This window comes from Salmo salar, chromosome ssa26 (genome assembly GCF_905237065.1).
Source record: "Salmo salar chromosome ssa26, Ssal_v3.1, whole genome shotgun sequence".
NCBI classification, from domain to species: Eukaryota; Metazoa; Chordata; class Actinopteri; order Salmoniformes; family Salmonidae; genus Salmo; species Salmo salar.
The window spans coordinates 600621-744799 of NC_059467.1; the positions used below are offsets into that span (position 1 = coordinate 600621).

Sequence of the window (144179 nt, forward strand, 5' to 3'; positions counted from 1 at the left end):
ATAGGCTATGCAATTGCATGAGAAAACAGAGGAGGATCCCATCAGCTTTCTATAGACTAGGCCTACTATATTTATTTATCAACTTTCTTAATATTAAGCACATTGCTTAGCTTTACAACAGGAGTACAGCCTACTTGGATGGCATGAAAATGAACCATATGAACCATATTTTTTTCCCAAATGCCCCTGTTCCAAGACAGGTGCATGATAATGGCCCATTCTAAATCAAAACTAATGTCACACATATATTATTTAGTACTGTATATGTAAAGACAACATTAAATTAAGAATAGTCTGATCGGTGATAATATCAGCCTTTCACTTGTGAATGATGCCCAGCTTGTGCATAACTTTTTCAAATCACAGTCACACACCTCATTTTTTTATTTAAAAAAAATGTTACCTTTATTTAACTAGGCAAGTCAGTTAAGAACAAATTCTTATTTATAATGACGGCCTACCCCGGCCAAACCCGGATGATGCTTGGCCAATTGTGCACCGCTCAATGGGACTCCCAATCACAATCAGGTGTGATGCAGCCTGGATTTGAACCAGGGACTGCAGTGACACCTCTTGTACTGAGATGCAGTGCCTTAGACCGCTGCGCCTCTCGGGAGCCCTCATGTAGCCCCGCCCATAGGCCTATATGATTTGAGGTTTGTATCACAACTAAAGTGTCCAAATAACTTTTTTTAAATTAAGCGCATTAATCTGCTTTATAACCGGTATAGATCCTAACTGGCATATATAGGCTGCGTGTGAATTTCACGTTTGGGGAAGATACATTTCACCATAAAAATGCACCTTTATAATAAAGCATGACGCATAATCGCATTTGCCGTCACTTTCGAGAACAGTGTTTTCCTGCTAATTGATTGCATTTTGGAACATTCACGCTTATAACCTACTGCCGTTTGCACATTTCTGCAAATTATGATGTGAAAAAATTGCCTAATAGTTTATCAAAATTTAAGCTAAATGGTCATCCTCATTGCTTTAAAAGTTTTTTTTGTTGATGCAAGTGGTTGTATTCATTTGTGATCTATTGTATCCCACAACTGTCCCAGAGTATGTTTGGAATATTTACTTATTGCACAGAAGGACAAGTTGACCAATAGACTAGGTCAACTTTTAGGTTAGTGCTTTTGCTGTTCGTTAGGCCTACTCATCTTGTTGGCTGATGAAATGTAGACTAAATGTGGACAGTTCTAACATCTTTAATATGCGCCTCGTAAGGGACGCACTTTCTTGTGTCCCCGATGTGTCTGTCTTCATTCACTTGTAGCCTACTTCTTAGCTGAAATGCCTGTGAGAAGGAACTGATCATGTGATGGGCATTGGCTACATCTGACAGAACCATGTGAGTGAGAGTTGCTAGGGAGCTTTGGCCACAAAAGGCATGTATTCTTTTTAGGGGGCATTACAGCCACACAAGGGGGATGCCGCTGGTAAATTCGAGGCCTGTTGAGAATATTATCAAGTGCTTGTCAAATTGTGAATGAGAGACTGATGAACTGTGTGCAGCTTGCAACTCAAATCATAATTAGAGTCCCATCATGCAGCCTGAACATCAAAACAAAGAGCCCAATGTTTGTATCACAACTAAAGTTGCATAAATAACTCTAAATTAAGCATATAGGAGGACCATTTTCTCTCCAGACCCTCATGACTCCCAGAGCCACACCACCCAACCTCTCCCTCTCTCCATCACCCTGATGACTCCCAGAGCCCACACCACCCAACCTCTATCTCTCTCCATCACATCATGACTAAACGGTCACGTGGAATTTGACTGCCGTCATGACTCATGACCGCGGGTTGGCAGTAATACGGTCACCCTAACAGTCCTAGAGGCAACTCATATTTTACATGTCCAAATCATTCTTTACATGCTTGTATACTTAAGGCACTATTTTAACTTCATAACTTATTGATGCTGGACATGAGTTGTAAGTAGTAACATTGGATATTTTTATTGATTATTGGTGTTATTGTTATAGCTATAATGTGTAGTTATGGCTAATGAAGTTAGTTACATAGCTAGTGCATTCAGGTTTCATAGATCGGCATTGTAGCCAATGTGTAGCTATTAGCCTAGCCTAAACAAAGGGAATATCGAGCGGTAGCTAAATCAAACACATTATAATGCAAACAAAACCTTCAGATTTAAATATATTATAGAACACTTGGGTCTGACATGTAGAATATGGAATCCTGTCAGCTCTGTTTGACATTTATTTTTGTCACGGAATATTGATAGCTCCATTGTCAGAAAAACTTGAATCAGAGATGCTAGTCTATCAAAAGTTTCAAGTTAGATTCATTCAGAAGTCAATGGAAAATTGTCACATTCTAAGCTACAGGAAGTAATCTAAATTTGAGTCAAAGTTTAGTCACTTGGTTTTTCTGTTTGGCCTAGCGCGCAAAAGTGGGTGATTCTTCTATCGATATAACTTTCCATTCCATGTCGAGTTCCATAAGCGATATGAACAACAAAGTAAATCAATAAAGAACGTGTTTATGAAGTTAGACATAGTATTTTGGCCTGTTCAGTTTAGTGCATCTTTTATTGGAAAAATGTTGTTGTTATGATAATGTTATCTGTCTTAGTCGGCAGGATAATACTACCACACATTCATGGACATTACCCAGCACATATTGTGTAGACCTTATGTCGTTTTTTTAGCTTTTTGAATAATTACTTTATTCTATTTTACTTTAGGAATGACGTTCAAACCCCTGCTCGGATGAAACCTCTCTCCTGGATGAAACAATTGATCCACGCCAGTCACTCGCCTTCATCCTCACCTACCACAGGTACTTCTGGCCGGCTGAGTTAGGTCTGTATAGCCTATGCAAGCACAACACTATTTAGGATCTAGTTTATTCAAATGTTATAGCCTACTGACTTGCTTTTGAAAGAAATCCTGAATATGGTGCCAAGCAATTGTGGTCCTACAAGGGCCCTTTTTATAGTGTCTTTAGGCTATCCAGGGCTTTAAAAAGAAAATCCTAGACAAAACTACTAGACATGTACACAATTGTATTTATTTCATATATCAGGAATGATGACCTTGTAGAACTTCTCTTCTTTGTCATCCAACTCACCGCAGCTGTGTCCCTGACCAGAGCTCCCATTTGTTTGCCATTTCAAAACATATAAAGGTATCTTGTCATCCCCTTTACTGTGACATGAACCCAGGCTACCTGTATTTCCCTTGCCTGTCTTTTGCTCTGTATTTGTAGAGTGTCTGTCCACATTGAGTAAAGCTGGAACAGTTCAAATGGGCTATGGGCCTGAGTTCAGCAACATGTTCGGTACAGCTAAAATGTCATGATATTTTAAAAAAGAATCCACCATTGATATGTCATTATAGGAGGACTATATAGTTTGGAGGAGCATTTTATATAGCACAGTATATTACTTAAACAACTAATATAAGGACCGGACATGAGGCAGGAGTAGTAATTAAAGTGGGCGTTATTTAATACATTTCACAGGACAAGACATTCCAAGCATTCCAATGTACGTACACAGGTGCCCTGAAGGGAAAACTAGAATATCAGTACACAACAGAGGTTGTCTTAGGTTATCGGATGAGGAGCGCTCTGTTTATAAATATGAGATTCACTGGCACAAAAGGCACATCTATCTTTCCATGGGCACTGTGCGTCATGGCTGGATAGGTGGCACTTCCCCTCACAAAATCCATTCCATTATCAACTGCGTTACCATTAAGACATGCTTTTTGATGGTCTTAAAGGTGAACTGCACACACCTATTTCGCATGTGTTTCTTCCGGTGCTAATTAAGAAATGCAGCGGCCATTATTGAAGACCAAACAAGAGTTGTCTTTGGGGGTGTGGTTTAATGTGGGTGTTTCTTGGGTGTGTCTTTGCCATTCAATCGCAACAAACTGTCACGCCCTGACCTGAGAGAGACGGTTTATTTCTCTATTTTGTTAGGTCAGGGTGTGCGGTGGGCATTCTATGTTTTGTATTTCTTTGTTTTGGGCAGAGTATGGTTCCTAATCAGAGGCAGCTGTCTATCGTTGTCTTTGATTAGGAATCATACTTAGGTAGCCTTTTCCCAGTTGTTTTCTGTTTTGTGTTTCTGTACCTGACAGAACTATGCCCTTTCGTTTCCCTTTGTTATTTTTGTTCGAGTGTTTATTTGGTTTAAATAAATAATCATGAACACGTGCCACGCTGCATCTTGGTCACCTCTCTACGATGATCGTTACACAAACAAGGGCAGAAGTGAGTAACTTAGTGACAGCGAAGTAAGCAAAGCTAGCTTTGCTATGGAGGGAAGTTTTAAAGTTGAGGACTTCGCCCCTCCTGACTGACTCGCTAATTATGTTCTATGTGTAGGCTAAAGCCTGTGCTGACCTTGTGTTTAGCCAACTTGACAGAAACTAGCTAGCATAGCTTGGGAATAGGCTTGCCAGCTGTAGCTATCTATCTAGCTAATATTTCTCTGTTAAATCACAGTTATGTCAAGATGTGTCTGGAATATGTTTCATGAGACACTTGTTCTACAACCTCTTGCTACGAATGTAGCTTGCATGTTTTATCACATCATGTAAAGACATGTTACTGTGGAAACAATCAACAACTGCAAGTTGAATACCCGGTCTTTAGTCAGCTCAGCTGTCAACACAATATTCTATAACTGGATTGTTTTGTCTCTCCTTATGTCCGCTGTTGGATCTTTCCACGTGGGACAAATCCCAGAACTAATATCCCTACAGGTATAGGCTACATGTGGACATTGCACAAACATGGCCGGCTTGAGTGTAGATACATTTATCAAAAAAATAATCGATAGGCAAAAACATTTTCTGCTGTAAATAGGCTATCGTAGATTGTAAAGACAGTATGCCTACACTTTACTGAGCAAATGAATATAAGTTGTGTGTTGAGTACAACCACAGATAGAACAAGGTACATAGAAATCTTTGGTACAACTTCAGCTGTCTCAGAACTAGCCGGCATTCTATTCTAGTTCTATGGTCTATTCTAAGGATTTGGCTGTCTAACACACAGCGCTCTGGGTGTGATTCTGTCTTAAAGTCTTCAGAGGGTGATGAAGTCCCTTCCATCTGTGTAATGTATTACAGGTTATGGACAGCTGCAGTCAGGTAGCAGAATGGAGTGCATGAATGGATATGACAGAGTGGGCCCAGCAGGCAGAATTCAATAAATACAGGCAGATGTGAGATGCAGGAAGATGGCACTCAATTGCACTCTTCTCATACCACTCTAGGTCAGTAGTAGTTGCTGAACTTATGTAGATATTCTAAAGAAAGTGTTTGATAACTTTTAAGTGCAACAGTTCCATGTAGAATAAAACATTTTTTTCATAATACTGTCGAAGCAGCGTTCTGCTAATGTAACAATGTACCATAATTTCCGGACTATTAAGCGCACCTGAATATAAGCCGCACCCACTGAATTTTTTTATTTTATTTTATTTTTAACATAAATAAGCCGCACATGTCTATAAGCCGCAGGTGCCTACCAGTACGTTGAAACAAATGAACTTTACACAGGCTTTAACGAAACACGGCTTGTAACAAAAATAAATAGGCTTTAACGAAACACAGCTTGTAACAAAAATAAATAGGCTTTAACGAAACACGGCTTGTAACAAAAAATTAAAAATGAGCAGTAAGCTTTAGTTGTCTTTTTGCACTGAGTCAATTCCTCACGCTGCTGTTTCCAACGTCTTACCATCGACTCATTAAGACCAAGCTCCCGTGCAGCAGCTCTATTTCCTTTTCCAACAGCCAGATCAATCTCCTTCAACTTGAAAGCTGCATCATATGCATTTCTCCGTGTCTTTGCCATGATGAGGGTGACAAAATGACTACCGTAATCAGAATGATGGGAAGTTTGAGAGCGCTCGATTTAATCTAAACAGTAAACAAAAAAGTTGTTTGACCTTAACCGGTTCGGCAATTTTATTGGTCTAATGAAAGCTTCATGCCGCCAAAAAACTGAGCACGTCACAGAATGTGTTTTTTTGGAGAAAAAAAATTGAAAGCGGGAAAAATCCATATATTAGCCGCGCCATTGTTTAAGCCGCGAGGTTCAAAGCCTGGGAAAAAAGTTGCGGCTTATAGTCCGGAATTTACGGTATACATATTACGTGTCTTTCATCTTCTATTGTCATTCACAGCCGCTAAAGATACTGTACCTATTAGCATTTTGTCTTGTGGTACATGTTAGTTGTCATGACTTCATATGGTGTCCCATATAGGACAGTTCCCTGACATGTTTGGAGAATACACAGATTGCCACCAGGACCTGAGTTATCGTGAGCAAGTGCTAACCCAAACAATATGCCTGTTCTCATAAAAGTAGCTAGCTACCTAACATTAGTGGAATGGCGCCAGAGAGGATGGCTGACGTTTTACGTGCTCCTAACCAACTGTGTTACTTTGTTCATTTTTTTGCTTTGTTTGTAACTTATTTTTTTAACTTATTTTGAAAATAATGTTGTTGCTACCGTCTCTTATTACCGAAAATAACTTTTGGACATCAGAACAGCGATTACTCACCACAAACTGGAAGAAGCTTTTTCCTTTAAAGAGTCTGACAAGTCCGACATGAAGGATATATTGCTTTCCCGGGAACAGGCCCAAATCCCAGTCATTTGTGTGAAGAGAAGACGGAGAAAAAGGGGGCGGAGGTCGGACTGCTTTCTGAGAATTCGTAGGCGAACATGCAATCATTGGAAAATAAAATCGATGACCTACGAGCAAGATTAAACTACCAACGGGACATAAAAACTGTACTATCTTATGTTTCACCGAGTTGTGGCTGAGCGATGACATGAACATCATACAGCTGGCGGGTTTTACACTGTATCGGCAGGATAGAACAGCGGCGTCTGGTAAGACAAGAGGCGGAAGACTATGTATTTTTGTAAACAACAGCTGGTGCACGATATCTAAGGAAGTCTCAATGTTTTGCTTGCCTGAGGTAGAGTATCTCATGACAAGCTGTAGACCACACTATCTACCTAGAGTTTCATCTGTATTTTTCGTAGCTGTCTACATACCACCACAGATCGAAACTGGCACTAAGACCACACTCAATGAGCTGTATACCACCATAAGCAAACAGGAAAACGTTCATCCAGAGGAGGCGATCCTAGTAGCCAGGGACTGTAATGCAAGGAAACTCACAATCGTTTTACCAAATTTCCACCAGCATGTTAAATGTGCAACCAGAGGGGAAAAACTATAGACCACCTTTACTCTGCACACAGAGACGTGTGCAAAGCTTTCCCTCGCCCTCCATTTGGCAAATCTGACCATAATTCTATTCTCCTGATTCCTGCTTACAAGCAAAAATTAAAGCAGGAAGCACCAGTGACTTGGTCAAAAGAAAGCGGTCAGATGAAGCAGATGCTAAGCTACAGGACTGTTTTTCAAGCATAGACTGGAATATGTTCCGGGATACTTCCGATGGCACCACATCAGTCACTGGCTTCATCAATAAGTGCATCGATGACGTCGTCCCCACAGTGACTGTATGTACATACCCCAACCAGAAGCCATGGATTACAGGCAACATCTAAACAGCTAAATCAAATGTACTTATGAAGCCCTTTTTACATCAGCTGATGTCACAAAGTGCTATACAGAAACCCAGCCTAAAACTTCAAACAGGAAGCAATGCAGATGTAGAAACACGGTGGCTAGAAAAAACTCCCAAGGAACCTAGGAAGAAACATAGAGAGGAACCAGGCTCTCCAGTCCTATTCTGGCTGTGCCGGGTGGAGATTATAACAGTACATGGCCAAGATGTTCAAAAGTTCATAGATGACCAGCAGGGTCAAATAATAATAATCACAGTAGTAGTAGAGGGTGCAACAGGTCAGCACCTCAGGAGTAAATGTCAGTTGGCTTTTCATAGCCGATCATTCAGAGTTAGAGACAGCAGGTGCTCTAGAGAGAGAGCATCAAAAACAGTAGGTCCAGGACAAGGTAGCACGTCCGGTGAACAGGTCAGGGTTCCATAGCCGCAGGCAGAACAGTTGAAACTGAAGCAGCAGCACAACCAGGTGGACTCGGGACAGCAAGGAGTCATCAGGCCAGGTAGTGCTGAGGCATGGTCCTACGGCTCAGGTCCTCTGAGAGAAGAGAAAGAGAGAGAGAGAAAGAGAGAGAGAGAGAAAGAGAATTCAAGGGAGCATACTTAAATTCACACAGGACACCGGATAAGACAGGAGAAATACTCCAGATATAACAGACTGACCCTAGCCCCCCGACACATATACTATTGCAGCATGATTACTGGAGACTGAGACAGGAGGGGTCGGGAGACACTGTGGCCCCGTCCGACTATACCCCCAGACAGGGCTAACCAGGCAGGATATAACCCCACCCACTTTGCCAAAGCACAGCCCCTCACACCACTAGAGGGATATCTTCAACCACCAATTTATTACCCTGAGACAAGGCCCACGAAGATCTCCCCCACGGCCCAAACCCGAGGGGGGCATTAACCCGGACAGAAAGATCCCAAAAGAGACTCAACCCACTCAAGTGACGCACCCCTCCTAGGGATGAGCACCAGTAAACCAGTGACTCAGCCCCCGTAATAGGGTTAGAGGCAGAGAATCCCAGTGCAGAGTGGGGAACCGGTCAGGCATAGACAGCAAGGGTGGTTCGTCGCTCCAGTGCCTTTCCGTTCACTTTCACAACCCCCCTGGGCCAGACTACACTTAATCATAGACCTACTGAAGAGATGAGTCTTCAATAAAGACTTAAAGGTCGAGACCGAGTCTGCGTCTCACAAGGATAAGCAGACCATTCCATAAAAATTGAGCTCTATAGGAGAAAGCCCTGCCTCCAGCTGCTTGCTTAGACATTCTAGGGACAACACGGAGGCCTGAGTCTTGTGACCGTAGCGTGCATGTAGGTATGTACGACAGGACCAAATCGGGAAGATAGATAGGAGAAAGCCCATGTAATGCTTTGTAGGTTAGCAATAAAACCTTGAAATCAGCCCTAGCCTTATCAGAAAGCCAGTGTAGAGAGGCTAGCTCTGGAGAAATTTGATCAAATTTTTTGGTTCTAGTCAAGATTCTTGCAGCCGTGTTTAGCACTAACTGAAGTTTATGTAGTGCTTTATCCGGGTAGCCGGAAAGTAAATGTCACGTCCTGGCCACCAGATGGAGCTATTGTATTAGTTTTGGGGTCAGGACGTGGCAGTTTTTGTATGTGAATGATTGTGTTGTTGATTGGGACTTCCAATTGAAGGCAGGTGTGTTGAGTTGCCTTTGATTGGAAGTCCTATATAGGTGTGTGTGTTTTTCTTTGGGGTTGTGGGTGGTTGTTTTTGCACTGCGTTTAATAGCCTGCAGAACTGTTGCTGTTGTCACCTTTAGTGTTTTGTTAAGTGGATGCTTTACTCCTTTTTTGGAAATTAAATATGAGTATTCACATACCTGCTGCGCCTTGGTCTTCTCTCCATGACAACTGTCGTTACAGAACCACCCACCAAACCAGGACCAAGCAGCAGAAGAGGAGGAAGCCACAGGAGAAAAAAAGGGAAGAATGGACATGGGAGGACGTCCTGGACGGCAAGGGAGCCTACACCTGGGAAGAGATCCTGGCCGGAAGGGATCGCCTCCCATGGGAACAGGTGGAGGCACTCAGGAGAGTGGAGGCAGCTGGACAGAGGAACCAACGGGAACGTTATCCTGGAACACGGTTGGGTAGGAAACCCGAGAGGCACCCCCAATAAAAAAAAATTGGGGGGGCACACGGGTAGCTTGGCCAGGCCAGGGAAGAGCCGTAAGCCAGCTACCCGTGACTACAGGGAGGTGCGTATGAGGTGGAGGGCACCATGTTACGCTGAGGTACGCACCATCTCGCCTATACGGACGCACAGCCCAGTCCGCCCAGTACCAGCGCCCCGCAGGTGCCAGGGCAAGGTGAGCATCGAGCCGGAAGGGGTGATGCCAACCCTGCACTCAAGACCGCCAGTGCGCCCTTTCGGTCCGGTGTTTCCCGCTAGACGCACTAGCATGGAGGTGCGTGTCTCCAGGCTGGCACGTCCAGTACCAGCCCCACGCATCAGGAGTCTAGTGCGTCAGCCCAGCCTCGCCAGTCAAGAGTCACCAGAGCTGCCCGCCAGTCGTAAGTCACCAGAGCTGCCCGCCAGTCAAGAGTCACCAGAGCTGCCCGCCAGTCGTAAGTCACCAGAGCTGCCCGCCAGTCGGAAGTCACCAGAGCTGCCCGCCAGTCGGAAGTCGCCAGAGCTGCCCGCCAGTCAACAGTCGCCAGAGCTGCCCGCCAGTCAACAGTCGCCAGAGCTGCCCGCCAGTCAACAGTCGCCAGAGCTGCCCGCCAGTCAACAGTTACCAGAGCTGCCCGCCAGTCAACAGTCACCAGAGCTGCCCGCCAGTCAACAGTCACCAGAGCTGCCCGCCAGTCAACAGTCACCAGAGCTGCCCGCCTGTCAGGAGTCACCAGAGCTGCCCGCCAGTCAGGAGTCACCAGAGCTGCCCGCTAGTCAGGAGCCGCCAGAGCCTCCCGCTAGTCAGGAGCCGCCAGAGGGGCCCGGCTGCCCGGAGCCGCCAGAGTGGCCAGACTGCCCGGAACCGCCAGAGTGGCCAGACTGCCCGGAACCGCCAGAGTGGCCAGACTGCCCGGAACCGCCAGAGTGGCCAGACTGCCCGGAACCGCCAGAGTGGCCAGACTGCCCGGAACCGCCAGAGTGGCCAGACTGCCCGGAACCGCCAGAGTGGCCAGACTGCCCGGAACCGCCAGAGTGGCCAGACTGCCCGGAACCGCCAGAGTGGCCCGACTGCCCGGGTCTGCCAGAGTGGCCCGACTGCCCGGGTCTGCCAGAGTGGCCCGACTGCCCGGGTCTGCCAGAGTGGCCCGACTGCCCGGGTCTGCCAGAGTGGCCCGCCTGCCCGGATCTGCCAGGGTGCCCTGCCTGTCCTCCGGCCCAGCCCGAGTGGCCCTCCTTCCCTCCGGCCCAGCCCGAGTGGCCCTCCTGCCCTCCGGCCCAGCTCGAGTGGCCCTCCTGCCCTCCGGCCCAGCCCGAGTGGCCCTCCTGCCCTCCGGCCCAGCCCGAGTGGCCCTCCTGCCCTCCGGCCCAGCCCGAGTTGCCCTCCTGCCCTCCGGCCCAGACCGAGTTGCCCTCCTGCCCTCCGGCCCAGCCCGAGTGGCCCTCCTGCCCTCCGGCCCAGCCCGAGTGGCCCTCCTGTCCTCCGGCCCAGCCCGAGTGGCCCTCCTGCCCTCCAACCCAGCCCGAGTGGCCCTCCTGCCCTCCGGCCCAGCCCGAGTGGCCCTCCTGCCCTCCGGCCCAGCCCGAGTGGCCCTCCGGTCCTCCGGCCCAGCCCGAGTGGCCCGCCTGTCCTCCGGCCCAGCCTGAGTGGTCCGTCTGCCAGGGTCAGTCCGAGTGGCCCGTCTGCCCGGTGCAGCTATCGGCGCCACCAAAGTGGGCGACGCCGAAGGTGGAGCGAGGTCCACGTCCTGCACCTGAGCCACCTCCAGGATAGGTGGGTTGGGGAGGGAGGGTGTAGCACAGTGCCGTCGGTGACGGCAGCCACCCTCCCTTCCCTCCCTTATTGTTTAGGGGTTAGTGTTTATGGGTTTTTTGTTGGTGTTTTCTGTTGGTAGGTGCATTCCGGGGTCTGCACCTTGAGGGGGGGGGGGGTACTGTCACGTCCTGACCAGCAGATGGAGCTATTGTATTAGTTTTCGGGTCAGGACGTGGCAGTTTTTGTATGTGAATGATTGTGTTGTTGATTGGGCCTTCCAATTGAAGGCAGGTGTGTTGTTGAGTTGCCTTTGATTGGAAGTCCTATATAGGTGTGTGTGTTTTTCTTTGGGGTTGTGGGTGGTTGTTTTTGCACTGCGTTTAACCTCTCTGGGCTAGGCGGGACGAATTCGTCCCACCTACGTAACAGCCACTGTGGCGTGATTTTCAAAACCTTAAAAATCCTATTACTTCAATTTCTCAAACATATGACTATTTCACAGCTATTTAAAGACAAGACTCTCGTTAATCTAACCACACTGTCCGATTTCAAAAAGGCTTTACAACGAAAGCAAAACATTAGATTATGTCAGCAGAGTACCAAGCCAGAAATAATCAGACACCCATTTTTCAAGCTAGCATATAATGTCACATAAACCCAGAAGACAGCTAAATGCAGTACTAACCTTTGATGATCTTCATCAGATGACAACCCTAGGACATTATGTTATACAATACATGCATGTATTGTTCAATCAAGTTCATATTTATATCAAAAACCAGCTTTTTACATTAGCATGTGACGTTCAGAAGTAGCATACCCCCCGCAAACTGGGTAGGAGTGGTAACCAGATTAAATCGGGTACGTTTTTTATCCAGCCGTGTCAATACTGCCCCCTATCCTAAACAGGTTAATAGCCTGCAGAACTGTTGCTGTTGTCACCTTTAGTGTTTTGTTAAGTGGATGCTTTACTCCTTTTTTGGAAATTAAATATGAGTATTCACATACCTGCTGCGCCTTGGTCTTCTCTCCATGACAACTGTCGTTACAGTAAAGCACTGCTGTAGTCTAATCTAGAAGTAACAAAAGCATGGATGAATTTTTCAGCATAATTTTTGCAATGTTATGTAGATGGAGAAATGCAGTCCTTGAAACAGTCTTGATATGTTCGTCAAAAGAGAGATCAGGGTCCAAAGTAACGCCGAGGTCCTTTTCAGTTTTATTTGACACGACTGTACAAACATCAAGATTAATTGTCACATCCAACAGAAGATCTTTGTTTCTTGGGACCTAGAACTAGCATCTCTGTTTTGTCCGAGTTAAAAAGTAAAAAATGTGCCGCCATCCACTTCCTTATGTCTGAACACAGGCTTCCAGGGAGGGCGATTTTGGGGCTTCACCATGTTTCATCAAAATGTACAGCTGGGTGTCCTTGGTTGGGGTCTGAGCAGATTTTTTTTTGCAATTGGAAATGTAATTAAATGGTGGTCCGATAGTCCGGGATTATAAGGAAAAACATTAAGATCCACAATATTTATTCCACGGGACAAAACTAGGTCCGGAGTATGACTGTGGCAGTGAGTAGGTCCGGAGACATGTTGTACAAAACCCACTGAGTTGATGATGGCTCCGAATGCCTTTTGGAGTGGGTCTGTGGACATTTCCATGTGAATATTAAAGTCACCAAAAATGTGAAAATTATTCAGGAATTCAGGGAACTCAGGGAGCTATATACGGCCCAGGAGGCCTGTAAACAGTAGCTATAAAAAGTGATTGAATAGGTTGCATAGATTACATGACGAGACGCTCAAAAGACAAAAACAGTCATTTTGGGGGGGGGGGGATTTAAATTTGCTATCGTAAATGTTAGCAGCACCTCCACCTTTGCGGGATGCGCGGGGGATATGGTCACTAGTGTAACCAGGAGGAGTGGCCTCATTTAACACAGGAACTTAATCAGGCTTAAGCCATGTTTCAGTCAGGCCAATCACATCAAGATTATGATCAGTGATGAGTTCATTGACTATAACTGCCTTGGAAGTGAGGGATCTAACATTAAATAGCCCTATTTTGAGATGTGAGATATCACTATCTCTTTAAATAACGACAGGAATGGAGGTCTTTCTTCCAGTGAGATTTTGGTGAACAGCCCATGAAGGTGAACACCCCATGTTTAGTTTTGCCCGAACTAGATCGAGGCACATACTCGGTCTCAATGCGGATAGCTGAGCTGACTACACTGACTGTGCTAGTGGCAGACTCCACTAAGCTGGCAGGCTGGCTAACAGCCTGCTGCCTGGCCTGCACCCTATCTCATTGTGGAGCTAGAGGAGTTAGAGCCCTGTCCATGTTCATAGATAAGATGAAAGCACCCCTCCAGCTAGGGTGGAGTCCGTCACTCCTCAGCAGGCCAGGCTTGGTCCTGTTTGTGGGTTAGTCCCAGAAAGAGGTCCAAATATCTACAAATTCTATATTTTGGGATGGGCAGAAAACAGTTTTCAACCAACGATTGAGTTGTGAGACATCACTCCCCCTAACTGGGAGGAGGCCAGAGACAATTACTCGATGCTGACGCATCTTTCTAGCTGATTTACACTCTGAGGCTATGTTGCGCTTGGTGACCTCTGACTGTTTCACCCTAACATCGTTGGTGCTTAACACCCTAACATAGTTTTAGCCTTAGCCAGCACCATCTTCAGATTAGCCTTAACTTCTTTGGGATAGGGGGCAGTATTTTCACGGCCGGATAAATAACGTACCCGATTTAATCTGGTTACTACTCCTGCCCAGAAACTAGAATATGCATATAATTAGTAGATTTGGATAGACAACACTCTAAAGTTTCTAAAACTGTTTGAATGGTGTCTGTGAGTATAACAGAACTCATATGGCAGGCCAAAACCTGAGAAGATTCCATACAGGAAGTGCCCTGTCTGACAATTTGTTCTCCTTCTGTTGCATCTCTATCGACATTACAGCATCTGTGCTGTAACGTGACACTTTCTAAGGCTTCCATTGGCTCTCTAAAGCCGTGAGTAATTTAGTAAATTCACCGGAAGTGTTCGGTGGGAATGCTAGTTCTGAACGTCACATGCTAATGTAAAAAGCTGGTTTTTGATATAAATATGAACTTGATTGAACAAAACATGCATGTATTGTATAACATAATGACCTAGGGTTGTCATCTGATGAAGATCATCAAAGGTTAGTGCTGCATTTAGCTGTGGTTTTGTTTTTTGTGACATTATATGCTAGCTTGAAAAATGGGTGTCTGATTATTTCTGGCTGGGTACTCTGCTGACATAATCTAATGTTTTGCTTTCGCTGTAAAGCCTTTTTGAAATCGGACAGTGTGGTTAGATAAAGGAGAGTCTTGTCTTTAAAATTGCGTTAGGCACTGGAATTTGACTGAAGACATTGCTGGCTCTTTGTCCTCGCTCATTTGTTCCACTTGTTTGCGTTTATCCGACAGCGATTACATTGTCCACATACCTTATCTTTTCAGCAGTGCTTGGCTTTGGGTTCATTTCTTTGACACCATGTTAATATGTGTACGTGAATAACTCACATCGGAGAGTTAGTAGGATGCAAGCATAATCCTTTACTTAGGTATAACATGTTACAGGTCACGACATCTCAGTCAGACACTCATAATGCACCTGTTTATCTATCCTAGATAGGTGACCCACTAGCGCCATCTCTGGATTGGTATTATGCACATTATCTCAACACCAGGTTTCTCCCCAATTTGGTCTTGGATCCAAATAGGATGGATTCTGTTTAACACAATTTATTGTCAGATAACATTTTTGTAACATTTTGAAGTTCTGCACTTAGGGATTTTTTTTTACAAAAAAATTGCATTTTTGGTTTCTCTTGGGACACAAGAAGTGCAGAATTATCTGCACAAAGAAAGAGGTCACATGAACAGACTGCTTTCAAGTCATTGATGTATAACAGGAAGAGAAGGGGCACAAGAGCGCTGCCTTGTGGGACTCCACAGTTAATGGTTCTGGATTTTGACAGAGACCCATTCACATCCACCGTTTGATTATGCCCCGTGACATAGGATCTGACACAGTCAGTGGCTGAGTTGTTAAACCCAGGGGCCGTAGATTGAACAGTAGGGTGTCAAGATCTACTGTGTCGAATGCCATTTGAAGATCTAGCATGACCATTCCACAGAATTTTCCTTATCTGTTCAGTAAGGTAGAGTAAGCAACTGTCTGTGGAATGGGACTTCCTGAATCCCAAACTGAAGATCATTGAACAGACCATGACTGAGATGTATTTATCAATATATTCATACATAATCTTTTCCATGACCTTAGATAGTACACACAGAATAGACCGGCCTGTAGTTTCCCTGGTCCAACTTATTCCCTTATTTGAAGAGAGGAATTACTCTTGCATGTTTCATGCCACTAGGGAACGTCCCCTGTTCTATTGATAGATGAACTATGTGTTACACATGGGGTAATACCAAAGATGTTGAATAAATGAAAATGTCCCACTCAGGCCATTTGTGACCCGATTCAGGAAACTAGGCATACATCGCAAGTCACGACTTCACAGGAGAGCTGTTTGAACATTAAAAAAAAAACGTTTTTATCAAAATGCGTTTTTGGCAGAAATGCCTTCTCGAACATGTGAACTTTCATGCGCCTTAATATCAAACTTGTATGCCATCTGTAAATACAAATACAGTTGCGAGCCTAGTTGGTTTAGCCACAGAAAAAGAGAGCAACCTTCCCGCTAGCCAGGATTGGCTGAGATAATGAGTGGGCTGGACATGCCGAGAGATGAGTTTGGATTAGCACGCGTCTGTCTATTGGAGCTAGTCAGTATGTCTACGTAATCGTGTCAAACGCTGCTTTTTTCACCTGAGTATGATAGCTAAGTAGATGGAGAAAACACCAGTCTGGATTATATCATCAAACTAAGGGCAACCATTCATGGCATCAGACAGAAGACGCGTCCAACCATGATGTATACTGGTAAAATAGTCTAGCTAGCTACATTTTTAGATATTACACATTTCTAATTTGACAGAAAGTGGTTTCATTTCAAGTGTACTGTTAGCTAGCTAACGTTAGCTGGCTGAGTAGTTAGCTAATGTTAGCTGGCTGGGTCGCTAGCTAACGTTGTGTATGATCTTATTCTTCGTATCTCAGACACATTTACTTGACTAGTTATAGCCATAGAACCTTGTTGGTTAGCTACCTGCAGATTCATGCAGGGTAGTAACGTCATGAGTTGTGATTATGGTCCATTGTTTAGCTAGCTACATGTTTTAACAAAAGACTCCACTCTAATATTGACAAAGTATTTTCATTTCAAGTTAGTGTACTGTTAACTAGCTGGCTCGCTAACTAACGTTATGTCATGCTTTGGGATTCATTGTTTACCTAGCTAGCTATCTAGCTACATTTCTTAACAAAAGTCTCTCTCGTCTTAGTGTGCCAGAGTGCAGAATAACGGATTAATTTTTTAACGCTCAACACCCATTGAATATGTCCGGTGTCAGTAAACATCGGAAACAAAGCATAATTCAAATGTTGCCAGCAGCACAACTACAGTCACCAATGCTCTGGATAACATGAAAACTGCCTAACCACCTCTGCTAGGGGGAGTAAAATGGTCAGAATGGGGTCTTCTCTCATTATGTCTGGAAGTAGCTAGCCAATGTTAGCCAGTTAGCTTGGGAACTTGACTGTGGTTCTGAGGTCAGAGCTTTCAGAACAACCCTACTTATTGGCCAGAGCGTCCAGTGTGCTCTCTGAACGCGAAACGCTCTGAATTTACGAACGCACAATCTGACAGCACAGTTGCAGTCACCAATGCTCTGGATAACATAACAGCCTAACCAGCTCTGCTAGGACGAGTAATGTTTAGTGAGGGAGATCCCTTAGATGTCTTGAAGTAGCTGGCAAATTAGTACAGAACGGTCAGATCAACCCTTAAAGAGATGGGTGGGGCTACGGCTTAAGAGGGTGTGAACAATGCTGAATGGGTGTAGACAAAGAAGGGTTCTCCAATAGTAGTACCAAAACATTGAAAGACTGTTTTCTCAAAAGTGAGTTTACAAGTTGATCAACTTTCAAAGCAGAATTACTTTCCAATTGTTTCCTCAAATGCAGGGTATGATATATCATTTTGTAGCTCTGTCTCTACTTTTATCCAATGTAAAAAACGGAAATTCAAATGTTGCTACATAAGACCGAATCCAGGTGGTGAGTCACATTTACCATTGTAAAAAAAATAGTAAGTTCCGGTTTGCTTAAGGGGGTGGCTCTCCCATAGGCAGCAATGCATTAGCAGCTGGGTCTGGTCTGCTTAGTTCAGTGACTCTATATGAACCAGAAAAAACTAGCGAGTGGGATGTCTCGCTTCCTTTTCCATCTCTCTGCAGCATCCTTCAAGAACCTGGAAGGAATGTTATCAAGACCCGTTGCTTTGTAGTATTTTCTTTAACACAGATGTTTCTGAAACTTTACCAAATGAAAAAGCATCAGCTTCAACCCCCTGCTTAGAGTAAAACTCCTAGACTTGACCCTCTCCGTAAAGGCCTGAACGACCTGGAAGATTTTCAACCAACTTGTTAGCAACAGTAGTGAATAAGCATTAAGGCTGTCTCTCCACTTCAATCTTGTCAGAACTGACTTGACATTTAATATCCAGGCTGAGACTACTAGTCTTGGTCTAAAGTATGTTACTATATCCTTAGCTGCTTCAGAGACTTCCAGAGCTTGTCAACTGATTCACTTGACTTCTGGGCCAACCAAGCTAACAGCAAATGTTCCCACAACTTTAGAGAACATTCCCTTAAGAGACTCATTAGGTCATAAACTAATGTTTTCATAAGAATGTTATTGTGATGTGCAAGTAATGTTTCCAAGATACCATTCCCTTAATGTCAAATGGAACATACCCAGAAAGTGGTTACCATGTTATCAGAACTTAAGATGTTGTTCTAGACACATTTCATGGGAACGTTGCAAGAACATCCATGTGTCCAGTTTTCTGTGGGTTAGGACAACATTCCATCAACATCCCACCAAACATACACAGAACATGGTTGCCATGTTCTCAGAACATAAGATACACACATTTCATGGAAGAACTGGGACATTTCCAGCTTCCAGTAATTGTGTACAGATCCTTGCGTCATGGGGCCATGCATTATCATGCTGAAGTATCAGGTGATGGCGGTGGATGAATGGGATGACAATGGGCATCAGGATCTCGTCACGGTATCTCTGTCCATTCAAATTGCAATCAATAAAATTTAATTTTGTTCGTTGTCTGAAGCTTATGCCTGCCCATACCATAACCCCACCACCATGGGGCACTCTGTCCGGTATAGTTGAAACCGGGATTAATCCGTGAAGAGCACACTTCTCCAGAGTGCCAGTGGCCATCAAAGATGAACATTTGCCCACTGAAGTCGGTTATGATGCCAAACTGCAGTCAGGTCAAGTCCCTGGTGAGGACGACAAGCTTCCCTGAGACAGTTTCTGACAGTTTGTGCAGAAATTCTTCAGTTGTGCAAACCCACAGTTTCATCAGCTGTCCAAGTGATTGGTCTCAGATGATCCCGCAGATGAAGAAGCCGGATGTGGATGTCCTGGGCTTGCGTGGTTACACATGGGATGCGACATTGGATGCAGTTTATGGTAGAGAAATAGACATAACATTATCTGGTAACAGCTCTTGTGGATATTCCTGCAGTCAGCAAGCCAGTTGCACGCTCCCTCAAAACATCTGTGGCATTCTGTTGTGTGACAAAACTGCATATTTTAGAGTAGCCTTTTATTGTCCCCAGCACAAGGTGCACCTGTGTAATGATCATGCTGTTTAATCAGCTTCTTTATATGCCACACCTGTCAGGTGGATGGATTATCTTGGCAAAAGAAAAATGCTTACTAACAGAACACAAATGTGTGCAAAACATTTTAGAGAAATAAGCTTTTTGTGCATATGGAAAATGTCTGGGATTGCTTATTTAAGCTCATGAAACATGGGACCAACACTTTACATTTTGAGTTTATTTTTTGTTCAGTGTAGATTAAAATATTCCCTTTACTAATGAAAAACGGGACACTAAAACATTAGGGGAACATTACAGGTAACATTAGAAACACGTTCTCTCCCGAGACTTGTTAGCTGGGAATGCAGGGAGTTGTGCAATTACAGCATTCTATTGGACACATTTACTTTAAATCCATTGTTCCTATAAGTTATGTATTATTGTAGGTAATATCTGATTCTATATTTAATAATGTTGTATCAAAGCCAATTGATAGCTTCGAACAATACGTTTCCCTTCATGACGACATGTTTGGCCAAAACATGGCTTGTGCAATAAGGAGGTGCATCTTGGGATATGTAGTAGGTCATTTAGGGACATACCTCCAATTCTAAATGCTTTAACCATCAAAACACAACAAGGACCATGATGCTGCTCGAAATTGCGCATGGACATTGCAGACAGCTGATGACCATAAAGAATGATAGCGGCATCTAATGGCCAAAATACTTTATTAGCGCCATTGAGCGCTTCCACCATTTTAATGTGGTCAACTGGGTGGGACTTCAATTTCATTGGCTGATTCCCCCTGGTGACCCTGTTGTAGTCATGTGCAACCGGGTCCTCGCAACTGATCAGCCAATCGTGAAGAAGAAAATTGACCTCTTCACATTGGAGATAGTCTAATGGCGCTGCCACAGACGCTGTAATGGCACAGATAAAATAAATTTGTCCTCTATCTAGCTCTATGCTGATAACTCATCTAATATGCTAGCTACTTCGCTGAAATAAAAGGTACCTGAAAACTGCGAGCGAACCACCACTGGAGCCATTTGAGGAGAAAGTAATAAAGTAAAATGTTATTTTGTTCTGGTTTGTGTAATTTAAAGGACAGGATACATATCTAAGTGATTCTCAAATACACTCCATCTAGGTTGTTTTCTGATTCGGCCGGTCCGCTCGGCGCCTTGAAACAATGCATAGCTACAAAGCAGCTAAGATTTGTTAGGCTAGTAGCTAACGCTACATTTATCATATGCGAAGTTTAAATGGGAAGCTATCTATCTAATTATATCATGTTCAGCGCTTCTATAACACACTACTCAACATTTTAGGTGTAGCTACTTCACGTGAACTAGTGGCGTATGTACGTTGCTAGCTAGCTCTTTGCATGGCGTGCACATTTAGGATTTTGCCGATTGAGAGGCTAGTTGGCAAGCTTGCATTGCGTTCCCCTACCCGCCATCTTTTTTAAAGGAATAGATGTGATGATACGTAATCATCATGCACACCATCGCTACATGTAAAATAGCTACTATTTTGTGAGATAAAGGGTGGATAAGTAGTTCTGTACATTTAGCAATATGCATTTTAATTGCTAAGCGTGTCAGATTTTGGACGTAACTTGGGGGGGGAAATGTGCTTTTGTGAATGTTTTATCTCTGCATCATTGTTGTTGCCTAGCTACAGATGTGATTTAACCAAATATTGTTGGTATCCATTACTGGGAGTTACAGGTTTGGTGTAGCTACAGATTGTAACACCATATAATGTAATTACAGCTTTGCCTATACAGAAGCTGCAAGATAATTTTATGCTTAACTGGTTTTGGCTATAAAATCTTCGTTCTCTATTTGTGGAAACGGGAGTCCCATAAAATGAGTTTCAGGGGGTCCGTTTGAATTTTGAAAATGCTCCGTTATTAAAATAAAATACATTTTTGCTCCATGAAGTAATCAAACAATGTGTATACACTGCCATCTTGTCTCTTTCAAGTGTTCTCTCATTGATCGAGACGGCTGTCATGACATGCAGTACTTTGGGGTGGACACCCATCTCTCTCGATTAATGGGAGAATATTTGAAATAGACAAGATGGCAGCGTACACATTGTTGGATGAGTTCATGGAGCAAAACATTTATTTTAATAATGTAGCATTTTTTTTTATTCAAACGCTCCACCTGCAACTGGACACGGACATTTTAGAAGATACATTTTGGGCGAATTGAATATGAAGAAAGTATTGTTAAGGTCGGTCGAAAATTATCTGTGCTACACTTGCAGTAAGTGATAATGCCCGAGAAGCCGGTGTTTGGAGGATATATTGGCACGAGTGTTGCCTGGAAGACTGCAAACTAGATGCACTTCGTTTCGTTATACCTTTTTTCAATTGACATTTCTTTGTATATATCCATAAAAATGATGGCAGCTGATTCATGATTTCGACAGGCTGAGAAACGCTGCCTGCCTCTCTCTCCCGACCCCTACACGTTCATTATTATGGGACAGTTGGAGATAGAATTTGAATATTGAAACAATGTTGCTAATTTTGGAGAGACAAATCTCCGCTGTTGAAAACTAGTCTAAAATGAATGTGGAGATCAAGTTTATAACTTCCCTGCCTGGGCTGATGAGACAGTGGATTGCGCAGTCAGATGGAACAGAGTAAATAGCCATTTTTACGTCATAGATTTAGCAGGTGGTAATTTGTGGAATAGACACCGGCTGGAATGCGTTTTTAACCAACCAGCATTCAGGATTAGACCCACCCTTTGTATAGCAAACAGTATCTAACCTGTAACTCCCAGTAATGGATACCAATTTTGGGGGGTAAATTATCTGGTGTAACAATCTAGCTAGCTGTTGCCCAGCTAAATGTAAATTCTTTGCCCATTTTACAAATTCTAAGTGATCAGGTGTCTGTGCAGGCTGTATTACTTAGGCTAGATGTAATGTGTACTCACATTTTTTATGAATTACATTTTTTGTTTATAATTTAGCTACCATTGATAGCTCAAAGTCTTTGTCATAAAATGTTAGCCTAATTGACTCGAGTAAACTTTACTGTCTGCGAGGATGCTATCTTGAACTCTGAGTGTCTCATATTTTCTGAACTGCACCTCCCTTCATTTTCTAATTCCAATATTTGTTTATTTTGTTTTGCAGGGCACAGACACTCAGGTCGTGAGATGGGATGTGTGTACTGCTGGAGGAATAAGGAGCTGAAAGTGGAGCAAAGTATCCATTGAAAACACTCAGACGTTTTGCAGAACTGGGAAGAAGTGTTCTCCTGTTGCCAGTATGTCGGCTGTTCCTGCGGCCGCCCCGACGCTTGTTAATCCACCGCCACCAGAGTTCTTCAACCCCAACAAGCCTGGCAGGAAAACTAACCAACTACAGTACATGCAGAATGTTGTGGTGAAGACTCTATGGAAACATCAGTTTGCGTGGCCCTTTTATACGCCTGTGGATACCATCAAATTATGTCTTGCTGTAAGTCGAGTCCACACTCCGTAGTTTTCTCTTTGTTATTGGTAGTTAGTAATAGGTAGAAGCAGATCCTTTAAGCTAGTAGGGCTGTCCCCAACAGAAACAAATCTTGGTCCACTGAAAGTTGTCTGTTCTTTCGACCAATCGACTGGTCAACATTTTTAAAGTGTATTTTTCCATATAACACCAAATATATGCATTGAGCTTGTCTGATGCTTTAAGCTTACAGTTTGATGAAATAAGACAAATGCCGCAAGAGTGCGCCAGAGATCTAGATAACCAGGATTTAAAAAAAACGTAACCTGACCCTACTATTCTCCTCCCGCTCCTGCTGGCTTTCGTAGATCCTGCCATTACTCTTCTAATGTTGCCAGGTGTTTGGGTAAAATGAACATTTTTGTTTTATTCTATAAATTACTGACAACATTTCTCCCAAATTCCAAGTAAAAATATTGTCATTGAGAGCATTTATTTTCAGAAAATGACAACTGGTCAAAATAACAAAAAAGATGCAGTTGTCGTCAGATCTTGAATAATGAAACTAAATAAGTTTATATTAATTTTTAAACACAATACTAATGTTTTAACTTAGGAAGAGTTCAGAAATCAATATTTGGTGGAATAACCCTGATTTTCAAACACAGCTTTCGTGCGTCTTGGCATGCTCTGCACCAGTCTTTCACATTGATGTTGGGTGACTTTATGCCACTCCTGGAGCAAAAAATGAAGCAGCTCGGCTTTGTTTGATGGCTTGTGACCATCCATCTTCCTCTTGATCACATTCCAGAGGTTTTCAATGGGGTTCAGGTCTGGAGATTGGGCTGACCATGACAGGGTCTTGATCTGGTGGTCCTCCATCCACACCTTGATTGACTTGGCTGTGTGGCATTAAAATAACATCAAATTCATCAGAAATACATTGTAAACATTGTTCATGTTGTAAATGACTATTGTAGCTGGAAACAGCAGATTTTTTATGGAATATCTAAACTCAGCTAAAAAAGAAACGTCCCCTCACTGTCAACTGTGTTTATTTTCAGCAAACTTAACATGTGTAAATATTTGTATGAACAAAACAAGATTCAACAACTGAGACATAAACTGAACAAGTTCCACAGATGTGACTAACAGAAATGGAATAATGTGTCCCTGAAGAAAGGGGGTGTTAAAATCAAAAGTAACAGTCAGTATCTGGTGTGGCCACCAGCTGCATTAAGTACTGCAGTGCATCTCCTCATCATGGACTGCACCAGATTTGCCAGTTCTTGCTGTGAGATGTTACCCCACTCTTCCACCAAGGCACCTGCAAGTTCCCGGACATTTTTGGGGGGAATGGCCCTAGCCATCACCCTCCGATCCAACAGGTTCCAGATGTGCGCAATGGGATTGAGATCCGGGCTCTTCGCTGGCCATGGCAGAACCCTGACATTTCTGTCTTGCAGGAAATCACGCACAGAACGAGCAGTACGTCTGATGGCATTGTCATGCTGGAGGGTCATGTCAGGATGAGCCTGCAGTAAGGGTACCACATGAGGGAGGAGGATGTCTTCCCTGTAACACACAGCGTTGAGATTGCCTGCAATGACAACAAGCTCAGTCCGATGATGCTGTGACACACCGCCCCAGACCATGACGGACCCTCCACCTCCAAATCGATCCCGCTCCAGAGTACAGGCCTCGGTGTAACGCTCATTCCTTCGGCGATAAACGCAAATCCGACCTTCACCCATGGTGAGACAAAACCGCAACTCCTCAGTGAAGAGCACTTTTTGTCAGTCCTGTCTGCTCCAGCGACGGTGGGTTTGTGCCTATAGACATTGTTGTTGCCGGTGACATCTGGTGAGGACCTGCCTTACAACAGGCCTACAAGCCCTCAATCCAGCCTACAAGCCCTCAATCCAGCCTCTCTCAGCCTATTGTGGACAGTCTGAGCACTGATGGAGGGATTGTGCGTTCCTGGTGTAACTCGGGCAGTTGTTGTTACCTGTCCCGCACGGGGGATGTTTGGATGTACCGATCCTGTGCAGGTGTTGTTACACGTGGTCTGCCACTGCGAGGACGATCAGCTGTCCGTCCTGTCTCCCTGTGGCGCTGTCTTAGCCGTCTCACAGTACGGACATTGCAATTTATTGCCCTGGCCACATCTGCAGTCCTCATGCCTCCTTGCAGCATGCCCAAGGCACGTTCACACAGATGAGCAGGGACCCTGGGCATCTTTCTTTTGGTGTTTTTCAGAGTCAGTAGGCCTCTTTAGTGTCCTAAGTTTTCATAACTGTGACCTTAATTCCCTACCGTCTTAACGACTGTTAACGACCGTGTCTTAACGACTGTTCCACAGGTGCATTCATTGTTTATGGTTCATTGAACAAGCATGGGAAACAGTGTTTAAATCCTTTACAATGAAGATCTGTGAAATTATTTGGATTTTTACGAATTATCTTTGAAAGACAGGGTCCTGAAAAAGGGCCGTTTCTTTTGTTGCTGAGTTTATATTATTTGTTACTGCTCGATTAAAACAATCTCGGTTGACCAACAGAATAAATGCTAGAATCTGTGAAACTGCTGTGAAAATTATGATAATTCCCTTGTACTGAAAGGACTGTTTGAAAAGACCGCTGAAATTTCAGCCTGTTTTGGTGGGATGAAGTTTTGGCCTGCCTAGTGCCAGACCCATAAGAAAGAGTTCCAAACCTCTCCGCCAATGACGGCTCATTTTCAGTTCTCCCCTCCCCACTCAGACCACTCCCAGACAGTCCTAGCAAACTTCTTGAGAAATGCCACTTTGCTAAGAAGCTATTTTTGTTTCTTTTTGACCATTTTAATTGAAAACAATCACAGTAAGGTACTTAGTTGTTACCCAGAAATTATTTGATTTTGAGATAAAAACGGCTGCATTGGACCTTTAACCATGTTTTGAGGCTATATAGTGTTTGTTTAGATTTTACTTTTGAAACATTGGAGTAAAACAAGCTTATATTTTGGGTTCTAATAGGGTATGACAGTTTAACTAAGCTCATGAGGCATTTATAAGTTAAAGAATCAATGGGTATATGTCATTCATTTCTAAGTCCAGAAATAGATGTAACAGCTAGGGATTCTAGCTTTAATGCTACATTTGGCTCTGGGTAGAAGTAGGCTCTTATAGTTGAATGTAAATACTCTGTGTGGATGTATGTACATTTTTGTGTGGTTCCTAAGTAGTAGTAATATTGCGATGTGTGAAAGGATGAACTCCTCATTGTTCAACATTCATCATCTTAAAACATGTTGTTTATTTCCTTACCATTTATTGTATTGCTCCCTCGTATTGAATGGTTCTTTCCAATTGATGCTGCCATATAGGACTATCATAAAGTTATCAAGAGCCCAATGGACATGGGAACAATAAAGAAGAGGCTAGAGAATAACTACTATTGGAGCGCCAGTGAGTGCATGCAGGACTTCAACACAATGTTTACCAACTGTTACATCTACAACAAGGTAAATTCTCCTTTACCATTCATTCCAAATCTAAATAAAAAAAACAGCAATAACAAGTAGTTCAAAGGGCATACTTTCTTTTGCCGTTTTTTCACAGGATCACATACACTGACATTTACACACACAGATAGTTTTCCAGTGACATTGATTTTAACTTGTGAACTTTATTTTGACTCATCAAGATGAGGATTGTGATTTGAATGTATTTACACTTTCTCTACTCTGTCTAGAGGCGACCCATCACCTTTCTAGGTATTATTGATTCTGTAACTGTGATAATTTTGATCAGGTGCTCCGTCTGACCTTCGCCTTCATCTTGACCCATAACTCATTCCCTCTTGTATTCCCACAGCCTACAGATGACATTGTGCTGATGGCCCAAGCTCTGGAGAAAATCTTCTTACAGAAAGTGGCTCAAATGCCTCAGGAGGAGGTGGAGCTGCTACCACCGGCCCCCAAAGTTAAAGCTGCCCACAAACCAGGAGGGCCTATTAGTGCAGGTAACTCCATCCTTTCACAGTTGGGAGGGACTCGTGCGCTGAAGAAAAGTTGTTTGAGGGGAAATGTCTGTCATTTACAAAAGTTTGCTTCCTACGTCTTTCAGGCAGCCAAGCAGAGGCTGAGTCAACAGATTCACCCCCATCCACTTATCCCAGCTCCCCTCCACCTGTGTGTCAGACTCCTGTCAGAGCAGCCACGCCAGTGCCAACCATCATCTCTGTTATCCCTGTCCAAGCTGTGTCTCCCGCTGCCTCCATGATGGCTGTGGTTCCCACAGCACAGCCAGTCATCAAAGTAAGTCCAGAAAGTCTTTCAGGTATTGGAAACAACGTTGGGTGTGGATATGTGGGTCTGAGCAAGTGTGATGTCATTAGTGTTTGTGAAAATGTATGTACAGTGCCTTGCAAAAGTATTCATCCCCCTTGGCGTTTTCCCTTTTTTGTTGCATTACAACCTGTAATTTAAATAGATTTTCATGTAATGGACATACACAAAATAGTCCAAATTAGTGAAGTGAAATTAAACAATTTAAACAAGTTATTTTTTTCAAGTGGTGCATGCATACGTATTCACCCCCTTTGCTATGAAGCCCCTAAAAAAGATCTGGTGCAACCAATTACCTTCAGAAGTCACATAATTAGTTCAATAAAGTCCACCTGTGTACAATCTAAGTGTCACATGATTTCACATGATCTCAGTATATATACACCAGTTCTGAAAGGCCCCAGAGTCGGCAACACCACTAAGCAAGGGGCACCACCAAGCAAGCAGCACCATGAAGACCAATGAGGTCTCCAAACAGGTCAGGGACAAAGTTGTGGAGAAGTACAGATCAGGGTTGGGTTCTAAAACAATATCCACAACTTTCAACATCCCATGGAGCAAGTGGGAGACTCCCCAAACATATGGAAGAAGGTACTCTGGTCAGATTTCGCTTTTTGGCCATCAAGGAAAACGCTATGTCTGGCACAAACCCAATACCTCTCATCACCCCGAGAACAACATCCCCACAGTGAAGCATGGTGGTGGCTGCAACTTTGAAACTGGTCAGAATTGAAGGAATGATGGATGGGGCTAAATACAGGGAAATTCTTGAGGGAAACCTGTTTCAATCTTCCAGAGATTTGAGACAGAGGTTCACCTTCCAGCAGGACAATGACTGTAAGCATACTGCTAAAGCAACACTCGAGTGGTTTAAGGGGAAACATTAAAATGTCTTGGAATGGCCTAGTTAAAGCCCAGACCTTAATCCAATTGAGAATCTGTGGTATGACTTAAAGATTGCTGTACACCAGTGGAACCCATCCAACTTGAAGGAGCTGGAGCAGTTTTGCCTTGAAGAATGGGAAAAAATCCCAGTGGCTAGATGTGCCAAGCTTATAGAGACATACCCCAAGAGACTTGCAGCTGTAATTGCTGCAAAAGGTGGCTCTACAAAGTATTGACTTTGGGGGGGTGAATAGTTATGCACGCTCAAGTTTTCAGTTTTTTTGTATTATTTCTTGTTTGTTTCAGAATAAAACATATTTTGCATCTTCAAAGTGGTAGGCATGTTGTGTAAATCAAATGATACAAACCCCCGAAAATCTATTTTAATTCTAGGTGTAAGGCAACAAAATAGGAAAAATGCCAAGGGGGGTGAACACTTTCGCAAGCCACTGTAAATGTTAATTTGTTTATTGTTTTTGTCTATGTATGTACAGTTGAAGTCGGAAGTTTACATACACTTGGTTGGAGTCATTAAAACTCGTTTTTTCAACCACTCCACAAATTAGCTTCCCACCTGGCCAATATCTGGTGGAATTGCAGAGCGTGAAATTCAAACTACAGAATTATCAATATTTATCTTTCATAAAATCACAAGTGTAATACATCAAAATAAAGCTTAACTTCTTGTTAATCCAGCCGCTGTGTCAGATTTCAAAAAGGCTTTACGGCAAAAGCACACCTTTCGATTATCTGAGGACAGCGCCCCGCATACAAAACCATGAAAACATATTTCAACCAGGCAGGTGCGACACAAAAGTCAGAAATAGCGATATAAAAAATGCCTTTGATGATCTTCTTCTGTTGGCACTCCAAAAGGTCCCAGTTACATCACACATGGTCCTTTTGTTTGATAATGTCCTTCTTTATATCCATAAAAACTCAGTTTAGCTGGCGCGCTTCAGTCAATAATCCACCCAGTTTCCCTCCATCAAAATGCATACAAAATGAATCCCAAACGTTACTAATAAACTTTTCCATGCAAGTCAAACAACGTTTATAATCAAACCTTAGGTACCCTAATACGTAAATAAACGATCAAATTTAAGACGGGGAATTGTTATTGTCTTTACCGGAGAAAAATACCAAAGAACGCGCTCTCATTGACGCGCTTGGAAACACTAAAGCCAAATTGGGAGCCACCAAGAAAAACGACAATTTGTCTAATTTTTCCAAAAACCAGCCTGAAACTCTTTCTAAAGACTGACATCTAGCGGAAGCCCTAGGAACTGCAATCTGGGAGGACTTCGCCTTATAGTAAAAGTGACAGCCATTGAAAATAGTGGTAGGCTGAATTCTTTTTTTGGGGGGGGGGGATGGTTTGTCCTCGGTGTTTCATCTGCCATATCAGTTCTGTTATACTCACAGACATTATTTTAACAGTTTTAGAAACTTGTGTTTTCTATCCAAATCTACAAATTATATGCATATCCTAGCTTCTGGGCCTGAGTAACAGGCAGTTTACTTTGGGCACGCTTTTCATCTGGACGTGAAAATACTGCCCACTACCAAAGAGAGGTTAACAAACTATAGTTTTCGTAAGTCAGTTAGGACATCTACTTTGTGCATGACACAAGTAATTTTTCCAACAATTGTTTACAGACAGATTATTTCACTTATAATTCACTGTATCACAATTCCAGTGGGTCAGAAGTTTACATACACTAAGTTGACTGTGCCTTTAAACAGCTTGGAAAATTCTCGAAAATGATGTCATGGCTTTAGAAGCTTCTGATAGGCTAATTGACATAATTTGAGACAGTTGGGGTTGTACCTGTGGATGTATTTCAAGGCCTACCTTCAAACTCAGTGCCCCAGTGCTTGACATCATGGGAAAACCAAAAGAAATCAGCCAAGACCTCAATAAAAAAAAACTGTAGACTTCCACAAGTCTGGTTCATCCTTGGGAGCATTTTCCAAACGCCTGAAGGTACCACGTTCTTCTGTACAAACAATAGTATGCAATTATAAACACCATGGGACCACGCAGCCTTCATACCACTCAGGAAGGAGACGTGTTCTGTCTCCTAGAGATGAACGTACTTTGGTGCAAAAAGTGCAAATCAATCCCAGAACAACAGCAAAGGACCCTGTGAAGATGCTGGAGGAAACAGGTACAAAAGTATCTATATCCACAGTAAAACGAGTCCTATATTGACATATCCTGAAAGGCCGCTCAGCAAGGAAGAAGCCACTGCTCCAAAACCACCATAAAAAAATCCAGACTACGGTTTGCTACTGCACATGGGGACAAAGATCATACTTTTTGGAGAAATGTCCTCTGGTCTGATGAAACAAAAATAGAACTATTTGGCCATAATGACCATCGCTATGTTTGGAGGAAAAAGGGGGAGGCTTGCAAGCCAAAGAACACCATCCCATCCGTGAAGCACGGGGGTGGCAGCATCATGTTGTGGGGGTGCTTTGCTGCAGGAGGGACTGGTGCACTTCACAAAATAGATTGCATCACGAGTAAGGAAAATTATGTGGATATACTGAAGCACCATCTCAAGACATCAGTCAGGAAGTTAAAGCTTGGTCGCAAATGGGTCTTCCAAATGGACAATGACCCCAAGCATTCTTCCACAGTTGTGGCAAAATGGCTTAAGGACAACATCACAAAACCCTGACCTCAATCCTATAGAAATTTTTTGGGCAGAACTGAAAAATCTTGTGTGAGCAAGGAGGCCTTACAAACCTGACTCAGTTACGCCTGCTCTGTCAGGAGGAATGGGCCAAAATTCACCCAACTTATTGTGGGAAGCTAGTGGAAGGCTACCTGAAATGTTTGACCCAAGTTAAACAATTTAAAGGCAATGCTACCAAATACTAATTGAGTGTATGTAAACTTCTGACCCACTGGGAATGTAATGACAGAAATAAAAGCTGAAATAAATCACTCTCTCCACTATTATTCTGACATTTCACGTTCTTAAAATAAAGTGGTGATCCTAACAGAGCTAAGACAGGGAATTTTTACTAGGATTAAATGTCAGGAATTGTGAAAAACTGAGTTTAAATGTATTTGGCAAAGGTGTATGTAAACTTCCGACTTCAACTGTGTGTATGTATGTAATTTTTTTGAATTATATAAAAAATTAAATGTTCAGTCCAGAAAGACAGGCCGCTCTCGGGTCTTTTTATTTATTTCTAGTCTAATGGGATTTCGTGTGGGGAACGTATTTTACAATTCTGCTCCTCAAAATGTTGTCTTAGGATGTAATCTATTACAAATCCGATAAAATGTTGGATATGCCATGTCTTGATAAAGAGAAGCAAGCCATTGATGTATTTGTGTTTGGCCATCGTCATTTTCACAGAAAAAGGGGGTGAAGCGGAAAGCAGACACAACAACTCCCACAACCTCAGCAATCTCGGCCAGTAGAAGTGACTCCCCTACCCAGCTCCTGGAATCCCAACAGGGGAAAGTCTCATCCAGGCGGGAGAGCACGGTGCGACCCCTAAAGCCCCCCAAGAAGGGCACCGAGGACAGAGAGGTGCCACTGCTCGGTGGCAAGAAAGGCAAGCTCGGCGAGCAGCTCAAGCACTGCGACTTCATCCTGAAGGAGATGCTCTCCAAGAAGCACGCAGCCTACGCTTGGCCTTTCTATAAGCCTGTAGATGCGGAGGCGCTAGAACTGCATGACTACCATGAGATCATCAAGCACCCCATGGACCTCAGCACTGTCAAAGTAGGTCCCCTATTCACTCCCTCGACTCACTCCTAACTCTTCGAAATTGCCCTCCAAAGCCTGGCTGTTTACTTGGTGGAAGAAAATAATTTGACCCTGTTTTTTTATTTCGTTATTAAAACTGTCCCTGAACGACAGTCGACACCGTAACAGCTAAGGGGAGGATGATTACATTTGTTTTTCTAGTAGATTTGCTTTTGAGTTTTGAAGAGAGAGCTTTCTCAGTAATAAGACTCTGACTGTTTGCGCTGTATCCACAGAAAAAAATGGACAGTCAAGATTACCAAGATGCCCAAAGCTTTGCGACAGACGTCCGGTTAATGTTCTCAAATTGCTACAAGTACAACCCCCCCGACCACGAGGTTGTAGCCATGGCCAGGAAGCTACAGGTAAGATAAAGTTCATCAGATTTAAATCACCTCATTGGAGCACTGCCGGTTGAACTGCCCCTTGTCGTCTTGTTTCTCAGGATGTGTTTGAGATGCGATTTGCCAAGATGCCGGACGAGCCCATCGACGCCACCCAGCCCTCCACCACGCCGGTGGTAAGCAAGAGTACAGAGAGCAGTGAGAACAGCGGCAACACCTCCAGCTCGGAGAGCTCGGACTCAGAGGAGGAGCGGGCCACGCGGCTCGCCGAACTGCAGGAACAGGTGGGTTCGGAACAGGTGGGTTCTCACAACCAAGGACCAAGATCCAAAACCCATGGATGGATGAACAGGGAGATGCCCTCTTCATCCCCCACTTCAGATTTAGACCGCTACCACTTAAAAATCAAAGCCACTACATGATGTTCAGAGATCCACAGTAAAAGTGACATAGTTAACCCTCTACCGCCACAAACTGTTAGAATATCTTGGTATCATGGCTTGCATACTGTAACTGTAGAGCTCACATTTAGAGCAATGTTTTACATTTCATTCATACCAATGGTGACAGTATTTAGCTCTGATGATGAAATAGTTTGTTGTGCTGCTAGGATGTTAACATGATCTTTGGAGTTTTCTATCTTTGTCCACTGATTTCCCCTTTGGCTTTCTTACCAGCAAATCACTGTGGAGCACCCCAATGGTAACAGGGCGGGGAAAAAAAACGGGTGTGCCAAACGTTTTCAGGTGATTTATCTCTTACTTCCCCGTCCCCGCAAAACTATTTATATTTTTGTATTGCACCTTGTTGAAAGAGCGGTAGAGGGTTACAGGTGGGGACCAGCACTCTGAAACGGATTGTAAGTGTGCTTGGTAGATGGTAGGGATGGGAGTTTGAAATAAAATGTTGGATATCCGGAAATTCAAAATACATGTGTTTTAAAAAAAAAAAAAACATTTTAATCTGAGCACTGCTGTGTGAGGGAGAGGTATTGGCACGCTATTGCTGCAGCTGCGGAGGGGCCGTTGTGTGTGAGATGGGAGCAAGCCAAGCAGACGGAGGGGAGAGGGAGACGAAGTAACTTTAGCCAAGGCAACTCGGCTACAGCCAAGACTAGCTAACTTGTAGCAGCCCCAATGTTATTTACCATCCCATAAAACACAGAGGAGGCTGGTGGGGGGGGCGATATAGGAGGATGGGCTCATTGTTTTTTTTTCATTTTGGTCATTTAGCAGACGCTCTTATCCAGAGCGACTTACAGTAGTGAGTGCATACATTTCATACATTTTTTTCTCCGTACTGGTCCCCCGTGGGAAACGAACCCACAACCCTGGTGTTGCAAACACCATGCTCTACCAACTGAGCCACACGGGACCGTCTAATGGCTGGAATGGAATAAATGGAATGGTTCCAAATGCATCAAACACATGGAAACATATTTGACTCTATTCCAGCCATTACAATGAGCCTGTCCTCCTATTGCGCCTCCTATGATATAACAGTGCCTTTCTTGACTGGATTAGCCCAGACAAGCTAGCTAGCTAAGCTATTCAGCTACAGCTAGCTAGGCTAATTGAGGCTACAGTGCATTCAGAATGTATTCAGACCCCATAACTTTTTCCACATTTTGTTACGTTACAGCCTTATTCTAAAATGTAATTAAAAAAATGTTTAATCATCAATCTCCAAACAAAACCCCATAATGAAAAGCAAAAACCTAAAAACTGAAATCACATTTATGTAAGTATTCAGACCCTTTACTCAGTACTTTGTTGAAGCACCTTTGGCAATGATTACAGAGATGTTCGATCGGGTTCAAGTCCAGGCTCTGGCTGAGCCACTCAAGAATATTCAGAGGCTTGTCCCGAAGCCACTCCTGCATTGTCTTGGCTGTGTGCTTAGGGTTGTTGCCCTGTTGGAAGGTGAACCTTCACCCCAGTCTGAGGTCCTGAGCGCTCTAGAGCAGGTTTTCATCAAGGATCTCTCTGTACTTTGCTCCTTTCATCTTTCCCTCGTCTCCCAGTCCCTGCCGCTGAAAAACATCCCCACAGCATGATGCTGCCACCGCCATGCTTCAGCATAGGGGATGGTGTCAGATTTCCTCTAGACATGACGCTTGGCATTCAGGCCAAAAAGATCAATCTTGGTTTCATCAGACCAGAGAATCTTCTTTCTCATGGTCTGACAGTCCTTTACGTGCCTTTTGGCAAACTCTGCCTTTTACTAAATAGTGGCTTCCGTCTGGCCGCTCTACCATAAAGGCCTGATTGGTGGAGTGCTGCAGAGATGGTTATCCTTCTGGAAGGTTCTTCCATCTCCACAGAGGAACTCTGGAGCTCTGTCAGAGTGACCATCAGATTCTTAGTAACCTCCTCGACCAAGGCCCTTCTCCCCCGATTGCTCAGTTTGGCCAGGCTAGGAAGAGTCTTGGTGGTTTCAAACTTCTTCCATTTAAGAATGAGGGAGGCCACTGTGTTTTTGGGGACCTTCAATGCTGCAGAATTTTTTTGGTACCCTTCCCCAGATCTGTGCCTCGACACAGTCCTGTCTCGGAGCTCTACAGACAATTTCTTCGACCTCAAGGCTTGTGGGACCTTATAATAGACACTTGTGTGCCTTTCCAAATCTTGTCCAATCAATTGAATTTACCACTGGTGGACTCGAATCAAGTTGTAGAAACATCTCAAGGATGATCAATGGAAACAGGATGCACTTGAGCTCTATTGAGTCTCATAGCAAAGGGTCTTAATACGTATGTAAATATTTCGTTTTTTTAAGTTTTAGAAATTTGCAGAAATTTCTAAAAACCTGTTTTTGCTTTGTTGTTGTGGGGTATTGTGTGTAGATTGATGAAAAAATATATTTAAACAATTTCTGAATAAGAGTGTAACGCAGCAAAATGTGGAAAAGGGGAAGGGATTTGAATGTATTCTGAATGCACTGTACATGCTGCGCTTTCTACCCAACCCCGTTAAGATTAAACAGCCTACTTGTTGGTTTCTCGTTGTAGCCTACTCCTTCTCATATCTCTAACCTTTAATTACATTGAGCCTTTTTGCCACTTTGATTGGCCAACATAAAAAACAAGCTACACACGTGAATGCTACCGGTCGGCTGCCAGTCTTTTTATGGGGCTCATGTCATAAAAACTACATTGAAAAGTTTGTTTTATTAAATTAATCATTTGAAATGTAATGGTATATCTTTGTAGTATGTTACAATGACACATGGATATTTCAATACAATTTTCCGTGTTAAAGTATTCGAATACTATTGTCCATCCCTAGCAGATGGTCTTTCCCTCAGTAGTCAGCTTGGTCTTTGTCATGTAGGCCTAGATAGTCCTTTCTAAGATTTTTTGTAAGTTGATAGTTACTTTTTCCCTCCATTGTTGCATTATTTTTGTGTTTTTTATAGGAAATGTTAGTTTTCATGGTGGTAAGCATGACGATGTTGGACGATGTAAACCATGTGTATCCTGTAACTAATAAAACTTTGTGACAGTGTTGGCTGGTGGCGAATGGTGATAGTGTTAGCAGTGATTTTATTTTATGATTCTGGCAATGATTTTAAATGCTTTTTCCGCATTGTAGCTTCACTTAAAATATTTCCTCCTTTTTTCAAGTGGAATAAAAAAGACCAATGTTTTTGTGCTGAAGACGAGGAAATGTCAGTGTTATTAGGGTGTTCACAATTCAAAGTTATTATATTGTTTGTTTTTTTGTTCTATATTACATACTTGTTTCTTCAAAAAGCAATCAGTCAATGCGTTACTTGGGGAGTCAGCATGTGCTTCTTGTTTTAAAGTGTTAGACAGCTACAGTACAGGCTGGTTGGCCCCGGTGTGCTTTTCCTACCACTTTTTTCCCAGGCCAATGGGAAATTATTTATCGAGACACCTCATTTGCATGCCAGTATTCTACTGTTTTTGTGAGATAAATCAATGTACATTATACACATCACACACTTGATTGTTTCTATTAATATTTTGAGCTTTCATTTGAGAAGATATGCAGAAACATGGGTACTGTATAGTCCATTAATTAATGTACATAATACATGAATAAGATAACTTGTGGATGATTTAAGATGCAACAAAAGCCAAGTAAATCAAGCAAACGCATTAATTGGCTATAAAATGAGACTCCTTCAAAGGGAAAAGAAAATGTTCCTCCCTGGGCTAATATATAACTAATATCACTGTCATAATTGTGACATGAGATAGTCCAAGACAAAATGGTGCAAATTCTCTGCAACAGGTTACACGTGCCAACATCACACAATAAGCTAACCATCGATGCCTGTATTTTGCCATCACTCCCAGTATCTTGCCCCAGTCCCTGCATCAGCTTCACCCTACATACACCAACATCTGGTGACTCTTGACTCTGCTTTTCTCCTCAGCTGAAGGCCGTTCACGAACAGCTGGCTGTTCTGTCACAGGCCCCAGTAAGTAAACCAAAGAAAAGGGAAAAAGATAAGAAGAAAGAGAAGGACAAGGGGAAGGCTGATGACAAGAAGAAACCCAAGTTGGCACCCCAAGCCAAGCCAGCTAATCAGAAGAAGGCTCCAGCCCGGAAACCAAACAGCATGGTTGTGGCTACCAGGTACTACTGCCCAGTCTTTTCATATCTGTTTCGTAATTCATCACACTGTCCTGAGCATCACAAGTAATTTGCTCAATACTGCCAGTAACTTTTGTTTTGGATGAATCATTGTTACTATGCCTCTTGTTGCAACAGTGTTACGCACTGCTGTGTTACACTTTAACTCGTATCTCCATGTAGCCTGATCCAGACATGTCAGTCTGTCACAAATCATCTGTTCTTTGAACTTCCCTCAGTGCTAAGCTGAACATCCTGAGAAAGGCAAAAGCTGTAGGCCTAACAAAGATCTGACCAAAACAATTTCAGGCAACCGAAGAAAGGGTCCAAGGTGGTGGTGGCGAACAACGAGTCAGAAGAGGAGACATCCCTTCCCATGTCGTACGACGAGAAGCGCCAGCTCAGCCTTGACATCAACCGTCTTCCGGGTGAGAAGTTGGGCAGGGTGGTCCACATCATCCAGTCCCGGGAGCCATCGTTGCGTGACTCCAATCCAGACGAGATAGAGATAGACTTTGAGACACTCAAACCCTCAACCCTTCGTGAGCTCGAACGATACGTCAAGTCCTGTTTGCAGAAAAAGCAGCGGAAACTTTTACGTAAGTTGTGAACTATTACTCTTTCTTGGTGTTTTCACAGATGCCCTTCTCCAGGGATAAACCTTTCCTTTCTCTGTCTGTTGCCTAAATGCTTTAAAGCTCCCTTGCATTTGTCCCCCCCCCTCCCCCCTTTGAACTGAGGTTACTCACCCTCCCATCCTTTGCATGTCTGGCTTTAGTGGTTCATTGAAAATTGGCCTTCAGTTCAGATACAATTGTCTCTCATATGCAGAGCAGTTTGCCAATTCACGTACAGTACTTCTGTGTTGAATGCGACAACAGAAATATATCCTAATTCAAGAGAGCAAAACTGACTTGAACTGGAACTATTGTTTTGGTCCAATAGAATTTTAAGTGGACTCATTACCACACCAAAACACAGAAATAAACTAGATGTTAGAGAGGCCAAGACGTGCAGCTTGTTGCCAGATCAGCAAGGTACAGCATGTGGGAACTTATTGCATGGCACTGTGTGTCTCTCGCAGCGGGCATTGAGGAAAACAGTGCCAATTCTAAGGAAGAACTGGTTCAGGAAAAGAAGAAAGAGTTAGAAAAGAGACTACGGGATGTGAGTGGACAACTGAACCACAACAAGAAACCGCCTGAAAAAGGTACCTGTGTTTCAGAGCTCACATTGTGCAACAGGCTGCCAAATGGTCTAGAATAGTTTAGGCAAGAGATGGGCAAGTGAAAACTAGGCCAGTGAAAACTTGAGGCCTTGATGGCAGTTTTGTTGTTGCTTTGTAGAATTAGATGTTTCTCTAGTTTCAAGGATCAGTTACCCCCCGACCTAGCGACTGTCTAGGCATGGAGGTCCTCATGTCAGGAAGTGGCATAGACCTACTTGAGTTGTCACTGTCCAGTAGCTTTATGATGAGTGATTCCTCACCGAACTAGAACAGGACCATGAGTTGGGGGATTTTCGTGAAATCGCATCCATAGAAGGGTCCTTTGGAAGAAGGCTTGTTGACAGATATTTGACATTTGTGTCTGAAAGTGTAATTGAGAAATAATTAAAGGGATAATCCACCCCCAGAAAATAAACTCTTTAAACTCCTGTCAATTTTTCGAATGTTTTATGAGTGGGTAAAATAACTATTTTCACCATGTTTTAACTTTTAAGTGGTCTGTCTGTGAAATCAGGAAATCGTGTAGGAAAACGTCATACGTATACGGTACTCATCACTGGAGATGGGGGAAAAACACAATATAACATTTCATAACGCTTTTAAAACAATTACTTGCACTCCAGATCACCAAATCATCCGTTTATCGTCATGACAAAGTATATATTTCAGTTAGATGTGCTCAATCTAAACAGTGTACCAAATGATTCAACTCTATCGCACAATGCTCCCTGTGTGTCTGTAGGAAAGGGCCGTTGTCATAGCTAGCACTCTGCACATTGAGGCAGACTGAGATGAACTGCAAGTTGAACATGATGAGATTGTAGACTCCTAAATTGATAGCTTTGAATTATGGGTTTTGCTGCAACAGATTTTCACATGCTGCGACGAAGCATGTTTGAACCTTGTTCCCACGTTAGTGTTATTTAACACTGTAAATCTTACGAATTTGTAGTTTTGGGTGGATTATTCCTTTAATTGAAGTTGGAACATTTGTGACATTTTGACCTTACCCAGGCCTCCTTTAAGACTCCATAATGTTTAATCTGTATGTGCTACAAGGGAATTGGATCATAATGCTACAATTTTTATCATAACTCTAAACTAGGTGAGATCCCTCTCTGGAACTTTATATATATGCCTGTAGATCAGGTTTTCTTTCTTAAACTATTGGTCAGGACCCAAAGTGGGCCCTGGGCATGTGAGAGGTAGATCGCGAGTTATGAGAATACATCTATAATCACATCTATAATTCATTTGGGCTGTTTGGAGGACGATTTGGGTCACAGGAGGACGATTCATTTCTCATTTGGGTCTCGAGCTAAAAGTTTAAGAACCCCTGCTGTAGATTTATATTATGATCAACAACATATTGGAAAATGTTTTTCAATATTCATGTTTAGATTTATCTTTATTCATAAATTTTATGCAAGAAAATAATTTTATTTTAATCAAAATACTACTCATATTACAGAGCAAGTAGTAAAGCTTCATATGACAGATGAAACATTATGGTGTCTAAAGTAGGCCTGAGTAAGGCCAAAATGTAAGGCCAAAACTTCAATTAATTATTTCTCAATTGTGCTTTAAGATGCAAATGTCAAATAATGTAATCACACCTTCTTCCAAAGGATCCTTTTATGGATAAAATTCGTGAAAATCAAAAGAGTCATGGTCATCTTTTGTTCAAGTTTTGTGGGCAATCACCCTGATGGCACATAGTGATAGACAATCAATAGAAATAATACAAACATGGAATGGGACTAGGGCTGACCCCAGTTAGTCGACTCGTCGATTGTTTGGTCGATAGGCTGTTGACCGACCGAGATTTCTTTAGTCGAGCAGTAGCAAAACATTTAAAAAATTTTTAAATATCATGGTGTACGTAACACCTGTCTGAGTGAACTGATTCATTGAGGAGGCCGTGGGGATGACACAGTCCATCAGTCTAAGACGTGCTACTGAAATTGTATATGGTTATATTACAGAAGAACGATGGTGCAACACTAATAAAAATAACGTTATTTGATATAAAATGCGCTTCCTCCTGCGTTGGATAGTGGCCGCTGTCCGCAGTTCAGAAACACATCAGTGTGCTGTTGAATTGGCGCCTTTTCCTAGACCATGTTGCTATGTGCATATAAGCAAATTTAACAAGCATATTGGTGTTGAGAACAATGCAGCGGAGGAAAACAGCCCTTGCCTTATTTTCTAAGAAAAGTGAGGAAAGGAAACTCCAACTTAATTAGGTCTATAATCAACTGTTACATTTGTCTGGCTTTATAAATCATCAATATATCTGCAGGAATAAGATCCTGCTTCTGTTGCCTGTTTGAGTGTTTGTTTAATAGCCTACTGATTTTCACGAGCAAAAGCCTCCCGCAATGACATGTCAAGTACACAATTAGGCTGTTTTTAATCTTTGCTGTAATAAAGTCCTTACACTTTATTTTGTTAGAACAGCCTCTGGTATTATTTATAATTTATTTAGTCTTCCAAATTGTCCGAAAAATTATATTTATAATAATAATATATCGCTGCTTTTTCTTGACCTCCTTATTGTTATTATTACTATTATTATTATTATGATCATAAGTAATGTCATTATCATTAGTAAGCTTAGTATAGCAGCCTAAGAGCGCTTACTGTTTAGTCTTAATACTGTACCTTACTTAGGCCTATATTTCAATACTTATATAGGCTACTGTATCAATCAATAATTAATTTGTTCATGTTATCACACAGCATACGAGTCATTCATAATTTGAAATGTAATCAAGCATTTTAGTTTTAAGATAAAATAAAGCGAGGCTTGAATAATTAGCTTAAACAGTAAATAAACTGTTCCATTTCGCAAATTGCATTCACGAATGAATGTGACTGTTTTTAGTTTTTGCTGTAATAAAGGCAACAACAGACTCTCTGGTACCCTTATAATTTATTTAGCGTTTACATTGTTCCAAACGGTCAGAAATTATATTGTAATCTATACAGCACCTGTTTTTGCACATATAATATGCACGCAGCGCTTGCTCCTTACCTTCTTTTTCTTGATCTCCAGTATTTTTCACAACTAGTCAAAGTTATTCTCCATATGACTTTCCCTTTACCTCCTGAGCAAACAGTAACATTCCCCCGTTTCGAGTTTGTCACATCCTCGACATCCATTTTTCTGTCACCTGTTATGGTGTTCAGTTTGTTATAACCAATTTATTGAAGTGATTATGATGTGCTATAGGTCAGGCTCTATTGTGCCCTATTCAGACGGGATTTGTTTTACTGGGGGAGATCAGTAATGTAATTACACTACCGTTCAAAAGTTTGGGGTCACTTAGAAATGTCCTTTTTTTTTGTCCATTAAAATAACATCAAATTGATCAGAAATACAGTGTAGACATTGTTAATGTTGTAAATGACTATTGTAGCTGGAAACGGCAGATTTCTTTGTGGAATATCTACAAAGGCGTACAGAGGCCCATTATCAGCAACCATCACTCCTGTGTTCCAATGGCACGTTGTGTTAGCTAATCCAAGTTTCTCATTTTAAAAGGCTAATTGATCATTAGAAAATCCTTTTGCAATTAGGTTAGCACAGCTGAAAACTGTTGTTGCTGATTAAATAAGAAATAAAACAGGCCTTCTTTAGACTAGTTGAGTATCTGGAGCATCAGCATTTGTGGATTCGATTACAGGCTCAAAATAGCCAGAAACAAAAATCTTTCTTCTGAAACTCGTCAGTCTATTCTTGTTCTGAGAAATTAAGGCTATTCCATGCGAGAAATTGCCAAGAAACTCAAGATCTCGTACAATGCTGTGTACTACTCCCTTCACAGAACAGCGCAAACTGTCTCTAACCAGAATAGAAACAGGAGTGGGAGGCCCCGGTGCACAACTGAGCAAGAGTACAAGTACATTACACTAGTTTGAGAAACAGACACCTCACAAGTCCTCAACTGGCAGCTTCATTAAATAGTACCCGCAAAACACCAGTCTCAACGTCAACAGTGGAGAGGCGACTCTGGGATGCTGGCCTTCTAGGCAGAATTCCTCTGTCCAGTGTCTGTGTTATTTTTCCCATCTTAGTCTTTTCTTTTTATTGGCCAGTCTGAGATATGGCTTTTTTTTGCAACTCTGCCTAGAAGACCAGCATCCCAGAGTCGCCTCTTCACTGTTGACGTTGAGACTGGTGATCTTCAGTTTCTTGGCAATTTCTCTCATGGAATAGGCTTAATTTCTCAGTTTTCAGCTGTGCTAACATCGTTGCAAAATGTTTTAGGATGTGTTTGAAGGGATGGGGACTCTGCCAGGTGACCTCCACTTGGTGGTGGATGAGTCTATCAGACCAGTTCAACAGCTTCCCTGCCGAATCCCCATTCCATTGAAAAAAACATATACACCGCTCAAAAAAATAAAGGGAACACTTAAACAACACAATGTAACTCCAAGTCAATCACACTTCTGTGAAATCAAACTGTCCACCTAGGAAGCAACACTGATTGACAATAAATTTCAAATGCTGTTGTGCAAATGGAAAAGACAACAGGTGGAAATTATAGGCAATTAGCAAGACACCCCCAATAAAGTAGTGGTTCTGCAGGTGGGGACCACAGACCACTTCTCAGTTCCTATGCTTCCTCGCTGATGTTTTGGTCACTTTTGAATGCTGGCGGTGCTTTCACTCTAGTGGTAGCATGAGACGGAGTCTACAACCCACACAAGTGGCTCAGGTAGTGCAGCTCATCCAGGATGGTACATCAATGCGAGCTGTGGCAAGAAGGTTTGCTGTGTCTGTCAGCGTAGTGTCCAGAGCATGGAGGCGCTACCAGGAGACAGGCCAGTACATCAGGAGACGTGAAGGAGGCCGTAGGAGGGCAACAACCCAGCAGCAGGACCGCTACCTCCGCCTTTGTGCAAGGAGGAGCAGGAGAAGCACTGCCAGAGCCCTGCAAAATGACCTCCAGCAGGCCACAAATGTGCATGTGTCTGCTCAAACGGTCAGAAACAGACTCCATGAGGGTGGTATGAGGGCCCGACGTCCACAGGTGGGGGTTGTGCTTACAGCCCAACACCGTGTAGGACGTTTGGCATTTGCCAGAGAACACCAAGATTGGCAAATTCGCCACTGGCGCCCTGTGCTCTTCACAGATGAAAGCAGGTTCACACTGAGCACGTGACAGACGTGACAGAGTCTGGAGACGCCGTGGAGAACGTTCTGCTGCCTGCAACATCCTCCAGCATGACCGGTTTGGCGGTGGGTCAGTCATGGTGTGGGGTGACATTTCTTTGGGGGGCCGCACAGCCCTCCATGTGCTCGCCAGAGGTAGCCTGACTGCCATTAGGTACCGAGATGAGATCCTCAGACCCCTTGTGATAACATATGCTGGTGCGGTTGGCCCTGGGTTCCTCCTAATGAAAAACAATGCTAGACCACATGTGGCTGGAGTGTGTCAGCAGTTCCTGCAAGAGGAAGGCATTGATGCTATGGACTTGCCCGCCCGTTCCCCAGACCTGAATCCAATTGAGCACATCTGGGACATCATGTCTCGCTCCATCCACCAACGCCACGTTGCACCACAGACTGTCCAGGAGTTGGCGGATGCTTTATTCCAGGTCTGGGAGGAGATCCCTCAGGAGACCATCCGCCACCTCATCAGGAGCATGCCCAGGCGTTGTAGGGAGGTCATACAGGCACGTGGAGGCCACACACACTACTGAGCCTCATTTTGACTTGTTTTAAGGACATTACATCAAAGTTGGATCAGCCTGTAGTGTGGTTTTCCACTTTAATTTTGAGTGTGACTCCAAATCCAGACCTCCATGGGTTGATAAATTGGATTTCCATTGATTATTTTTGTGTGATTTTATTGTCAGCACATTCAACTATGTAAAGAAAATAGTATTTAAGATTATTTCTTTCATTCAGATCTAGGATGTGTTTAAGTGTTCCCTTTATTTTTTTGAGCAGTATACTAAAGGCTGTTGATTCAATGGAGGAAAAGGGTGTCATTACGAAGGTCACCAAACCTACTAAGTGGATAAGCATGGTTGTGGTGGATAAATAAGAATCTGACTCGATCCAAATACCTGAACAAAGCCTTATTACCAAATGCCTACCGTTGAAGAGGTACTGCCAAGCCTGGCAAAAGCGAACATCTTTTCTATTATGGATGCAAAAAATGGATACTGGCAAGTACACTACCAGTCAAAAGTTTGGACACACCTACTCATTTAAGTATTTTTCTTTACTATTTTCTACATTGTAGAATAATAGTGAAGACATCAAAACTATGAAATAACACACATGTAATCATGTAGTAACCAAAAAAGTGTTAAACAAATCAAAATGCATTTATGTTTTTCAAAGTAGCCACCCTTTGCCTTGATGATAGCTGCACAATCTTGGCATTCTCTCAACCAGCTTCATGAGGAATGCTTTTCCAAAAGTCTTGAAGGAGTTGTTGGCTGCTTTTCCTTCAGATGGCATGGCGTATCGCTGCATAATGCTGTTGTAGCCATGCTGGTTAAGTGTGACTTGAATTCTAAATAAATCACTGACAGTGTCACCAGCAAAGCACCCCCACACCATCACACCTCCTTCTCCATGCTTCACTGTGGGAACCACACATGCAGAGATCATCCGTTCACCTACTCTGCGTCTCACAAAGACACTGCGTTTAGAACCAACAATCTCAGATTTGGACTCATCAGACCAAATGACAAATTTCCACCGGTCCAATGTCCATTTCTCGTGGGTTTTTTTTGGCCCAAGCAAGTCTCTTCTTCTTATTGGTGTCCTTTAGTAGTGGTTTCTTTGCAGCATTTCAACCATGAATGCCTGATTCACGCAGTCTCCTCTGAACAGTTGATGTTGAGATGTGTCTGTTACTTGAACTCTATGAAGCATTTATTTGGGCTGCAATTTCTGAGGTGCAGTTAACTCTAATGAACTTATCCCCTGCAGAAGAGGTAACTCTGGGTCTCCATTTCCCGTGGTGGTCCTCACGAGAGCCAGTGTCATCATTGCGCTTGATGGTTTTTGCGACTGCACTTGAAGAAACCTTCAACGTTCTTAAAATGTTCCGGATTGACTGACCTTCATGTTTTAAAGTAATGGACTGTCATTTCTCTTTGCTTATTTGAGCTGTTCTTGCCATAATATGGACTTTGTCTTTTACCAAATAGGGCTATCTTCTGTATACCACCCCTACATTGTCACAACACAACTAATTGGCTCAAACGCATTAAGAAAGAAAGACATTCCACAAATGAACTTTTAACAAGGCACACCTGTTATTTGAAATGCATTCCAGGTGACTACCTTATGAAGCTGGTTGAGAGAATGCCACGAGTGTGCAAAACTGTCATCAAGGCAAAGGGTGGCTACTTTGAAGAATCTGAAATCTAAAATATACAGTCGTGACCAAAAGTTTTGAGAATGACACAAATATTAATTTTCACAGTCTGCTGCCTCAGTGTCTTTAGATATTTTTGTCAGATGTTACTATGGAATACTAAAGTATAATTACAAGCATTTCATAAGTGTCTCAGGCTTTTATTGACAATTACATGAAGTTAATGCAAAGAGTCAATATTTGCAGTGTGGACCCTTCTTTTTCAAGACCTCTGCAATCCACCCTGGCATGCTGTCAATTAACTTCTGGGCCACACCCTGGCAGCCCATTCTTGTATAATCAATGCTTGGAGTTTGTCAGAATTTGTGGGTTTTGTTTGTCCAACCGCCTCTTGAGGATTGACCACAAGTTCTCAATGGGATTAAGGTCTGGGCAGTTTCCTGTCCATGGACCCAAAATATCAATGTTTTGTTCCCCAAGCCACTTAGTTATCACTTTGCCTTTTGGCAAGGTGCTCCATCATGCTGGAAAGGGCATTGTTTGTCACCAAACTGTTCCTGGATAGTTGGGAGAAGTTGTTCTCGGAGGATGTGTTGGTACCATTATTTATTCATGGCTGTGTTCTTAGGCAAAATTGTGAGTGAGCCCACTTCTTTGGCTGAGAAGCAACCCCACACATGAATGGTCTCAGGATGCTTTACTGTTGACACCAGGCCATCCTCCAAAAGTCTTCGCCTCACTGTATGTGCAGATGCACTGACACCTGCCTGCTGCCATTCCCGAGCAAGCTCTGTACTGGTGGTGCCCTGATCCCACAGCTGAATCAACTTTAGGAGACAGTCCTGGCGCTTGCTGGACTTTCTTGGGCTCCCTGAAGCCTTCTTCACAACAATTGAACCGCTCTCCTTGAAGTTCTTGATGATCCGATAAATGGTTGAGTTAGGTGCAATCTTTACTGGCAGCAATATCCTTGCCTGTGAAGCCCTTTTTGTGCAAAGCAATGATAATGGCACGTGTTTCCTTGCAGGTAATCCTTGGTTGACAGTGGAAGAACAATGATTACAAGCACCACCCTCCTTTTGAAGCTGTTATTCGAACTCAATCAGCCTGACAGAGTGATCTCCAGCCTTGTCCTCGTCAACACTCACACCTGTGTTAACGAGAGAATCACTGACATGATGTCAGCTGGTCCTTTGTTGCAGGGCTGAAATGCAGTGGAAATGTTTTTGGGGGATTCAGTTCATTTGCATGGCAAAGAGGGACATTGCAATTAATCTGATCATACAAACTGAGGCAGCAGACTTTGTGAAAATAAATATTTGTGTCATTCTCAAAACTTTTGGCCACGACTGTACACCTCCCTCTGCAACTGGATCCTGGACTTCCTGACAGGCTGCCTCCAGGTGGTAAGGATAGGTAACAACATATCCGCCACACTGATCCTCAACACGGTGGCCCCTCGGGTGCATGCTCAGTCCCCTCCTGTACTCCCTGTTCACTCATGACTGATGGCCAGACACGACTCCAACACTAACATCAAGTTTGCCGATGGCACAACAGTGGTAGGCCTCCCACTCCTCTTTCTATTCTGGTTAGAGTCAGTTTGTGCTGTTCTGTGAAGGGAGTAGTACACACCGGCAATTTCTCGCATGGAATAGCCTTCATTTCTCAGAACAACAATAGACTGACGAGTTTCAGAAGAAAGATTTTTGTTTCTGGCCATTTTGAGCCTGTAATCGAACCCACAAATGCTGATGCTCCAAATACTCAACTTGTCTAATGAAGGCCAGTTTTATTGCTTATTTAATCAGCAACAACAGTTTTCAGTTGTGCTAACATCGTTGCAAAATGTTTTTCTAATGATCAATTAGCCTTTTAAAATGAGAAACTTGGATTAGCTAACACAATGTGCCATTGGAACACAGGAGTGATGGTTGCTGATAATGGGCCTCTGTACGCCTATGTAGATATTCCATAACAAAATCAGCCGTTTCCAGCTACAATAGTCATTTACAACATTAACAATGTCTACACTGTATTCCTGATCAATTTGATGTTATTTTAATGGACAAAAAAATATGCTTTTCTTTCAAAAACAAGGACATTTCTAAGTGACCCCAAACCTTTGAATGGTAGTGTATGTGCATGAGCACAAAACACCACATCTGTAATTCTAGTCCCGTCCGAATCTACTATGTCAGTAATTTTTAACATGGCAGGTGAGCAACAATTCCAGCCAGAATAACCTACTCCAAGGTCCTCTGATAATACTAGTCCTGTGCGAATCGAAATCCCTGTGTTTTGAGACATGTCTGAGTTTGACAGGTGTTAATCACGGTTTACGCAAGAAAACATTAAGTGATTCAATAAATTGCGCATAAGCTATATATGAATGGCTTAAATGTAGCCTATCAACTTTCACATGAAATGCTTTTGTGCGTATGAACTGAAAATTGCCAAATGCATCAGTAAGAAATATTGAGCCTATTTAATGCAACCCTTGCTGTTAACCTCTCTGGGGCAGGCGGGACGAATTCGTCCCACCTACGTAACAGCCAGTTGAATCCTGTGGCGCGATTTTCAAAACCTTTGAAATGCTATTACTTCAATTTCTCAAACATATGACTATTTTACAGCTATTTAAAGACAAGACTCTCGTTAATCTAACCACACTGTCCGATTTCAAAAAGGCTTTACAACGAAAGCAAAACATTAGATTATGTCAGCAGAGTACCAAGCCAGAAATAATCAGACACCCATTTTTCAAGCTAGCATATAATGTCACAAAAACCCAGAAGACAGCTAAATGCAGCACTAACCTTTGATGATCTTCATCAGATGACAACCCTAGGACATTATGTTATACAATACATGCATGTTTTGTTCAATCAAGTTCATATTTATATCAAAAACCAGCTTTTTACATTAGCATGTGACGTTCAGAACTAGCATACCCCCCGCAAACTTCCGGCGAATTCACTAACAATTTACTAAATTAATCACGATAAACGTTCACAAAAAGCATAACAATTATTTTAAGAATTATAGATACAGAATTCCTCTATGCACTCGATATGTCCGATTTTAAAATAGGTTTTTGGTGAAAGCACATTTTACAATATTCTAAGTACATAGCCCAGCCATCACGGGCTAGCTATTTAGACACCCGGCAAGTTTAACACTCACCAATATCAGATTTACTATTATAAAAGTTTGATTACCTTTTGTTGTCTTCGTCAGAATGCACTCCCAGGACTGCTACTTCAATAACAAATGTTGGTTTGGTCCAAAATAATCCATCGTTATATACGAATAGCGGCGTTTTGTTCGTGCGTTCCAGACACTATCCGAAATGGTAAATCAGGGTCGCGCGCATGGCGCAATTCGTGCCAAAAAAAAATCTAAATATTCCATTACCGTACTTCGAAGCATGTCAACCGCTGTTTAAAATCAATTTTTATGCCATTTTTCTTGTAAAAAAGCGATAATATTCCGACCGGGAATGTCCATTTAGCTAAACAGAGGAAAGAAAACAAAGCTTTCGGTCGACGCGGGCACGAGCCTGAGTCTCACAGTACTGTAACCAGCCACTACCCAAACGCGCTACTTTTTTCAGCCAGAGCCTGCAAAGCCACGATTCAGCGTTTTGCCGCCTTCTGAGAGCCTATGGCAGCCGTAGGAAGTGTCACGGGACAGCTAAGATCCTCACTCTTCAATAAACAGAGACAAGAAGAACGACACCTTGTCAGACAGGCCACTTCCTGCATGAAATCTTCTCAGGTTTTTGCCTGCCATATGAGTTCTGTTATACTCACAGACACCATTCAAACAGTTTTAGAAACTTTAGGGTGTTTTCTATCCAAAGCCAATAATTATATGCATATTCTAGTTACTGGGCAGGAGTAGTAACCAGATTAAATCGGGTACGTTTTTTATCCAGCCGTGTCAATACTGCCCCCTAGCCCTAACAGGTTAATAGATCGCAAAGCCGCATACAACTGACCTAAACGTTTGGAAATTATGTTAACTTTCTCATCCATAGCCTTAAAATGCATCTCAAGTGCAATTGCACTGTCCCAGGTAGCACAAATGTCTGGCTCACATCTGGCCTGATAACAGCATTCCAAATCTAAAACTGCTTGCAGTCGTATCCGGCCCGAGTCCGAAATGAATGACAGTACAGACTAGGCCCGAGTCATTCGGCCCAGATCTGGTAGCCTGAACTTTGTTTTTATTTTTTATTTAACCTTTATTTAACTAGGCAAGTCAGTTAAGAACAAATTCTTATTTACAATGACAGCCTACCAAATCAAATCAAATCAAATTTATTTTTATATAGCCCTTCGTACATCAGCTGATATTCTCAAAGTGCTGTACAGAAACCCAGCCTAAAACCACAAACAGCAAGCAAAGCATGTGAAAGAAGCACGGTGGCTAGGAAAAACTCCCTAGGAAAAACTCCCTAGAAAGGCCAAAAACCTAGGAAGAAACCTAGAGAGGAACCAGGCTATGAGGGGTGGCCAGTCCTCTTCTGGCTGTGCAGGGTGGATATTATAACAGAACATGGTCAAGATGTTAAAATGTTCATAAATGACCAGCATGGTCAAATAATAATAATCATAGTAGTTGTCGAGGGTGCAACAAGCACATCCGGTGAACAGGTCAGGGTTCCATAGCCGCAGGCAGAACAGTTGAAACTGGAGCAGCAGCAAGGCCAGGTGGACTGGGGACAGCAAGGAGTCATCATACCAGGTAGTCCTGAGGCATGGTACTAGGGCTCAGGTCCTCCGAGAGAAAGAGAATTAGAGAGAGCATATTTAAATTCACACAGGACACCGGATAAGACAAGAGAAATACTCCAGATGTAACAGACTGACCCTAGCCCCCCGACACATAAACTACTGCAGCATAAATACTGGAGGCTGAGACAGGAGGGATCAGAAGAGACTGTGGCCCCATCCGATGATACCCCCGGACAGGGCCAAACAGGCAGGATATAACCCCACCCACTTTGCCAAAGCACAGCCCCCACACCACTAGAGGGATGTCTCCAACCACCAACTTACCGTCCTAAGACAAGGCCGAGTATAGCCCACAACGATCTCCGCCATGGCACAACCCAAGGGGGGGGCGCCAACCCAGACAGGAAGACCACGTCAGTGACTCAACCCACTCAAGTGATGCACCCCTCCCATGGACGGCATGGAAGAACACCAGTAGGCCAGTGACTCAGCCCCTGTAAAAGGGTTAGAGGCAGAGAATCCCAGTGGAAAGAGGGGAACCGGCAAGGCAGAGACAGCAAGGGCGGTTCATTGCTCCAGCCTTTCCGTTCACCTTTACACTCCTGGGCCAGACTATACTTAATCATAGGACCTACTGAAGAGATAAGTCTTCAGTAAAGACTTAAAGGTTGAGACTGAGTCTGCGTCTCTCACATTGGTAGGCAGACCATTCCATAAAAATGGAGCTCTATAGGAGAAAGCCCTACCTCCAGCCGTTTGCTTAGAAATTCTAGGGACAATTAGGAGGCCTGCGTCTTGTGACCGTAGCGTACGTGTAGGTATGTACGGCAGGACCAAATCGGAAAGATAGGTAGGAGCAAGCCCATGTAATGCTTTGTAGGTTAGCAGTAAAACCTTGAAATCAGCCCTTCCCTTAACAGGAAGCCAGTGTAGGGAGGTTAGCACTGGAGTAATATGATCAAATTTTTTGGTTCTAGTCAGGATTCTAGCAGCCGTATTTAGCACTAACTGAAGTTTATTTAGTGCTTTATCCGGGTAGCCGGAAAGTAGAGCATTGCAGTAGTCCAGCCTAGAAGTAACAAAAGAATGGATTAATTTTTCTGCGTCATTTTTGGACAGAAAATTTCAGATTTTTGCAATGTTACGTAGATGGAAAAAAGCTGTCCTTGAAACAGTCTTGATATGTTCTTCAAAAGAGAGATCAGGGTCCAGAGTAACGCCGAGGTCCTTCACAGTTTTATTTGAGACGACTGTACAACCATCCAGATTAATTGTCAGATTCAACAGAAGATCTCTTTGTTTCTTGGGACCTAGAACAAGCATCTCTGTTTTGTCCGAGTTTAAAAGTAGAAAGTTTGCAGCCATCCACTTCTTTATGTCTGAAACACAGGCTTCTAGCGAGGGCAATTTTGGGGCTTCACCATGTTTCATTGAAATGTACAGCTGTGTGTCATCCGCATAGCAGTGAAATTTAACATTATGTTTTCGAATGACATCCCCAAGAGGTAAAATATATAGTGAAAACAATAGTGGTCCTAAAACGGAACCTTGAGGAACACCGAAATTTACAATTGATTTGTCAGAGGACAAACCATTCACAGAGACAAACTGATATCTTTCCGACAGATAAGATCTAAACCAGGCCAGAACTTGTCCATGTAGACCAATTTGGGTTTCCAATCTCTCCAAAAGAATGTGGTGATCGATGGTATCAAAAGCGGCACTAAGATCTAGGAGCACGAGGACAGATGCAGAGCCTCGGTCTGACGTCATTAAAAGGTCATTTACCACCTTCACAAGTGCAGTCTCAGTGCTATGATGGGGTCTAAAACCAGACTGAAGCGTTTCGTATACATTGTTTGTCTTCAGGAAGGCAGTGAGTTGCTGTGCAACAGCTTTTTCAAAATTTTTTGAGAGGAATGGAAGATTCGATATAGGCCGATAGTTTTTTATAATTTCTGGATCAAGATTCGGCTTTTTCAAGAGAGGCTTTATTACTGCCACTTTTAGTGAGCTTGGTACACATCCGGTGGATAGAGAGCCGTTTATTATGTTCAACATAGGAGGGCCAAGCACAGGAAGCAGCTCTTTCAGTAGTTTAGTTGGAATAGGGTCCAGTATGCAGCTTGAGGGTTTGGAGGCCATGATTATTTTCATCATTGCGTCAAGAGATATAGTACTAAAACACTTTAGTATCTCCCTTGATCCTAGGTCCTGGCAGAGTTGTGTAGACTCAGGACAATGGAGCTTTGGAGGAATACCCAGATTTAAAGAGGAGTCTGTAATTTGCTTTCTAATGATCATGATCTTTTCCTCAAAGAAGTTCATAAATTTATTACTGCTGAAGTGAAAGCCATCCTCCATTTGCGAAGGCTGCTTTTTAGTTAGCTTTGCGACAGTATCAAAAAGAAATTTCGGATTGTTCTTATTTTCCTCAATTAAGTTGGAAAAATAGGATGATCGAGCAGCAGTGAGGGCTCTTCGATACTGCACGGTACTGTCTTTCCAAGCTAGTCGGAAGACTTCCAGTTTGGTGTGGCGCCATTTCCGTTCCAATTTTCTGGAAGCTTGCTTCAGAGCTCGTGTATTTTCTGTATACCAGGGAGCTAGTTTCTTATGACAGATGTTTTTAGTTTTTAGGGGTGCAACTGCATCTAGGGTATTGCGCAAGGTTAAATTGAGTTCCTCGGTTAGGTGGTTAACTGATTTTTGTCCTCTGACGTCCTTGGGTAGGCAGAGGCAGTCTGGAAGGGCATCAAGGAATCTTTGGGTTGTCTGAGAATTTATAGCACGACTTTTAATGCTCCTTGGTTGGGGTCTGAGCAGATTATTTGTTGCAATTGCAAACGTAATAAAATGGTGGTCCGATAGTCCAGGATTATGAGGAAAAACATTTAGATCCACAACATTTATTCCATGGGACAAAACTAGGTCCAGAGTATGACTGTGGCAGTGAGTAGGTCCAGAGACATGTTGGACAAAACCCACTGAGTCGATGATGGCTCCGAAAGCCTTTTGGAGTGGGTCTGTGGACTTTTCCATGTGAATGTTAAAGTCACCAAAAATTAGAATATTATCTGCTATGACTACAAGATCCGATAGGAATTCAGGGAACTCAGTGAGGAACACTGCATATGGCCCAGGAGGCCTTTAAACAGTAGCTATAAAAAGTGAGTGAGTAGGCTGCATAGATTTCATGACTAGAAGCTCAAAAGACGAAAACGTCGTGTTTTTTTTTTGTAAATTGAAATTTGCTATCGTAAATGTTAGCAACACCTCCGCCTTTGCCGGATGCACGGGGGGTATGGTCACTAGTGTAACCAGGGGTGAGGCCTCATTTAACACAGTCAATTCATCAGGCTTAAGCCATGTTTCAGTCAGGCCAATCACATCAAGATTATTATCAGTGATTAGTTCATTGACTATAACTGCCTTGGAAGTGAGGGATCTAACATTAAGTAACCCAATTTTGAGATGTGAGGTATCACAATCTCTTTCAATAATGGCAGGAATGGAGGAGGTCTTTATACTAGTGAGATTGCTAAAGCGAACACCGCCATTTTTAATTTTGCCCAACCTAGATCGAGGCACAGACACGGTCTCAATGGGGAAAGCTGAGCTGACTACGCTGACTGTGCTAGTGGCAGACTCCACTAAGCTGGCAGGCTGGCTAACAGCCTGCTGCCTGGCCTGCACCCTATTTCATTGTGGAGCTAGAGGAGTTAGAGCCCTGTCTATGTTCGTAGATAAGATGAGAGCACCCCTCCAGCTAGGATGGAGTCCGTCACTCCTCAACCCCGGCCAAACCCTAAGCCAGACGACGTAAGGCCAATTGTGTGCCGCCCTATGGGACTCCCAATCACGGCCGGTTGTGATACAGCCTGGAATCGAACGAGGGTCTGTAGTGATGCCTTTAGCAGTGAGATGCAGTGCCTTAGACTGCTGTGCCACTCAGGAGCCCTTAACCTCTCTAGGGGAGGTGGGACGAAATCGTCCCACACTATTCAACAGCCAGTGACAAATCAGAGCGCCAAATTTAAAACCACAAAATGTCATAATTCAAAGTTCTCAAACATAGGACTATGATACACTTCTCCTGAATCGAACCAGGAGAGTACATAGCCACAAATAATCACACAGCCATTTTCCAAGCAAGCATATATGTCACATAAACCCAAACCACAGCTAAATGCAGCACTAACCTTTGATGATCTTCATCAGATGACACTCCTAAGACATTATGTTATACAATACATGCATGTTTTGTTCAGTCAAGTTCATTTTTATATCAAAAAACAGCTTTTAACATTAGCATGTGATGTTCAGAACTAGCATACCCACCGAAAACCTCCGGTGAATTTAATAAATTACTCACGATAAACGTTGACAGAATACATAACAATTATTTTAACAATTATTTTACAGACCTCCTTTATGCAATCGCTATGTCCGATTTTAAAATAGCTTTTCGGCAAAAGCACATTTTGCAATATTCTGAGTACATAGCTCGGCCATCACGGCTAGCTAATTTGACACCCACCAAGTTTGGGACAACCTAAACTCAGAATTACTATTAGGAAAATTGGATTACCTTTCCTGTTCTTCATCAGAATGCACTCCCAGGACTTCTACTTCAACAACAAATGTTGTTTTGGTTCCAAATAATCCATAGTTATATCCAAATACCGCCGTTTTGTTCATGCGTTGAGGTAACTATCCAAACGGTGACGCGCGAGCACATTTCGTGACAAGAAAATTCTAAATATTCCATTACCGTACTTAGAAGCATGTCAAACGCTGTTTAAAATCTATTTTTATGCTACTTTTCTTGTAAAATAGCAATAATATTCCATCCGGGCAACGTTTTATTCATTCAAAGGCTGAAAGAAAAAAAATTGAGTAGTCTCGTGACCGCGCATCTCCAGTGTCACTGTCCCCAGGCTGACCACTCACAAATTCTCCTGCTGTTCTTCGCCCAGAGACAGCAGAAACCCCATTCCACTTTCTGGCGGCTTTAGAGAGCCAATGAAAGCCTTAGAAAATGTCACGTTACAGCACAGATGCTGTATTTTCGATAGAGATGCAACAGAAGGACAACAAATTGTCAGACAGGGCACTTCCTGTATGGAATCTTCTCAGGTTTTGGCCTGCCATATGAGTTCTGTTATACTCACAGACACCATTCAAACAGTTTTAGAAACTTTAGAGTGTTTTCTATCCAAATCTACTAATTATATGCATATTCTAGTTTCTGGGCAGGAGTAGTAACCAGATTAAATCAGGTACGTTTTTTTATTCGGCCGTGAAAATACTGCCCCCTATCCCAAAGAAGTTAACTGAGCCAAAGCTGCTATTTTTGGGCCAGAATCGGCCCAGGAATGTCCCAAATCCACTCGATTCTACCCCACCCTTCCCCCACTAAAACTTATTTATGTTAAATGTAGTTAGTCATATTATATTAAATGTAGGTAGTTATATTGCAGTTATCAACTGAAATATGAACAACATAAACATAAAAAAAGACATGACATTTTCTCATTTTAAAACTTATTGAAATAGATGAAATTGACTTTGTGTGCGTGTCATCCCTCAACAGGCACTACACGTATGTACAGTAGCATGGATGTACCCAAATAAATGTCACCAGAAAACAGTTTATGCAAATGCAGCTACTTTGATGTTATTTTATCTGCAGATTTGACATGACTGTGTTAGCCATAGTTGACTAGCTAGCAAACAAGGGATAAGAACATTGCCAGCCTGCATAGCAATCAAACAAATAGAATGAACAACAAGTCCGCTTCTCTAGCAACCTAACCTATAGAACTAACAACCAGGTTAAGTGGAAGGATGAAATAGTATGAATTTACATGTCATTTTTACCAGTAAATATGTGCTTGTTTTCTTTGGCAACCGTGGTATAAGGTGTGATAAACACCTCTGCTCTGTACAATTTCTGGAACTAATAAACACGGGCAGTACCAAGTCATCCATTCTTTCCAGATAATGTACAAAGCATCAGTGTTTACCCCTTACATGTACAGTTGAAGTCGGAAGTTTACATACACATTAGCCATATACATTTAAACTCAGTTTTTCACAATTCCTGATTCCCTGTCTTAGGTCAGTTAGGATCACCACTTTTATGTTAAGAATGTGAAATGTCAGAATAATAGGAGAGAATTATTTATTTCAGCTTTTATTTCTTTCATCACATTCCCAGTGGGTCAGAAGTTTACATACACTCAATTAGTATTTGGTAGCATTGCCTTTAAATTGTTTAACTTGGGTCAAACATTTCAGGTAGCCTTCCACAAGCTTCCCAGAATGAAGTTTGGTGAATTTTGGCCCATTTCTCCTGACATAGCTGGTGTAACTGAGTCCGGTTTAAAGGCCTCCTTGCTCGCACATGCTTTTTCAGTTTTGCCCACAAATTTCCTATAGGATTGAGGTCAAGGCTTTGTGATGGCCACTCCAATATCTTGACATTGTTGTCCTTAAGCCATTTTGCCACAACTTTGGAAGTATGCTTGGGGTCATTGTCCAATTGGAAGACCCATTTGCGACCAAGCTTTAACTTCCTGACTGATGTCTTGAGATGTTGCTTCAATATATCCACATAATTTTCCGTCCTCATGATGCCATCTATTTTGTGAAGTACACGTCCCTCCTGCAGCAAAGCACCCCCACAACATGATGCTGCCACCCCCGTGCTTCACGGTTGGAATGGTGTTCTTCGGCTTGCAAGCCTCCACCTTTTTCCTCCAAACATAACGATGGTCATTATGGCCAAACAGTTCTATTTTTGTTTCATCAGACCAGAGGACATTTCTCCAAAAAGTACAATCTTTGTCCCCATGTACAGTTGCAAACCATAGTCTGGCTTTTTTATGGCGGTTTTGGTGCAGTGGCTTCTTCCTTGCTGAGCGGCCTTTTAGGTTATGTCGATATAGGACTCGTTTTACTGTGGATATGAATACTTTTGTATCTGTTTCCTCCAGCATCTTCACAAGGGCCTTTGCTGTTGTTCTGGGATTGATTAGTACTTTTCACACCAAAGTACGTTCAACTCTAGGAGACAGAACGCGTCTCCTTCCTGAGCGGTATGATGGCTGCGTGGTCCCATGGTGTTTATAATTGCGTACTATTGTTTGTACAGATGAACGTGGTATCTTCAGGCGTTTGGAAAATGCTCCCAAGGATGAACCAGACTTGTGGAAGTCTACAATTTTTTCTGAGGTCTTGGCAGATTTCTTTTGATTTCCCATGATGTCAAGCAAAGAGGCACTGAATTTGAAGGTAGGCCTTGAAATATATCCACAGGTACACCTCCAATTGACTCAAATGATGTCAACTAGCCTATCAGAAGCTTCTAAAGCAATGACATCATTTTCTGGAATTTTCCAAGCTGTTTAAAGGCACAGTCAACTTAGTGTATGTAAACTTCTGACCCACTGGAATTCTGATACAGTGAAATAATCTGTCTGTAAACGATTGTTGAAAAAATTACTTGTGTCATGCACAAAGTAGATGTCCTAACTGACTTGCCAATACTATAGTTTGTTAACAATACATTTGTGGAGTGCTTGAAAAACGAGTTTTAATGACTCCAACCTAAGTGTATGTAAACTTCCGACTTCAACTGTATGTGTGTATGTAAATGTCTCTCTGGGTCTATCCACCCTTTCCTTGCTGTGTTTTGTCCTCTCCTTTCTACCTCCGTCTCTGTCTGGTGCAAGCTGCAGCTACCTTATGACGAACTTCTCCAGCTCTATAGCTGTAGCTTTGGATGTGAAAGTGTTTCTCCTGACAGCACCTTTGAATAACAGGAAAAAAATAGCAAAAGTAGTTACAATTAGTCAGATTTTGACACCACACAAAAATCCTAGGATTCCAGACCTCAAATGGGAAGCACATCAACATAATAAACACAAAGGTTTTCAATTTCAAAACAGATCAAGAGATATAAATATATGCCTGTTGTAGCACCACTGTGTGGTCAATCTGAATGTGCATGCATATGTTGAGTCTTGACAGGATTTGTAACATGTGTACCAAGTTTGGTTAAAATACAAATATCTGTGTCTGATTTTATATGCATTCATGTGCCAGAACATTCCCACTTTGTTTATTGGTCAGTTGACATTGAAGTTGGCGTTTTAAAATGGTTAAGGTTAGGTATGGGATTTGGTTATATGTAAGGTTAGGGGAAGGGTTATGGTTTGTGGTAGGGACGTCCCAAGGATCCCAGATAGCACTGGTCATAAACATATAGGAGCTATGGATGCAAGGACTGGCCATCCATTATATCAAGATTTATAGTTTTGTCGTGTCTCTGGCTTGTCATTAAATGTGAAGACTTATTTTATCAAATCAATTCTCTGTAATTATTATTATTACGTGATTAAACTAGTCATGTACATTTTATTAACTAGGAAGTCAGGGCACCATGGAAAATGTTCAGATTACAAAGTTAGAATTTTCCAAATATATTTTTATATCTGATCAATTACTCTTCTATTAATGAATTATTATTATTATTATTACCTTAATCAGTCTCATCTGAACGTCGTAAATTGTTGGTTATCTGCACAAACCCAGCCTCTACTATGAATCATCCATACACCAATTGGCTCAATTATTTATTTATTTACTAACCAACTAAATAATCACAGAAATACATAAACAAACAGTAGATATTGGTTACTATAGGAAAGAGTCCCTAGTGGGCTAAGCCGATATGACGGCTTGGTGGACAAAGGGAAAGGGGTGGGACTGGGAAAGAGTGGGAAAAACAAATGGATTCATTACAAACAGTCTATAATTATATGCATTGAAATGCAAGTATATATTTACACCTGTATGTCATTGTTGTCTTCTCTGTTGGAATCCGGTCCGTCTGCTGGAGAGTTCATCAGAGTCTCTCTGGTTGCGTTTCCCCGACTATCAAAGTATTTCGTGGTTAGAATGGATACTTCAGAGTACCATTCAGAAATGGTAGAATAGATGTTAGAATAGGTGTTTCAGCGGTTGTCTGTATTCTCGTACCTCGGGTTACGTAATTTCTAGCTGCAGACTGGTAATTTGTGTCTAAGATTTGCTCTTATTCTGTAGGGATCGATAGTCTCAGAGTTGAACCATTTCCAGCCGTGTAGCCATAGTCTTGTCCATTGGTAGAGATGCAGTTTCAACCACTTCACACACCAGCGTCACCAGGCATATTTTGGTCTCAGAAATTCAACCATTTGCAGTAGAGGTCGACTGATTAATCGGAATGGCCGATTAATTAGGGCCGATTTCAAGTTTTCATAACAATCGGTATTTTGGTCCGCCGATTTAAAAAATAAAAATAAAATATTTAAACATTTTTTTTACACCTTTATTTAACTAGGCAAGTCAGATTAAGAACACATTCTTATTTTCAATGACGGCCTAGGAACGGGGGTTAACTGCCTTGTTCAGGGGGGATTCATTTTTGCAACCTTCTGGTTACGAGTCCAACGCTCTAACCACCTGCCTTACGTTGCACTCCACGAGGAGCCTGCATGGCAGGCTGACTACCTGTTACGCGAGGGCAGCAAGAAGCCAAGGTAAGTTGCTAGCTAGCATTAATCTTATAAAAAACGATCAATCTTAACATAATCACTAGTTAACTACACATGGTTGATGATATTACTAGTTTATCTAAGTTTTTTTTAATAAAAAAAAAATATATTTTTTAACTAGGCAAGTCAGTTAACTTACATCTAGACGTTCTGCTAGCGGAACACCACTCCAATATCCAATGATAGGGCGTGGCGCGAAATACAAACTCCTCGAAAATCCGAAAACTTCAATTTTTCAAACATATGACTATTTTACACCATTTTAAAGACAAGACTCTCCTTTATCTAACCACACTGTCCGATTTCAAAAAGGCTTTACAACGAAAGCAAAACATTAGATTATGTCAGCAGAGTACCCAGCCAGAAATAATCAGACACCCATTTTTCAAGCTAGCATATAATGTCACAAAAACCAAAACCACAGCTAAATGCAGCACTAACCTTTGATGATCTTCATCAGATGACACTCCTAGGACATTATGTTAAACAATACATGCATGTATTGTTCAATCAAGTACATATTTATATCAAAAACCAGCTTTTTACATTAGCATGTGACGTTCAGAACTAGCATTCCCACCGAACACTTCCGGTGAATTTACTAAATTACTCACGATAAACGTTCACAAAAAACATAACAATTATTTAAAGAATTATAGATACAAAACTCCTTTATGCAATCGCGGTGTCCGATTTTAAAATAGCTTTTCGGTGAAAGCACATTTTGCAATATTCTGAGTAGATAGCTCGCCATCACGGGCTAGCTAATTTTCACCCACCAAGTTTGGTACTCACCAAACTCAGATTTACTATAAGAAAAATTGGATTACCTTTGCTGTTCTTCGTCAGAATGCACTCCCAGGACTTCTACTTCAACAACAAATGTTGGTTTGGTTCCAAATAATCCATAGTTATATCCAAATAGCAGCGTTTTGTTCGTGCGTTCAAGACACTATCCGAAGGGTAACGAAGGGTGATGCGCGGACGCGTATCGTGACAAAATATTTCAAAATATTCCATTACCGTACTTCGAAGCATGTCAAACGCTGTTTAAAATCAATTTTTATGTGATTTTTTTTTCTCGTAAAATAGCGATAATATTCCAACCGGGAGTCGTTGTTTTCGTTCAAAGACTGAAAAAGTGAAATGGACTCTTCACGTGCACGCGCGCACCCGTCTCATTGTTCTCAGATCGACCACTTACCAAATGCGCTACTGTTTTTCAGCCAGTAACTGCAGAGTCATCATTCAACGTTCTGGCACCTTCTGAGAGCCTATGGGAGCCTTAGAAAGTGTCAGGTTACAGCAGAGATCCTCTGTTTTGGATAGAGATGACAAAGAAGGCCAAGAAATGGTCAGACAGGGTACTTCCTGTACAGAATCTTCTCAGGTTTTGGCATGCCATTTGAGTTCTGTTATACTCACAGACACCATTCAAACAGTTTTAGAAACTTTGGAGTGTTTTCTATCCAAAGCTACTAATTATATGCATATTCTAGTTTCTGGGCAGGAGTAATAACCAGATTAAAATCGGGTACGTTTTTTTATCCGGCCGTGAAAATACTGCCCCCTATCCGTAACAAGTTAAGAACACATTTCTTATTTTCAATGACGGCCTCGGAACGGTGGGTTAACTGCCTTGTTCAGGGGCAGAACGACAGATTTTTACCTTGTCAGCTTGGGGATTCAATCTTGCAACCTTACGGTTAACTAGTCCAACACTCTAACCACCTGCTTTACATTGCACTCCACGAGGAGCCTGCCTGTTACGCGAATGCAGTAAGAAGCCAAGGTAAGTTCCTAGCTAGCATTAAACTTATCTTATAAAAAAGAATCAATCAGTCAATCATAATCACTAGTTAACTACACATGGTTGATGATATTACTATTTTATCTAGCCTGTCCTGTGTTGCATGTAATCGATGCGGTGCGCATTCGCGAAAAAGGACTGTCGTTGCTCCAACGTGTACCTAACCATAAACATCAATGCCTTTCTTAAAATCAATACACAAGTATATATTTTTAAACCTGCATATTTAGTTAATATTGCCTGCTAACATGAATTTATTTTAACTAGGGAAAATGTGTCACCTCTGCAACAGAGTAAGGGTATATGCAGCAGTTGGGGCCGCCTGGCTCGTTGCGAACTGTGTGAATACTATTTCTTCCTAACAAAGACAGCCAACTTCGCCAAACGGGGGATGATTTAACAAAAGCGCATTTGCGAAAAAAAAGCACAATCGTTGCACGACTGTACCTAACCATAAACATCAATGCCTTTCTTAAAATCAATACACAGAAGTATATATTTTTAAACCTACATATTTAGCTAAAAGAAATCCAGGTTAGCAGGCAATATTCACCAGGTGAAATTATGTCAGTTCTCTTGAGTTCATTGCACGCAGAGTCAGGTTATATGCAACAGTTTGGGCCGCCTGGCTCAATGCGAACTAATTTGCCCGAATTTTACGTAATTATGACATAACATTGAAGGTTGTGCAATGTAACAGGAATATTTAGACTTAGGGATGCCACCCATGAGATAAAATACGGAACGGTTTCGTATTTCACTGAAAAAAAAAAAAAATTTTCGAGATGATAGTTTCCGGATTCGACCATATTAATGACCTAAGGCTCGTATTTCTGTGAATTTATTATATTATAATTAAGTCTATGATTTGATATTTGATAGAGCAGTCTGACTGAGCGGTGGTAGGAAGCAGCAGGCTCGTAAGCATTCATTCAAACAGCACTTTCGTGCATTTTGCCAGCAGCTCTTCGCAATTCTTCAAGCATTGCGCTGTTTATGACTTCAAGCCTATCAACTCCCAAGATTAGGCTGGTGTAACCGATGTGAAATGGCTAGCTAGTTAGCCGGGTGCGCGCTAATAGCGTTTCAAACGTCACTCGCTCTGAGACTTGGAGTAGTTGTTCCCCTTCCTCTACATGGGTAACGCTGCTTCGAGGGTGGCTGTTGTCGATGTGTTCCTGGTTCGAGCCCAGGTAGGAGCGAGGACAGGAACGGAAGCTTATACTGTTACACTGGCAATACTAAAGTGCCTATAAGAACATCCAATAGTCAAAGGTATATGAAATACAAATCGTATAGAGAGAAATAGTCCTATAATTCCTATAATAACTACAACCTAAAACTTCTTACCTGGGAATTTGAAGACTCATGTTATTAAAAGGAACCACCAGCTTTCATATGTTCTCATGTTCTGAGCAAGGAACTTAAACGTTAGCTTTTTTACATGGCACATATTGCACTTTTACTTTCTTCTCCAACACTTTGTTTTTGCATTATTTAAACCAAATTGAACATGTTTCATTATTTATTTGAGGCTAAATTGATAGTATTTATGTATTATATTAAGTTAAAATAAGTGTTCATTCAGTATTGTTGTTATTGTCATTATTACAAATACAGTTTTAAAAATTGGCCGATTAATCGGTATCGGCTTTGGAAAATCATAATCGGTTGACCTCTAATTTGCAGTCATGTTTTTAGTCTTAACTATTCGCCACCACAGCTCACGCTGTTGTTTGCTTAGTCTATCGTGAATTGGGTCACGAGTGGGTTTTATACGTAACAGTGAAAAAGGGCGGTCCGTGACGCCTAATGTGATGTCTGGGCTCACGGGGGTGTGGCCACTGACTAGTTAATCTTTATATGAAAATCCATACTCTCATTTAGAAGGTTAATATCACGTTACATCTTTTCACAAATAGTTTTGTGTTTAATCACATACTTTTCACAATATTTAGATGTAAACCTGACAGCTGGGAAATGTACACTTTAAGAGATACCGTTATGTGTGTTTCCTGTACCTCATGAGATCACCAAATGAAACACACTCAACATGACTGTCCCTTAAGTGTCCACGGGTCATTCCCACATTCTCAAAAGCAGAAACATTGTTTAATTCTCCCATTTTTGGGATTTAGGTGTCTCCAAGTGAAGTCCATTGTTCTCTCTGTGCTCTCTCTTTCTGCATGACCAGGCGGAGAGAATCTTCGCCAGGAATGTATGACCTGATATAACAGAACCTGGGTGTAGGAGAGAGAGTGAGGAGGAGGGGGGACGGGGGCACGATCTACACTCAGAAAGGGCCACATCATGACAGTTTTAACCATGTTTTGAGGCTATACAGTGTTTGTTTTCAGTTAAACAGGCCTATGTTTGGTTCTGATGGGGAAGAACAGTTCAACTAAGCTCAACAAGTATTTATAACTTATTTTCTTCAAGAATCAATGGGTATACAGTGTCTAGTGAGTCTACACACCCTTGAACAGTTTTCACATTTGAGGTCGACTCCTTTTACTGTACAGTCACACCAGCTCAGGGTGCCAGCCTTCAGATTCACATTTTGAGTATGGTGGAAGTGGTGGAAGGTGGAGACAGTCCATCAGAGAGGCTGAGAGTGGAGAGACGGGGTCTGCTGGTAGGGAGACAAATACGAAGACGTATTGTAGAGCGCATCACTTTACATGGAGTTCAAATGAGGAATGGGGTCAGCTGGAATGGATGGACTGTAATTGTTGTTCAACAAATAATACGTTATTATGAGTGTTAACTGTTGTCACATACGTTTATGGCTGTGAACAGTCAGAGTATTTGGTGGAAGGTGGAGACAATCCGTCAGAGGCTGAGGGTGGAAAGACAGTCTGATGTGTCAATATATAGAAATATACACATTTTAAAATGTTGGCCATTTGATTGGTCTAAAGAACAGATGACTCTTAGTCACCAAGATTTTTTTGTTGTTGTTGGGGACAGCCCTAAATAGGACACGTTTTCTGTGTTTCTGCGTTAGGCTTTAGCCATGGAGGGAAATAGAACAGATTCAGACATTTCTGTAGGAAACTCTCTGACTGCTTGGATGGCTACCTCTTTCTCCTCTAACCATGCACATCAAAAGTGTTTGTCATTGCACAATGTCACCATAACTGCATCTTCAATTTAAGTAGTATTGACTGAATGTGGCCTATTACTAATTATGCCGCTTTGGGCTGTGTATAATATATTGTCCATTGATGCTCTCTGTGAAAAGGATGGCTGTCTGTTTTCTCTAGTTGATATGTCTGTGTTTGACTGTGTGCCTCAGTATTAACCCTCGCCTCCTTCCTTCTTCTCTGCAGAGAAGGCAGGCTCGGCGCCAGCAGGGGGCGCCTCTCGGCTGAGCGGCAGCAGCAGCTCCTCTGACTCTGGCAGCAGCAGCTCCAGTGGCTCCAGCTCAGAAAGCAGTGACTCCGATTGATCAGAGAAAGACCCCCATACCCTGAGTCTCTCTCTCACCTTAGGTAATTTACGCTCCTTTTTAGCTAGTAGAGTACTCTTTTTTTCTTCCCCTGGATTACTTTTATAAGATAATGAAGACTTTCGATGACTGAAGATATTGATCATGTTTTGTATTTAGAAATGCCTTTAGAGACAAAGTATGAAACGTGTAAGAAGATATAGCTGACTGAACATAGTCAGGGTTTGTTTTTGCTGGCCCTCAAAGGGAAATGCCTGGTATCACCAGAACCACATGTTAGTTATTTTAATTGAAGAGAAAAAAGATTTCTGCTTTACATGGGTGCTTGTAGCTGAATCAACTTTGAAAGACTGTTATACCAGTAGGAAATCTTCAAAAACACTAAGATTGATTTTGGTTTGGACAACATTGTCTCAAGGGACAAATACGGTCTTTCTCTTCCTGGGATGGCTGTTGCCTGTAGTTTGACCTTTGCCACCTCACAACATTCCATTACATTTTGTTTTACTTTATGTATACAGCTATATTGAAGAAATTAAGATAATTGTTATTTTTATGATCATAAATCTCATTTCCATTGACAATGTAAAACAAATGGTTACTAGTCATCTATCGCAAAGAATTTATTTTTGTTATCAATCTTCCATGCTCCAATCAGTATTTAAATCTGTTATGTCTCAAGGGTCTGTTGAAATATAGTTGTGGGTTAACACTAGACTGCAGTTGAATAGAACATTGACTTAATCATGGCCCTATCTGTATTTCCTGAGGATATTTTATATCCACATTTGTGGCAAAGTAAAGTTGCTATTCGAACACCTTTTGCTGATTGTCTAATTATCATTTTTGTGTCTTATTTTCTTAGCAGTGTTTTGCTTTGATATTTTGCATCAAGAATGTGGAACAAATACAAATGAACTTGTTTGGTTTGATACTTCCCAAAGTAATGTATTACTAGATGTACTCATACCTTTAACATCTACTTCTTATAAAGAGTTCACCTGATGATTTGTCAGGTGATTTCTTTTATCAAGCAGTTGAGACTGAGTTTGGAGTTCTATGATTTTCTCAATTTTATTCGATAGTTCTTGACACTTCTATTGTCACTGTCCTTTACATGTATCTCTATGCAGCCAGTGTTTAATGTTAAATGCTCCCCTCCTAAGATGTTTTAACACGCATCACCATACTCTTGTGATTTGTTTCCTGGCCTGTTTGTATATTTGGCATGTGCCATATCTGACAACTTTCATTATTGAATGAAATAACTATTTCCTTTGTCTGTGTATGGGCTAGTCTTTCCATTGAACATGATGGTTATATTCTAAATGTAGGTGAATTAACACTTACAGTATAGCCTGTTTCTTTTAAGAGTGGCGAGCAATGGGTTCTCTGTCTCATCTGGGTAATCGACTAAACACCAAATGTATAAAAACTCAATTGGTTTACTCAAGACAGAAAATTATTTTCTTAACATTTGAGCATTGCAAAGACCTCTGTAAACAAAGCTACACTGAACAAAAATATAAACACAGCATGCAACAATTAACGATTTTACTGAGTTAAAGTTCATATAAGCCTAATCTATGGATTTCACATGAATGAGAATACCAATATGCATCTGTTGGTCACAGATACCTTAAAGGTAGGGGCGTGGATCAGAAAACCAGTCAGTTCACCATTTGCCTTGTGCAGCGCGAAACATCTCCTTCGCATAGAGTTGATTAGGCTGCTAATTGTGGCCTGTTGAATGTTGTCCCATTACTCTAAAATGGCTGTGCAAAGTTGCTGGATATTGGCGGGAACTGGAATACACTGTCGTACACGTCGATTCAGAGCAACCAAAACATGCTCAATGGGTGACATGTCTGGTGATTTTGCAGGCCATGGAAGAACTGGGACATGTTCAGCTTTGAAGGAATTGTGTACAGATCCTTGCAAAATGGGGCCGTGCATTATCATGATGAAACATGAGGTGATGGCGGTGGATGAACGGCAGCATGCCAGTGGCCATCTAAGGTGAGCATTTGCCCACTGAAGTCGGATACGACGCCAAACTGCAGTCAGGTCAAGACCCTGGTGAGGACGTCGAGCACGCAGATGAGCTTCCCTTATACGGTTTCTGACGAAATTCTTCGGTTGTGCAAACCCACATTTTCATCAGGCGGGCTGGAGGATCCCACAGGTGAAGAAGCCTGATGTGGAGGTCCTGGGCTGGCGTGGTTCCTCGTGGTTGTGGTTGTGAGGCCGGTTGGACGTACTGCCAAATTCTGTAAAACGACGTTGGTAGAGAAATTAACATTAAATTCTCTGGTAACAGCTCTGGTGGACATTCCTGCAGTCAGCAGGCCAATTGCACGCTCCCTCAACTTGAGACATCTGTGGCATTGTGTGACAAAACTGCACATTTTAGACTGACGTTTTATTGTCCCCAGCACAAGGTGCACCTGTGTAATGATCATGCTGTTTAATCAGCTTCTTAATATGCCACATCTGTCAGGTAGATGGATTGTCTTGGCAAAGGAAAAATGCCCACTAACAAGGATGTAAACAAATTTGATAGAAGTAAGCTTTTTGTGCATCTTTTATTTCAGCTCATGAAACATGGGACCAACACTTTACATGTTGCATTTATATTTTTGTTCAGTATAGTTAAGTGTCCTAATAAACAATGTAGTCCAAATTCAGAATAATGTATTCAAACTGCTTGTTTACCATTTTACAAATACACCTGTTGTGACTGGGTTTTTACTATTATGTATGTGAGGTGGTAAATGTATTTTCGATCGATTTAGAGATAATTTACAATGGCAGTTCATGAATCTGAGATCATTAAATTAGTTGCTAGTAGTGGTGATATTTTTTACTTTTATCAGCTAAATTCTCATTAACACTGATTCAGACAACCTCGTACATTAAAACATTTAAAAACAGCTTGGTGTGCCTGAGTGATGTCATACAAGTTGAGACAAGTATATACAGTGCCTTCAGAAAGTATTCACGCCCCTTGACTTTTTCCACATTTTGTGTTACAGCCTGAAATTAAAATTGATTAAATTGAGATTGTGTGTAGGCCAGTGACAATACCCCATAATGTCAATGTGGAATTATGTTTTTACAAATTAATTAAGTGAAAACTGAAATGTCTTGAGTCAATAAGTATTCAACCCCTTTTGTTATGAGAAGCCTAAATAAGTTAAGGAGTAAAAATGTGCTTAACAAGATTTTTGAATGAGTACCTCATCTCTGTAGCCCACACATACACATAATTGTAAGGTCCCTCAGTAAAGCAGTGAATTTCAAACACAGATTCAACCACAAAGACTAGGGAGGTTTTCCAATGCCTCGCAAAGAATGGCACCTATTGGAAGAAGCAGACACTGAATATCCCTTTTGAGCATGGTGAAGTTATTAATTACACTGGCTCAATACACCCAGTCACTACAAAGTTACAGGCGTACTTTCTAAGTCAGTTGCCAGAGAGGAAGGAAACCGCTCAGCGATTTCACCATGATGGTGACTTTAAAACAGTTACACCGTTTAATAGTTGTGATAGGAGGAAACTGAGGATGGATCAACAACTAACCTAAATGACAGTGAAAATGAAGCTTGTACAGAATAAAAAAAATCCAAAACATGCATCCTGTTTGAAATGAAACACTAAATTAAAACTGCAAAAGATTTGGCAAATAAATTAACTTTATGTCCTGAATACAAAGAGTTATGTTTGGGGCAAATTCAACAACACGTCACTGAGTATCACTATCAAGCATGGTGGTGGCTGCATCATGTTTTGGGTATGCTTGCCATCGGCAAGGACTAGGGAGTTTTTTAGGCTAAAAAGACACTGAATAGAGCTAAGCGCAGGCAAAATCCTAGAGGAAAACCTGGTTCAGTCTGCTTTCCAATAGACACCGGGAGACATTCACCTTTCAGCAGGATAATAACCTAAAACACAAGACTAAATATACTCTGGAGTTGCTTACGAAGACGACATTGAAAGTTCCTCAGTGCCTAGTTACAGGTTAGATTTAAATCATCTTAAATCTATGGCAGACTTGAATGGCTGTCTAGCAATGATCAACAACTGAATGAGCAAATATTGTACAATCCAGGTGTCCAAAGCTATTAGACTTACCCAGAAAAACTCAGCTGTAATCACTGCCAAAATTCTACACTGAACAAAAATTATAAAAATATAAAAATGCAACAATAAAAGTAAACAATAGTTAGTTCCTATAAAGACATCTATTGAAATAAATTCATTATGCCCTAATCTATGGATTTCACATGACTGGGAATACAGATATGCATCTGTTGGTCATAGTTTTTATTTTTTTAAAGTAGGTGCGTGGATCAGAAAACCAGTCAGTATTGTAAGTCGCTCTGGATAAGAGCGTCTGCTAAATGACTTAAATGTAAATGTAAATGTATCTGGTGTGACCATCATTTGCCTCATGCAGCACGACACGTCCTTCGCATAGAGTTGATCAGGCTGCTGATTGTGGCCTGTGGAATGTTGTCCCACTCCTCTTCAATGGCTGTGCGAAGTTAATGGATATTGGCAGGAACTGGAACACGCTGTCGAACACGTCGATCCAGAGCATCCCAAACATGCTCAACGGGTGCCATTTGAGTATGTAGGCCATGGAAGAACGATGACATCAGCAATCCGCTCGCCCACACGCCACAATACACACTGTCTGCCCGGTACAGTTGAAATGGGGATTCATCTGTGGCCTCCCCTCCTATTAACTTCTCTTATCCCCTCACTCCGCCATTGAGTTGTTTGGTATGTCCCTCACCCTAATCTCTGAGATGGTTTCTGGCCTATGTAATATGATTCCACCTTATTCCTATATTGTCCATTTGCTTGTTTGATGACTCTGCCGAGGTCTTAGCGGGACTTCTTGTACTTATTCCTGTCCTCAGCCATAGACGGGGTTGTCTACGTTAGCTCCGTGTGCAGTAGCCCTGTCCTTTAGTTTAGTGCCAATCTCTGTATTAATCCTTGGCTTTTGATTGGGGAAGCAGCGAACCCTCACAGTGGGGACGTCGCCAATGCATTTTCAAAAAAAGCCAATGTTATCACCGGAGTCTCTAAACATATTCCAATCAGTGGTGGCAAAGGAGTCCTGTAGCATCTCTGATTCTGGTGACCATTTCTCAATAGAGCGAGTCACAGGTACTTCCTGTTTTGAGTTTCTGCTTGTAAACAGGAAGCAGGACTACGGAGTCATTTACCAAATGGCGGACGAGGGAGGGGCTTGTATGCTTGTTTGCTGGTAGAATAACAGTGATCTAGGACTTTATCGCCCCTTGTGGCGTTGGAGACGTGTTGATGGAAGTTGGGCATCACGTGTCTTAGTGACTGGGAATTAAAATCGCCGGCAACCAGAAAAGCAGCCTCAATGTAGGTTTTCTTGCTTGATTATAGCCTTGTACAATTCGTTAAGTGCCAGCTTGTTTTTCTTGTCCTGGGGTGGAATGTATACAACAGTCACACTAACAGCTGAAAACTCCCTCAGGAGGTAGAAGGGTTGGCATTTGACCATCAGGTATTCCAAGACAGGTGAATAGTGGGTCGGCACTTCAACCGCACTGGAGTTAGAACACCAGTTGATTTAGAGGCAAAAGATGTAGAGGAACTGACCCTGTACCGTGCCTTCGGAAAGTATTCAAACCCCTTGACTTTTTCCACATTTTGTTACGTTACAGCCATATCATTATTTCCTCTAATCTACACACAATACACCATGACGAAGCGAAAACAGGTCTAGACATATGTTGCGTTTATTTTTGTTCAGTATAACATGTATTTACTCGGGGTTGAATATTTACCTAACCAAGAGTTTTTTTACAAAAACATTTTTTTACAAAAAATCCACTTTGACATGTGTAGATCGTTGACAGAAAATGATTAATTTCAATATCCCTTTAACAACAAAATGTGGCAAAAGTCTATGGGTGTGAATACTTTCTAAAGTGTTTTCACCATCTTCACTGATTTGTTCCTTTTAATTCTTGGTCATAGGTCATTTTTATTTCAAAACATTATTTGCATATCCTCCTGCTGCAACTTTCTTAAATATTTTGAGCACAGTATAGTAACTTCTGTAGACATGTCTTTGAGAAATGTAAGATTCATGTTGTTTTAAGGGTGAAATTACATGGGGATGCAGGGCAAACAAAGTAAATATTTGATGTAATTATTTACATGGGATCCCTTATTTTCTGAGTTCCTTTGTTTTCATTAATAAACTACAAACATACAATTGTGAGCTCCTGGAGTCTTTGTATACTATCCACATCACAGCTGTTAAAGCTGGCAGGGGCATTAGCTATGTTAAAGGTTTGTGGTATGTAATAGAGGTCGAACGATTAATCGGAATGGCCGATTATATAACGCTTATATAACAATCGGTAATCGGTATTTTTGGCCACCGATTTGCCTATTTATTTATTTTTTTACACACCTTTATTTAACTAGTCAGATAAGAACACATTCTTATTTTCAATGATGGCCTAGGAACGGGGGTTAACTGCATTGTTCAGGGGGGATTCGTTTTTGCAACCTTCTGGTTATTAGTCCAATGCTCTAACCACCTGCCTTACATTCCACTCCACTACCTGTTACGCGAGGGCAGCAGGAAGCCAAGGTAAGTTGCTAGCTAGCATTAAACTTATCTTAAAAAAAACTATCAATCTTAACATAATCACTAGTTAACTACACATGGTTGATGATATTACTAGTTTATCTAACGTGTCCTGCGTTGCATATAATCGATGCGGTGCCTGATAATTTCTCATCGAATCACAGCCTACTTCGACAACCGGGTGATGATTTAACAAGCGCATTGGCGAAAAAAACACTGTCGTTGCACCAATGTACCTAACCATAAACATCAATGCCTTTCTTTAAAATCAATACACAAGTATATATTTTTAAACCTGCATATTTAGTTAATATTGCCTGCTAACATGAAATTGTGTCACTGCTCTTGCGTTCATTGCCTGGCTCGTTGTGAACTAATTTGCCAGAATTTTACGTAATTATGACATACCATTGAAGGTTGTGCAATGTAACAGGAATATTTAGACTTAGGGATGCCACCCGTTAGATAAAATACAGACCGGTTCCGTATTTCACTGAAGGAAAAAAACGTTTTGTTTTCGAGATGATAGTTTCCGGATTTGACCTAAGGCTCGTATTTCTGTGTGTTTATTATATTATAATTAAGTCTATGATTTGATAGAGCAGTCTGACTGAGCGGTGGTATGCACCAGCACGCTCGTAAGCATTCATTCAAACAGCACTTTTGTGCGTTTTGCCAGCAGCTCTTCGCAATGCATTGCGCTGTTTATGACTTCAAGCCTGTCAACTCCAAAGATTAGGCTGGTGTAACCGATGTGAAATGGCTAGCTAGTTAGCGGGTGCACGCTAATAGCGTTTCAAACGTCACTCGCTCTGAGACTTGGAGTAGTTGTTCCCCTTCCTCTACATGGGTAATGCTGCTTCGAGGGTGGCTGTTGTCGGTGTTCCTGGTTCGAGCCCAGGTAGGAGCGAGGAGAGGGACGGAAGCTATACTGTTACACTGGCAATACTAAAGTGCCTATAAGAACATCCAATAGTCAAAGGTATATGAAATACACATCGTATAGAGAGAGAGTCCTATAATTCCTATAATAACTACAACCTAAAACTTCTTACCTGGGAATTTGAAGACTCGTGTTAAAAGGAACCACCAGCTTTCATATGTTCCCATGTTCTGAGCAAGATACTTAAACGTTAGCTTTCTTACATGGCACATATTGCACTTCTACTTCTCCAACACTTTGTTTTTGCATTATTTATTTGAGGCTAAATAGATTTTGATGTATTATATTAAGTTAAAATAAGTGTTCATTCAGTATTGTTGTAATTGTCATTATTATAAATAAATAAACACAAAAAAAAATAAAACATTGTAAAAAAAATATTAATCAGCCTTTTTTTGGCCCTCCAATAATCGGTATCAGCGTTGAAAAATCATAATCGGTCGACCTCTAGTATGTAACAGACAGAAATTGAATTGAAAGTGCAGACTTCTATTTCACAGGACAATACACATAATCAACCTCCACTTGCTGTTGCAACAATTGTCTTGTTACAAGTGTTTTTGAGAGACAAGCACATATATTGACAATACTGCATTGAAATGGAAAAATGCTATAATAAATGATATTTTATTTTTTACCTTTAACTAGGCAAGTCAGTTAAAAACAAATTCTTATTTTCAATGACGGCCTAGGAACAGTGAGTTAACTGCCTTGTTCAGGGGCAGAACGACATTTTTACCTTGTCAGCTCAGGGATTCCTTTCGGTTACACGTCCAACGCCCTAACCACTAGGATATCTGCCGCCCCAATGTAAGCCTTAGCTAACACTGCCATACCCCAATGTACATACACAGGCTTACTTTGCTTTGAGCAGCACATAGTCGGCCAGTGAATGGTCATGACATGTTCCTGGCAAACGTCTTTCAGGACACAAATAATCAACTTCAGTCTGCACCATATATTTTTTCACAAACCGTTTACAAATATGGAAGCGTAGGGCATATGAATAAATGTGTCACTATAACTGTCACATAATCAAACATATTCTGGAACTTCCAGTGTCAGCAGTTGGATCCACTGTGACAGTTCGTTTGTCCCGTACCACGACTGCCTGGTTTCCATACTGACTGTACCACGTACTTTGACTCCGACTGAGGTAGTTACTCGGTGGTCCCTGTTTCAGCTCCATTTGCTGCTGTTGCCAAATTAGCAGCGACGTGTCCTTGAACCTAAACCGAGCATAGCCCTCCGAGAGGGCTTTCTCGACTAAAGGATATCTCTCAGACATGATGTTGCCGTCATCGCTCCAATCTCTTGTTTTGTTACCACTGACTGCCTGGATGGGCAGGGCAGCGTTGTCGTAGTTCTCGGAAAAAACGGTTCGGGTTGCGCGACAGATTAAGCTAGCTAGATTTTCTGGTTGGCAGTAGCTAGTAAATGACACCGTCACCAACCATACTGTTGTGACACCCAACCTTGTAAAACGTTGACTACACGTACTTGTGGATATAGATAACGTTAGCTAGCTTGTTGCTAACGTAACAGTCATTGTTAGCGATCCAGCTTCCTTAAAAAAAATACATATACGTCTATCAACTGGGTTTCTTCAATGCGATTCCGTAGTGATTTGCAATATTGGTGCAGGTTTTACAACACAAATTCATCAGACATGGCTGAGCCGAGATGTATTTGTCGCTGATGCCAGAGTTAAATCAGCGCTTAAGTTCAACCAGAAGCGTTCCGGCGGAAGTCATTAATTGGCAATGGAGCAGTCCGCAACGCTAAATTTGGGATCCAGCACTAGGCTGCGGTGCGTACCACGAGTTCAATATTTTCAACTCGTACGTTGTATTACCTTGCGGTGGTACAAACAGAAGTTCATAAAAGTTCCCTATGGGGAAGAGTCACCATAGATGCCAAAATGATAATCTCTAGCAACATCAATACATTTAATTGGTTCTCATATAGAGTACAGATTTCAAGTCACTCGCTTGCCGTGCATGATGGCATGCTAAATTACACAAGTCCTTCAGTCGGTGTCTTCTTGTCTCGAACTACAATAGTCATTGAGACAGAAGACAAGAAAACTATACAGAACAAAAATCTAAACACATTTGAAGTGTTGGTCCCATGTTTCATGAGCTGAAACAAAATATCTTGGAAACATTCCAATACGCACAACAATAGTATTTCTCTCAAATGTTGTGCACAAATTTGTTTACATCCCTGTTAGATGGCTGAAGTTTTGATGGAGTGTGCAATTAGCATGCTGACTGCAGGAATGTCCACCAGACCTGTTGCCAGAGAATGTAATGTTAATCTCTACCATAAACCACCTCCAACATTGTTTGAGTTTGGCAGTACGTCCAACCGTCCTCACACCACGTTGTATGGCGTTGTGTGAGAGCGGTTTGCTGTTGTCAATGTGAACAGAATGCCCCCATGGTGGCTGTGGGGTTATGGTATGAGCAGGCATAAACTAGACAGCAAACACAATTGCATTTTATCGATGGCAATTGAATGCAGAGATACCGTGATGAGATCCTGAGGCCCATTGTCGTGCCATTCATCCGCTGCCATCACCTCATGTTTCAGCATTGTAATGCATGGCCCCATGGCGCAAGGATCTGTACACAATTTCTGTAAGCTGAAAATGTCCCAGTTCTTCCATGGCCTGCATACTCACCAGAAATGTCACCCATTGAGCTTGCTTGGGATGCTCTGGATTGACGTGTAAGACAGTGTGTTCCAATTCCTGCAACTCCACACAGCCATTGAAGAGTGGGATAACGTTCCACAGGCCACAATCAACAGTATGCAAAGATGTGTTGTGCTGCATGAGGCAAATGGTGGTCACACCAGATCTTGACTAGTTTTCTGATCCACACCACTACTTTTTTTTTTTTAAAGGTATCTCTGACCAACAGATGCTGTAGATGTTGTAGTTCCAGTCATGTGAAATGTATAGATTAGAGCTTAATGAATTTACTTCAATTGACCGATTTCCTCATATGAAGTGTAACTCAGTCAAATCTTAAATTGTTTCATGTTATATTTATTTTTGTTCAGTAATGCTGAATTGTCTGTTAGTATCTCACCCAGCCTATGTAACCAGTAGGTCAATAGGAGAATAACTTTAATCTGTTATAATAATTTGCTTTGGTCGATCAGGGCGAAAATGATCTTCTCCATGCTGCAAACCGTTCTGCAACCTTGCGAAGCACATGTGCATCTAGTACAGAAAATGCAAGCTACACATCCGGCAAAAACAACATATCGCAAAACAAATGTGCATCTGGTGGACATACAGCTTATGGCAACATTGTGTCCAAAAATCAATCTAAGTAGAATGATTGATTACGACACAATGGTTCCATATACCATATTTTATTATTTAGTTTAACTTTTTTAGGCCCTGGAGATTTAATAAATCACTTTTTCAGGAGAGACCAGCTCATGAAAGCAGCATTCTTGCATAAATGTTTGAAAAGCATACACTACAATAAAACATTTTAGCTAAAATGCCAAACGTATCCATGTCTAGTTGAAAGGGAATGACCACAGAACGTGCATGGAGACAGACCTCAGGGAGTATAGAATATAGTGTTGTAGACATTAAAACCATTCAGTAAAATCAATTCTCTTCTTGTGGTTTGCTGAAAGCCAGATGCAAAACAAAACCACAATACATTTGAATCTAGTTATGCAATATTGTTTAAATCAGGTCCCACAAGCTTGATTACTGGAATCAGGGCAGTAAAAGAAAGTAGCAGCCCAAGTTAATTAAATAAACTGGTTAAGATGGTGCTAGCTCTCCAGAGAATTGACAAGGCTGTCAGCTGTGGTGGTAGTACTGTAGGCTAAGCTGCTTCAAGGCATTGCCTTCACTTTTTCTTTGGGACTGCCTCCAAGGGTTTCCCAATGTCCTTCCCACGCAACTTCAGTCCTATGGATAACATGGAGGAAAAACACTCAGATTTTTGTTGACACCATCTCGAAACACCTGGGCTTTATTGTTCCATTAGTGATACTGATATAATCAAATATGTTTGTAATCAGACTAGTTAGTTCAAAAATAACCAAATAATGGTGTCAAACAGGCCTATGTTGCAAGAAGGGTGATATGAAGCTATGACATAAAAAAGACCTGTAAATAAAGCTCACCAATTGCTCTTTCAATCTTTCCCATGACTTGGTTATTGGGGATAGCCTTTCCAGATTCGTAGTCTCCAATTATCTGTGGTTTTTCATTGATTTTCTAAAAAAGAAAAGAAAAGACCAACAACATATCCATGACTGGTATAGAACATTTATTTGATCCAAGCCCTGCTAAGCCAAGGTAAATACACTTCAATAAACAACCCTCAGTGAAAATGAACTGAGTTCCTTTATTTTAATCTCTTCATCCACATTTGGGAGAGTGTACTTACAGTGGCCAGGTCTTTCTGTGTCAGGCCCTGATTTTGCCGGCCTTGTTGGATGACCTTGCCCACCTCCAGAGATACTCTTTGGTGTTGAAGCTCTTCAGTCTCTCTGTCAAGCTTTGCTGTATTCTTGGTGATCACGTGCTGTTTGTTTTGTCCTGCAGCCCCTGAGAAGGAGAGAAAGGTAATAGCAGGGTTTCCCAAACTCAGCGCTCGTGACCAAGGGGTGTACATTTTGGGTTTTGCCCTAGCACTACATAGATTATTTAAATAATCAACTAAATCACCCAGCTTTGATAATTTGAATCATCTGTGTAGTGTTAAGGCAAAAACCAAAATGTGCCCCCATTGGGGTCCAGAGGACCAAGTTTGGGAAACTCTGGGTAACAAGCTAACAAATTCAACAACAATATCTAATTATTGGGACTATCAGGCCAATGCTGCACGATTTTAAATGTATTCTAAGATACAAGACTGAAACAAAATGGACCACCCTCTGTTCTTCATTCCTGATCCTGGGGACCCACATGGTCCGCAGGCTTTTGTTTCAGCCCAGTAGACACACTTGACTCAACTAATCATAAAGCACTTGAGTTTAATCAACTACTGTATGTTACAACTAGGCTGGAAAAAGTACACCCTGTGGATCCCAAGAATCAAGATTGTCTTATGTCAGAGTTTTACAGCAGTCTGCTCTGATGTAGCCTAGTTGTCGAAAGAATGGGTGGCCCCTTTAGTTACATATCATACAAAATGGCACTATATGAATATACAAAATGTCTAACCTGTATTGGCAGATTTAAATAACTTGATTTCTAGACTTATGTCGCAGACAAAAATGTGCGTTTGTGCTTAAATATGAATACGTTTACTCCGCTTCAGTACACAATTCAAACATTTGCTCAATACGGCCATCATTGGAGATAATGAAAATCTAATTGGCAGTAAAGAACAAAAATGTAGTAAAAACTCAAGGCCTTGATGACATTATTGAGATGGTGTGTGTAGCAAGATATCCATCTTATCTCAACATTGAATAATAAGCACAACCACAGACATGGTACAACATCCTACCAAACCAAAAGATAACACAATTGATGGGAGTTCTTACATTTCTTAGTGGTATCAAGTTCTTCTCCACGTCTTTGAGCTGCTGCAACAGCCTAAACGACAGTAACGTATCACATTGTTGTGTCAATGTGTCCTGACTGTGTAGAAAGTTCATACATTTTAACTTGTTAAACGTTAGCCACATTACAAGACACACACCGTTTAAAGGGAAAGTCAATAATAATAATAATAATAATAATAAATAATACCACCACCACCATATTTGTTTAACATAACTAGCTACAGTATAGTAACGCTAGCTAGGTACATTTGGAACCATTTCTGGACAACTTATTTCAAGTGCGAATGCAAATAAGCTAGCAGGGTAGACAGCTAGTAAGACTTTAAAAAAATGCAAATAGTTTAAGCCAAAAGATAGCCAGTTCACTGACAGTTCAGACGCTGTCTAGCCAGACTACGCTAGTAATCAGCTAACGTTCGCAAACGCATTAGCCCAAGCCTGCTTCTACCTAAACTAACGTTAGCTACCTGTTTCGACTTCGACTGTGCGACAGTTGGTCCCTTCTTCCTCAGTATGGTCACGGTATCCCAGTCACTTTCTGCCATGTTTTTGAGTTTACCTTGATGGAAACAATGTATAAACAGGTTGGTTTAGATACAAATGTAAAGTCAGTATGCTATACGATAACTTTAGCGCTCGCTAATATAACGTGGTAACTATGAAAGTACCGTACACTACCGAATAGTCAGTCGACGCCGCCGTTCACAGGAGTTCTATAATGACGTCACATACGTCCTATACGCATTGAGCAATACTAATGCCGCATTCAAAACAACTAGGAACTCGGAAAAATACGAGGTCAAATCAAGAAGTCAGTGATTTTCAGGTCGGAGCTCTAGAAAGAGGCCAGAGTTCCCGAGTAGGAATTCCGTGTTGGATGGCCGTTCAAATCGATTTTTCCCAGTCGGATTTAGTTTTTTCCCCCGAGTTTCCAATTGTTTGAACACTCAGACGTCGGACCGAGCTCCCTGTTGTTTTGAACACGGCATATGAACTGGAGATAGCCTCCAAGATGGCCGAACGTTGTTTTCAACGTAGGGTACGTTCGTAAATTAACTCTGGCTATCTATTCGCTATCAGAGCGCAGTGCAAAATAACTGATGGATTTACGAACGTAAAACACCTGTTTAATATGACCAGTGTCAGTAAACGTCGGCAACAAAACGTCATTAATTTGATTTCAGCAGCACAGTTAGTTAGTTACCAACGCTCTAGTCTACATAATATTAAAACAGCCTAACCAGCTCTGCTAGGGTGAGAAGAATGGTCAGAGTGGGGTGTTCTCTCATTTATTTACAGAAGTAGCTACAGGCTAGCTAACTTTACCCAGTTAGCTTGGGTACTTGACTGCCATTGTGAGGTCAGAAAGCTCAGATCAACCCTACTCATTTTTACATTTACATTTTAGTCATTTAGCAGACGCTCTTATCCAGAGCGACTTACAGTAGTGAATGCATACATTTCATACATTTTTTTTCTTTCCATACTGGTCCCCGTGGGAATCAAACCCACAACCCTGGCGTTGCAAACACCATGCTCTACCAACTGAGCCACACGGGACCATATTGCCACGGAAAGGGTTACATAGCCTTCATAAGGAAGCCAAACCTCAATCACCAGTGCCATTTTCTCATAACCACGGGGTACAGTACAAGGAAGTTGGCAATTGAGCCAATAAACTACTCCTTGGTCAGAGCGTCCAGTGTGCGCACTGAACACTCCCAGAGCGAAATGCTCTGCATTTACAAATGGACTACCTATGTAGTTGGAATACCTATGTAAGAATGCTGTTCATTGACTACAGCTCAGCATTCAACACCATAGTACCCTCATCATAAAGCTTGAGTCCCTGGGTCTCGACCCCGCCCTGCGCAACTGGGTCCTGGACTTCCTGACAGGCCTCTTCAACTTCAGGAGGCTGAAAAAATGTGGCTTGTCACCGAAAACCCTCACAAACTTTTACAGGTGCACAATCGAGAGCATCCTGTCCTGCTGTATCATTGCCTGGTACCGCCCACAACCGCAGGGCTCTCCAGAGGGTGGTGCGGTCTGCACAACGCATCCCCGGGAGCAAACTACCTGCCCTCCAGGACACCTACAACACCAGATGTCACAGGAAGGCAAAAAAGATCATCAAGGGCAATAACCACCAACCGAGCCACTGCCTGTTCACCCCGCTTCCGCCCAGAAGGCGAGGTCAGTACAGGTGCATCAAAGCTGGGACAGAGAGATTGAAAAACAGCTTCCATCTCAAGGCCATCAGATTGTTAAACAGCCATCACTAGCACAGAGAGGCGGCTGCCTACCTACAGACTTGATATCATTGGCCACTTTAATAAATGGAACACTAGTCACTTTAATAATGCCACTTTAAGAATGTTTACATATCTCGCATTACTTATCTCATATGTATATACTGTATCCTACACTCTCTATTCTGTACTTTCTATGGCATCTTAGCTGCTCTGTCACTGCTCATCCATATATTTTATATTTATATATTCTTATCCCATTCCTTTACTAGATTGTGTATATTAGGTTTTGATGTGGAATTTGTTAGATATTAGGTTTTGTTGTGGAATTGTTAGATATTACCTGTTAGATACTGCTGCACTGTTGGATCTAGAAGCATAAGCATTTCGCTACACTAGAAATAACATCTGTTAACCATGTGTATGTGACCAAAAACATTTGATTTGATTTGGACAATCTGACTATGCTCTGAATTTACAAACGCCTTCTGGCACTTCAGAGTGAATTTACGAACACACCCATAATCTCACAGATAGAACAAGGATACCGATTTCACTGGATGTATAAATGTGAAGCATCCGGTTGGCGTTTCCACTCACTACAAAATATGGTGATGTGAGGAAGACCATTGGCCACAGTGGGAGAAACTGGAACTAGATGGTTTTTGGCTGACATTCTGCACATTTTCTAATCAATTAAACATTTGATCTACATACAGTTTTATGTTTCCAAAACTAAAATCTGTATCAAACAGAGTGCACTAAGGTTGGTAGACTTACCAAATTGTTTATAGAGATTACTTTGTTTAGGACGAGTGCACTATGTACTGGGCGTTTTCGTAATGAAAAATGTCATGCATATTCAGTAGCGCACAAATGGTACTTGTCCTCTTCTTGGTGATAGCTAGCTAATTCTCAACTCACAAATAACAACAACAAAAAAACGTACTTGGCTTAAACAGCTAGAAATCGATGTCTTTGTACGTTTTTCCACTACTAGTCCAACGTCTCGGGAAAATAAAATAAAAAATTCACGATAAGACACATACGTCATCAATAAATGTAAAATGTTCTTTATGATTTTGTTTAGGGGGAGGGGAAGCAAAATAAAAAACAAATCATTACGCAAAGCTAATTTCTCGCTTGATTATGAAATTGTTGAGCTGGAATCTCATGTGTTTGTCAAAGATCCCAATAACAACTGCAATTATTACGAGATGGAAAGATGAGGCTATGTGCAGCAATCGGCTGCAATACTGTCCAGAGAAAGGGAGGAAAATCAGTTTTCCAATTTCCAACAGACGTTGAAAGGTATATAATAAATAAAGAGAAGATGCATTTGGATTAATTATTGCATGGTGAGGCACATGTCTATCGCTGTAATCAATAGTGTGCTGTATCCATGACTACCCATCTAATCAATCACTTAAGCAATGATCACTGGTGATCACAGATAGATAAAACATGCTACCAGTAATGAAACAATAGCTGAGTATACCACAACTAGCATGATGAGGCAGCATGGCTAGCTAACGTTAGTTGACTAATGTGCCCAGCTAAATTACATCCAATGGTATCCCAGGGTATGCTGCACAATCAATAGGAGCCATCATTTGTGACACTGGGTCATTGCAAAGCAATTTATCCAGCTGTAGAACACCATTAAGTACCTCTTAAGTTATGGTTGATGTCTGTAAGACATTGTATAGGCAACAACTTCAGTTCTGTTGCCCTATGATCAGATTAGTTCAGAATACCATAAAATACTATAATTATATGCATCTTCAGAAAATAGACTAAACTCAAAAGGTTGTACATTTAACAGACATTTATGAAAGGCCAGTTATCGTGGTGAAAAATATAGAACATATAGAAACCATGAAAATAAAGAGCATTTGATCACAACCTGGAAGAACACGTTGAGCATGCATCCCCTCTCAATAGGAAAATGATGCAAAAAGAAAGACATGCACCATGTGTAGAATTAGAGCATCACTTCAAAAGAGCAATCAGGAGGTTCAAGAAAGCAGCAACTGAAAATGTAGACCCCCAGAAGTCAGAAGACTACGGGGATAGAGTCCATATACATTGCATTCGGAAAGTATTCAGACCCCTTCCCTTTTTCTACATTTTGTTACGTTACAGCCTTACACGCTGACCACACCACCTGCATCGTGTGCGCGAGCGTTGAAAAATAAATGTATACATAAAGGTTGAACTGAGGTCCACACTCCAGTCCAGTTGGTGGTAGTAATTCACCTTAAAGTTGGTTGCCAACTGCCATATATATATATTTTTTTAAATCTTTATTTTAACAGGGAAAACAGACTGAGAACTGGATCTCTTTTACGGCTGTGCCCTGTGTAAACATGTTGACATGTACAGTTTTAGGCATACAGACAAGAACATTTCAAACATACAAAACAAAGACACAATTCAACAGAAACAATCACAGACAACATCATATTGATCCTCCATAATATTTTTGAAATGGGCAAGGGACACCAGAGTGTCTAACTTAAGTTGGATCTGCAGTTTGTTCCATAAATAAGGCGCAAAGGAACTAAAGGCAGTCCTACCCAACTCTGTGGAGACCGCAGGAGTCTCTAATGTAATCCACATCTGTGATCTGGTTTTAGAATTTGTATATCTAGTGGAAATTAATGATGATATATATGGAGGTAGTTTTAAAAGAAGCGCTTTATAAATAAACAAGAGAGCATGTTGCTCTCGCCTCAAAGATAGAGGCCCAACCCACATGTTGATATAGGATACAGTGATGAGTTTTGTAACTATCACCCGTGATAAACCTGAGTGCACAATGGTAAATAGCATCCAGTGGTTTTAATGTGTTTGCCGATGCATGCATATAGATAATATCACCATAATCTAAAACGGACATAAAAGTAGCCTGCACAATTTGTTTTCTATTTACAAAGGACAGACAAGCCCTGTTTCTGTAAAGGAACCCTATCTTGAATTTGAGCTTTTTTCCCAATTCAGTAACATGTTTTTTAAAAGAAGCCTATCATCTAACCATACCCCTAAATATTTATATGCAGAGACCTGTTTGATTTGAGTACCATCCAAGCTAGTGATTACAAAAGTGTTTCTAACTGAGAGTTTAGACCTAGAAAAAAAACATGACATTTGTTTTCTTAGCGTTTAAAACAAGTTTAAGCTGTAAAAGAGACCCCTGTAGTATCCTAAAATCAGACTCCAACTGCATTAAAGCTTGGTCCGCTGTTGGAGCAATAGAGTACATCACTGTGTCATCTGCATATAAATGGGATTTACAATATCTGACATCATCACCAATGTTGTTTATATAAAGTGAGAACAATAGTGGGCCAATTATTGAACCCTGAGGGACCCCTTTAAGTAACTGTAAGGAGTCAGACTTGACCCCGTCGACCATGACGGCCTGAGTTCTATCTTTAAGATAGTCATAAAACCATCGGCAGGCATCAGTGCCCACTCCTATAGAAGACAGCTTACTCAAAAGGATAGCATGGTCTACAGTGTCAAAAGCTTTTGACAAATCTACAAACAACGCAGCACAGTGCTTTCTATCATCTAAGGCATTTGCAATATCATTTACAACAAGCATAGTGGCCGATGTGGTACTGTGTTTAGATCTAAAACCAGATTGATTGGTGCTAAGAATACTGTTAGCAGAAAGAAAAGACTGTAACTGTTTGTTGACTATAGATTCTAGGTTCTTTGCCAGAGAAGGGAGCCTAGAGATGGGTCGATAGTTATCCAAATCACTACCGTCACCTCCCTTATGTAATGGCAGAACAAAAGCTGCTTTCCACACCTTAGGGATAATTCCTGTGCTTAATGTTAGTTTAAAAATGTGTGTCACTGAACCAGCAATGATAGGTGCAGCACACTTAAGTAAGAACGGGTCTAAATTGTTAGCGCCTAAGGATTTCTTAGTATCAATGGCACACAGGGCAGCTAGAACCTCTGCTTCGGTTATTTTCTGGAAACTAAAAACAGGGTTACCATTTTTCAGCGTAACGGTTGAAAAGCAAGACGAAAAATCAACTAACTGGCCAGTGCCACAATGGCCACTTTTCCTTTCAAATAAAAAACCAGCAGAGATGAAATGCTTATTAAAAGCATCACAAATATCATTTTTTTCACTTAGGATACAGGAATCTGAGGTAATTTGCTTAGGAAGAGAAACAGCAGAATTCCCCCGTTTCAGTGAATTAACGGTTTTCTAGAATTTTGCAGGATCTCCTGCAGAATCTGTCATAGCATTAAGGAAGTAATTTGATTTTGCCTTTTTGACAGCTGCAGTACATTTATTTCTCAATTGCCTAAAAAACAGCCAATCAGCTGGAGTACCTGTTTTCCTCGCCAAGGCCCAGGCCCGATTCTTTTGCAGGAAAATACCTGACAATTCAGGAGAGAACCAAGAACTGGTTCGGTTTCTTACTCTGTGATTCTTAAGCGGGGCATGTTTATCAGACATAAAGGTAACAATAGAAGAGAAAAAAGCAAGGGCTAAAACCGGGTCCAGAAAACAGCAAGTGGATAAAAACTCAGAGTGATATAAGTCAAGGGTAAAAGCTTGCTGTGAGAAATGTTTATAATTTCTCTTAGAGATTATACAGGGATCAGAGTGTTTCAGCCTGGTATCTCTAATACAAGCAATAGGGCAGTGGTCACTGATATCATTTGCAAAAACCCCACTGGCTGTGTATTTATGGGGGTATTTGTTAGAATAATGTCTAGTAGAGTAGATTTTACTGGGTTCTTAAAGTTGGGACGGGTTGGTTTAGTTATCAGCTGAGTTAGATTTAGCTCAGTACAAATGTCTTTTAATTTATCGGATACTGGTGAAAGCCAATCCAGGTTAAAATCTCCCAAAATCAGTAATTCAGAGTTTGCATAATTAGACAGTATATCAGATAATTTGCATAGAGTACAAGGAGGAGCTGAGGGGGGGCGATATACCCCTCTTAGAGTTAAACGAGCATTATTACCAAGTACCAAATTTAAAACTAGACATTCATATTGCTTTGGGACAGAGGTTGATATGGACACAGAAACATTTAAGCAGCATTTTACCTGGGAGACTAGTCAGGATTGAGGGAAAGATGAATGGAGAAAAGTACAGTGAGGTCCTGGATAAAAACCGGAGCTCAGGACCTCAGACTGGGGCGAAGGTTCACATTGCAACAGGACAACGAGCCTAAGCACCCAGCAATATTAACTAAATATGCAGGTTTAAAAATATATACTTGGGTATTGATTTTAAAGAAAGGCATTGATGTTTATGGTTAGGTACATTGGTGCAGCGACAGTGCTTTTTTCGCAAATGCAATTGTTAAATCATCACCCGTTTGTCGAAGTAGGCTGTGATTCGATGAGAAATTAACAGGCACCGCATCGATTATATGCAACGCAGGACACGTTAGATAAACTAGTAATATCATCAACCATGTGTAGTTAACTAGTGATTATGTTAAGATTGATAGTTTTTTATAAGATTAATGCTAGCTAGCAACTTACCTTGGCTTCTTGCTGCCCTCGCGTAACAGGTAGTCAGCCTGCCATGCAGGCTCCTTGTGGAGTGCAATGTAAGGCAGGTGGTTAGAGCGATGGACTAGTAACCAGAAGGTTGCAAAAACGAATCCCCGAATCCCCCCTGAACAAGGCAGTTAACCCCCATTCCTAGGCCGTCATTGAAAATAAGAACGTGTTCTTAATCTGACTTGCCTAGTTAAATAAAGGTGTAAATAAATTGGTGGCCAAAAATACCGATTACTGATTGTTATGAAAACTTGAAATTGGCCCTAAGTAATCGGCCATTCCGATTAATCGGTCGACCTCTAGTAGGGACATCAGTCTGAAGAAGTCCTTCGATTACCTGAAGAATGGGGTTTATGCTGTGTGCGAGGAGCACTTTGAAGAGTGTTTTATTCTGATTATGTAGAGCTACTATCTTTGTCAATAAAAATGAATTTCAGTCATATCTGAAACATTTCTGTTGAAAATATCTCTCTTTCAACAGGGTTCATGGAAGACACTGTCCTCTGAGGCAATACCTACCAGAAAACTTTGCAGGAATCCACCCCCTGGATCTGCAACAGATGTACGGCGTAGTAGAAAAGTAAGTAAGTCAACTATAAAGTTTGTAGATTAGCAATTAAAGATGCATCATTATTGTTTTATATCAATGCAACAGGTTTAAAGTCTTGAATTGTCTATTTTTGAAGGAGAGGACAGGGAAGCAGATCTTGGAGTTTTTGGTGAGAAAGTGAGAGAGAATATGAGAGTGAAAGAGAGCGTGGACCAAGCTCCAGCAGAGGAAGCAGCAGATAAACCTGCATTTTTTTTGCAAGGATTTATACATGACACTAACCTCAACATCAAAACCTTGATTCCAAATCACAATTCCATACCTACAACTTTGTTGTCCTTAAGCCATTTTGCCACAACTTTGGAAGTATGCTTGGGGCCATTGTCCATTTGGAAGACCCATTTGCGACCAAGCTTTAACTTCCTGTCTGATGTCTTGAGATGTTGCTTCAATACATCCACATCATTTTTCTTCCTCGTGAAGCCATCTATTTTGTGAAGTGCACATGTCCCTCCTGCAGCAAAGCACCCCCACAACATGATGCTGCCACCCCTGTGCTTCACGGTTGGAATGGTGTTCTTCGGCTTGCAAGCCTCCCCCTTTTTCCTCCAAACATAACGATGGTCATTATGGCCAAACAGTTCTATTTTGTTTCATCAGACCAGAGGACATTTCTCCAAAAAGTACAATCTTTGTCCCCATGTGCAGTTGCAAACCGTAGTCTGGCTTTTTTTATGGCGGTTTTGGAGCAGTGGCTTCTTCCTTGCTGAGTGGCCTTTCAGGTTATGTCGATATAGGACACGTTTTACTGTGGATATAGATACTTTTGTACCCGTTTCCTCCAGCATCTTCACAAGGTCCTTTGCTGTTGTTCTGGGATTGATTTGCACTTTTCACACAAAAGTACATTCATCTCTAGGAGACAGAATGCGTCTCCTTCCTGAGTGGTATGACAGCTGCGTAGTCCCATGGTGTTTATACTTGCATACTATTGTTTGCACAGATGTACGTGGTGCCTTCAGGAGTTTGGAAATTGCTCCCAAGGATGAACCAGACTTGTGGAGGTCTACAATTTCTTTCTGAGTTCTTGGCTGATTTCTTTTGATTTTCCCATGATGTTAAGCAAAGAGGCACTGAGTTTGAAGGTAGGCCTTGGAATACATCCACAGGTACACCTCCAATTGACTCAAATGATGTCAATTAGCCTATCAGAAGATTCTAAAGCCATGACATCATGTTCTGGAATTTTCCAAGCTGTTTAAAGGCACAGTTCATTTAGTGTGTGTAAACTTCTGACCCACTGGAATTGTGATACAGTGAATTATAAGTGAAATAATCTGTCTGTAAACAATTGTTGAAAAAATTACTTGTGTCATGCACAAAGATGTCCTAACCGACTTGCCAAAACTATAGTTTGTTAACAAGAAATTTGTGGAGTGGTTGAAAAACAAGTTTGAATGACTCCAACCTAAGTGTATGTAAACTTTGACTTCAACTGTATGTAAACCTCTGTATATACTGTACAAAAACCACGTGTGTGTGTGTGTGTGTTTGTATATGTCTGTGCCTATGTTTGTGTTGCTTCACAGTCCCCACTGTTCCATACGGTGTTTTTTTTACCTGTTTTTTAAATCAAATGTTACTGCTTGCATGAGTTCCATGTAGTCATGGCTCTATTTAGTGCTGTGATCCTTCCATAGTCTGTTCTGGACTTGGGGACTGTGAAGAGACCTCTTGTGACGTGTCTTGTGGGGTTTGCATGGGTGTCCGAGCTCTGCACCAGTAGTTCAAACAGACAGCTCATCATTCAACATGCCAATACCTCTCGCAAATACAAGCAGTGATGAAGTCAATCTCTCCTCCACTTTGAGCCAGGAGAGACTGACATGCATATTATTAATATTAGCTCTCTTGAGGCTAGCAACAGTAGATGGGCCAGGGTGTACATGCACATTTCCAGATATAATCAGCAGTAAGGATAACATCATCCTGACCCATCTACTGTTGCTAGACCCAATTCTAATTTGGGCTCTGATATCTGCTTCAATGATTTCTGCACATTAACAGTAGAAGCTTATTACCTAAAATTGATCAATTGAAAGTGTGGCTTCACAGCTCCAATCCAGATGTGTTGGTCATTACTGAGACGTGGTTAAGAAAGAGTGTTTTGAACACTGATGTTGACCTTTCTGGTTATAACCTTTTTCGGCAAGACAGATCTTGGAAAGGTGGTGGAGTGACAATCTTTGCCAAGGAACACCTTCAGTGCTCGGTTGTCTCCACCAAGTCTGTACCCAAACAATTTGATTTGCTGGTTTTATGCATTAAACATTCAAATAACTCTTTGTTGACTGTTGCTGGGTGTTATCGGCTACCATCAGCACCGGCCTGTGCCCTAACAGGCCGGTGCTGCTGCTTAGCTACTGCTAAGCTCTCTCCTGGCCCCTTACACTAAGTCTGAATTTGTACTGCTAGGTGACCTAAACTGGGACATGCTTAAACCACCTGACCAAGTTCAAAAGCAATGGGACTCCTTAAATCTTTCTCAGTTTATTACCAATCCCACAAGATATGACTTCAAACACCCAGAAAAGGCTACTCTCCTTGATGTTATCCTTATAAATAATTCTGATAGGTATCAGTCTGGTGTTTTCTGTAATGACCTTAGTGATCACTGTTTCACAGCCTGTGTTCGTAATGGCTGCTCAGTGAAACGACCTATCCTGATTTGTCATAGACGCCTGCAAAAATACTTTAATGATCAAGCCTTCCTTCATGACCTGGCCTCTGTAAATTGGTATAGAATCAGCTTGATCCCAAATGTCAAAGATGCTTGGACCTTCGTTTTTGATATTTTCATGGTATCATTAACAAATACGCACCCATAAAGAAAATGTGAATAAAAAACAGATTCTGCCCCTGGTTCGACTGATCTGGCTCAGATTATTACTCCACCTCATGAATTCCATTTGGAAAATCACTCGGCACATGCATACTCAGGCAAATTTGAAATAAGTTCACTCAGGCTATCCGGAAGGCCAAAGTTAGTTACTGTAAGGAGCAGTTCTCTATCTGTGGGTCTAACCCCAAGAAGTTCTGGAAAACGGTTCAAAACCTGGAGAATAAACCCTCCTCCTCACAGTTGCCCATGTCCCGTAATGTGGATGATGTGGTTGTTACTGACAAGTAGCACATGGCTGAGCTCTTTAATCACTACTTCATTAAGTCAGGATTCCTATTTGACTCTGCCATGCCTCCTTGCCTGTCCAACATTTCCTAATCTCCCACCACTTCTAATGCAATTATCCCCGATGTTCCTCCCTATTTTTCCCCCGCTACAAAGTTTCTCCCTGAAGGCGGTCACTGAGTCCGAGGTGTTAAAGGAGCTCATTAAACTTGACCCCAAAAAACATCTGGGTCAGATGGTTTAGACCCTTTCTTCTTTAATGATGCTGCCCCTATCATTTCCAAGCCTATCTCTGACCTTTTTAACCTGTCTCTCCTCTCTGGGGAGGTTCCCATTGCTTGGAAGGCAGTGCATCCTTTATTTAAAGGGGGAGATCAAACGGATCCTAACTGCTATAGGCCAATTTCTATTTTGCCCCGTTTATCAAAAGTGTTGGAAAAACTTGTCAATAATCAACTGACTGGCTTTCTTGATGTCTATAGTATTCCCTCGGGTACGCAATCTGATTTCCGCTCAGGTTATGGATGTGTCACTGCAACCTTATAGGCCTTAAATGATGTCACCATTACCCTTGATTCTAAGCAATGTTGTGCTGCTATTTTTATTGACTTGGCCAAAGCTTTTGATACGGTAGACCATTCCATTCTTGTTTTCCAGCCAAGGAGTATTGGTGTCTCTGAGGGGTCTTTGGCCTGGATTGCTAACTACCTCTCTCAAAGAGTGCAGTGTATAAAGTCAAAACATCTGCTGTCTCAGCCACTGCCTGTCACCAAGGGAGTACCCCAATGCTCGATCCTAGGCCCCACACTTTTCTCAATTTACATCAACAACATAGCTCAAGCAGTAGGAAGCTCTCTCATCCATTTATATGTAGATGATACCGTCTCATACTCAGTTGGCCCCTCTCCGGATTTTGTGTTAAACGCTCTACAACAGTTTTCTTAGTTTTCAACAAGCTTTCTCTGCCCTTAACCTTGTTCTGAACACCTTCCAAGTCAAAGGTCATGTGGTTTGGTAAGAACAATGCCCCTCTCCCCACAGGTGTGATTACTACCTCTGAGGGTTTAGAGCCTGAGGTAGTCACCTCATACAAGTACTTGGGAGTATGGCTAGACGGTACACTGTCCTTCTGTCAGCACATGTCAAAGCTTTAGGCTAAGGTTAAATCTAGACTTGGTTTCATCTATCGTAGTCGCTCCTCTTTCACCACAGCTGCCAAACTAACCCTTATTCAGATGACCATCCTACCCATGTTAGATTACGGAGACGTAATTTATAGATTGGCAGGTAAGGGTGCTCTCGAGCGGCTAGATGTTCTTTACCATTCGTCCATCAGATTTGCCACCAATGCTCCTTATAGGACACATCACTGTACTACTCTGTAAACTGCTCATCTCTGTATACCCGTCGCAAGATCCACTGGTTGATGCTTATTTATAAAACCCTCTTAGGCCTCATTCCCCCCATCTGCGATATCTAGTGCAGCCCTCATCCACATACAACACCCGTTCTGCCAGTCACATTCTGTTGAAGGTCCCCAAAGCACACACATCCCTGGGTCGTTCCTCTTTTCAGTTCACTGCAGCTAGCAACTGGAATGAGCTGCAAAAAAGAGTCTTCATTCAGACTTAATCATGGACACTTACTGACAGTTGTGGCTGCTTCGCGTGATGTATTGTTGTTTATATCTTCTTGCCCTTTGTGCTGTTCTCTGTGCCCAATAATGTTTGTACCATGTTTTGTGCTGCTACCATGTTGTGTTGTTACCATGCTGTTGTCATGTTGTGTTACTACCATGCTGTGTTTTCATATGTTGCTGCCATGCTGTTGTTGTCCTGTCTCTGTCATGATGTGTGTTTTGTCCTGTATATAAATATATACTATTTATTATCCCAGTCCCCATCCCCGCAGGAGGCATTTTGCCTTCTGGTAGGCTGTCATTGTAAATAAGAATGTATTCTTTATTTAACTAGGCAAGTCAGCTAAGGTTACATTTTTTTAAATGTAGTTCAGGTGGTCTGCAGGAGGAGGTGCAGGTCTGTCAGGTGACAGAGGTGGCAGGAGGCATCCTCACAAGAATACAGGAGGTGTCACATCCTGACCAGTAGAGGGAGTATTTGTATTGTAGTTTGGTCAGGATGTGGCAGAAGGGTATTTGTTTCATATGGTTCGGGTTGTGTGTGTAGTATTAAAGGGGTGTTTGGTTTATGTATTTCGGGGTTTTAGTGTATGTTCTGGTTTTGGTTTTCTATGGTTTTCTGGTTTGTCTAATTCTTTGTCTGTGTGGCTCCCGATCAGGAACAGCTGTACGTCGTTGTTCCTGATTGGGAGTCATATATTAGGAGCTTGTTTTCACCTGGGGTTTTTGTGGGTAGTTGTGTTTTGCACTGCTACGTATAGCCTGTAAAACTGTCGTCTGCCGTTCTTTGTTTTGTTGTTTTTTCATGTTCTGTTTATTTAATAAATCTAAAGATGAGCATCCATATTCCCGCTGCATTATGGTCATCTCTATAAAACGACAACCGTGACAGGAGGAGGCTCAGGTGACAGCGGTGGCAGAAGGAGGCATCCTCACGAGCATTCAGGAAGCTCAGGTGTCAGAGGAAGCAGCATGTAGCACAGGTGTCATGCAGGAGGAGGCCATCATTCAATTGAAAGAGGTCTATAGTATAATAATAATAATACACCCACATTGAGTGATTGCGCACACCTTATTACAAAGTTATTAATAATTTCATACAGATGCTACTTTTTTCAGAGAATACAGTTCCTGCAAAATAAGCTGTCAAAGTCACACAAACAAGGCCTGCCACAAGACGAAGCGTCATCAAAACCAAGTATGTCAACATCTTATAGATTGGAATAACACGACTTCTAATAGACAACATTAGGATTAATTATATAGTGATTTCACCATCATGCATCTATCCTCTTTATAATTTGTAGAACTAAAGACAATGTTGGAGGCCATGGAGTCGCTAACTCCACATCTAAAGAACTTCTTCAAACTACAGTGCAGTGTGCAGAGAAATAAAAGACGGTGGAGGTTCTCTGTGGAGATAAAACAACTTGGAATTCAGCTGTACCACCACAGAAACAAAAATATCCTGCCATCTATAAGTACCCTCCATCACTACCTTGCCCCCACCATTGGTTTATTTTCTGTAAGAATAAATATTGCATTTTGCTCTTACAAGAGGATTCATTTGTTGGACTGCATGTTTTCAGAAGTGATCTAAAATACAGTATTAATTATTATTTTGAAGCCCAGATTCATTGACTGTCATCGAGAAGAGTGAACTCCTGGTCTGTTTGACCAAGAAGGAGTGCATCAGATGACCTGGCTGTCACGATTCCCACCGACGGTGGCGCCCCCTCCTGCTCGGGTGGCGCTTGGCGGTCGTCATCACCGGCCTATTAGCTGCCACTGATTCCCTTTTTGTTTTTCCCCTGTTTGTGATTGTGTGCACCTGTTCTGAGTGGGGGTTATTAGCGGGGCTATTTATATTAGCTGGTCCGCCTTTTCTTTGTGCGGGATTGCATTTATTTCATTGTATGCTGTGCGTGGTGACACGCTGTTTGTTGTACATTTTCAGTGGTGCGTGTGTTTTGCGCAAGCTGTGTTTTGTCCCTTGTGTTTGGGGCACGTTGTTTGGTGGAGCGCTCTGTGCGCTATTTGGGTTGGCTTGTCGTTTAGCCATTGTGCCTATTAAAGCCAATACCCTGAATCGCTGCTTCCTGCACTTGATTCCTCGTCAGCAAACACCCACGCCTTACACTGGCCTCCACAATCACCGAACCTCAACCCAATTGAGATGGTTTGGGATGAGTTGGACCGCAGAGTAAAGGAAAAGCAGCCAACAAGTGCTCAGCATATGTGGGAACTCCTTCAAGACTGTTGGAAAAGCATTCCAGGTGAAGCTGGGTGAGAGAATACCAAGAGTGTGCAAAGCTGTCATCAAGGCAAAGAGTAGCTACTTTGAAGAATCTCAAATATAAAATATATTTTGATTTGTTTAACACTTTTTTGGTTACTACATGATTCCATATGTGTTATTTAATAGTTGTGATGTCTTCACTATTATTCTACAATGTAGAAAATAGTAAAAATAAAGAAAAACACTGGAGTGAGGAGGTGTCCAACCTTTTGACTTGTACTGTACATACTGTATATTTAAAATAATATACACTACTGTTCAAAAGTTTGGGGTCACTTAAAAAAGTCAATTTTTTGTCCATTAAAATAACATAAAATTGATCAGAAATACAGTGTAGACATAGTTAATGTTGTAAAGTACTGTTGTAGCTGGAAACGGCAGATTTCTTTCATGGAATATCTCCATAGGCGTACAGAGGCCCATTATCAGTAACCATCACTCCTGTGTTCCAATGGCACATTGTGTTAGCTAATCAAAGTTTATCATTTCTAAAGGCTAATTTATCATTAGAAAACCCTTTTTCAATTATGTTAGCATAGCTGAAAACTGTTGTGGTGATTAAAGAAGCAATAAAACTGGCCTTCTTTAGACTAGTTGTGTATCTGGAGCACCAGAATTTGTGGGTTCAATTACCGGCTCAAAATGGCCAGAAATAAAGAACTTTCTTCTGAAACTCATCAGTCTATTCTTGTTCTGAGAAATGAAGGCTATTGCATGCGAGAAATTGCCAAGAAACTGAAGATCTTGGACAACGCTGTGTACTACTCCCTTCACAGAACAGCACAAACTGTCTCTAACCATAATAGAAAGAGGAGTGGGAGGCTCCGGTGCACAACTGAGCAAGAGGACAAGTACATTAGAGTGTTTAGTTTGAGAAACAGACCCCTCACAAGTCCTCAACTGGCAACTTCATTAAATAGTACCCGCAAAACACCAGTCTCAACATCAACAGTGAAGAGGCGACTCCGGGATGCTGGCCTACTCATAAATATTACTTCCCAATACACAGATTTTACATTACCAAAGGGGATGCAGAAGGTGATTGTTTCAAGGATGAGATCCTGAGCTATATAAGCGGATGGCTTGCACATGAGGTACAGAAAGATCCAATCCTACATGACTGCAAGGCATGTAAGAGGCTGCTGGTCCACATCGGTTCTGAGCATAACTATGCTAAAGGATCTTCTGATGCCACAACCTTTATCAAAAGCAAGCGCTACACGGGACGCTAGGCTGGTGGAACCATCTCAACTGCTGAGGGAGATGGTAACAAAGATGGAGGACATAATTGACAAAAACCTCAGCAGTCTCTGGGCAAAAACTGGCATTGTGTCAGGACTAAGAGTCATTTTACTTAGATCTAGTATCTTTGATTGCAAAGCAAAAACCGTTAAAAAAAACATTGTTTGCAAATGTATAAAATTAAAAAAAATGAAATCTCATTTACTTAAGACCCTTTTCTCAGTACTTTGTTGAAGCACCTTTGGCAGCGATTACAGCCTTGAGTCTTCTTGGGTATGACGCTACAAGCTTTGCAAACTTGTATTTGCGGAGTTTCTCCCATTCTTCTCTGCAGATCCTCTCAAGGTCTGTCAGGTTGGATGGGGAGAGTTGCTGCACAGCTATTTTCAGGTCACTAAGGACATTCATAGACTTGTCCCAAAGTCACGCATGTGTTGTCAACATCGTTGTCATTTTGTAAGGTGAACCTTTGCCCCAGTCTGAGGTCCTGAGCAGGTTTTCATCAAGGATCTCTCTGTACTTTGCTCTGTTCATCTTTCCCTCAATCCTGACTAGTCTCCCAGTCCCTGCCGCTGAAAAACATCCCCACAGCCTGACGCTAACACCACCTTGCCTCACCGTAGGGATGGTGCCAGGTTTCCTCCAGACGTGACGCCTGGAATTCAGGCAAAGAGATCAATCTTGGTTTCATCAGAACAGAAAATGTTGTTTCTAATGGTCTGAGAGTCCTTTAGGTACCTTTTGGGCAAACTCCAAGCGGGCTGTCATGTGCCTTTTACTGAGGAGTGGCTTCTGTCTGGCCACTCTACCATAAAGGCTTGATTGGTGGAGTGCTGCAGAGATGGTTGTCCTTCTGAAAGGTTCTCCCATCTCCACAGAGGAACTTTGGAGCTCTGTCAGAGTGACCATCGGGTTCTTGGTCACCTCCCCGACAAAGGCCCTTCTCCCCCGATTGCTCAGTTTGAGCAGCCGGCCAGCTCTAGGAATAGTCTTGGTGGTTCCAAACTTCTTCAAATTTAAGAACGATGGAAGCCACTGTGTTCTTGGGGACCTTCAATGCTGCAGAAATGTTGTGGTACCCTTCCCCAGATCTGTGCCTCGACACAATCCTGTCGAGGCACAGATCTGGGGACTGTGGGACCTTATCTGGAGACTGTCAACTGGGGACTGTGGAACCAGATCTGGGGCCTGTCAACTGTGGGACCTTATATAGACAGTTGTGTGCCTTTCCTAATCATGTCCAATCAATTGAATTTACCACAGGTGGACTCCAGTCAGGAGACTCAATTTCGAGTCTTGTAGCAAAGGATCTGAATAATTATGTAAATAAGGTATTTTGATCATTTAGTTTTTTATACATTAGAAAAATTGGCTAAAAAACAGTTTTCACTTTGTCATTATCGGGTATTGTGTGTTTAGAGAAAAATGTTTTTTAATAAATTTTAAAATAAGGACGTAAACGTAAAAAAAATTGAGAAAAATGAAGGGGTCTGTATACCTTCCTAATGCACTGTATCTTTTTTTATTTGCATTGGATGGGTCTCAATACTGCTTCCGCCAGTGTCCCACTTCGGCATCTGTGGTGAAAGGTGGCAGAGCTAGAGCGATGTTTGTCACACCATGAGACATCCCAAAAATGGGTCTTATCAGAATGGTTTGAACTATTATGACCACTCTATGGAAAGGGGCCACTCTCATAATGGTGTTCTCCGTTTTGCTCTATGATGCCCTTAGGTGCCCTCTATGACGCCCTTAACCTAAATACATTTAAATTGTTTTTGTTCTGGAACCAAGTAACATGTTCCTTGGTACACAAACATGTACACAACAAAAACGAGCCATACCGCGCAGTGCTTGGTCTTTAAGGATGTGTTATGAATGACTGAAAGTGTCTCACTTCAAACTAAGTATTACAGGACACTACATGAAGTGTCAATACATAGGTTATTAACTTTTTGCTGATTTATGAAGATTCTCTCATGATTCACAGGTTACTGCAGGGTGTGAGAGGTATTTAAATGGGTTGATTTAACAACAAAGATAGTTAGCAGGTCTGTTAGGAAATGCCTTTGTCACACAATCTGGATAAGGGCATTTATGTGCTGCACCAGAAACTCTGAAAGGGAAGATGGAAAACTCCATTAAATGTGTATTATTATATTCCCCTTTAATTTACAAATCTCATGATGTGACTATGAGACATGGCTGTATCTAGGAGGATTTGTATTTAGCTGAGCCTGCTAGCTAACATTTTGGCTAGCTAGAAATTGCTGTGAAGTCACCAAAATTATTTGAAATAACTTAACTACTACAAACAAATTTAAATTACAATAAATAAAGTTTAACTTACTTGTTTTTCGCTGTTCAGTTGCAGCACATTTGGGACATTTGATTTGCAAACTCATCACACGCGCAGCTTCTTCTTCTTCTGTGGATTTTATATGGCGGTTGGCAACCAACTTTAAGGTGCATTACCGTCACTGTCTGGAGTGTGGACCAGAGACAGTGAAGGTCTAAATCCTACCCAATAATCTTGTCTCCCCAAGGGAAACAAAATACATAATTAAGTACTACATCCCCTGAAGATTTCCCTAAGAGTTCACTTAATCCTGGCTCTTCAACCCTGTTACTCCTCAAATCTAATGGCAATCGCACCCTTTCTCTCACATATTTCTGGCACTGAAATAGAACGTGTCCACAGTCTAAATCTCCTCCTGACAATGATCACACCTCCCAGTCGGATGTTTCCCCACCACTTTCAATGTACTATTTAGCCTTGTGTATCTGACTACTCTTTCCTCCCTTCTCTCTCAGCCTGAGGACCTCCTTGCCCCCACCTTTTCCTGAATCTTATGCAGGTGTCTTCCCTTACTCTCTGTTCCACAACTCTTTCCACTTATTTTTAACCATTGTTCTTATTAATCCCTTAGCTTCTGCTTTACTGATTGACAATTCCATCTCAACATTAGGATGTTTAAGAGCCTGCTTGGCAATAATATCCACTTCCTCATTCCCCTCTACTCCCACATGAATTGGTACTCAAAGGAACATCACAAATACCCCCATCTGTTTCAACCTATACAAACACTGCAAAACATTATACAGCACATCATGTCTGCTCTGAGACACACATTAATTTAAGCTCATCAGTGCTGCACAGGAGCAAATTACTACTCTGTCTGGCCTCACCTGCACTCTGCAGCCAATAGTAGGGCCAACAACTCCACTGTGTAAAAATATAAATTATGTGTTGCTCTTTTTGTCACTGCCACCTTAAAACTCAGGAACACTAAAAGCTGCTCCTGTCCTCCTTGTTTTAGGGTCCTTAGATCCATCTGTGAATATATTCAAGAAAGCATAGTACTGTGTTGTTAAATGTTCCCTTACAACTGAATCTACTCCTTCCTCAACATGTCTTACCCTCTTAAGCAACCCTATATCTATCACTGTTTGAGGAATAAACAAAGGTGGGATAGCAGGAAGAACCACAGAGGGGCTAAACTCCCTCCCAAACAACCCCATCTCTTTCGCAATGCAGTTGCCTATCCACCCAAAGCTTGTATTCAGATTTTATTGATGTTCTCAGCACTCTAATAGCACCTTTTCTTGTAGGATGTGTAACCTTATGTCCTTATAGATTTACCCAATATGTCATGGCTAGCTGTTGTCTTCTTAACTTTAACCTCTATGGGCTAGGTGGGACGCTTGCTGTCCGATTTCAAAAAGGCTTTACAACGAAAGCAAAACATTAGATTATGTCAGCAGAGTACCCAGCCAGAAATAATCAGACACCCATTTTCCAAGCTAGCATATAATGTCACATAAACCCAAACCACAGCTAAATGTAGCATTAACCTTTGATGATCTTCATCAGATGACAACCCTAGGACATTATGTTATACAATACATGCATGTTTTGTTCAATCAAGTTCATATTTATATCAAAAACCAGCTTTTTACATTAGCATGTGACTAGCATGTGACTAGCATTCCCACCGAACACTGCTGGTGAATTTACTAAATTACTCACGATAAACGTTCACAAAAAGCATAACAATTATTTTAAGAATTAGAGATACAGAACTCCTCTATGCACTCGATATGTCCGATTTTAAAATAGATTTTCGGTGAAAGCACATTTTGCAATATTCTCAGTAGATAGCCCGGCATCACAGGGCTAGCTATTTAGACACCCAGCAAGTTTAGCACTCACCAAAGTCAGATTTACTATAAGAAAAATGTTATTACCTTTGCTGTCTTCGTCAGAATGCACTCCCAGGACTTCTACTTCAATAACAAATGTTGGTTTGGTTCAAAATAATCCATAGTTATATCCAAACAGCGGCGTTTTGTTCGTCCGTTCAAGACACTATCCGAAAGGGTAAATAAGGGTGACGAGCATGGCGCAAATCGTGACAAAAAATGTCTAAATATTCCATTACCGTACTTCAAAGCATGTCAACCGCTGTTTAAAATCCATTTTTATGCCATTTTTCTCATAAAAAAGCGATAATATTCCGACCGGGAATCTGCGTTTAGGTAAACAGACGAAAGAAAACAAAGCATTCGGTCGACTCGGGCACGCGCCTAAGCCCATAGTACTCTGATCGGCCACTTGCCAAACGCGATAAAGTGTTTCAGCCAGAGGCTGCCTCGATATCGTTCAGCTTTTTCCCGGGCTCTGAGAGCCTATGGGAGCCGTAGGAAGTGTCACGTTATTGCAAAGATCCTCAGTCTTCAATAAAAAGAGCCAAGATGAAACACAACTTGTCAGACAGGCCACTTCCTGCATGGAATCTTCTCAGGTTTTGGCCTGCCATATGAGTTCTGTTATACTCACAGACACCATTCAAACAGTTTTAGAAACTTTAGGGTGTTTTCTATCCAAAGCCAATAATTATATGCATATTCTAGTTACTGGGCAGGAGTAGTAACCAGATTAAATCGGGTACGTTTTTTATCCGGCCGTGTCAATACTGCCCCCTAGCCATAACAGGTTAAGCCACAGAAAAAGTCAGCAACCTTCCCCACTAGCCATGATTGGCTGAGATAATGAGTGTGCTGGACATGCCGAGAGAGGAGTTCGGATTGGTCTGCCATAGAAACTCGTCAGTCTGTGTTGGATAGTGGCTGGTCACAGTACTGTGAGACTCAGGCTCGTGCCCGAGTCGACCCCATGCTTTATTTTCTTTTGTCTTTTTACCTAAACGCAGATTCCCGGTCGGAATATTATCGCTTTTTTACGAGAAAAATGGCATAAAAATTGATTTTAAACAGCGGTTGACATGCTTCGAAGTACGGTAATGGAATATTTAGAAATCTTTTGTCACGAAATGCGCCATGCTCGTGACCCTTATTTACCATTCGGATAGTGTCTTGAACGCACGAACAAAACGCCGCTATTTGGATATAACAATGGATTATTTGGGACCAAACCAACATTTGTTATTGAAGTAGCAGTCCTGGGAGTGCATTCTGACGAAGAACACCAAAGGTAACCAAACTTTTCTAATAGTAAATCGGAATTTGGTCAGGGCTAAACTTGGTGGGTGTCTAAATAGCTAGCCGTGATGGCTGGGCTATCTACTCAGAATATTGCAAAATGTGCTTTCACAGAAAAGCTATTTTAAAATCGGACACCTCGATTGCACAAAGGAGTTCTGTATCTATAATTCTTAAAAATAATTGTTATGTTTTTTGTGAACGTTTATCGTGAGTAATTTAGTAAATTCACCGGAGGTTTGCTAGTATGCTAGTATGCTAGTTCTGAACGTCACATGCTAATGTAAAAAGCTGGTTTTTGATATAAATATGAACTTGATTGAACAAAACATGCATGTATTGTATAACATAATGTCCTAGGTGTGTCATCTGATGAAGATCATCAAAGGTTAGTGCTGCATTTAGCTGTGGTTTTGTTTTTTGTGACATTATATACTAGCTTGAAAAATGGGTGTCTGATTATTTCTGGCTGGGTACTCTGCTGACATAATCTAATGTTTTGCTTTCGCTGTAAAGCCTTTTTGAAATCGGACAGTGTGGTTAGATAAAGGAGAGTCTTGTCTTTAAAATGCTGTAAAATAGTCATATATTTGAAAAATTGAAGTTTTTGTATTTTTGAGGAATTTGTAATTCGCGCCACGCCTATCATTGGATATTGGAGCAGGTGTTCCGCTAGCGGAACGTCTAGATGTAAGAACAAGGCTCATAATGTAACAATTTTATTCATATTTACAGATGGCATACAAGTTTGTTATTAAGGCACATGAAAGTTCACATGCTCGAGTAGGTATTTCTGCCTTAAAACGCATTTTGATAAAAAAATATTTTTTACGTTCAAATGGCTCTCCTGTTAAGTTGTGACTTGCGACATATGCCTAGTTTCCTCAATCGGATCACATATTATATCAGGTTAGGCTTGTTACTCCTCAAGAAACTGTTTGAACTCTTGCCCTTTAGCCATCAAACTTCTGGCATTCCATTGAAGGATTAACACCATAATGCAAATGAACCAGTACATGATTCCTGGCTGGACTGATTCTCAATCTTATTGAGGTCATCCTGTACATTTCCCCATTCCTCACTTCCTCACATTCCTCACTGCCTGCTGCACTATGATCTTTATCTTCTTAGTCCTTGATTGAAATGTTTCTGTGCAATTGATTGCTGCTGTCACAAATATAACAACCTTCCTCAAGTCTCCTACCAGTCTTGTGTTCTCCCCCATTCTGCTCCCTCCACCATGCCCTGCATCTCAATCTGCCCTGGAATACCTGCTCTTCTAGGTGCCCTGATTGTGTCATCACTGCTTCTGTATTAAAGATGTTACACTCACTCCTTACCTGTTGTACTTCCACTTGTCTTTTCATCTCTGAAAAAAACCCCATACATTACACTATGGGCACCCCCACAGTTACAGCACTTTAACTGGACCCGATCTCCACATTCCCCATATGCATGTTCTCCCCCACACTTTGCACATCTCCTTTTGCCTTTACACACTGCCGCTACATGCCCAAACCTTTGACAGTTATAGCAACGCAATGGCTTCGGAACATATGCTTGCACATAGTAACTCATATACCCAATCCTAACTTTTTCTGGCAATACCAGATCCTCAAAGCTTAGTAGCACTCACAAGCTATCCACCTTCTTCCCATCTCGTGTCATCGGGAGCCTCTTTGCCTCAATAAGAGAGCCTCACTTCAAGTGGTCCTTTACTTCTTTAATGTTAACAATTTCTGGAACTCCTGTAATAACTCTCTTCACCTACTTCCATCCAGTTTCATCCAACATGCTACTATCAAACACACGTTTACATACCTGCTTGAGTTTGAGCGCCTTCTCATACTGTTTAACATTGAAACACACCACCACCAAACTTCCATCACAAAGAACTTTAGCAGACACAACCTCTCCTACTTTATTCTTCAACTCCCTAGCCAACACGATCAGACTCACTGCCGTGACTCCACCTTAATCCTTAAATTTCACCAACACCTTGAACTCCACTTCTCTCAGTACAACACTGCGACCCGAACCTCCCTCGTCACTACTCTCCTCTGACAAGACCTACAAAGGCTCCTCAGGCTTCTTCTTCTTCTTAACCTTTACTCTTATTATACCTCCACATTTTTCGACTCACCACTTCACTCCATCCCGTCCTCCTCAACTCCTATCCCCCCTACCTTTCTATCCATCTCTGCTCCAGTCACAGCCCGGTGTTGCTCAACCACATCCACCCAATTCTCATGTGTGGACAGGATCAGTCAAACGGTAGCGCATTACGACCGTCGTTGCTCCTAAAACATGTGCTGATCACCAGCCTGCGTCTAGTCAGCAAATATACAAAAGTACTTCCGGTTCTTCTTCAATCCACATGATCAGCGTCTCCTCAGCAACACTAAAAAGGTACTTCAAAATAAAAGTCCCCCACGTAATAGTAGAAAAGTGTCAATAACCATTCAGGAGATATGAAAAATAATTGTCTAAATATTAACAATGATTATTATTAGTTCATATTTATGTGGCATTTGCATTAAATGTGGGTTTTAAAACATGTTCCAAGGTCAAATAAATGCCCCCAATGTGGAGGTATACATATTGGCTTAGAGCAATAACTATTCTGGGTGCAGCAGTAATAGTATTGTAGGGAATACTCAGTAAGTTCTGTAGAATGTATATATGGTGTCATTTCATGGGGCTCTAAATAATACCGTGTGTTGCTGGCCTTTTACTCCACCCATTCCATTGGCGGCCAAATCCCAGCAAGGCAACTACACTCAAAAGCCTAAGTTTCTTCGATTTTTTTTTCCAGACCTCAAAAGTCATCCCTTGATGTGGTTTAAGCATTGATGTGAACATGGACACTTTTAAAAATGTTTTGCCTAAAATGACATACCCAAATTTAACTGCCTGTAGCTCAGGACCTGAAACAAGGATATGAATATTCTTGATACCATTTGAAAGGAAACACTTTGAAGTTTGTGGAAATGTGAAATTAATGTGGGAGAATATAATAGATTAGATCTGTTAAAAGATAATACAAAGAAAAAAACATGCGTTCTTTAAAATGCAAGAGAAAGGCCATAAAGTTTTAGACTGATCCAATTAACCATTGCATATCTGTTCAAAATGTTGCATCAAGACTGCCCAAATGTGCCTAATTGGTTCATTAATACATTTTCAAGTTCATAATTATGCACTCTCCTCAAACAATAGCATGGTATTATTTCACTGTAATAGCTACTGTAAATTGGATAGTGCAGTTAGATTAACAAGAATTTAAGCTTTCTGCCCATATCAGATAGGTCTATGTCCTGGTATTTGTTTTTGTTACTTACAACCTCATGCTAATCACATAAGCCTACGTTAGCTCAACCGTGCCGCAGGGGGACACCGATCCCAATAGATGTTAAAAAAAAATCCAAAACCTGGAAAACTAAAACAAGAAATGGAATTTGCGAGAAAAAAACTGAAGTAGGCCAAAACAAATGTTTTTCTGTGCATTACTCCCAGTGGCAATTTTAGCATGTACATCTTGGTGGGGCAAACTCAACCAATGTTTTTAGATGCATGCCAGCAAGGCCACTACACAACACTAAACAATACATCAAGTCTGTATCACATCCGGCCGTGATTGGGAGTCCCATAGGGTGGCATACAATTGGCCCTGCGTCGTCCGGGTTTGGCAAGGGGGAGGCCATCATTGTAAATAAGAATTTGTTCTTAACTGACTTGCCTAGTTAAATAAAGGATAAACGTATATATAGTTTTTAAACACATTAATTGCACTATAACGGTGACAAACGGTGCCCACAAACTGTTAGTGCCTACGTAAAGCTGTCCCGACAGTGTAGCTTTCCTTTCAGCACAATGAAGTGAAGCCTTACCACCGCTACACCTGGCTATCAGCGGAGCCTCGTCTGGCAGTGAAACAGTTCATTCAGCCTCATTTACTGCCTTTTTAAAAATCATAGCGATATGGCTGACTTGCTAAACAAATATGGTTTCTACTGACTCCTTGTGGATTTGTGTAAGTTGATAAGAACTGCATTCTCCTTCAATAATAACAAATGACAACATGAGTTTTGACTTTTGAACCATACACAAACATTGTTACATTTGTTCAATAAATTCATAATGTTTGTTCTTATAACATTAACAATTTGCTCTAAGTATAAGCAAGTGCAATGAAACGAGTTGCGAGGAAGTAGGCCTATTCGTTCAACATTTTCAAAATGGACACCGACAGAAATTCAGATAAATGTTAGTTCAGATAAATTTTACTTAACTAACTACATTTCTTTAAGTAACCACACAGAGTGAGAGAGAGAGAGAGATAGAGAGAGAGAGACAGGTTAACCTACCATTTCAAGTATTTTATTAGACCTATGTGATCTAAAAAGGAAGAAAAATACAATCGCGAGGATCCACTTTTATAGACAACATATACCAATGCACAGACAGTGCATTGTGCAAACAAAACAACCCTCGCAATATCAACTGGAATTGCATAGGTCTATTACTGAACCTTTTGTTGAAACAAAATATTTGAATGGCAAACATGGTTACAGACCCAACAACATCATATAATATCCCCTCCTCTTGAAGAAAAGCACATGAGCTAATTATAATAGACAAAGTAAGTAAAACAATGAAATCATTCCAACATTGCTTCAAATTATTAATAAGATACTAATGAGATAGACGTATATAAGCAATATAACAATTGAGATGTTGAAACTATGGCATAAGGGAACAATGAGCGGATAAGAGGCAAGCCGTAATTTCGATTAAGACATTAATGAGCGCTCTAAAACGGACAAGAGTAATATAATATATACAATTTAGCAGACACTTTTATCCAAAGCAACTTAGTCATACATGCATACATTTTTAGTTATGGGTGGTCCTGGGAATACAACCCACTATCCTGGCGTTGCAATGCTCTGCCAAGATGCATGACATGGTCATAAATGCTTTGTTAAGCCTCAATATGATTTTTAAAGCCTTTACTAAGCAGTGTTTTGCCACCCTTTCTAGAACACAGGATCATGTCATATTTGACCTAGTGGGTTATGTCACATTTGAGATTGGTGGTTATGTTACACAGTTATGCCACATTTATGAAGCCTTTATAGAGCATGACACGGTTATAGATGATTTGTGACACATTTATATAGTGTTTATGAAGGCTTTAGGAAGCCTTTGTAAGCTGCACGCCATATAAAGCGGGGCCAAATAGGGTCATATACAGTCTGTAAAAGAGAGTATGATTAGGGGGTGGGAGAGGGTTCAGGAGAACCACAAAGCTAAATATTAGAAAGCAAATCAAATGACTAAAGTTGTGTTATAACCTGGCATTCAAGTTTAGCAAAGAGTCTCCTTTCACATGCCCCTTGCCTCATATTACCATCCTGTCAGTATCTACTGGTATCGTATCCTAAGAAATACATACGCACACACACCCACACCCACACACACACACACACACACACATACACACACACACCAGGGCCAGTCTCCACAAAGCATCTCAGTGTAAACAACTAATTCATACAATATGGGACAATACAACATTGCCAAACATATGAGCTTGGCTTAAGAAAACAAAATTAAAGTGGTGCAGCTAAAGGTCCCGAAAAGGGGTTCAGGACCCGCAGCCTCACCAGTATTAACCATAATTAATTTGATAATTGCGTACAGTATGCCCGACTAACTCCCAACCATGGCCCCGGGTGCCAAGAAAAACGCACACACCCATCCCCCTTGATTGGCTGACTCAAGGGTGTCAGTGCTAGGGCAGGAACAAAAATGCAGAACACCCTGGGCCCCCAGGACAAGAACCGGGAGACACAGGCCTACTGTTACGGAACCGATTAGACAAACCTACTGTTATACTTTTCTCACTAGGTCTAGGGGCCCTAGGTCTGCCTAATTGTTCTGTAACCTGACTACATGTGTGCATTAAAGTGAAAGTATGAGTATGCAGTACATTTTGGGTGTGTGTATGGGAATGGAGTGTGTATCATGTTAGAGTGCTGGCTAGCTGTGGCTTGACTGACTTACCTACCTATTACCTACCAGATAACATTACATACAATTCAAACCCCTGGACAGAATATCAGTAACCTCCCCTGGAATGTGGTCGATAAGTCCCCTACAGAGCTCCAAAAGTCAATTAGTCAATATCTGGAGAGGATATAAAATTACAAATTTGTAGATACCCAAAATAGTGGTTACATGGTATAGAATATTTGGTTTGAATGTGTTGAAAGGACTTGAACACTTTTTCATGGAATCAGAAGTGTGCTGCCTGACTGCCATGCTATCAGAGGAGTAGACCTGTAAATAATGAAAAGTTAATAAGCTATTGCTACACTTTCACATAGAGGACTAGTTCAAACCTGTGGTAAGCAGGTGGTAAGTTTAATTTAACAAATAACATTGAATGATACAAGGTAGGCATAGTGTCTAGACATGAACAACATAAACAATACTGCCTGGGGAAGGAACCTAAGGGAGTGCCAGATAAAGGGGAGGTAATGAGTGAGGTAATGGAGTCCAAGTGTGCTTAATGATGAAGCGCAAGTGCGCGTAATGATGAAAGCCAGGTGCGCATAATGATGGTTCCCAAGACCGGTAGTTAGTAAACCAGCGACATCGAAATGCCGGAGGAGATGAGTGGGAGTAGATGTGACAAAACCACAAAAAAAGCAAATGGTAGCAGATAAATAGTTAGCTGGTTAAAGCTGCAATATGTAACTTTTTTGGGCGTCCTGACAAAATTCACATAGAAATGTGAGTTAGATCTGTCATTCTCATTGAAAGCAAGTCTAAGAAGTGGTAGATCTGTTCAATGTGCGCTATTTATATGCTTCCCGTTCCCAAGTTTTGTTTTTGTGTCTTTTACTTTCCGATTTCTACACCAGCTTCAAAATTGGGTAGTGCATCATATGTTTTCTCTTGTGATGTCAGTCATTGCATACCTTAGAGAGCTATTTATAACTTGTCAGAAATGTCCAGATCAACTAGCCCATGTCAGCTAATGTTTTTTAGCTAGGTTTTTTAGGCAATAGATTTTGTTGTAATGTTTGAGTCACTCAAATATCACATGAATACACATTAGGCATGGAAAAAGTTATGGAATTGCAAGAAAATGTGCTTTAAAACGGCACAATTTTCTCTGCACCCCATGACAAAATGTGTAGAATGGGAATGTTGCAAGAACATTTCGTTCACAAAAAAAGTATAATTACACAGCACGTCTTGTTACTGTTGGTGAACCAATCAAGGCCCTGATTAGTGAACAACTGATCCATTCATAGCTCTGTCTGTTGACAAGGTTAGGGATACTCACACACAGTGCTTTTAACATACTGTACCTTCAGAAAGTATTTACACCCGTCGACTTATTCCACATTTTGTTGTGTTACAGCCTGAATTTAAAAAGATTACATTTAGATTTTGTGTCACTTGCCTACACACAATACCCCATAATATAAAGGTGGATTATGTTTTTTTCAAAATATTTACAAATTAAAAATTAAAAACTGAAATGTCTTGAGTCAATAACTATTCAACCCCTTTGTTATGGCAAGCCTAAATAAGTTCAAGAGTAAAAATATGCTTAATAAGTCATAAGAAGTTGCATGGACTCAATCTGTTTCGAACAAAGATTCAACCACAAACACCAGGGAGGTTTTCCATTGCCTCACAAGGAAGGGCAACTACTGGTAGATGGGTAAAAACAAAAACAATTGATATTGAATATCCCTTTGAACATGTTGAAGTTACACCCAGTCACTACAAAGATACAGGCATCCTTCCTAACTCAGAGAGGAAGGAAACCGCTCAGGGATTTCACCATGAGGCCAAGAGTGACTTAAAAACAGTTACAGGAGGAAGGAGAAAACTAAGGATGGCTCAACAACATTGTAGTTACTCCACAAAACAAACCTAATTGAGAGAGTGAACAGAAGAAAACCTGTACAGAATACAAATATTCCAAAACATGCATTCTGTTTGCAGAATAGCGCAAAACAAAATTAGCAAGGTAAATCACTTTTTGTCCTGAATTCAAAGTGTTATGCTTGGGGCAAATCTAATACAACATGGAGTACCACTCTCCATATTTTCAATCCCGGTGCTGGTTGCATCATTTCTATTACTTTGCAGTCACTCTTATCCAGAGCAACTAACAGTAGTGAGTACATACATTTTCAAATATATATTAATTTCGTACTGGTTCTTCAAAGGAATTGAACCCACAACCCTGGTGTCGCAAGCACTATGCTCTACCAACTGAGTCACATGGGACCACGTGGGATTGTGTTGTGGGTATGCTTGTAATCATTAAGGACTGGGGAGTTTTTCAGTATAAAACATTTACAGAATGGAGCTAAGCACAGGCAAAATCCTAGAAGAAAACCTGGTTCAGTCTGCTTTCCACCAGACACTGGAAGATGAATTCACCTTTCAGCAGGACAATAACCTTAAACACAAGGCCAAATCTACACTGGAGTTGCTTACCAAGAAGACAGTGAATGTTCCTGAGTGGCCGAGTTACAGTTTTGACTTAAATCTACTTGAAAATATATGGCAATACCTGAAAATGGTTGTCTAACAATGATCAACAACCAATTTGACAGAGCTTGAAGAATTTAGAAAATAATAATGGGCAAATGTTGCACAATCCAGGAACGCTCTTAGAGACTTACCCTGCTCCCGAGTAGCGTAGCAGTTGAAGGCACTGCATCTTAGTGCAAGAGGTGTCACTACAGTACCTGGTTTGAATCCAGGCCGTATCACATCCGGCTGTGATTGGGAGTTCCATAGGGCGGTGCACAATTGGCCCGGTGTTGTCCGGGTCTGGCTGTCATTGTAAATAAGAATTTGTTCTTAACTGACTTTCCTAGTTAAATATATATATATTTTTTAAATTCCCAGAAAGACTCACAGCTGTAATCGCTGCCAAAGGTGCTTCTGCAAAGTATTGACTCAGGGCTATGAATACTTATGCAAATGAGATATTTCTGTATTGTATTTTCAAAACATTTGCAAAAATGTCTAAAACATGTTTTCACTTTGTCATTATGGGATATTGTATGTAGATGGGTGAGAAACCATCTATTTAATAAATGTTGAACTCAGCCTATAACACAACAAAATATGGAATACATCAAGGGGTACAAATATTTTATTAAGGAAATGTACAGTGTTCTCAGCTTACATAGTTACATTGTGCATGTTCTTTTATATAGTCATTATTATTCAAGTTGTCCTCACCTGGGATTGAACTCACAACCTCTTGGTTCACAGAACTCTGATCTTATTATAATACTACGCCACCATGGCTGTGTCAGCTTTCTGTTAATCTGACTACTCTCTCAAAGATTTTATTTACTTCAGCAATTGAAGGGCCTTCTGTATAGTTGTCTAATGTTGGTGAGGCATATTCATATTTTTAATGATACTCCTGAATCACCATGATCAATAAAATATTTTATTGAGTGTACTTTTAACAGTGCTGAGATTTACTTCAAAGTGCATTCACCCTATTGCTTACACCTATAAAGTTGTTTCAGATCTACACAAGTGCCTGGGGAGGAGGATTTGGGGTTTCTTCTGGACAGGGACTAACTATACTGGCCCAGTTAGCACATGCAATAGAGATATCCCTTATTGGGGCAGTGGTTAGGGTATTTTGTGCTGGTGGCCTGGGTTCGAGACCCAGAAGGAAAGTCTCACATTCTTAGCAATGTATGTTATTATTGCAGTTTTGAATTGCTTTTATCAGACATTTCTATTGTTTATATGGACATTTCGTAACACTTGGAAATATAATTTATGCATCATTGTTTATTATCACAATCTTTATAGATTTCTCCTCTTTCATGTATTTCTGGAACTTTGGCTACCAGCTTGGTTCCTTTGTACATGACCGCCAGAGGCTTTCTCAGTTTTGATGTGGTGTTTCTGGATGAAGAGATCAATGCTGCCTTTGCAGAGTTTGCATTGACTAAATTGTGTTTTCTTTTCCTCAATTAACTCAAAATATTGGGAGCATTTCCACAAGGAATAGGTAAAGCGGGGTAACAACACAGCTGCCATCTTTTTTTGATTTTAAGCTTTACAGTAAATGAGTTTGCTTACAGCATGAATTCATGTTAGCATGAGACAAGGCTTAAAAAAAATATATATATATATATATATATATACACAGTTGAAGTCGAAAGTTTACATACACCAAATACATTTAAACTCAGTTTTCACAATTCCTGACATTTAATCATAGTAAAAATTCCCTGTCTTAGGTCAGTTAGGATCACCACTTTATTTTAAGAATGTGAAATGCCAGAATAATAGCAGAGAGAATGATTTATTTCAGCTTTTATTTCTTTCATCAAATCAAAATCATATTTTGTCACAAACACATGGTTAGCAGATGTTAATGCGAGTGTAGCGAAATGCTTGTGCTTCTAGTTCCGACCATGCAGTAATATCTAACAAGTAATCTAACCTAACAATTTCACAACAACTACCTTATACACACAAGTGTAAAGGAATGAATAAGAATATGTACATAAAAATATATGAATGAGTGATGGCCGAACGGCATAGGCAAGATGCAGTAGATGGTATAGAGTACAGTATATACATATGAAATGAGTAATGTAGGGTATGTAAACATTATATAAAGTGCCATTGCTTAACCTGTTATGGCTAGGGGGCAGTATTTTCACGGCTGGATAAAAAACGTACCCGATTTAATCTGGTTACTACTCCTGCCCAGTAACTAGAATATGCATATAATTATTGGCTTTGGATAGAAAACACTCCAAAGTTTCTAAAACTGTTTGAATGGTGTCTGTGAGTATAACAGAACTCAAATGGCAGGTCAAAACCTGAGAGATTCCTTTACAGGAAGTGGCCTGTCTGACCATTTCTTGAACTTCTTTGCCATCTCTATCTTTTACAAAGGATCTCTGCTCTAACGTGACACTTCCTACGTCTTCCATGGGCACTCAGAGCCCGGGAAAAACCTGAATGTCGTCATCCCAGCCCCAGGCTGAAACACATTATCGCCTTTCTCAAGTGGCCGATCAAGGGACTGTGGGCTTAGGCACGTGCCCTGGCCGCCCCCGTCTTTGTGATTTTTCCTCTGTTTGCCGAAAAGGAGATTCCCGGTCGGAATATTATCGCTTTTTTACGAGATAAATTGCATAAAAATTGATTTTAAACAGCGGTTGACATGCTTCGAAGTACGGTAATGGAATATTTAGAATGTTTTTGTCACGAATTGCGCCATGCGCACGACCCTGATTTACCATTTCGGATAGTGTCTGGGACGCACGAACAAAACGCCGCTATTCGGATATAACGATGGATTATTTTGGACCAAACCAACATTTGTTATTGAAGTAGCAGTCCTGGGAGTGCATTCTGACAAAGACAACAAAAGGTAATCAAACTTTTATAATAGTAAATCTGATTTTGGTGAAGGCTAAACTTGCCTGGTGTCTAAATAGCTAGCCCGTGATGGCTGGGCTATGTACTTAGAATATTGCAAAATGTGCTTTCACCAAAAAGCTATTTTAAAATCGGACATATCGAGTGCATAGAGGAGTTCTGTATCTATAATTCTTAAAATAATTGTTATGCTTTTTGTGAACGTTTATCGTGAGTAATTTAGTAAATTGTTAGCAAATTCCCCGGAAGTTTGCGGGGGGTATGCTAGTTCTGAACATCACATGCTAATGTAAAAAGCTGTTTTTTGATATAAATATGAACTTGATTGAACAAAACATGCATGTATTGTATAACATAATGTCCCAGGTGTGTCATCTGATGAAGATCATCAAAGGTTAGTGCTGCATTTAGCTGTCTTCTGGGTTTTTGTGACATTATATGCTAGCTTGAAAAATGGGTGTCTGATTATTTCTGTCTGGGTACTCTGCTGACATAATGTAATGTTTTGCTTTCGCTGTAAAGCCTTTTTGAAATCGGACAGTGTGGTTAGATAAAGGAGAGTCTTGTCTTTAAAATGCTGTGAAATAGTCATATGTTTGAAAAATTGAAGTTATAGCATTTTTGAGGTATTTGTATTTCGCGGCACGCTCTACCATTGGATATTGGTGAGGCGTTCCGCTAGCTTTGAAAATGGCTGTGTGACTATTTTTGGCTGGGTACTCTCCTGACATAATCTAATGTTTTGCTTTCGCTGTAAAGCCTTTTTGAAATCGGACAGTGTGGTTAGATAAAGGAGAGTCTTGTCTTTAAAATGCTGTGAAATAGTCATATGTTTGAAAAATTTAAGTTTTTGTATTTTTGAGGAATTTGTATTTCGCGCCACGCCTATCATTGGATATTGGAGCAGGTGTTCCGCTAGCGGAACGTCTAGATGTAAGAGGTTAATTAACCAAATGAATGACACAGGGCCAACCTCCCCACAACTTAATTAACCAAATGAATGAGAGCACAACATCTTCAACACCCCCCCCATGCGGTGATGCGGTGAAGTTGTCCTGTCCCCTTAGCAGAAAAACACCCCCAAAGCATAATGTTTCCACCTCCATGTTTGACGGTGGGGATGGTATTCTTGGGGTCATAGGAAGCATTCCTCCTCCTCCAAACACGGCGAGTTGAGTTGATGCCAAAGAGCTCCATTTTGGTCTCATCTGACCACAACACTTTCACCCACTTGTCCTCTGAATCATTCAGCTGTTCATTGGCAAACTTCAGACGGGCATGTATATGTGCTTTCTTGAGCAGGGGGACCTTGCGGGCGCTGCAGGATTTCAGTCCTTCATGGCGTAATGTGTTACCAATTGTTTTCTTGGTGACTATGGTCCCAGCTGCGTTGCGATCATTGACCAGATCCTCCCGTGTAGTTCTGGGCTGATTCCTCACCGTTCTCATGATCATTGCAACTCCACGAGGTGAGATCTTGCATGGAGCCCCAGGCCGAGGGAGATTGACAGTTCTTTTATGTTTCTTCCATTTGCGAATAATCGCACTAACTGTTGTCACCTTCTCACCAAGCTGCTTGGCAATGGTCTTGTAGCCCATTCCAGCCTTGTGTAGGTCTACAATCTTGTCCCTGATATCCTTGGAGAGCTCTTTGGTCTTGGCCATGGTGGAGAGTTTGGAATCTGATTGATTGATTGCTTCTGAGGACAGGTGTCTTCTATACAGGTAAAAAACAGAGATTAGGAGCACTCCCTTTAACCTCTCTGGGGTATGTGGGACGCACACTATTCAACAGCCAGTGAAATAGCAGGGCGGCAAATTCAAAACAACAAAAATCTCATAAATCTAATTTCTCAAACATACAACTATTATATCCCATTTTAACCTGGTGAGGACAGACATTCTGCTGCAGAACCCCTGCCTCCGGAACCCCTAGCCAACAGCCAATGGCATCGCATGGCGCGAAATACAAAACCAACTAAAATACCACAATTCAATATGCTCAAACAATCAACTATTTTTAAGATAAGACTCTCGTTAATCTAACCACATTGTCCGATTTCAAAAAGGCTATATGTGTCACGTAAACCCAAACCACAGCTAAATGCAGCACTAACCTTTGATGATCTTAATCAGATGACACTCCTAGGACATTATGTTATACAATACATGCATGTTTTGTTCAATCAAGTTCATATTTATATCAAAAACAGCTTTTTACATTAGCATGTGATGTTCAGAACTAGCATACCCACCGCAAACTTCCAGTGAATTTACTAAATTATTCATGATAAACGTTCACAAAAAACATAACAATTATTTTAAGAATAATAGATACAGAACTCCTTTATGCAATCGTGGTGTCAGATTTGAAAATAGCTTTTCGGCGAAAGCACATTTTGCAATATTCTGAGTACATAGCTCGGCCATCAGGGCTAGCTATTTTGACACCCACCAAGTTTGGGACAACGTAAACTCAGAATTACTATTAGAAAAATTGGATTACCTTTGCTGTTCTTCATCAGAATGCACTCCCAGGACTTCTACTTCAACAACAAATGTTGTTTTGGTTCCAAATAATCCATAGTTATATCCAAATACCTCCGTTTTGTTCGTGCGTTCAGGTCACTATCCTAAGGGTGATGCGCGAGCACATTTCGTGACAAAACATTTCAAAATATTCCTTTACTGTACTTAGAAGCATGTGAAACGCTGTTTAAAAGCAATTTTTATGCTATTTTTCTTGTAAAATAGCGATAATATTCCAACCGGGCAACGTTGTATTCATTCAAAGAGTGAAAGAAAAAAAATGCTTTGGTCTCGTGGACGCGCACTGTCCCCAGCCAGTCCATTTACAAACACTGCTCCTATACTTTGCCCAGAGAGACGTGTCATTCCGCTTTCTAAAGGCTTTAGAGAGCGAATGGAAACCTTAGAAAGTGTCACGTAACAGCACAGATGCTGTAATTTTGATAGAGATGCTACAGAAGGACAACAAATTGTCAGACAGGCCACTTCCTGTATGGAATCTTCTCAGGTTTTTGCCTGCCATATGAGTTCTGTTATACTCACAGACACCATTCAAACAGTTTTAGAAACTTTAGGGTGTTTTCTATCCAAAGCCAATAATTATATGCATATTCTAGTTACTGGGCAGGAGTAGTAAACAGATTAAATCGGGTACGTTTTTTATCCAGCCATGTCAATACTGCCCCCTAGCCCTAACAGGTTAAAAGGAATAAGCATACGCAACCTAAAATCCCACCGTCACAGATGTTACCATTGCGGATTTTCTCATTGCTGATATAGAACTCCACACACCCACATGGAAGTCCATTCTTTCTTTGTATTTTCACCCTATGAAATATTCTTCCTGAGGAGTCAGGGGCACCTTCCCAATGGGTCTCGTAGCCAGTGAACAAGCTATACCCCTTTGTGATAACTCTCAGTTCGGGACATACCACCTTGCGAAACACATGCCAGTCTTCAAGCCTGTAGTCCACTCCTAAATTCTAAGGTCTGTATATTCTTCTCCTTCGGCTACAGTGTTGAGTTTCACTCTACAGGCCAGGTAATCAAACAGATAACCCCATAGTTGTCCAATAGAAATCAGCACTTGATCTTTCAACACAGTTGCGGGCGGTATTTGGGTTCTACACATATTTGGAAAACACTTTTTTGGCTTTATGATGCTTTATACTCTTCCCTTTCTCTATGTTTTAACCAGAGTCCTGCTTCCATTGTTAAGGTCATCACGGGTGTGTCAGTGATCAAAAAATCCATGTTTAATTTCTTCTTTAGTGTTCTCGGGTTTATCTCTCGAGGTCATTCGTAGTGGTCACAGCTCTTACTTATTCTCCAGCTGACCAATACCCCGGACATTACTGTTTCATATACAATAGCCAGGCCCTAAGTTCACTAGAACAGGGGCCATACTCTTTCAAATGTTCAAACACATTCCACAGTTCAACGAGGTCACTACACATCAATCATCATGACAGCTTTAAGCTTTAACATAAACAGATGGACTATCAGGTTACATAAACACTTACTCAACAGCGTGAGAACGGAAGGACAGGATGTACATATATGGGCGTAACCACGTGACCCATAAAATAACTCAATCACTTTTTGACGTGTGCCGCCTACTGTATTCTCTCTGACAGTGAATTTTTACTAGGATTAAATGTCAGGAATTGTGAAAAACTGAGTTTAAATGTATTTGGCTAAGGTGTATGTAAACTTCCGACTTCAACTGTATGTTGTGTGAGAAGTGACAGGAGGATGATAATAGATCAATGGGTGGACGAGCCACAAGTGTCTCATTTCAATCCTAATATATTCTTAATATGCTCTTAAGGCACTATTTATAGCTCTGTTAAATGTACTTTTAGTTTGTTTTTTAATGTATTTGTGCCTGGTTTATGCCTACAGCACGATATGTGGATTGTTTGCCTTTAGTTCAACTACTGAAGCACGTTCTATTGCGCTTTCATTCGATCACAATTTATTTTAAATACAAATGTTACATTTTGGGAATTGTGAAAAGTGCTTTATGAATGAAATAGTTAAGTAGTGAGTCATTAGTCTGTCCTTAGTAGAGTGACCTTCAAATGTAATATCCAATCAAAATATAAATTAGGACGACACTGAAAATAACCCAAGGATGACATAAATGACCCAGCTGGTGGGTCAATCCCCCAACCCAATGTGCTGGGTTTATGTCACAATCCAGAAATATAGTCTAATATTTACCCAGCAGTTGGGTCAAGTGCTCAACCCAAGGCGTTGGGTTAGAAGCACAACCCAAACCCGTTGGGTTGAATTAACCCAATGCTGTGTCTGACTGATATTGATCCAGCAGTGGGTTGTCGAAATTACCCAAATTGGGTTAAAAGTAACAATAATTCATGTTGGAAAAATAATATAAATTTCCATATTAGGTATAACTCAATTTCTACCTTTTTAAGATGCCAAAATATATATTTTTCAGTAATTGTTTTCAGTATCCTAATTTTGTTTACTGATTTGTTTCAGTGCATGCATTCAACAAACTTCGGACAAAGGACTTTCTACGGGGCCGTGTCATGACGTTGCCTTGTTGGAGAGGTTTATGAACCCCATAGCTCACAGCGTAATTTACTGCTAATTATATAAAAGATTACCAGATCTTTAAGAGTTTATATGGAAGACAACAGCTCTATAAACATTCTTCCGTGGTGCCCAACTTCCTAGTTAATTACATTTACATGATTAGTTTAGTCAGGTAATATTAATTACAGAGAATTAATTTGATAATGGCTACCACAGCATTCTGCAGTAATGCTCCATCCCATCTGGTTTGGGCTTAGTGGGACTATCATTTGTTTTTCATCAGGACAATGCTTCTACACCTGCATTGCTTGCTGTTTGGGGTTTTTGGCTAGGTTTCTGTACAGCACTTTGAGATATCAGCTGATGTAAGAAGGGCTTTATAAATAAATTTGATTTGACAATGACCCAACACACCTCCAGGCTGTGTAAGGGCTATTTTGAATGCATGCATGTCATGTCATTTAATCCATAGTAAAGACACGACAGCCCCCACCTCCAAAGTTCACACAAAAAGGAAATAGTTCTGAACTGGTTTTGATTTAGTTTTTGTTATTTTTATTATTACATTTGGCTGATTATCTTTTAAACTTCCATTGGATAATCTATTGCTCAGTTAATACTTGGCTCGTAAATAATTCTGTAGTTCCTAAGGTCAACATCCCGATAGTGTTCACATTCCTCTCATGTAAATATTTTATACGCCGGGGACCCCCCAATGTCCAGCGGGGGGGGAGGAACCTCCGGCACCTCACCTTCCTGCATGGGACCAGCCACCACCGGCCTGAGGAGAGACACATGAAACGAGGGGTTAATACGGTAATAAGATGGAAGTTGTAACCGGTAACACACCTCGTTTATCCTCCTCAGGACTTTAAACGGCCCTACACACTGCGGGCCCAGCTTCCGGCAGGGCAAGCGGAGGGGCAGGTTTCTAGCCGAGAGCCAGACTCGATCCCCTGGTGCAAACACAGGGGTCTCACTGCGGTGCTGGTCAGCGCTCTTCTTCTGCCGTCCACTCGCCTTTGTAAGTGCGTCTTGGACGGCTCTCCAGGTGTCCTTCGAGCGCTGCACCCAATCCTCCACCGCAGGAGCCTCGGTCTGGCTCTGGTGCCATGGAGCCAGGACCGGCTGGTAGCCCAACACGCACTGGAACGGTGACATGTTGGTTGATGAGTGCCGTAGAGAATTTTGGGCTATTTCTGCCCATGGCACGTATTTCGCCCATTCTCTGGGCCGGTCCTGGCAATACGTCCTTAGAAACCTACCCACCTCTTGGTTCACCCTCTCCACCTGCCCATTACTCTCGGGGTGGAAACCCGAGGTCAGGCTGACCGAGACCCCCAAACGTTCCATGAACGCCCTCCAAACTCTGGACGTGAACTGGGGACCCCGATCAGAAACGATGTCCTCGGGCACCCCATAGTGCCGGAAGACATGGGTAAACAGGGCCTCCGCAGTCTGCAGAGCCGTAGGGAGACCGGGCAACGGGATGAGACGACAGGACTTCGAGAACCGATCCACAACGACCAGGATAGTGGTGTTCCCCTGAGATACGGGAAGGTCAGTGAGGAAGTCCACTGACAAGTGTGACCACGGCCGCTGTGGAACGGGGAGGGGGTGTAATTTCCCTCTAGGCAGGTGTCGAGGAGCCTTGCTCTGAGCGCACACCGAGCAGGAGGAAACATAAAACCGCACGTCCTTACCCAAGGTGGGCCACCAGTACTTCCCCCTCAGGTTCCGCACTGTCCTCTCGATCCCAGGGTGACCCGAAGAGGGGAGATTATGGGCCCATCGAATCAATCGATCACGGAGACCAAGCGGTACGTACTGAACACCTGCCGGACACTGCGATGGTGCAGGTTCCGACCGTAACGCCCGCTCGATCTCCGCGTCCAACTCCCATACCACCGGAGCTACCAAACACGACGCCGGAAAAATGGGTGCCGAATCGATGGCCCTCTCCTCGGTGTCATATAGGCGGGACAGTGCGTCGGCCTTCGTGTTCAGTGAACCTGGCCGATAAGAGATCGTGAACCGGAAACGGGTAAAGAACATGGCCCACCTGGCCTGACGCGGATTCAGTCTCCTAGCTGCCCGGATGTACTCGAGATTACGGTGGTCAGTCCAGATGAGGAAAGGGTGCTTTTCCCCCTCAAGCCAATGTCTCCACACCTTCAGAGCCTTGACCACAGCTAACAACTCCCTGTCCCCCACGTCATAGTTCTGCTCCGCCGTCCCTAGCTTCCTAGAAAAGAAAGCGCACGGGCGGAGTTTGGGTGGCGTGCACGAGCGCTGTGATAGCACGGCCCCCACCCCAGTCTCGGACGCGTCCACCTCCACTATGAATGCCAAAGAGGGATCCGGATGAGCCAGCACTGGAGCGACGGTAAACAGCTCCTTCAGGCGACTGAACGCTCTGTTCGCCTCTGCTGACCAGCGCAAGCGCGCCGGACCGCCCTTCAGCAGTGAGGTAATGGGAGCAGCAACTTGACCAAAGCCCCGGATAAACCTCCGGTAGTAATTGGCAAACCCTAAAAACCGCTGCACCTCCTTTACCGTGGTCGGAGTCGGCCAATTACGCACGGCTTTAACGCGGTCATCCTCCATCACCACCCCCGAGGTGGAAATGCGATACCCCAGGAAGGAAACGGCTCGTTTGAAAAACTCACATTTCTCAGCCTTGACGTACAGGTCATTCTCCAGCAGTCGCCCAAGCACCTTGCGCACCAGGGAGACATGCGCGGTGCGGGTGGCGGAATAAATCAGGATGTCGTCAATATACACCACCACCCCCTGTCCGTGCAGGTCCCTGAGAATCTCGTCAACAAAGGTTTGAAAGACGGCTGGAGCATTCTTTAACCCGTACGGCATGACGAGGTACTCATAGTGGCCCGATGTGGTTTTCCACTCGTCTCCTCCCCGGATAGGCACCAGATTGTACGCGCTCCTGTGGTCCAGTTTCGTGAAAAAACGCGCGCCGTGAAATGATTCCACCGCCGTAGCGATGAGAGGTAGTGGGTAACTGAACCCTACTGTGATGGAATTTAGACCTCGATAATCAATGCACGGACGCAACCCTCCATCCTTTTTTTTCACGAAAAAGAAACTCGAGGAGACGGGTGACATGGAGGGCCGAATATACCCGTCTCAGAGATTCCGTGACATATGTCTCCATAGCCAACGTCTCTTCCTGTGACAATGGGTACACGTGACTCCTGGGAAGTGCAGCGTTTACCTGGAGATTTATCACGCAATCCCCTCGTCGATGAGGTGGTAATCGGGTCGCCCTCTTTTTACAGAAGGCGATAGCCAAATCGGCATATTCTGAGGGAATGCGCACAGTGGAAACCTGGTCTGGACTCTCCACCGTCGTCGCACCGATGGAAACTCCCTTACACCTGCCTGAGCACTCCTCTGACCACTCTCTGAGAGCCCCCTGTCTCCACAAAATATTGGGATTGTGATTGGCCAGCCAGGGAATCCCCAGCACCACCGGAAAACGCAGGAGAATCAATGAGGAAGAGACTAATCCGTTCCCCATCATCCCCCTGCATTACCATGTCCAGTGGCACCGTGGCCTCCCTGACCGGTCCTGACCCTAATGGTCGGCTATCTAAGGAGTGCACGGGGAAAGGTTGGTCCAACGACACCAGGGGAATCCCTAGCCTTAATGCGCGCCCACGATCCATAAAGTTTCCAGCTGCGCCTGAATCGACTAGCGCCTTATACTGGAAAGAGGGAGAAAACAAGGGGAAAGTTACTAAAACGAACATGTGACCAACAGGGAGCTCTGGGTGAGGTTGGTGCTTACTCACCTGAGATGGACGAGGAGTGCGCCGCCTGCCATCCCGATTCCCAGAGGAGCTCCCCCAGCACCGGTCGGTAGTGTGTCCTCTCCGACCACACTGGATACAAGGGGAGCCTCCTCCTCCGGTTCCCCTGGACGCGGCCCCCCCTAGCTCCATAGGTATGGGAGCTGGAGGACCTGGAGGTGGAACCAACAGGGCCCCGTCTGGACGCCCGCGCGCAGCCAGCAGATTGTCAAGACGAATGGACATGTCGATTAGTTCGTCTAGTGACAGGGTAGTGTCCCGACAGGCTAGCTCATGGCGGACGTCCTCCCGGAGGCTACACCGATAGTGGTCCATCAGGGCCCTGTCGTTCCACCCCGCTCCAGCAGCTAAGGTCCGGAACTCCAGAGCAAAGTCCTGTGCGCTCCTCGTCTCCTGACGCAGGTGGAACAGCCGTTCACCCGCCGCCCGGCCTTCTGCTGGGTGGTCGAACACGGCCCGGAACCGGCGGGTGAACTCGGGGTAGTGATCCCTTGCCGAGTCTGGGCCATACCACACTAAGTTGGCCCACTCCAGGGCACGTCCCGTTAAGCAGGAGAGGAGGACGTACAAATCCAACTGTAGCAGGAACCCCTGGCACCCAGCCGCCGCTCCATCGTACTCCCTGGGGAGAGCCAGGCGTAGGGCTCCGGGTCCGGACGTCGGTGGAGGGGTAGATGGTGGAGGGGGATTTGGTGCTGGGGATGCGGTAGGGAGGCCACTCCTCTCCCATCGGTCCATCCTCTCCATCATCTGCTCCATCGCTGAGCCGATTCGGTGGAGGATGGTGGTATGGTGAAGGACCCGTTCCTCCATCGATGGGAGAGGAGGGGAGGCTGCTCCTGCTGACTCCATAGTTGGTGCGGGATTCTGTCAGACGGTTGCTAGGAGTGGTGGTAGGAGTCAGGCGCAGAGAGCAGAGGTACGGAACTTTGTGTTTATTTAAATAAAAAAACACAACACGAACAACGCCAACACAAACGGCGTGGAAAAAATGCCAAGTGCCCAAAACAGGTGCACAGCCAGCATACAATATCACAGTCGTAAATCGCCAGCACATCCAACGACAAAAACACAACCTGACGCTAAGATAATCCCGCACAACACTGGGCGAGCTAACCAGGCTTAAATAACCAAAATCAAAAGACAAATGAGGAACAGGTGCAAACAATAAGACATACCAAACGAAAAGGAAAAAAGGATCAGCAGCGGCTAGTAGGTCGGTGACGACGACCGCCGAGCGCCGCCCGAGCAGGCAGGGGAGCCACCTTCGGTGGGATTCGTGACAGATGCAGCACTCCATCACTCTCCTTCTTGGTAAAATAGCCCTTACACAGCCTGGAGGTGTGTTGGATCATTGTCCTGATGAAAAATAAATGATAGTCCCACTAAGCCCAAACCAGATGGGATGGAGTATTGCTGCAGAATGCTGCGGTAGCCATGATGGTTAAGTGTGCCTTGAATTCTAAACAATAAATCTCCAATTTGGACTCCAGACCAAAGAACAACTTTCCACCGGTCTACTGTCCATTGCTCGCCCAAGCAAGTCTCTTCTTCTTATTGGTGTCCTTTAGTAGTGGTTTCTTTGCAGCAATTCACACAGTCTCCTCTGAACAGTTGATGTTGAGATGTGTCTGTTACTTGAACTCTGTGAAGCATTTATTTGGGCTGCAATTTCTGAGGCTGGTACCTCTAATGAACTTATCCTCTGCAGCAGAGGTAACTCGGGGACTTCCATTCCTGTGGCTGTCCAGATGAGAGCCAGTTTCTTCATAGCGCTTGATAGTTTTTGCGACTGCACTTGAAGGAACTTTAAAAGTTCTTGAAATGTTCCATATTGACTGATCTTCATGTCTTAAAGTAATGATGGACTGTCATTTCTATTGGACTTGGTCTTTTACCAAATAGGGCTATCTTCTGTATACCAACCCTACCTTGTCACAACACAATGATTGGCTTAACCGGTTGAGGACAGACATTCCGCTTGCGGAACCCCGTTCCGCCTGCGGAACCCTTAGCCAACAGCCAATGGCATCGCACGGCACGAAATACAAAACCAACTAAAATACCACAATTCAATTTTCTCAAACAATCAACTATTTTACACCATTTTAAAGATAAGACTCGATAATCTAACCACATTGTCCGATTTCAAAAAGGCTTTACAGCGAAAGCAAAACATTAGATTATGTCAGGAGAGTACCCAGCCAAAAATAGTCACACAGCCATTTTCAAAGCTAGCGGAACGCCTCACCAATATCCAATGGTAGAGCGTGCCGCGAAATACAAATACCTCAAAAATGCTATAACTTCAATTTCTTAAACATATGACTATTTTACACCATTTTAAAGACAAGACTCTCGTTAATCTAACCACATTGTCCGATTTAAAAAAGACTTTACAGCGAAAGCAAAACATTAGATTATATCAGGAGAGTACCCTGCCAAAAATAATCACACAGCCATTTTCAAAGCAAGCATATATATCACAAAAAACAAAACCACAGCTAAATGCAGCACTAACCTTTGATGATCTTCATCAGATGACACTCCTAGGACATTATATTATACAATACATGCATGTTTTGTTCAATCAAGTTCATATTTATATCAAAAACCAGCTTTTTACATTAGCATGTGATGTTCAGAACTACCATAGCCACCGCAAACTTCCGGTGAATTTACTAAATTACTCACGATAAACGTTGACAAAAAACATAATTATTTTAAGAATTATAGATACAGAACTCCTTTATGCAATCGCGGTGTCAGATTTTAAAATAGCTTTTCGGCGAAAGCACATTTTGCAATATTCTGAGTAGATAGCTCGGCCATCACAGGCTAGCTAAGTTGACACCCACCAAGTTTGGTGCTCACTAAACTCAGAATTACTAAGAGAAATTGGATTACCTTTGCTGTTCTTCGTCAGAATGCACTCCCAGGACTTCTACTTCAACAACCAATGTTGTTTTGGTTCCAAATAATCCATAGTTATATCCAAATACCTCCGTTTTGTTCGTGCGTTCAGGTCACAACCGAAGGGTAATGCGCGAGCGCATTTCGTGACAATTTTTTTTGAAATATTCCATTACCGTACTTAGAAGCATGTGAAACGCTGTTTAAAATAAATTTTTATGCTATTTTTCTCGTAAAATAGCAATAATATTCCAACCGGGCAACGTTGTATTCATTCAAAGGCTGAAAGAGAAAAATTGAGAATTCTCATGAACGCGCATCTCCAGTGTCACTGTCCCCAGGCTGACCACTCACACATTCTCCTGCTGTTCTTCGCCCAGAGACAGCAGACACCCCATTCCACTTTCTGGCGGCTTTAGAGAGCCAATGGGAGCCTTAGAAAGTGTCACGTTACAGCAGAGATGCTGTATTTTCGATAGAGATGCAACAGAAGGACAACAAATTGTCAGACAGGGCACTTCCTGTATGGAATCTTCTCAGGTTTTGGCCTGCCATATGAGTTCTGTTATACTCACAGACACCATTCAAACAGTTTTAGAAACGGTAGAGTGTTTTCTATCCAAATCTACTAATTATATGCATATTCTAGTTTCTGGGCAGGAGTAGTAACCAGATTAAATCGGGTACGTTTTTTATCCAGCCATGTCAATACTGCCCCTATCCCAAAGAAGTTAAACGCATTAAGAAGGAAAGAAATTCCACAAATTAACTTTTAAGAAGGCACTGTTAATTTAAATTCATTCCAGGTGACTACCTCATGAAGCTGGTTGAGAGAATTCCAAGAGTGTACAAAGCTGGCATCAAGTCAAAGGGTGGCTATTTGAAGAATCTCAAATATAAAATATATTTTGATTTGTTTAACACTTTTGTTTGGTTACTACATGATTCAATGTGTTATTTCATAGTTTTGATGTCTTCACTATTATTCTACACTGTAGAAAATAGTACAAAATAAAGAAAATCCCTTGAATGAGGAGGTGTGCTAAAACTTTTGACCGGTAGTGTAAATTAATTTAAAGTTACGTTTCCTGGAATTGATTGCCAGAAGTTTACAAGTTGCCGCATATTTACTGCAACATTTGATTTGTTTAACACATTGTAACACAAAACTGATTTAATTTGCACTGTTCGTCACATAATGTTCGCCACAAGTTTCCTAGAATTGTTTGCCAGAAGTTTACAAGTTGCCACATATTTACTGCAACAGTTTGCCACAAAACGATTTGCAAACATTTTTGGCAAATTGGCCAAACGTTTGCCACAACTTTTTGCCAGAAGCCTGTTTTTTCATTCTTCTTCCTCCAGACGGTATTTGGAATCTCTTTCGCCTTGAGAACAACCACCTCAAACAGAGCAACCAGTTCCACACTGTCTGGAAGTTTTGGAACCTCCTCTTCACATTTAGGGACACGTCCTCCTCCTGGAGAAGCTCATGGACCAGGAGGACCTCACAAAAGATCATCACAAAACAACAATGACATATGAACATTCACCCTCCAATGTCCAAGTTATCCAAGGTACTGTATGTGTAGTAGTATGTTTTGGGTAGTATAAGTATTGACATGTATTTCAACAAACAATACTCAATGAATACCTTATATCAAAAGTGTAATTAAAATACCATGTGTGCCTTCACTCATAAACAGCCAGCCATTTGGTTTTGAGAATATTCCAATAGCCAGACCAATCTTTGTGTAATACAAACCCGTCTGGATGTATTGATTGTGGAAGAGTGGGTTTAAAGACTAACAGTAATTGTGAACAAAGTCAACCAATATAACAAACCTAACATACAATATATGCACCAATTTCTCCCAGCTAAACCATCCTCTATTGGTAGCTCTGTTGCCTTTCACATAACGTCAAAACAAAGAGGATTTTGACCAATGTTTCTGTTTATTGCATCTGTTTTGTTGTAAACCATGACTGCTGCGCTCAACCTTGTTTCAGAACATGAGTGAGAAACTCATGTTATTGATGGAGGGACGGAGAGCCTTAAGCATCTAGTTTAAAGTTTTATTAGTTGTATGTACAGGATAAACATGATATACACCGTCAAACGAAATGCTTCCTTGCAGGTTCCTTCGACAATGCAACAGCAATAAGAAATTATAAAAGATAAGAATACGAACATAAAGTAAATGGCTCAGTAGAATAGAATAAATATTTTAGCTTAAATATAATACAGGAAGGCACAATTTATAGTCCAATATTTACACGTGTTTTGGGGAAGGGGGGGGGGTTGGTGGGCAAGTGTTTAAATTGTGCAGTATTTAGCAAAAATAAGAGCCTAGTAGCAGCAGTTGGGATGTGTGTGTGCGTAGCATGAAAGTGTGTGTGTGTGTGTGTGTGTGTGTGTGTGTGTGTGTGTGTGTGTGTGTGTGTGTGTGTGTGTATACAGTGTGTGGCTGTGTATGTGAGTGAGTGCATGTTTGCTAAGGTGCAGAGTCAGTGCAGGTGGTCAGTCCAGTTCAAGTGTTCAGCAGTCTGATGCCTTGTAGATAGAAACTGTCTCTGAATCTGCCAGACGATAAGGGAGTGAACAGCTCTTCGCTGTGGTGTGTGGTGTCCTTGACGATGCTGCGGGGCTTCTTCAGGCACCGTTTCAAGTAGATGTCCTGTATGGGCAGGACACGGTCCCAGTGATGTACTGGGCCGTCTTCACCACACTGGAGGGTCTTGCTGTCGTGGATGGAGGAATTCCCTTACCAGGCAGTGACACAACCATTCAGGACACTCTCGATGGTGCAGCGGAAGTATTTGGAGAGGAGCCGGGTTGGCATGCGGAATATCATCAGCCGCCTTAGGAGGTAGAGACGCTGTTGCGCCTTCTTGACAAGAGTGGTGGTGCTGTTGGTCCATGTCAAGTCCTCGGTGATGTGGACACCGGGAACTTAAAACTGATGACTCTTTTTACTGCAATCCCATATATGTGTATCAGGGCATGTGTCCGTCCTCTGCTTCCTTTTTTTTTAACACTTTTTTTATTTTGTTTGGCATTTTTTCAGAAGGGGGTTACAGGTACCGGTATAACATTCAAAGTCAAATCAATTCAGATATATTCAGTTATCATATTTGCCTTTCATATTTTTTTGTACCTGTGGGATGCCACTCGAAAGAAGAAGAAAAAACAATCAGAGAAATGCATATATACATAAAGAACAGTATCAACAGTTTTGTAAGATAAAGAACAGTACGTGTATCAACAGTTTTGTAATACTTTTTAAGTAAGGAAAATAAACAAAAAAGGCTCCCCCTCACCAACCCATTCCCCCACCCCCTCAGTCCATATCCACACGCCTGCATCCTCCCTCCCCACCCAGAAACCATTTTTCCCACCCCACCAAGCACACCTCCTCCCGCATCTTCACTGAGCATTCTGTTGAAGGTTTTGACAATGGTTTTGTCTAAAGAAGGAAATATATCTATTCCTAAATATTTAAAATGGGAAATGATTGGGATTCTATAAGTAGAGTTTGGGGTACTCTTGTCAGGTTCTTGAGGGGGAGTAGGGCAGATTTGGTTAGATTTATTTTATAACTTGAGCTGGAGTGGAATTTGTCTATGATCTTCAAAGCATTTGGGAGAGATTGAGATACATCTTCAGCGTATAATGAGATGATTTGATCCGTAGAATTGAGGCATATTGGTGTAACTTCTTTTGATTGTCGAATTGCCTGGGCCAGGGGCTCAATGGGGGGGGGGGGTTCATTTTAATTATTATAATTTTAAGACTCCTTGATGTATAAAAAAAATATATAGATTTTTTTTTTTTGCTGACCAATGGTAAAAAAAAATATTTTTACCCCTTTTCTCACAAATTTCATGATATCCCATTGATAGTTAGTCTTGTCTCATCGCTGCAACTCCCCTACAAACTCGGGAGAGGCAAAGGTCGAGAGTCATGTGTCCTCCAAAACACGACCCAGTTTAATTAACAATTTTATTTGGCCTTATTATTATTAGCCCATACAAACGAGAAAAAACAGTTTTTTTTTCGAAATGCTTGCTAATTTATTACAAATAAAAACAAAAATACCTTGTTTACATAAGTATTCAGACCCTTTGCTATGAGACTCGAAACTGAGCTCAGGTGCATCCTGTTTCCATTGATCATCCTTGAGATGTTTCAACAACTTGATTGGAGTCCACCTGTGGTGAAATTAATTGATTGGGCATGATTTGGAAAGGCACACACCTGTCTATATAAGGTCCCACAGTGCATGTCAAAGCAAAAACCAAGCCATGAGGTCGAAGGAATTGTCCGTAGAGCGGCGAGAAAGGATTGTGTCGAGGCGCTGATCTGCGGAAGAGTACCAAAAAATGCCTGTAGCATTGAAGGTCCCCAAAAACACAGTGGCCTACATCAATCTTAAATGGAAGAAGTTTGGAACCACCAAGAATCTTCTTAGAGCTGGCTGCCCGGCCAAACTGAGCAATCGATGGAGAAGGGCCTTGGTCAGGGAATGACAAAGAACCCGATGGTCACTTTGACAGAGATCCAGAATTCCTCCTTGGAGATGAGAGAAACTTCCAGAAGGGCAACGATCTCTGCAGCACTCCAGCAATCAGGCCTTTATGGTAGGGTGGCCAGACGGAAGCCACTCCTCTGTAAAAGGCACATAACATCCCGCTTGGAGTTTACCAAAAGGCCCCTAAAGGACTCTCAGACCATGAGAAACATGGTTCTCTGGTCTGATGAAACCAAGATTGAACTCTTTAGCCTGAATGCCAAGCGTCACGTCTGGAGGAAACCTGGCACCATCCCTACGGTGAAGCATGGTGGGGGCAGCATCATGCTGTGGGGATGTTTTTCAGCGGCAGGGACAGGGAGACTAGTCAGGATTGAAGGAAAGATGAACAGAGCAAAGTACAAAGAGGTCCTTGATGAAAACCTGCTCCAGAGCTCTCAGGACCTCAACATTTACATTTACATTTAAGTCATTTAGCAGACGCTCTTATCCAGAGCGACTTACAAATTGGTGCATTCACCTTATAATATCCAGTGGAACAACCACTTTACAATAGTGCATCTAAATCTTTTAAGGGGGGGGTTAGAAGGATTACTTTATCCTATCCCAGGTATTCCTTAAAGAGGTGGGGTTTCAGGTGTCTCCGGAAGGTGGTGATTGACTCCGCTGTCCTGGCGTCGTGAGGGAGCTTGTTCCACCATTGGGGTGCCAGAGCAGCGAACAGTTTTGACTGGGCTGAGCGGGAACTGTGCTTCCTCAGAGGTAGGGAGGCGAGCAGGCCAGAGGTGGATGAACGCAGTGCCCTTGTTTGGGTGTAGGGCCTGATCAGAGCCTGAAGGTACAGAGGTGCCGTTCCCCTCACAGCTCCGTAGGCAAGCACCATGGTCTTGTAGCGGATGCGAGCTTCAACTGGAAGCCAGTGGAGAGAGCGGAGGAGCGGGGTGACGTGAGAGAACTTGGGAAGGTTGAACACCAGATGGGCTGCGGCGTTCTGGATGAGTTGTAGGGGTTTAATGGCACAGGCAGGGAGCCCAGCCGACAGCGAGTTGCAGTAATCCAGACGGGAGATGACAAGTGCCTGGATTAGGACCTGCGCCGCTTCCTGTGTGAGGCAGGGTCGTACTCTGCGAATGTTGTCGAGCATGAACCTACAGGATCGGGTCACCGCCTTGATGTTAGTGGAGAACTACAGGGTGTTGTCCAGGGTCACGCCGAGGCTCTTAGCACTCTGGGAGGAGGACACAAGGGAGTTGTCAACCGTGATGGCGAGATCATGGAACGGGCAGTCCTTCCCCGGGAGGAAGAGCAGCTCCGTCTTGCCGAGGTTCAGCTTGAGGTGGTGATCCGTCATCCACACTGATATGTCTGCCAGACATGCAGAGATGCGATTCGCCACCTGGTTGTCAGAAGGGGGAAAGGAGAAGATTAATTGTGTGTCGTCTGCATAGCAATGATATGAGAGACCATGTGAGGATATGACAGAGCCAAGTGACTTGGTGTATAGCGAGAATAGGAGAGGGCCTAGAACAGAGCCCTGGGGGACACCAGTGGTGAGAGCACGTGGTGCGGAGACAGATTCTCGCCATGCCACCTGGTAGGAGCGACCTGTCAGGTAGGACGCAATCCAAGCGTGGGCCGCGCCGGAGATGCCCAGCTCGGAGAGGGTGGAGAGGAGGATCTGATGGTTCACAGTATCAAAGGCAGCAGATAGGTCTAGAAGGATGAGAGCAGAGGAGAGAGAGTTAGCTTTAGCAGTGTGGAGAGCCTCCGTGACACAGAGAAGAGCAGTCTCAGTTGAATGCCCAGTCTTGAAACCTGACTGATTAGGATCAAGAAGGTCATTCTGAGAGAGATAGCAAGAGAGCTGGCCAAGGACGGCACGTTCAAGAGTTTTGGAGAGAAAAGAAAGAAGGGATACTGGTCTGTAGTTGTTGACATCGGAGGGATCGAGTGTAGGTTTTTTCAGAAGGGGTGCAACTCTCGCTCTCTTGAAGACGGAAGGGACGTAGCCAGCGGTCAAGGATGAGTTGATGAGCGAGGTGAGAAGGTCTCCGGAAATGGTCTGGAGAAGAGAGGAGGGGATAGGGTCAAGCAGGCAGGTTGTTGGGCGGCCGGCCGTCACAAGACGCGAGATTTCATCTGGAGAGAGAGGGGAGAAAGAGGTCAAAGCACAGGGTAGGGCAGTGTGAGCAGGACCAGCGGTGTCGTTTGACTTAGCAAACGAGGATCGGATGTCGTCAACCTTCTTTTCAAAATGGTTGACGAAGTCATCCGCAGAGAGGGAGGAGGGGGGGGGAGGAGGATTCAGGAGGGAGGAGAAGGTAGCAAAGAGCTTCCTAGGGTTAGAGGCAGATGCTTGGAATTTATAGTGGTAGAAAGTGGCTTTAGCAGCAGAGACAGAAGAGGAAAATGTAGAGAGGAGGGAGTGAAAGGATGCCAGGTCCGCAGGGAGGCGAGTTTTCCTCCATTTCCGCTCGGCTGCCCGGAGCCCTGTTCTCCCTGTTCTCAAAATGGGGTGAAGGTTCACCTTCCAACAGGACAATGACCCTAATCACACAGCCAAGACAACGCAGGAGTGGCATTGGGACAAGTCTTTGAATGTCCTCGAGTGTCCCAGCCAGAGCCCAAACTTGAACCTGATCGAACATCTCTGGAGAGACCTGAAAATAGCTGTGCAGCAACTCTCCCCATCCAACCTGACAGAGCTTGAGAGGATTTGCAGAGAAGAATGGGAGAAACTCCCCAAATGCAGGTGTGCCAAGCTTGTAGCGTCATACCAAAGAAGACTCGAGGCTGTAATCGCTGCCAAGGCTGCTTCAACAAAGTACTGAGTAAAGGGTCTGAATACCTACGTAAATGTGATATTTCAGGTTTTTTTTATCCATTTGCAAAAATGTCTGAAAACCTATTTTTTCTTTGTCATTAAGGGGTATTGTGTGCAGATTGATGAGGGGAAAAAAACTATTTCATTAATTTTAGAACAAGGCTGTAACGTAACAAAATGTGGAAAAGTCAAGGGGTCTGAATACTTTCCGAATGCACTGTATGTTGGAGAGTATGTTGGTCTCATTAGATTTGTCCCACATGTCCAAAATGGCATTCATGTCTGTCCAAATAACCAGTTGGAATTCAGTCAATTCTAACAATATGCTGGTCAGAGAATTTAAAAAAAAATGTAGGATCATATGAATTTGAAGCATACAGGCAATTTTCATGAAGGCAAATTGCATAAAGGCTATTTTCTTTCCATTACGGATACATTTAAGGAAAGTGATTCTGCCTTCTTGGTCTTCGCCTTCACCAGGGATACTGTGATTTTGAGTTTCTTATGCATCATTATGATAACACCCTTAGTTTTGTTTGGGGCTTATTAAGAAGCAGCCAGTTTGTACAAATGGTTCTCTATTCTATGTGTGTCCTTATGGAGCAAGTGTGTTTCTTGGAGCATTACTATATCAGTATGGTATCTTGCCTGAATATCAAGACAGCTGGAATGTTTGATAGGATTATTTAAGGCCTTTCAGATTCCATGAGACAATAGCTAGTGTTGCCATTGTTTTTCTAAAATGTAATTGTTATCCTTAGTGTTGATAAGACCATGGATGTAAAATAAAAAGCACGACCCACTGGGTCTCTGTAAACCGTTCCCCCTTCCCTGCCCCCCCTTCCTCAGCCCCCCTCCTTCCTATGTAGCTCCCAGCCCTCCTCCTGTGCAAAAAGTGAAGTCTATACTCTAGATGTTACTGTATATAATAATTAATCATTGCCTGTAGGGCAAGTCCTCCTGGGAGATACATTTAATGCCTAAATAGAGGGGGGAAGGAATCAACAAGAAGAAAAACAAGCAAAAACAAAAAAGCTATTGTGTAGTAGTAGCACATATTGGACTGGCCATCTCTCCTTGGCAGTAGCAAAATATCTATACAAAATGAAACATAAAATAGTAGGGGAATAGCTACTAACTTAAACTACTTGACCTAAAGTACGTGGACACCTGTTCGTCGAACATCTCATTCCAAAATCATGGGCATTAATATGGAGTTGGTCCCTCCTTTGCTGCTATCCACTAGATGTTGGAACATTGCTGCGGGGACTTGCTTCTATTCAGCCACAAGATTATTAGTGAGGTCGGGCACTGATGTTATGCGATTAGGCCGACTGGCTCGCAGTCGGTGTTCAAATTCATCCCAAAGGTGTTCGATGGGGTTGAGGTCAGGGCTCATTGCAAGCCAGTCAAGTTCTTCCACACCGATCTCAACAAACCATTTCTGTATTGACTTCGCTTTGTGCACAGGGGCATTGTCATGCTGAAACCGGAAAGGGCCTTCCCCAAACTTTTGTCACAAAGTTGGAAGCACAGAACCATCTCGGATGTCATTGTAAGCTGTAGCGTTAAGATTTCCTTTCACTGGAACTAAGGGGCCTAGCCCAAACCATTAAAAACAGCCCCAGACCATTATTCCTTATCCACCAAACTTTATAGTTGGCACTATGCATTTGGGCAGGTAGTGTTCTCCTGGCTTCCGCCAAACCCAGATTTGTCCATCGGACTGCCAGATGGTGAAGCATGGTTCATCGCTGCAGAGAACGCGTTTCCACTGCTCCAGAGTCCAATGGCGGCGAGTTTTACACCACTCCGGCCGACGCTTGGTATAGCGCATGATGATCTTACGCTTGTGTGCGGTCTCGTTCTGTGAGCTTGTGTAGCCTACCACTTCGCGGCTGGGCCGTTGTTGCTCCTAGAAGTTTCCACTTCACAATAACAGCACTTACAGTTGACCGGGACAGCTCTAGCAGGGCAGAAATTTGATAAACTGACTTGTTGGAAAGGTGGCATCCTATGACGGTGCCAGGTTGAAAGTCACTGAGCTCTTCAGGAAGGCCATTCCACTGCCAATGTTTGTCTATGGAGATTTTGTACACCTGTCAGCAACGGGTATGGCTGAAATAGCTGAATCCACTAATTTGAAGTGGTGTCCACATACTTTTGTATATATACTGTTATTTGCCATATTCTGCCCAAATGGATTCAATACACTGTAGCCTCAAGAATGCAGTTCCAGTATGTGTAAACCTCCATATATTGTCCATTGTTCATTAATTGGTGTGGTGCCATTACTGTGTAAATGTCCAGGACCATAGGCAATATACTTATAACAAGTTTAATGCTCAGCAATAATATTATTATTGTTCCTTGTACCCAAACATTAGGGGGTGTCATCATTGTCTTATGCTGAGGGCAGCATCATAGCCATAGGCTAGGCCGCGTGATTGTGCATGGATAGCATACCTTAAAAAATGTGCCAGTCATGAGGTTCCTTCTGTTGGCTTGTCCCGTTGTGTGTTGGGTTTGATGTGCTTCTTGAAGAAGTCTTGAGCTTCCTTGGCAGTGGAAAACATGTGTGTGGTGTTCTGGAGGTCAAGATGAGTTTTGTCGAGTGGATGAAGCCGCATCTCAGGTTTAGCTTACGTAGCTGGTATCTCACCTTGTTGTAGGTTTCCCTGTGTTTTAGCATTTTGGCACTCAGGTCTGGGTAGATGCTGATCCTCTTCCCTGCATAGTCAAACCCCCAGATAACACTACAAGGTGAACAATTCGCCGCTTGACTTCAAAGTTGTGGATCCGTACAATCATATAGTGAGAGCCGTTGGAGTTGACCGGTGCAGTGCTCACTGTTAATCAGCGACATGGACCTCCTGTCCGAACAGCTCATAGAAAAGATTGCTCATGAAGGAAGTTGGTTGCCCGCTTCCACACCAGTTTCAAGTCCTGTGACCTGCACATTGAATTTACAGGAGTTTGATTATCCCTTCCAACTTAGCTTGCGCTGTTTCCAGGTCATGGAGTCACACCTCTGTCGCATTGGTTGTCTTCTCCAGGCTTTCCACTTTAGAATAGGTATCCACTTTAGCAGTGAGCACAGCCAATGATTCAATTATCGGTTTTAATTGTAAGACGAGGGCAGAGGTAATCTCCTCACAAACAATCTCTCGTATAGTAGCGGCCAGCTCTTTTTATTGCCTGGTGTTGAGAGCCGCCATGCTCCCACAGTTGAATTGTGGACGGAAAAATTCTAGCTGCTGTTGTCCTGGCACCACAATGCCGGTTCACTTACAACCTCCCTATAGACTGACTCGTCATTGTTGGTTACCAGGCCTACAATTGTGGTGTTGTGAGCAAACTTGATGGAGTTGGTGTCATGCAAAGCCACGCAGTCATGGGTGAATAGGGAGTACAGCAGAGGGCTGAGGAGATACCCCTGAGGGTCCCCTGTGTTAAGAGTTAGTATGGAAGAGGTGTTGTTCTTGTGGTCTGCCCGCCAGGAAGTTCAGGACCCAGTTGCAGATGGTGCTGTCCAGACCCAGTGCTTTGAGCTTGGTGTCGAGCTTGGAGGGAACAATAGTGTTGAATGCTGAACTGTAGTCAATGAACAGGATTCTCACTTAGGTGTTCCTCTTGTCCAGATGTGTTAGGGCCGTGTGAATAGTGATGGAAATGGGATCTTCCGTGGATCTGTTGGAGCGGTAGGCAAATTGGCGTGGGTCCAGTGTGCCTGGCATGATGGCCTTGATGTGGGCCATGACCAGCCTCTCGAGGCACTTCATGATGACTGGGGTGAGTGAGACTGGTCAGTAGTCATTTGGGAATGTCACCTTGTTTTTCTTGGGCACTGGGACAATGGTAGTCTCCTTGAAACAGGTGAGGACTACAGCCAGGGACAGGTTGAAGATGTCTGAGAAGACGCTCACCAGCTGGTCAGCACACACACTGAGAATGCGGCCAGGGATGCCATCTGGTCTGGCGGTTTTGTGAGTATTCACTCTTTTGAGAGTTTTCTTCAAATCAGCCTCAGAGTGAAAGCACTTGGTTGTCCGGATCAGCGAGTGTCTTCCTGGATTGCTCGGTATTGTCTGCCTCGAAGCGACCAGAGTGTGTTAAGCTCATCTGGGAGGGAGGTTTCGGTGGGCACCACACAGCTAGATTTGCCTTTGTAGTCCGTGATAGTCCATGATAGTTTGTAGTCCTTGTAGTCGCGAGTCTAAGTAGTCAAACATCAATTCAAGTTTGAGTCTGTACTGTCTTTTTGCGTCACTAATGGATTTGAGGAGCTCGTAACTGCTTGCCTTGTACGCATCGCACCCCACCAAGTCATCAGGGTCCGTTCTGCTGACATTGAATGCTGCAGTACGGGCTCTGAGCATGGTACGGATATCTCTGTTGATCCAGGGTTTTTAGTTGGAGCATGTCCGGATTGCTATTTTGTGAACAATATCAACACATTTCCTAATGAAGCCTGTGATTGATGGCGTATATTCCTCAATGTTGATGGATGAGTCCTGGGTGGATGAATCTTTCAACATATTCCAATCAGTAATATCAAAACAGTACTGGATATAAGGTAAAGTACAGATCAATCTCACTGGGGCTATACCTTCAATGCATCGCAGTGGACCGACAGTTTGAAGCTGATTCAAATAAAGGAATATAGAAGCAATATTATGTGGCCTCCCCATTTTGATATTGGTAATGTTTGTCTTATTCAGTGCCAACAGTTGACTATATAGATGAACATAATGTCACATGAGGTAATTAGGTGGAAGCAGAACAATTAGAAAACAGAATTCAATAAAGAAGCGTTGGTAGCACTTTATTTTAAGGAACAGAAATGACTTGGTATTTTCTAGGTATTTAATGGGTACTTTCTGCTACTTACTTCTAAGACCTTTAAACTGTTGGTAACTACCTGGTACCAAATGGTGCTGAGTGGTTCTACTTGCATTGAGCCTCAAATAAACAAATGTAGGTTCTAGGTTATTATAATTGTTTAATTACCATTTTACAATGCAATTTCTATGTAAAATACCAGGTAATTTCTGTACTGTAAAATAAAGTGGTAACGAACTTTTGGTAGAAGTAGTGAGCCGTACATTATGACCAGTGGTATAGTAGAGGGTAAATGCACATAAAAGCCAACCCTAGACCTCTGGTCTTGTAGGCTTTACAAGAGTACAAACTACAGAAGACAACTAAAAACTCAACGGTTTTCCTCATTCGCCTCATGTCTGTTCACCCACCTTATCTATCAGCGAGTCCATCAGGTGCCACAGTAGTAGCATTCTTCTCTTCTTCTTCAGGGAATTATTATACTGCATTTAATTTTTCATCAGTTTTCTTTTAAGTGCATGTCTTAACTGCAATTTCTGCGATGTTACATGCAGTAGAGTAGCCAAAGCTTAAATACACATACATAGACATATATAGATTGGTGGAGAAGAGGGATGTTAGGAGCTCACTGGTCATCTCCTAGCAACTTGTCCTGCTGTCCTGTGTGTTTGGAGGAGGGGGAGCCCCCGGCCCCAGCCTTACCCTGTGTGCTGAGGGAGGGGACCTCAGCTGCTCTCTCCAAGCACTCAGAGAGGCGTTCAGTTCCTTGGCCTGCCTGGGCTCCTCGTCCTCCTCGCTCAGGCCCAGGCTCTGTCTCGGACTCAGCCAGCTCTGCTGCTGCAGCCCCCTCCTCTGACCTGGTGGTTCCCACAAACTGCAGGTGAGGTAGGAGAGTCTCTTTGTGGCTCTCGGCGTAGAGCTGCTGTTCTAGGGTCAGGTAGGACGACGTCAGGTGTCTGAAGTCCATTTCAAAGGCCGACGACAGCACACTTGTCTGGGATGACGCACAGGCCCTGGACTGCCCCTTGCAGGAGCTTCTGCTGCTCTCCTTGGTCTCCGGGAGCATCGACTGGATCTTGGGCAGCCAGCGCTTTCGCACCCGCCGGGCATTGGTGCACATGTCGGCTGCAATCACGTTCATCTCACTCTCTTTGAAATTAGGTGCAAAGTTCTGACAGTAGACTGCAAAAGAGAGGAAAGAGACAAGACAACATTGAAATAAATGCATATTGTCAACTTTACATACAGTGTTGAGCCAAATTAATACAGTATGGTGTTTAACACCTGAGAAAACAGAAGGGCACCTACGTTTGACAGTGTTTAGGACTCGGTTGTCCAACGGTTTTCGGCTGGGATCATTGGTGGAGGAGCGAATTCCAGTTCCACAGCTATTGGCCAGTGTGTTTCTATGTATACAATAGCATAATCAGTATCCATACGGCTTTCCCTTTCTCCTTTCTATCATTTTCTCTACCCTCCGCTCTCATTTTCTCTGTCTAAAATGACAAAATATGCTTTATAAAGAGCTAGTAGCCTACTGTCTAGGTCCAGAATCTGGCTACGACAATATAGTTACAAATGCACTGTAGAATTTAACAGTCTAACCTGTCAAAGAAGGTGGCGAGCAGCCGACGCAGCAGCACTTTGTGCTTAATGCCAGCACACAAATGACAGTTCATCAACTGGCCACGAGTCATATATACACCAGAACCTGGGGAAAAGGACAGAGCAATGCTACTCACGTTCACATCCATGATGAAAACAATAAAATGGCGGGCCTCGCTAATGATCTATGTCCATGATTACATCTCTGTATTGTATGATACAGTTGTAAAGAAGAAAATATACTGTCTGCAGGTGAGGGCTTAGGTCTTTAACACTACAACAGCCAATGGCCACTGACGTTTGATTTTTTAAATCAAAAAAATCTGCCCTGACTTTTCCTAAATATTTATGTTTTACATTGCTCAGTTGTTCGAATTTTTAAATCACAAACAGAAAGATATTTAGAGGCTGTTTAACTGTTGTTGTTTTTTCATTTCTTTCTAACTTAAGGGGCCAAGACAAATGTGCCGAAGGGTGTTGGTACAGAGGTGCTAATGCATCTCTCTCCTCACTGAATGAGTGTTGTCAATGGGTGAATGGGTGATAGAAACCAGATCGAAACTGCTAATTGTGCATGTGACTTCACAACTGAATTTGAATGAACTGAATGATGAGGAGGAAGGTGAAGAGGGTGATTGAATTTTAATGATCTGAATGACGAGGGAGAAGGGGTTTGAATTTAGAACAATAGTCTAATGATGATAAAGTATTGTGGGAGGTCTAATTATTTTATGAAAGCTTGGAAATTGTATAATCTCCCCTCAGAGAGTCAAATCAGAAACTGAGAACAACATACAATGTGTGTAGTTCACAATGGCAAGCCGAACCAAACGAATGGACACACTGACAGCATTGCACCTGCTGTAGAATTTAGATGAGCTGGAATCGGATGGAGGATCGGATATTGAGCTTGAAATCAACGTTTCTGATGAAGATTATTCATCTGATTCGAGACTCTGCCTCTGATGCCTGAGCCTCGCCGCAGCAAAACCAGAACAGGGCCAACTGAGACGGTGATCCTACCTGCCACAGTGAGACAGGAGTCTGGCAAAGAAAACTAGCCTGCTCGGAATAGTGAACAAACAGAGACTGGAGCTTCCGCCCTCTGCAAAAAACAACATACCAGCGGAGCTTTACTGCACATCAGTGATGGAGAGTGGTAAAGCAACACTCACAGTGTACAGATGTAAAATAAATAAGAGTGTTTGCAATCCTCAGCACCATGCATCCCACTGTTGCCATCAGCAGTTACCAGAAGAAGAAATCGGAGACAGTGACAGACTACAATCGCACAAAGGTATGTAGATCTGCTACATACAGATAGCCTTTCCATCTGCCATGCAACAAATATTTTCTCCTTTCATTATATTGTATTACGTTAATATCATTGATATTACTATTAGTTTTATTCTATATAAATCAAACCTTTTCTATTCTATTTTGTTTTATGCAATAGCTTGGTGTGGATGCACTCGACCAGATGGCAAGACTGTACTCTTTAAAAGGAGGTACTTGCCGCTGGCCTGTTGCAGTGTCCTACAACGTGATCGACGTGGCTACTATCAATACGCACATGTTGTACAAGCAATGCCTTGACAAGATAGTCAGCAGAGACTTCATCATGGATCTGGCATGTGAGCTTCGTGAGAACCACATGAACGCCAAGAAAGCAGCTACAGCCGCCAAGGCAGCAGCACGTCCTGCTCTCCCTCTTCCCTACGCACCATAGCTCCCACTCGGGAAAAAGAGGACAATGTCAAATTACGTTTTTTTATATCTTGTCATTGATATATTTCCACATATTTCTTTATGTAATTCATCCTTTACAATTGTTCATGCACTGGTGGTTTTATTTAGGAATACATCAAATCACTTCACCTGAGCACCTGACGGGTTATATTATTATATATTTTTGTTTTGTACTTTGTCAGAGAAGCTGTAACTGGACTGTAATACTTACTATAACTATTACTAATCTAATCTACAAATAAAGTTGCTCAAATGTATCGCACTAAATGTTTTTATTGTAATGGAAACGGAAATAGGCTGTATGCCTACATTTTTCACTAGGACTTTGTAGAATTATACAAAACATATCCTTGACTCTATCCAAACAAAAAACTATTGTTTTTATATCTAGTCATATGTATACTTCCACAAATATTTCTTCATGCAATTCATCCTTTACAATTATTCATGCACTGGTGCTTTGTTTATACGGCAAATCATTTCACCTGCACACCTGGATTTTTTGTTTCTACTTTGTCAAAAGTAGCTGTAACTGGACTGTAATACTTATTATAACTCTATTACTAATCAAATCTAGACATAAAATGTATCAAATGTATTACACTAATGTTTTATTATAAAGGAAATTAAAATAGGCTATACGTTTTTCAGTAGGACTCATACTCATATCCTTGACACTATCTAAACAAATAACTATTGTTATATTTTTACATGGATATATTTCTATGAGTATTTCTTTAAGCAATTTATCCTTTACAATATATTTTCAAGAGTTGGTGCTTATGTTTGCACACCTTGCAGGTTGATATTCATCTGATGCGGACGCTAAAGGGGACGCCCGGCAATGTTCTCTAGCGGGTACTTAAAGGCTGAAAGACCCAGCGGTTCTAGTGTTAATTGAGTCGGTGCTTGAGGCGAGCTGAGATGCACCATAGACATACATATTATAGAGTGGCCTATATCAGGGGTCACTGCTTATGTCTTACCTCCCACCAGCTCCACCTTCTCCCCGGGATCCCCTTCTGTGTACAGGGTGGGGTGGCAGCGGTAGCCAATCTGGCTGATGAGACTGGGTGGCAGCGCCATCGTGTCCCTGCCGATCAGCACACAGCGCCTCTCAGTGGCCAGAGGTAGGGACAACACGTCCAACTTATCCTGCACTGGGGGAACAAGTGGAGGCAGAATTTCAATACCAGACAGTGTATTCTAAAGCTGAAGTTGTGTTTAAATGAGAAATACTGGTGCTTCTAAAAAGTAACACAGAGGATGGATCATTTACTGCTGTAGGAGTTGGTTGGGTGCCCATAATTCTGCCCATAAACCCCGTTTGTATTGCTGCTGCCGTAGAACTCCTCTTCAAACTCCTCCTCGTTGGGGTGGGAAGTGGGGCTGTCAGTGGCTGGGAGGCTGGAGGCCCCTGGGCTAGAGCGCTCCCCAGAGGCCATAGGGTACGACTGTACTCCGGGTACAATACCACTCCCTCCTGCCCTCATGTAACATTGCGCACTGCTCCTCGTGGCGTAGCCCTTGAGGCCCTTTGCTGTGTGCTCCTCACTCATTGGAGACTCACATCTTTCCTGCTTAATCCTACAAGTGGCCATTAGTGTGTCGCCTGGCAACAGGGCCGGATGGCTATAGTTGGGGCTTGACGGTTCGAAGCCCAGATCCTCAGTGGTGGCCGTCTGGGAATCACAGTGTGGAGAGTTGGCCTTTAGCATGAGATTCATCCTGCGCTCCACAATGTTCTGGATCTGGAGGTAGCCGGCCGTGTACATGAGCACGAGCTGTTCGCTGGCGGCCATGGTCAGCCTGCCCGTGTAGCAGAAGGAGAGGATCTGCTGGAAGCAGGACGGGGTGACCGAGGAGGGTAGTTCAAACATGCCCTGAGAGCTGCCGCTGAACAGGTCTCTGAAGTAGAGGCTGCTGGCGGCCAGCACGGCGCGGTGGGCCTTAAAGGACTGGCCGTTGACCATGACGGCCACATCACAGTACTGGCCCTGCAGGCGCTGCTCATTCAGACTCTCCAGCACAGAGCTGCCAAAGTTGGGGATCTCCACATGCAGGAGCTGGGACATTATGATGAGAGCAGGTCTTCACTGGAGACAGGACCGGCTGAAAGGGCATCTGCCGACAAAGACAGATAGAAAGAGGAGATGGAGAAAGAAGTTATCCACATTCAGACAATACAACATGCATATTAATATGCTATTTAAAAAAGAGTAAGAGTTCACAGTATCTTTGCAACTATTTCCAACAAAGAATGTCAGTAAGCTAACATTTATTTTCCAGAACTTATATTCATGTTTGTTAATACAGAGGAATGAGATGCAAGTTTTGAACTGCTCTGCATATGCTTTCAGGTATTCAATAAACTGTACTAACTGTTACCTGCACAGAAAGTCAGCCAACACTCATCCTCCTATTACAAACAGTTTCTAACCTGTACTGCACAGTCCTCTCTAAGCAACATAAATTCAGATAAAAGATAAGGTTGCCCACCAGAAAGAACAGAAGCACTCCAATTCTCTCCTTCTCCATTCGAGACTGAGGTGGTAGAAGAGGGTGAGGTTCTCTATGCACAATCAATGCAACGTCTAGCGTATGTGTCACAGGGAAAGGGGGGTAGGCTATAGACACAGACAGAGGAAGGGAGGGTGTGAGACGGAGAGGAGGAGTCATTTAAGGACATAGAGCTAATGCGGATAACTGCCCTGCAGAGGGTGACTGTGTACTATAGAGCTGGGAAATGGAGACATGTATTACATACCTCATCTGTTTCAGAGATTAATAAGACGGAAGATTGATTGTTACTGAGACCGTCTAAAATACAGAAGACAGATAAAGAGCTCCGGCATACGGGTTGTCACGCACGCTATGGTATAATACTGTCGACTTATGTTCTTTACAGTAGATGATCTACACTGTGTGATCAGACAGCCTGTGTGCCAAGACTTGGGCAAATGCACAGCGCTGCAATGCAGTGCCTGTCCCAACTTGGCATGCTGAGTACATAGTGTGCATACTGCGTCTATGTGCCAACTAGGAACCAGACACACAGGGCACTGCACACAAATGACTACTCGTCTGTGATTAAAGAAAGAGCTGGATGTGCCTGTTATTTCTTATAATATGGCAAGGATAACTCATAGGTTATGGAGGATAAGTTGGTATTATCCGATACTGCTAGAATTATTGTCTGAAGTCTATATTGAAAAGGATATTCTTGCAATTAAAGAATGAGGAAGGGCATGAAAACTTGATTTTGAAAGTCAGCTTCTGATTATCTAGCCAGCATTAATGTAGGATTTGTACTGCAGTGATAATCTAATGATTATCTGCAGATGTGATGTTAGTAGTGGACTGATTAACAATAATATGTATTTTTTTAATGAATTGACACCCCTCCAAACATAGGCTAGAGAGGTAAAAGGATTTTGATATATTAAAAGGCACAATCTGTCATTTCAACAGCCTGACCCTGCCACTGTAAATTAATAGAGCTGAGGAAATGTAACTCCTTTTAGATTCATTTGGAGCTATGGATACAACACAGACAAAATAGTTTTAAACATGGTGGGGCAATTGTAAAGTTTTATTGCGTGTCAGCGCCAGATTTCTAACAGTGGTCACAACTGGAGATCCCCATAGCTTCACAATGAGCTAATAACAATCTTGATTGCACATAAACAAGAAAGGGTAACACTTTACAATAAGGTTCCATTTGTAAAGGGTAAAGGGTTTGTAATTGTTAATTAATCATTTGTAAATGCATTATAAGCCATTAATAAATGGGTTATAACAAATTCAAGAGAGCGAGAGTTGCACCCCTTCTGAAAAAACCTACACTCGATCCCTCCGATGTCAACAACTACAGACCAGTATCCCTTCTTTCTTTTCTCTCCAAAACTCTTGAACGTGCCGTCCTTGGCCAGCTCTCCTGCCATCTCTCTCAGAATGACCTTCTTGATCCAAAGCAGTCAGGTTTCAAGACTGGGCATTCAACTGAGACTGCTCTTCTCTGTGTCACGGAGGCTCTCCGCACTGCTAAAGCTAACTCTCTCTCCTCTGCTCTCATCCTCCTAGACCCATCTGCTGCCTTTGATACTGTGAACCATCAGATCCTCCTCTCCACCCTCTCCGAGTTGGGCATCTACGGCGCGGCCCACGCTTGGATTGCGTCCTACCTGACAGGTCGCTCCTACCAGGTGGCGTGGCGAGAATCTGTCTCCGCACCACGTGCTCTCACCACTGGTGTCCCCCAGGGCTCTGTTCTAGGCCCTCTCCTATTCTCGCTATACACCAAGTCACTTGGCTCTGTCATATCCTCACATGGTCTCTCCTATCATTGCTATGCAGACGACACACAATTAATCTTCTCCTTTCCCCCTTCTGATAACCAGGTGGCGAATCGCATCTCTGCATGTCTGGCAGACATATCAGTGTGGATGAGGGATCACCACCTCAAGCTGAACCTCGGCAAGACGGAGCTGCTCTTCCTCCCGGGGAAGGACTGCCCGTTCCATGATCTCGCCATCACGGTTGACAACTCCCTTGTGTCCTCCTCCCAGAGTGCTAAGAACCTCGGCATGACCCTGGACAACACCCTGTCGTTCTCCACTAACATCAAGGCGGTGACCCGATCCTGTAGGTTCATGCTCTACAACATTCGCAGAGTACGAACCTGCCTCACACAGGAAGCGGCGCAGGTCCTAATTCAGGCACTTGTCATCTCCCGTCTGGATTACTGCAACTCGCTGTCGGCTGGGCTCCCTGCCTGTGCCATTAAACCCCTACAACTCATCCAGAACGCCGCAGCCCGTCTGGTGTTCAACCTTCCCAAGTTCTCTCACGTCACCCCGCTCCTCCGCTCTCTCCACTGGCTTCCAGTTGAAGCTCGCATCCGCTACAAGACCATGGTGCTTGCCTACGGAGCTGTGAGGGGAACGGCACCTCCGTACCTTCAGGCTCTGATCAGGCCCTACACCCAAACAAGGGCACTGCGTTCATCCACCTCTGGCCTGCTCGCCTC

At 42.3% G+C, this 144179-nt stretch overlaps 4 protein-coding genes and 2 long non-coding RNA genes across 17 annotated transcripts; 3 read left to right on the forward strand and 3 right to left on the reverse strand.

Moving 5' to 3' along the window:
- The first annotated feature begins 20139 nt into the window (after positions 1-20139).
- Positions 20140-71185, forward strand: LOC106586971 (bromodomain-containing protein 3). 11 transcript variants are annotated; one of them, XM_014174738.2, is made up of 13 exons: positions 20140-20339; positions 22491-22817; positions 26157-26294; positions 26647-26794; positions 26899-27089; positions 31382-31753; positions 32014-32142; positions 32223-32420; positions 32799-32867; positions 36526-36728; positions 37035-37324; positions 37810-37935; positions 64792-71185. In XM_014174738.2, the coding sequence occupies exons 2-13, from the start codon at positions 22626-22628 to the stop codon at positions 64908-64910; spliced, it is 2175 nt and encodes a 724-aa protein (XP_014030213.2). In that variant the 5' UTR covers positions 20140-20339; positions 22491-22625; the 3' UTR covers positions 64911-71185. The 11 variants fall into 11 exon arrangements, with proteins under 11 accessions (XP_014030213.2, XP_014030209.2, XP_014030217.2 ...); XM_014174734.2 differs by having other exon boundaries at positions 20204-20396; XM_014174742.2 differs by having other exon boundaries at positions 20204-20396; positions 32223-32405.
- Positions 71186-72753: 1568 nt separating this feature from the next.
- brd3os (BRD3 opposite strand) lies at positions 72754-74272 on the reverse strand. The gene has a single exon (XM_045708911.1). The coding sequence runs from the start codon at positions 73795-73797 to the stop codon at positions 73537-73539; it is 261 nt and encodes an 86-aa protein (XP_045564867.1). The 5' UTR covers positions 73798-74272; the 3' UTR covers positions 72754-73536.
- A 1276-nt stretch (positions 74273-75548) lies between these two features.
- Positions 75549-79074, reverse strand: edf1 (endothelial differentiation-related factor 1). 2 transcript variants are annotated; one of them, XM_014174729.2, is made up of 6 exons: positions 78744-79074; positions 78533-78624; positions 78045-78096; positions 76940-77100; positions 76674-76767; positions 75549-76455 (listed from the first exon to the last, which is right to left on the reverse strand). In XM_014174729.2, exons 2-6 carry the CDS (start codon positions 78608-78610, stop codon positions 76394-76396), a joined length of 447 nt encoding a protein of 148 aa, XP_014030204.1. In that variant the 5' UTR covers positions 78611-78624; positions 78744-79074; the 3' UTR covers positions 75549-76393. The 2 variants fall into 2 exon arrangements, with proteins under 2 accessions (XP_014030204.1, XP_014030205.1); XM_014174730.2 differs by having other exon boundaries at positions 78739-79038.
- A 215-nt stretch (positions 79075-79289) lies between these two features.
- LOC106586967 (uncharacterized) lies at positions 79290-86888 on the forward strand. Its single transcript, XR_001324333.2, has 3 exons — positions 79290-80261; positions 86349-86447; positions 86554-86888. It is a non-coding gene; the product is annotated as an uncharacterized lncRNA (long non-coding RNA).
- A 5172-nt stretch (positions 86889-92060) lies between these two features.
- Positions 92061-92805, forward strand: LOC123730742 (uncharacterized). The gene is made up of 3 exons (XR_006762167.1): positions 92061-92264; positions 92363-92441; positions 92551-92805. It is a non-coding gene; the product is annotated as an uncharacterized lncRNA (long non-coding RNA).
- Positions 92806-131828: 39023 nt separating this feature from the next.
- Positions 131829-141739, reverse strand: nacc2l (NACC family member 2-like). The gene is made up of 6 exons (XM_014174733.2): positions 141650-141739; positions 140430-141274; positions 140137-140310; positions 137402-137507; positions 137105-137202; positions 131829-136978 (listed from the first exon to the last, which is right to left on the reverse strand). Exons 2-6 carry the CDS (start codon positions 141223-141225, stop codon positions 136422-136424), a joined length of 1731 nt encoding a protein of 576 aa, XP_014030208.1. The 5' UTR covers positions 141226-141274; positions 141650-141739; the 3' UTR covers positions 131829-136421.
- Between the last annotated feature and the right edge of the window lie 2440 nt (positions 141740-144179).

What these genes read in the sequence shown, in the direction of transcription:
- LOC106586971 (XM_014174738.2), top strand. Translation starts at nt 22,626, where the DNA reads ATGTCGGCTGTTCCTGCGGCCGCCCCGACGCTTGTTAATCCACCGCCA. An exon ending in CAGCACAGCCAGTCATCAAA is followed by an intron (nt 27,090 to 31,381) that starts GTAAGTCCAGAA and finishes TCATTTTCACAG; the next exon opens with AAAAAGGGGGTGAAGCGGAA. An exon ending in AAAGCAGCGGAAACTTTTAC is followed by an intron (nt 37,325 to 37,809) that starts GTAAGTTGTGAA and finishes TGTCTCTCGCAG; the next exon opens with CGGGCATTGAGGAAAACAGT.
- brd3os (XM_045708911.1), bottom strand. Translation starts at nt 73,797, where the DNA reads ATGTCTGAGAGATATCCTTTAGTCGAGAAAGCCCTCTCGGAGGGCTAT.
- edf1 (XM_014174729.2), bottom strand. Translation starts at nt 78,610, where the DNA reads ATGGCAGAAAGTGACTGGGATACCGTGACCATACTGAGGAAGAAGGGA. An exon ending in ACTTGATACCACTAAGAAAT is followed by an intron (nt 77,101 to 78,044) that starts GTAAGAACTCCC and finishes TCTCCTTCTCAG; the next exon opens with GGGCTGCAGGACAAAACAAA. An exon ending in CACAGAAAGACCTGGCCACT is followed by an intron (nt 76,768 to 76,939) that starts GTAAGTACACTC and finishes TTTCTTTTTTAG; the next exon opens with AAAATCAATGAAAAACCACA.
- nacc2l (XM_014174733.2), bottom strand. Translation starts at nt 141,225, where the DNA reads ATGTCCCAGCTCCTGCATGTGGAGATCCCCAACTTTGGCAGCTCTGTG. An exon ending in GAAGGTGGAGCTGGTGGGAG is followed by an intron (nt 137,508 to 140,136) that starts GTAAGACATAAG and finishes CCTTTTCCCCAG; the next exon opens with GTTCTGGTGTATATATGACT. An exon ending in AGTCCTAAACACTGTCAAAC is followed by an intron (nt 136,979 to 137,104) that starts GTAGGTGCCCTT and finishes TCTCTTTTGCAG; the next exon opens with TCTACTGTCAGAACTTTGCA.